The sequence below is a fragment of the Schistocerca gregaria genome, chromosome 5 (genome assembly GCF_023897955.1).
Source record: "Schistocerca gregaria isolate iqSchGreg1 chromosome 5, iqSchGreg1.2, whole genome shotgun sequence".
Taxonomy (NCBI): domain Eukaryota; kingdom Metazoa; phylum Arthropoda; class Insecta; order Orthoptera; family Acrididae; genus Schistocerca; species Schistocerca gregaria.
The window spans coordinates 361,779,599-361,923,777 of NC_064924.1; the positions used below are offsets into that span (position 1 = coordinate 361,779,599).

The window sequence follows — 144,179 nt, forward strand, 5'->3', positions numbered from 1 at the left end:
CCTTGATGCGCAGGTTAAACAAATCAAAGACGTCTAAACCAAAACTTTTTGAACTGTTCCTAGAACTGAGTACATGAAATGAAACACATTTTCTAATGTCACAAAAAGTTGCTGGCAAATTGCACATGGCACAAAACAGAAGTACGCTGCTGTAGCTGTGGGCTACCGATCCTGTCATATGTGACATCATTGATTAGAGATAAGGATACCCCAGGAGCTAACTGAAATTTGACTGTCTTTTGAACTGCCCTTTTGAACTACCACATTGGAAACATTTTGCCTCATGACAAGGACAAGCTTTTCTAAAACTTTCTCACAATATACTGTAGTAATTTTTACCTTTACATTTTCTGTTAGTCTGAGGTCTGCTTTCATTCATTTGAACTTTAGCATGAATTTTCGATTGAATGTCTTGTGCAATTTTAACAACAGAAACAGACAAAGCCTCAAAATCAACTTCAAATGTGTACGCAGTAGTTTGAGATTGCACATTAGATAGAACAGTTTTCTGACAGCGGTCTGGCAATTTGAGAATAACAATGTGAATGCGTGCGGCTGGCACATTTTGTGCGATTGCCTCCCGTAACAAAGCATCACTGTAACTGAGTCCTCAAGAACAATTAAATCTGCGATGACTTCTTAGGCCTCTAAGTTCAGCAGCCCACTGCTTTAAAGCCTGTGCATGCTACTTCTCGGGCCAGAAAAATGTAAACTACACTGCAGCGACATGCACCTGAGTGTCATAATGTTCATTGAGCAACCTAACAAGTTAGTCTAACTCTGGAAGTACACCTCGGCTGCGAGTGTTGAAGGATAGATGAATTGCGCATTATACCTGCAACACTCAATGTGGCGAAGGTGACCCACATCTGCTGTCAATGAGCGAAACGTGGGTGCTGCAACCGGTGGCGGTGCTGTTTGCTGCGATAGTAAGTGAGTAGTCCGTTGGACACAGCGAAGCAGCCGTTCAGTCTGCTACACGTGAAACTGAACAACCTCGTGGCTGCACAGACATGGTTAAACACTTAATATGATACAGGGAAAAATCAAAATACAGGGATATGGAATGGTCCTATTTCTGTTCCGAGGTTGAAGAACGTGATTCGGAAGATCGAACAAACTGGCGATTTGGGATTTGCTCCTGGGAGAGGCCGACGGCCAATTGTGACACAAACTGTGAAGTTACTGTTGCCTTGTTTGAGAATGCTTCAAGCAATGTGCGATCTTCAAGCAGTGCACTAGCTGTGTTATGCCAGTTAAACATTCCATGGTCCGTCCACCATTCGAAAAGTACTGTGAACATTTGTGAAATGGTATCTGTACAAATTTCCAGGCTGTCGTGGATGCAGATGGTTATTACATTAAGCAATGTTTGTAACCTGGAATGTTATATCTCTTCCGAAAGTCCTGCCACGCGCTTTCACAAAGATTCATCGTCCTGTGCCCACTCGTTTTTCATAATAGCTCTCAAGTCAGAAAATTTAATTGTAAACACCCAGTGTATATTTTTGCATCAGTTTGTTTTGAACGCCCATCTTCCAGATCGATGATACCACTTTCACCGGCGTCTCACAGCTGGCAACTGCAACGTCCGTTTCCGACAGACGTTGACTGCCGACTCGCGGGGACCCAGCGGATCCAATGATACGCACCTGCTCAGGCACGACTTCAATGGCTCCACCTTATAGGATGGCCGACGACAGCTACATGACCAGTCTCAGTCGCATTCTTTGACAGTCTTCAGTCTTAGTCAGCCTTCGACAGTTCGCTAGAGCATTAGTAGTAGGAACCTCACACTATGTGACGCTCATTAAGTTGCTTGAACTTATTCTAGTTTGTCTGTTGTTAAGTTTCTTCACAAAGCTTGGAGAAAGCAATAAGTTAAGTAAAACTTCAGCGTTCGCTAATAATTTCAGCTCTTGTCCAGTCTAATTCTACACAACAGAGAAACTCACTTCAGTGACTCCAAGACGTTTGGTACACTGAATGTAAGTACAGCGAATGACATATTTTCGAGCTCGTTTTTTTCTCACTTCATTACATGTCTGACTTCAGTCGGACCATCAACTTCTCATTCTCTTTGCAGTTTTATGACATCGAGGTACATTGTGTCCCTACAGCGTGGCAGTAATTTTGGATAGTGTGTAGCTGGTTAGTTGTGCATCTCTAGCTCTGAAGGCCAACAGTGTGTCGTTCTGTAGCCTTTTTACTAATTTTAGTGATCCTCTAAGTCGCTCTGTCGCTTTATGAGTGGGATAAGGTAAGAATTTCTCACGGGGGTCACTTTCTCGTTCAGTACTAAAAAGCCATTGTTTTATATTATACCCACTAAATTTTGATAAATTATTTGATGGTGTAACCAAAGGTGTTCTTTTGTTTATTTCGAAGTGATGGCTCCTGTCATATTCGAAAATTATGTGGCCATCTGTTTTATCATTCTGAACGTCATGCCTTCTTTTGACGCTGATGTTTTGTATTATGCGGCTGAAACTAGCGATATTAAATAGTATCAGATTCCATTGAGAGTAATCAAAGAAAAGTTCCTTAGTGCTCGATAAGTTTTCTTCTAATATGTCATTATCTTCCTTTATATTAATGTAACCAATGACAATATATTTTGATGTGTACTTGTCATCTCATTCATACTTACACTAATCATAGGTTCACTTGTCATGCGTGTGAACTACATGAGTTGTCTGCTACAGATGCATCAAGTCATTCTCGCTTAGATAGTTCAACATTCCGTTCTCATCGTTCACTAACAGCACCTCCAAAATCCTTTAAAAATTATGAGTTTTGACAGGTCTCAGTCGGACCGTTGGGACGCCAGCTCTGTGTTCCATCGTCAGCCTGGAGTAAACTCTGGAACCTAATGATCGTCCATGCCACTAGATCGTTACAGATATTAATACCATCATTTCACCTCCACAGTCTGCAAACAATCCAAGCTTTCATTAAGAGACAGGGAGAATAGCAGGGAACAGACTGATGAATTAAAAAAAAGAAAAGAAATCACGAATTTTAATTTTGTCTCATGAAAATATGCATCCCAAAAATTCCAATTAAACAAAAAGGAACCTCTATATATACAGGGTGGTCCAGTGATAGTGACCGGGTCAAACATCTCACGAAATCAGCATCAAACGAAAAAACTACAAAGAAGTAAACTCGACTAGCTTGAAGGGGGAAACCAGATGGCGCTCTTTTTGGCCCGCTAGATGGCGTTGCCATAGGTCAAACGGATATCAACTGCGTTTTTAAAAATAGGAACCCCCAATTTTTATTACATATTCGTTTAGTAAGTAAAGAAACATGAATGTTTTAGTGGACCACTTTTTCGCTTTTTGATAGATGGCGCTATAATAGTCACAAACGTATAAGTACATGGTATCACGTAACATTCCGCCAGTGCGTATGGTATTTGCTTCGTGATACATTACCCGTGTTGAAATGGACCGTTTAAAAGTTGCGGAAAAGGTCTATATCGTGTTGATGTATGGCTATTGTTATCAAAATGCCCAACGGGCGTGTGCTATGTATGATGCTCGGTATCCTGGACGACATCATGGAAGTGCCGGCCGCGGTGGTCTCGCGGTTCTAGGCGCGCAGTCCGGAACCGTGCGACTGCTACGGTCGCAGGTTCGAATCCTGCCTCGGGCATGGATGTGTGTGATGTCCTTAGGTTAGTTAGGTTTAAGTAGTTCTAAGTTCTAGTGGAGTGATGACCACAGCAGTTGAGTCCCATAGTGCTCAGAGCCATTTGAACCATTTTTGACATCATCCAAGTGTCCGGACCGTTCGCCGGATAGTTACGTTATTCAAGAAAACAGGAAGTGTTCAGCCTCATGTGAGACGTCAACCACGACCTGCAACAAATGATGATGCCCAAGTAGGTGATTTAGCTGCTGTCGCGGCTAATCCGCACATAAGTAGGAGACAAATCGGGAATCTGAAAAACGTCGGTTTTGAGAATGCTACATCAACATCGATTGCACCCGTACCATATTTCTATGCACCAGGAATTGCATGGCGAAGACTTCGTACGTCGTGTAAAGTTCTGCTACTGGGCACAAGAGAAATTGCGGGACGATCACGGATTTTTTGCACGCATTCTATTTAGCGACGAAGCGTCATTCTCCAACAGTGGTAACGTAAACCGGCATAATATGCACTATTTGGCAACGGAAAATCCACGATGGCTGCGACAAGTGGAACATCAGCGACCTTGGCTGGTTAATATACGGTGAGGCATTATGGGAAGAAGGATAATTGGCCCCCATTTTATCGATGGCAATCTAAATGGTGCAATGTATGCTGATTTCCTACGTAATGTTCTACCGATGTTACTGCAAGATGTTTCACTGCATGACACACACACACACACACACACACACACACACACACACACACAGATATTGAGTCACCTAACATTACCGCTGGATATATTTCGTAAACCGCATCAAATACTGACGAATCGATTCCACAGACCGAACGTGAGGCGATGAGGCGACGGGCTAGTGTAATTGGTAATTACAAACAATAAAAAATGCACGGAAGTATGTTTTTTTACACAAACCTAGGTTTTTTTAAAAATGGAACCCCGTTAGTTTTGTTAGCACATCTGAACATATAAACAAATACGTAATCAGTGCCGTTTGTTGCATTGTAAAATGTTAATTACATCCGGAGATATTGTAACCTATAGTTGACGCTTGAGTTCCACTCCTCCGCTGTTCGATCGTGTGTGTCGGAGAGCACCGAATTACGTAGGGAACCAAAGGGATAGGTGATGGACCTTAGGTACAGAAGAGACTGGAACAGCACATTACGTCCACATGCTAACACCTTTTTATTGGTCTTTTTCAATGACGCATATGTGCATTACCATGTGGGGTGAGGTACACGTACACACGTGGTTGCCGTTTTCAATTACGGAGTGGAATAGAGTGTGTCACGAAATCTCAGGCCAATAGATGTTCAATGTGGTGGCCATCATTTGCTGCACACAATTGCAATCTCTGGCGTAATGAATGTCGTACACGCCCCTAGTACATCTGGTGTAACATCGCCGTAGGCTGCCACAATACGTTGTTTCATACCCTCTAGGGTTGTAGGCACATCACGCTGCACATTCTCCTTTAACGTACCACACAGAAAGAAGTCCAGAGGTGTAAGATCAGGAGAACGGTCTGGCCAATTTATGCGTCCTCCACGTCCATGCAGATACCACATACGTCGACGCGTTTCCGGTGGGACATTTTCGAGCAACGTTGGCAGATCATTCTGTAAAAACGTGATATATGTTGCAGCTGTTTGGGCCCCTGCAATGAAGTGAGGACGAATGAGGTGGTCGCCAATGATCCCGCACCATATATTTACAGTCCACGGTCGCTGTCGGTCCACCTGTATGAGCCAGCGAGGATTGTCCACGGACCAGTAATGCATGTTCCGTAGAGTCACTGCCCCGTGGTTTGTGAAACCCGCTTCATCGGTAAACAGGTAGAACTGCAACGCATTCTCTGTTAATGCCCATTGACAGAATTGCACTCGATGATTATAGTCATCACCATGTAATTGCTTATGTAGCGACACATGAAACGGGTGAAAGCGGTAACGATGCAGTATGCGCATGACACTACTTTGACTCAGTCCACCGGCTCTCGCAATGTCCCGTGTACTCATGTGTGGGATCATGGCAACAGCAGCTAACACACCAACAGCACCCGATTCTCCTGTGACGGGACTGTTCCGGACCCGTTTGCGTGCTACGACCATACCTGTTGCATACAGTTGGCGGTAGATGTTTTGCAATATGCGGCACGTTGGATGCTCTATGTCCGGGTACCGTTCTGCATAGACCCTGCAGGCTTCAGCTGCATTTCGTCGACACTCGCCATAGATGAGTATCATCTTCGCCTTTTCAGAATTCGAATACACCATGGTCATAGTTCCTACAACACTACACTATCACAGACGTCTGGAAACACGTTGTACTCCAGTTGGTTTGCGTGCGGAGACGAATTCAGAATAACAATAGAAGCAAGCGCTACATGCGGACACTGCGACAGCTAGACAAAACCACAACAGTGCACTACAGCCACACTCGTAAACACGGTCGTCATAGTAAACATGTCCCTGCAGTTGCTGCTCGCCTACCGTGGCCCGTGTTTGTTACAACACGCAACTGAACGTCGGAGGTTTCAAGCGTCAACTTTAGGTTACAATATCTCCGGATATAATTAACATTTTACAATGCAACAAACGGGACTGATTACGTATTTGTTTATATGTTCAGATGTGCTAGCAAAACTAACGTGGTTACATTTAAAAAAACGTAGATTTGTGTTAAAATACTTCCGTGCATTTTTGTATGGTTTGTATTAAACAATTACACTAGCCCCTCTCCTCACGTTCGGTCTGTGCAATCGGATAGTCAGTATTTGATGTGGTTTACGAAATATATCCAGCGGTAACGTTAGGTGACTCACCTATATATATATATATAACGTTAGGTGACTCACCTTTATATATATATATATATATATATATATATATATATATATATATATATATATATATATGTATATTATTGGCCATTAAAATTGCTACACCAAGAAGGAATGAAGATGATAAACAGGTATTCATTGGACAAATATATTATCCTAGAACTGACATGTGATTACATTTTCACGCAATTTGGGTGCATAGATCCTGAGAAATCAGTACCCGGAACAACCACCTATGGCCGTAATAACCGCCTTGATACGCCTGGGCATTGAGTCAGGGCTTGGATGGCGTGTAAAGGTACAGGTGCCCATACAGTTCAACACGATATCACAGTTCATCAAGAGTAGTGCCTGGCGTGTTGTGACGAGCCATTGACCAGACGTTTTCAATTCCTGAGAGATCTGGAGAATGTGCTGGCCAGGATAGCAGTCGACCATTTTCTATATCCAGAGAGGCCCGTACAGGGCCTGCAACATGCGCTCGTGCATTATACTGCTGAATTGTAGGGTCTCGCAGGGATCGAATGAAGGGTAGAGCCACGGTTCGTAACACATCAAATGTAACGGCCACTGTTCAAAGTGCCGTCAATGCGAACAAGAGGTAACCGAGACGTGTAACCAGGCACCCCATACCATCACGCCGAGTGATACGCCAGTATGGCGATGACGAATAGACGCTTCCAATGTGCGTTCATCGCGATGTCGCCAAACACGGATGCGACCATCATGATGCTGTAAGGATAACCTGGATTCATCCTAAAAAATGACGTTTTGCCATTCGTGCACCCAGGTTCGTCGTTGAGTAGGCCATCGCAGGCGCTCCTGTCTGTGATGCAGCGTCAAGGATAACCGCAGTCATCGTCTCCGAGCTGATAGTCCATACTGTTACAAACGTCGTTGAACTGTTCGTGCAGATGGTTGTTGTCTTGCAAACGTCCCCATCTGTTGACTCAGGGATGGAGACGTGGCTGCACGACCCGTTACAGCCATGCGGATAAGATGTCTATCATCTGGACTGCTGGTGATACGAGGCCGTTGGGATACAGCAGGACGTTCCGTATAACCCTCCTGAACCCACCGATTCCATATTCTGCTAACAGTGGATCTCGACCAACGCGAGCAGCAATGTCGCGATACGATAAACCGCAATCGCGATAGGCTACAATCAGACCATTATCAAAGTCGGAAACGCGATGGTATGCATTTCTCCTCGTTACACGAGGCATCACAACAACGTTTCACCAGGTGACGTCGGTCAACTGCTGTTTGTGTATGAGAAATCGGTTGGAAACTTTCCTCATGTCAGCACGTTGTACGTGTCGCCACCGGCGCCAACCTTGTGTGAATGCTCTGAAAAGCTAATCATTTGCGTATCATAGCATCTTCTTCCTGTCGGTTAAATTCGCGTCTGTAGCACGTCATATTCGTGGAGTAGCAATTTTATAGCGCAGCTTTTGTTCAGTCTTCAATGCCGATGTCGAAAGTACTAGTCTCAATTTCCACAGTGTGGTTATTTGTGCATTATTCTCCAAGTAGGACATCACGCGAGCAGCAATGTCGCGATACGATAAACCGCAATCGTGATAGGCTACAATCCGACCTTTATCAAAGTCGAAAACGTGATGGTATGCATTTCTCCTCCTTACAAGAGGATATATGTGATGTCCTACTTGGAGAATAGTGCACAAATAACCACACTGTGGAAATTGAGAAAAGTACTTTCGACATCGGCATTGAAGACTGAACAAAAGCTGCGCTTCTCTGCTTAGTATGTGATGCTTAATAGTGTGTCACAGAAATTACCAATCACAGGATTAATTCCAAGATGCAACGCAGCGGATTGTAAAACATAACTTCTATTACGTCAGCTAATTTGCGACAAACGCTTTTTATTACATGGTAAGGATGCATAAACAATTACCACTTACAGTTCACGATATCAATCAGCGCCTGATCGTGGTAAAGTGGCAGACACACACCAATGAAAGAATACAAGTGTCCTGTACTGGCTTAGAAGAACGGGGAGAAGCGGGTTACTGGTCAGTCTACCATTCCTGAGCGTTTAGGAGCAAATGCAGAAAGACAAAATTCCAGTAATGGCAGATGATTGCTAAGCTCAGCGTCAAACACAAGAGGCGCGGTTTTTGGGAGATAAGGATACTTGTAGCGGGAGACTCAAGGAACGCAATGGCCTGAGTACCACTCTTATTGCATTCAGGCTATGATATTATAATGAAGGGTAATTCTAAACATTAGAAAAGGCGAAGCATTCGGCTGTCGGCAGATCAGAAATCAGCGTCTGAGCTCTTGGGGTGGAAGCTAAAACAAGCAGCAATCATTGGCGGCGTCGCAAGGTACAATCATTGAGAGCAGCATTCCTAGTCAGAAAACAGACGTATTCAGAGCTTACTCCAGGCTGACGATGAGAGGCACAGAACTGGCATCCAAACGGTACGACTGAGGCCCATCAAAGACCTGGGTTTTTAAATGATTTTGGAGGCTCGCTATTTCTCCCTCTCCAGCCCAATAAATCCATCGGCAATTTACAAACATCGGCCAATCTGATGTGGGGTTCTATACCTCTAGAAGTCTCTCACCAGTCACGCTCAGATCCTTTCCCTACTTCTAGTCTGTAGGTACGGATTTTCCTGGGCTTTGCACTAACAGAGTCCAAGTTTAGTAGCAACAGCCTTCAGTTGCCGTTCCTGATGTGACTAGCAACAGCGTTACTTTGCTCTGCCCTACGAGTGGAGGGTTCCGTCTCTCAGGAATGGGAACTGCTGATTCAATTTGATCCATTCCTATCTCACTCTAAACTGTATGAACCCACTGACTTTGCGTTTCTCACGATCTGGTATTATGCTTACTGCATGTGCTAAGACTTACCTGTTTGCGACCACCATATAGTGTGACACGTTACAATAGCGTCTAGATGGTATATGAAGCTACCAGTTAATTCTCTGAACTGAAACCTCTATCCGTTACAGTTTGTCAGGGCACTGCAGTTCGCATGCTTCTACCGCTGTTGTTTACTGATTATAACCTGAACGCTACCACTGCGTTTGCTATCTGCGTTATGTTTCGTGATTCCTATCTTGGAGTAACCTTGCAGGCTTCCATCAGCGTTAAGCTTAACAATGCATAAGTCAATAAGGTCAATAAATGACACAGAGACACGCTGGTCCATCAGGATCCTTATACTCACAATACAAAGACTTGCCCTAGCAGGGCCACTAAGCAGCTCAGTCGTATGCACAGTGTCAGCGAGTTAGATATTAGGTGAATTCTTGCTGACAAGGCAGCCGGTTATATTTCCTGCAAGTTAGAGGCCAGTCGCAGATGAATGTTCACAGACACATTTTATGAGATGCTGTCTGAGGATACAGATACAACAAACCTCCTTCCTTTGACAGGCCTATGAGGTTGGACGTGTCTTTATCAGTAGTGGGACTGTCATGCTGTTAGAGGGATAGGCCAGCTAGGGATTTGAAGTCAGCTGGTATCTGTGACTGCAGTGTGTGTATTCTACCAGGGCGTGGGGTCATCGATACTGGACGTGGGAAAGGGTCCCTTTCCAAGGTGGACATGCTTCGAGGTCACTGTACATATGGTTGCTGACATGTCTTTGCCTAGCGTCTAAATTTGTACTAAGTCAACTCCAGTGCCATTGCCGATTGACTGATTGGAGAAGAAGCCATTAGGCTTGAGGGCTGGTAGTTTGTATATCATACCAGCATGATGTCATTGGCTTCCAAAGTGAACATCTGTCGTCACCAGGCGACTCTTATGACGCCTGGAAGTCATTCTGGAATTCCCCCGAAACTGAAATCCCGTATTTCTGTGTCCAGAGCATGGCAGGGAAGATGGCTGGTAAGGCGTGTGTGATTCGTAGCCTACAGGAGGTCTTAGTGTGTCTGGTATCAATAGCCAAGCGGCTGTTCCTCTTAACTGCGTCCCTGGATGGGTGTGATCCTCTAGGAGGCCAGGAACTGAGTGAGGACCTCTGCTTTGTCTCGTCGGCTATAATTTTTCTGCCTGGCACCTCATAGATACAGATAAATCACTCGGCATCACCAATGGAGATGGGATCCAACGGCACTGATGTCGTGTGCATTAAGTCATCCAGAGCACAGTAATTCTTTAACCTACTAGACGAGAACTGCCCGATATGGTTGTTTCTAGAGCCCCTTCAATGGTGAACATTTTCTGTAAGCGACTTAGTGTTTCCCTTGCTGCAGTATTCAGTATTCCAATTAAGATCTGTGTTGTCTATCTTACGTTATTTAAAAGAGGCATAAGCTATCTCGGTATGATGACTACAATAATCTTTCAAATTAAATCGTTTTGTCATGTATCACACACTTATTTAAGCACCCTGCCCTCTCAATAATAAAGAAAGAAACATATTTACTATTACGACTCTCACTCACGGCTACTCAAGCAAAACTTTTATATCAGACCCAGAAGTTTAGGAAATCTATTTCTCTGAATTGCGCAGAGAGTATACCTATGGCCTCGCTACGACTACACAGTGAAAATTCACACATTGCGATTCTCGTATTATTATACATAGGAACAATATTTCCTTTTCTGGAAATCAGTTTGACAAAAATATCATCTTTAAGATACTGAATGCTTTGATTAACGATCCTTTGAAGAAATACAAAAGGAGATAGAGAGGTGATGTGGAGAGTGAAAACAATAACAGATCGTATATGAATAAAGTCGTTTATTACAATCAAATGAGGATTAATTCATAAGCGCTCCTGATACAATATGGGTGCAATATTAATTATGAACAATCCCTTAACATACGATGAGGTCATAATCACTTTCTTGAGCATACGTATCAGCTTGATTACCCCAAAAGAAAATGAGGATATGATGCCAGGAATATGTAAGGGAAGAGTAATTCTGTCCCATAATTTACATAATCAATTCTGCAAAAGAAATTGCAGAAAGTTATTGCTCACTACCCAAGGCTAGAAAATACTTAAAATCTGAAAGGTGAAAGCTACAGTGGATGGGAGTCAAGTAAAGAGCCTTCCGTCAAAACTGCATTAAATTTGATACATTCAATTATTGAAAATATCCCCCACGTATAGGGGTTTGTTTTACTCGGGACAATATGCTCTATCGGAAGCAGTTGCTTAGGTGTACGTGGAATGTGTCACCACCAACAATCAGATTTCAATATGGAGAAAATGGCTATGAAAGCATGGTAAAATCAATAAATAACGTACACGAATACCACTAATAAATGGTTACTCAACTGAATAGTAAATAAATTTTCGCAGTGTGAACCAAGCACCGGGAACCATCAATCAAGTCATACGAAAATACACACTGGGGAGAAAACGACGCATCACGAAGAAGCTATCCGAACGGAAATCGGTAAATGTAATGTTGATGTACAGACAAACCAATTATTTCAATTTCAGAAAAAGTGGATGATTTATTCAATAGAATGTGCTTCACAAATTGTACACGTCAGTAATACGTTGATCCACTTCTGGCCGTTATGCAAGCAATCATGAGGCTTGACAACGATTGATACAGCTGTTGGAAGCTCTCCTGAGGGATATCGTGGCAAATTCTGTCCATCTGGTTTGTTAGATCGTCAAAATCCCGAGTTGATAAGAGGGCGCTGCCGATAATGCACCCAGCGTTCTCAGTTGTATAGACACCCAGCGGCCTTGTTGGCCAAGGTAGGGTTCTGCAATTACGAGGATAAGCAGCAGAAACCCCAGTCGTGGCGGGCGAGCGTTATATTGCCGAAATATAAGGCCTGGACAACTTGCAGTGAAGGGCAGCAAGACAGAGCGCAGAATATCGTGCCGCGGATGACAACCAAAGAGGTCCTCCTGCCGCCCCAGACGATCGTTCCTGGTTGATGGATAATATGACGGTCGGAAGGATGGTGTTCCACAGCTGTCCGACAGTCTCCAGACACACTTTCGGTCGTAATCTAAGCTCAATTCGAAGCGAAATTCATCACTGAAGACAATTCCGTTCCAGTCAATGAGATTCCAGGTCGAATGTGCCCGACACCACTGCAACCGGGCTTGTTAGTGTACAGATGTCAATAGTAGACCGCGCAAGGCTTGCTGTGAACACAGCCCTTTTTCTGTGAGCCTTCTGTTAATGGTCTTTGAGGTCACTGAAGCACCAGTTACAGGTCGGATCGATGATAATGATGAATCCGGAGATCTGAGTGCGTCTTTCACTAATGCTCGGTCCTTACTTTCCGTTGTCTCTCCATGTCGCCCGATTACTTTTTGGCGTTTTGTTCGGCTACGGATCACTTATTCCTATCAACATCGTCGAACAGTGGCATCGCTCGTATTCAAATGCCGAGCGATTTTCAGGTTACTCCAACCGACTTCTTTGAGCCCAACTGCAAGCCCTCTCTGAAATGCTGACATCCGCGTATATGGTTCACGGGCCTGACTGCGAGGCATAGTTACTGTCCAACTGAGCACACGGAATGAGACTAGCAGCCTAGTGTCGATATGTCCCCCATTTACTACCCTTGCCAGCCGGGCGGTGAAATCAACTGGTCGTTCGCAATTTTGCATTTTCTGTCGATAGCTGAATGAATATCGATTTGTGACCAATTCGTATAAATTCTTCTTGATGCATCGCATTTTTTGACTTAGAGGGTACTTTGGAGATATGTAGATTTTAATTATTAGCCTCAGGAGGAAATTAATAAAGTTAATCAACATAAGTTCAGAAGGTACATAGTTCTAGACTAGAAACAACGCGCAATGACAAGTCAATGAATTGCAGTGAGATTTCATCAAATACACACAAAATTTTAAAAACTAGTTAGTAACTAATTAAAATATCATTCATCCCTGTATTCACGTAATGAGTTATTTTGCCATTTATTTTGTTTGAGGTAGACAGAGTGACTAGGCGCTATTCAAGACAATAAGCGTAAAGACCCGCAATGTACCACAAATTGGCTCAATTACCCATGCCCAGAAACTACTGTAGTGTTAATGCTGCACCTTCTCTTATGCATTGTCTGCATGTAAGTTATGGATAGCACATTTTAACAGCCTACTAGTCAAAATACAGACAACATTCCTCAGCTCTATGCTTTTCTAGCATATTACTGTATACAAATAATCTACTTGACTAAAGTCCACCTAAGAAATATCACACCTTATGAGCATCTTCCGGTCGTGACATAGCACTCGTGATTGACGTCGCTCCGTAATTACGTCAGCGAAACACCGAAGTATTAAATACCCAGTTCCACAAACACGGAAAGATATTCCATCCCCTTCAACGATTATCTAGCAGAGACGTATTGGTACACATACAGACCAGAAGATGAACCATGACTCTACCGTCTCTTCCATTTTCTTGGTCTTACTTCACAATTGGAAAACATAGAGATTAGTATAGTTATTGCAGCAGCGAAAATAAATTACAAACTAACTAACCACTCTTCTCTTGTCTGTATGATTAATTTAATACCTTTAATTCAATATCTTTTTTTACTTGGATCTGTAGTAGAGTGTGGGTCACAATCCCTTTTTACCTCACATTGCGGATCATAAGCTACCACTCACTGTCATGCACTGCAGTTCAGGGATTCTTCCAGGACATCCTCACTAACGACAAACATTTTTGAAAAAGAACCAACATAGCCACAAGTTTTGATTAAAAGGCCAGCATTAGGTTAACTTTTCTTTTCATTTTACCAACCATGAGGGTTTTCGGTCCCAAAGGCCATTATCCAGTGGTATCTACGTATTGTTGAAGAACAGAATGCAACAGAACTAGCAACACGGAGAATGATGTAGCAAGAGGCTGCCATGTAATACGAAATGTTCAAAACAATTCGTTCTCTCACTTCATAAAAGCAAAAATTAAAAAATTATGTAGTGTGAAATCGTCTTCTATTAAAACAGATGTATGCTACTTACACTAAATAATGTCGAAAAACAGCCTGTCAATAAAAATTATAAAATCACTCTAAAAACATAAATATTGTATGAAATAGTTTACAACCTAGAAAATCTACATACGTCTTACGAATTCACACATAAGCGTCCTGCGGGAACATAGAACGACTGCTCATACGTGCCAGGACGTGGCACTGAAATAAGGAAGAGGAAAGTTACACGAAAAGACTGTAGAGGACATTTAGGTAAGTGCGCAAAGGCAAAACATAAAAGTTGGGGAAAAGGATAAAAATAACATAAAATACAGAACTACGTGGTATTTAAGGGACCGACATGGCTGTGTAATAAAAAGACCCGTAATAAGTATTATTACCAACAGCGAAAGGCCCGTTATGACGCTTTTTTTCCTCAGTCTTCTGACTGGTTAGGTGCGGCCCGCCACGAATTCCTCTTCTGCACCAATGTCTTCATCTCAGAGTAGCACTTTCTCACTATATCGTTAATTATTTGGTGGATGTATTCCTATCTCTGTCCACCCCCAAATGATTTGTACTGTGCACGTCTCCCTACTCAGGTTATTCCCTGATGTCTTAAAGCGTGTCCTACGTCCCGTACGTTCTTCTTGTCATTGTTATCCATATGTTCCTTTTTTCACCGACTCTGAGGAGAAATTCCTCACTCTTGATCTTGTCAGTCCTCCTAATATTCAATAGTCTTTAGCGGCACCAAATCCCAAACGCTTCGAATCTTTTCTGTTCAGATATTCCCACTGTCCATCATCAACTATCATACATTTCTCTGCTTCAAACCCACATTTTCAGACATTTCTTTTTCAAATTAAGGCCTATGTTTTATACAAAGACCTATATTGGCCAAGAATGCCCTCTTTAGCTGTGCTAGTCTGTTTTATATGCCCTTCATATTGCGTCCATCGTGGTTTATTTTGCTTCTTCGGTCGCAGAATTCTTAACTTGGTCTACTTTGTGGTCACCAGTTTTGATATCAATTTTATAGCTACAATCATTTCTGATACTTCCCATCACTTTGTCTTTTTTACGGTTCACTCTCAGTCGGTATTAAGTACTCTTCAGGCTGGTCGTTCCATTCAACTGATACTGTAATTCGTTTACACATCCACTACGGACAACAGCGTCATCCGCGAATCCTGTGATTGATATCCTTTCACCCTGAATTTTAATCCCACTCTTGAGCCTTTCTCCTATTTCCGTCGTTGCTTCTTCTATGTACAGATTGAACAGCAGTGGCGAAGCGTATTGTCTACACTTCGCAGAAAGCAAAGCTCTCAACACCCTCGCTATTCTACACACACTTGTGCAGTTTGCTGCAAGACGACAGAGAGATCCAGGAATTTTATTTCTGAAAATGTTTTTGTATAATGGGGATCTCCCCACCATGTCGCATCTGCATCACCCAGTATGGTTTCAGCCAATCGACATCTCGTTAGAGGTGGATTTTTCTTGCAGGATCGCAGCCTAGCCCTGTTAAGCCGTCCAGTGACTTATCCTCGGTCCCGGTTGTATTTACGTTAATACTAATAATGTATTGTTCTGGGCTTATCTCTTTCTACGCTGAAGCTCGCCGTTCTCTTGTTAAGTGGGGTTTTCCGATGCCATTAACCACCTCCTCGGTTCATCTCCAAATTGCGTTTAACTTGTTTTTTCATGCCCCTATCCATGTACAATTTGTAGATATTGTTTTGTTAGTTTTCGGTACATGAAATTACTACAATTGCCTTTTGCTGATGTAATATAATTATTATTTTCTGAGGATCTCATACTGTATCGTACTGTCATTATGGATCAAGCTCATGTACGATCTGTAAAATCTCGATGCCTTACACATCGATTGTTAATATCCGAATAGCAGCCTAAACTTTAAATTTGACGTGAACAAGACCTTAATAGACGAGTGCTTGTCGGATTTAGTGGCTTCCTAAGTCGTTTTCAATCAAAATGCAGATGCTCAGCACCGTTAACACAGGGGTGTTTGCAACAATCAATGTCAAGATATTTTAAGCTATTTTAGCAATGTAGCCTGGTTAGACATAATGTCAGGCAGGCACTACTTTTGTCTTACAGTTCTAATTATGGGTAATCTCAATATATGTCCTTTGTTATATCATCACACAAGGTAACAATAGCTACCACATAAAATCCTCGAAGCAGCACAATCTATGCAAGGCACAACTGACTGAATGATGTGAATGTTCAGCTCACTGTTAACTGTCGAAAACTTGTCAGTATTTTTGTCATTTATCAGTATAATGATTTACTGAAGGTCCACCTGTGGTGAGGGGAGGGGGGGGGGGGAGACAGTGTCAGCCTGTACGGAAGTAAAAGTTGCTCATCCACTGACGGCGCCTTCCCGACTACTATCACATTCACTCACTTAGTGCTCGAGGCGCTTGACAATCGATTCTGTCGATCATCAACCTGTGTGATGTTTTTCTAAGACAGGCTAGGTACAGCGCAACTGTAAGTATTCAGGCGTCGAGTAAGAGATTGTCTATCCTTTATAAATCCAGCTGGAATCTTCCTAGTCTTTTCGAAGTATACCTCATTCTCTTGTGGTTCTTGAAATGAGTATTCGCTATTACCATCTGAAATTTATTGCAGAAATCATTCAGTCTTTCTCCTCTCTGATTGCTTCTGCAAATCCCATATTTTCCAATAACTCTGTTCTATTCCTTCCCATAAACAGCTTTCTGTTACACCCTAGAATAGTATCCACAGCAGACACTAAAAGTTCGTCAAAGTTCTCCCTGGTCAGCTCCTGGAAGACGCCTGTTAAAGGGAAATAATGAGCGAGTTGCGTGAAACACCGAAGCTACCGCAGCACTGGAGAACGACCGAGCATAATGATATTATGGAAGCTGAGAGGTACTGTGATACTAGTAACAAAGCAGAATTTTGTAAGACGGGCTAGGTAGAGCGCAACTCTAAGTATTCAGGCATCGAGCAAGCAGAAAACAGCGTCTGAAAGGTGAAGTTGCGAAAATCTGAGGTCACTAGGAGAGCTGACAGCGAGGGAAAACCAGGACATACGTCATAGCCATGAACGCCCCAGCAGAGTGCGTGGGAAGCGCCCACCCTTCTTAACAAATGTCCCTGCTGATTTGCGAGCGCCGACGGCCGACCGCCTAGTGCGTAGCCTCAGCCCTTCCGTCAGTTGCAGCTATTCAATTAGAGGGGAGGCTAGCTGCCTCCTATGGTACCAAAAGTCCAGATGGAACGACGCTACTGCAGCCAGCTAAAATGCCAATTTCCGAGGCTACACTGATGGAGCATAGAGGCTGCCATCACCTTGAAGGGTCTGCTGAAGGCTTGACTTGCATGACTGGGCTGATGCTGCTGGCTCCTATTTCCCAAACAGGGGGAAAGCAGACCCCTGAGAGCCAGTATGTACTTCAGGTGGACCTGCGGCGCCACCACTGAGTGTAAATCTCTGACATCCACAAGATAATTTTGGAGATCACTACTTAGAACTGGCAGATTCCGCAGGTCGACAGCCATCTCATGACGAAACAGACACTACCTGACACTTTACTGTGCTGGCAGTACTGCGAGTCGATAGCACGCCGGTATTCTGCTGCTGACGTGGCGCTACTCTACTGGTCCGGCTGAGACACGAAGGCAATCCTGTATTACTACCCAATAAATGTGTTAACGTCAATTGCGCTTTCTTGCGCTCTCGAGGATAATTAGCATCTCACCACTACATTCCACGCAACTCTTTCCTAATGGTTGCAGGAGTCTGGGACCGGACATCTACATCTAGTATCAACAAGTGGCTGTCAGTGATGGATACGTCTACCCCTGGTGCCACAACAACACTTCTAGGACAACAGCAGGCGATCGTCTACGCATCTTAGCAGCTACTAGTTGAAGTTTATAACAATGTGGTATGGTAAGTGCGTGACATTTCTTTGCTTTCGTGTTCTGTATTTTCTTATGGCAATAAGCAGTACGTTAAAAGTGTCGTTTGTTAATGTGCAGGAAACTACAGTAGACCTGTCTCAATTCTGTGGGATCGCAAGGGAAGTATAATTGCAGCCAGTGAGGTGTCCATACTTTAATTTGCCTGAGAATGATTTGCCAAGTGTTCAAGTTGTGTCAGCTACCCGTAATGTGTGTAGAGGGGATGGGCACGAAGCAGACCAAGTAGACCAGTACACACTCTCGTTGGCCTATGAAGCAGAGCTCTGCTTCAAGGCTGCCTGTGTTGCAGTTATAGTCATATGTTATTCGACACTTTCTTTGAGTTGTACGCCAGGTTGTTTAGGAAGGAGTTGAAGTTTGTGATGTCTGAAGATGGTGTAATCTCGAAACGCGTAACATCTTCTAATAAAAGAGTCAATTGAACATCTGATGTCTTTATTGCGATTGTACAGCATTGGTTACCAATTGTTAACATAAAAATGATCTCAGCCGTCAGACAGAATTTTATATCCTGTACATCATCAAAAGGACATGACCATCTAACTGCCAAAAAATTTTGGCGGAGATCTAGAAAACGATTAATATGTCAGGAACCGTGTACCTTGTGCGCAAGGAGCTGACCTTAGCCACCGACTGATTGCTTTGCAGCGTCTACCACAAGTATCTAAACCATTTGAAATACTTGTATTGGAAATTTTAGGTATATTTAATAAAGCATTAGCCGGAAATAAATACATATTCACCATAACTTCATAGCCAGCGGTTCATTTGAGAATGATGAATTCAGGGGTAGCCAATTACGGGCTGTATAGTGGATGGTCAAACACTTCCCATCGAAAACGCTGCAGGAGCATCTGCATCGCCTCTAGAGAGTGCCTTCGAGAATTGTCGTGTAGAACGTACAGATTGAGAGTTATGTTATGTGGATTGAATAGCTTCAGGTGAAATCTTTCACTAGGCCCTATTACGTGGCGGCAGACGCTAATTTATAGCCATCTTTACGTTCCCCCAGTGAGCTCAGAACTGAAAAGAGCGATATGATGTGATCAATTGGTTTACTAAACACAGTGCCCAAACGCATATGTGCAAAGCTTAATCAGATTCCTTCCTTACTTTCCGAATAACCCTCGTACTTTTGTCATATTGGGGTTTCCTTTTCCTAGCCTTCTCACTCATGTTGACTAGCACCATGGGAACCTTTTCATCTCACATCATTCCAATATCAAGCACCTTCACTAATTTACTATGTCTGTCATTACTTTCTTCCTTTTTGAATATAAGCACTGAATGAGTGAGTCTGTTGATAAGTTTGGTGGATTGTTAATAACTTCATGAAACTCTTGTAAGTAACCAATCCACTTAGACTGGCGGTTTGGACAATACCCTCTTATGAACCTGTTTAGCTCTCAAAATACTCTACGTACTGGACTTGCCTTGGGATGGTACCTGGATGCTAATAGTTGTTCTCCTCCAGGCATAGCTTATAAAGTTCGCTGTGGTCTCCAATAAAATCGTCTGTGGGTTGCTCACTTGCGGTAAATAATTGTTGACTAATTTCTAGGTAACGGTTTTACTTGTAGTTGTTTTAGTGGGATACAATTTCACGTATTTCGTGAAGCCATCAAGAATACCAAATATGTATTTACAGTCATGCCTAGCTCATGTAATGGCCCACACACAACAATGGATACTAAGACCAAAGGTTCTTCTGGTAAGAGTGACTGTAGTATTCCACAGCTATCTTTAGCATTTGGTTTGGTTTTGTAACATGATCCACAATTTTAATGCCCACTGGACCTTCCTATTCAGGTTGAGGAAATAACAATACAATCTGAGTTTGTTCACAAATTTAATAGCTACGAAGTGTCCTCAAGGGAAATGTGTGCATTGGAGCATTCTGGTTCCATCCCCCTCGGGAATGCTGCTACGTACCAACTCAACTGACCATCTTAAAATACTGGTTTAGTCTCTTATATCGCTGTTGTTCTAATTTCTGTTGTGCATAATTCTAAGTAATGTCCTTTTGCTGCTTTCTCTTTCATCAATAATATCGGGAATTCTCCCAGATGTTTATCTGACTGTTCTTCCTTTCCCAATTCTTCAGGCAGTCTTCTTAGGGCGTCTGAAATTAGTTTTTCCTTTCACTTGATGTGTTCCATACGAAATTTATATTCCTGTGAAGGTGATGCCCATAGTGACAGTCTTGGTGTAAACAGTACACAGTTTCAAAAAACTGAGAGTTTATGCACGATATAAATATAATCTTAATTTTTTGATGTCCTTATAACAGCTAATGTTTCTAACTCGCTAGTTGAGTATGACCTTTCACAAATGGATAATACCTTGCTTGCAGCTGCAGTTGGACAATAGTTGGTTGACCTTTAATTATCTTGGTCTCAAACAAGCAAGCACATGAGCCTACAGAGATGATACCGTCAGTATTCCAAATTCCAGCTCCATATCTGGGTGAAGTAGTACTTGGGCATTAACCAAGGCAAGTTGTATTGCTTCAAAGGTGTTCTGACATTGTATGTCCAATGCTCAAGGTACAATTTTGCTAAGCAGACAGATTAACTGTTGTACATTCAAGTACTAGTCCTTTATGAATCGACAAAAAATTGATGCTTATCCTAAAAATTCTTTTATCTGCTTCTTGGTGTTGGGCATTGAAATGTTCTTTATTGCACTAATCTTTGCGGTATCAGCTTCAATGCTTTTTTCACAGATTAGATGCGGCAAAAACTTTATCTTCTTCAGCCCAAAATGTGATTTTTATGGACTGACCGTTATTTCTGATGTCTGTAAGGTTTTCAGTGATCGATTTACCAGTTCTAAAAGCCCATCCCATGTCGCCATTGCTGTTAATATATCGTCGAAAAATAACATTGACCTACTTCTCAGTTCTGGTCCCAAACCTTCATTGAGAGCCACTATAAACACTATTGCACTTAAAGGTAGTCCCTTGAACTGATAACTTCTCCCAGCATATACAAAACTTGTACATTTTCGTGACTGTCCATTTAACCCAATCTGCCGGCATGAGGTACGAAGTTCAGCACTTGTGAAGTACTGGGTCTCTTGAAATTTCTGCATTAGATCCTCGACGTTTTCCAGATGGGTTCTGACTGGCACAATTACTGTATTTATGACGTGGGCATCTAACACTAATCTCACTTTTCCTCCTGGTTTGGTCAAGACTAAAAGAGGACTGAAATATGGGCTCATTGATAGTTTAAGTATCTCTGAATTTATCATCCTCGCTATTTCTTCATGTACTGGCTTCCCTTGTTTTTAAGGAGTAGTATAGGGCTTATTACACTATATTCTACGTGGAAATACATCTAGATGCAAGTAAGTCTACGTATTATTCGAGGCTTCTCTTCAAATACTTCCCTGTAATTCTTTAAAATATTGACCACTTGTTCCCTTGTTTTAGGTCAAGACCATCAGATTTTTGGATTTGTTTTGCACCAGTTCTGATGATAAAGTCCTCAATTAATTTATAAATTACAAGGTATATGTATGCCGAAGATGCATTTCCTGTTTTAGGCTCTAGCAAGGTCTGTGTCCAGATGTTTTGCGACCTGGTAGTGATGGCTCCAATGATCTTGCAGTTATGGACAGGAAATGTTGGGACACTGCCTCATAGGATAATTTAACTAAATTCCTTGATATCGTTTCACAGATGCTCCAGCATCAAGTATTACTAATACAGGGACATTTAGTATTTCACCGTTTATTGGTGAAATTGGTATTGTTGCATACATAAGGGCCGTTCAAAAAGAAACGAGCTGCAATCATAATTACAGAAATCAATACCTGTATGTTAGAAGTATTGAACCTGGCTGTTGAGACCCTTGTCCCACATTGACACAAGGCAGTGAATGGCAGCTAATAGAATTCTCGGGGCTGCGATGTCAACCAGTTCAGCACGTTCAGCTGTACGTCGTCCAGTTGTCCCTGAGATTACATCATTTTTGGTCCCGTTAAAAAGGCTCTGAGTTGCAAACGATTCACCTCGGACGACAACGTCCAACTGTACGTGCGGAACTGGTTAACATCTCAGGTCCGGGAATTTTATGAGACAGCTATTCACTGCCTTGTGTCGCAGTGGGTCAAGTGTTTCAACAGCCAGGGTTAATACTTCTAACGTACAGGTACTGGTTTCAGTAATTATGCTTCTGGCTCGTTTCTTTTTGAACTCCCCTTGTACTTGTGCACATGGATTTACACTTTATATTAATTCTTCCGTCATATTCATTGCATCATTGTGCCTAAAGCAGTGGACTTGCGGTTGATAGCCTCTCGTAGATTCTCTGTCGATCGATCGTCCAGCTTGTGATCCTATCATCTCTAGTTTAGACACACACATCTGGAAATGGAAAAAAGAACACATTGACACCGGTGAGTCAGACCCACCATACTTGCTCCGGACACTGCGAGAGGGCTGTACAAGCAATGATCACACGCACGGCACAGCGGACACACCAGGAACCGCGGTGTTGGCCGTCGAATGGCGCTAGCTGCGCAGCATTTGTGCACCGCCGCCGTCAGTGTCAGCCAGTTTGCCGTGCATACGGAGCTCCATCGTAGTCTTTAACACTGGTAGCATGCCGCGACAGCGTGGACGTGAACCGTATGTGCAGTTGACGGACTTTGAGCGAGGGCGTATAGTGGGCATGAGGGAGGCCGGGTGGACGTACCACCGAATTGCTCAACACGTGGAGCGTGAGGTCTCCACAGTACATCGATGTTGTCGCCAGTGGTCGGCGGAGGGTGCTCGTGCCCGTCGACCTGGGACTGGACCGCAGAGACGCACGGATGTACGCCAAGACCATAGGATCCTACGCAGTGCCGTAGGGGACCGCACCGCCACTTCCCAGCAAATTTGGGACACTGTTGCTCCTGGGGTATCGGCGAGGACCATTCGCAACCGTCTCCATGAAGCTGGGCTACGGTCCCGCACACCGTTAGGCCGTCTTCCGCTCACGCCCCAACGTCGTGCAGCCCGTCTAAAGTAGTGTCGCGACAGGCGTGAATAGAGGGACGAATGGAGACGTGTCGTCTTCAGCGATGAGAGTCGCTTCTGCCTTGGTGCCAATGATGGTCGTATGCGTGTTTGGCGCCGTGCAGGTGAGCGCCACAATCAGGACTGCATACGACCGAGGCACACAGGGCCAACATGGGGCATCATGGTGTGGGGAGCGATCTCCTACACTGGCCGTACACCTCTGGTGATCGTCGAGGGGACACTGAATAGTGCACGGTACATCCAAACCGTCATCGAACCCATCGTTCTACCATTCCTAGACCGGCAAGGGAACTTGCTGTTCCAACAGGACAATGCACGTCCGCATGTATCCCGTGCCACCCAACGTGCTCTAGAAGGTGTACGTCAACTACCCTGGCCAGCAAGATCTCCGGATCTGTCCCCCATTGAGCATGTTTGGGACTGGATGAAGCGTCGTCTCACGCGGTCTGCACGTCCAGCACGAACGCTGGTCCAACTGAGGCGCCAGGTGGAAATGGCATGGCAAGCCGTTCCACAGGACTACATCCAGCATCTCTACGATCGTGTCCATGGGAGAATAGCAGCCTGCATTGCTGCGAAAGGTGGATATACACTGTACTAGTGCCGACATTGTGCATGCTCTGTTGCCTGTGTCTATGTACCTGTGGTTCTGTCAGTGTGATCATGTGATGTATCTGACCCCAGGAATGTGTCAATAAAGTTTCCCCTTCCTGGGACAATGAATTCACGGTGTTCTTATTTCAATTTCCAGGAGTGTATATACCTCACTGTATTATTGTCCTCTTCTACCTTTGAAACTATTGGCCTACATTATCTATAGTAACTTTTGATTCCAGTGTTGCTGATTACTGTTGATGTTGTATCCTAGGTTTTGTCTTCTAACATAAATTCTTCGTTGATTCTTGTTTTGTCTAAGATTGTTATTCTCATTCTGTGGTCTTTCTCCTGCGTGCTGTCCGTTATTATTGTTTGTCACAATACCATTACTTATCTCCCTTCCGTTCAGTATTACATCCTTGAGGAAAATTGTACTCTTCTCTTCAGTAGTTATAACACATTCGTCACAATAGCACAGTAAAATAAAATTGTCTTGAGCGGCAGACAACAATGAGTTACAATTCTCTTCAAGATTTGTTCGCATCTATTCTCGGCCACATACCGTAACAGAGTGGTCTTTTGTCTCTACATTTTTGCTTTAGATTTAGCTCTCGAAGGAGCAACTATTTATCGTTAACACTTTAGCGAGGTCGTTGGAGCCGAAACTGGTTGAGTAGTTGAACAGACATTATGCAAAACATTATGCTCTAGGATAATTTAAGAAGCCATAGAACTACAGCACGTTAAACTACAATGATTGACATCAAGGAATGTGGCACATGGCAGTAGTAGTGATGACAGTAGTTGTTCAGCCTAATTTTCTCTTCATATACAGCTTCATTCGAATTTGTATGCGGTATACAAATAAAAGGACATAGAAAGCGGATTGGAATGAGGTAACAGAGCCCTGAAGTCATGTAGGCGACCACCCTTGGAGCATTTCTCATCAAGGAGCGCTGGAAGGTTTGCCAGTCAATGGCTCACAAGTCCCAGCACCAAACAGTCCCTTGCAGCGCCGCCGCTGGGCACACAGAACACCATAGCGATCACAGATAAGATCTCCTGTGCTGTGCGGCCCACAGCCCTGTCTGCTCTTGCAACCCAGAAGTGGAATAAGAAGGAATGTTTTCAGCGAAATCCAAGAAGACGCTATTGTCCACAGAATGTCGAAAGCTGTGTTCCTTTCCTGAAAGTACTGGATGTTATAGATTCTTTCTCTCTATTTCTTTCTTGGGGTCTCACTTCAACGCAGAATTGGCCGTGTTACTATTGATTTGGCAGTATTAGTTGCAGAGGGTGGACAGGTGCCCTTCCTGCCGCCACCCCAAACCCCTTGGGACAGAATGAGTGTATCCCAGCTGTCCGCAACAATCGTCCCAGCTGTCTGTGACCAGTGTAAGCTATGGAATAGTGCGAACATTTTCAAATGTCTGCGAATCGTGCAACTGAGGTGGAACGTGGGGACCAGCACAGTGTTCAACTAGCGGGATATGGAAAACGGCCTAAAAACCACATCCAGGCTGGCTGGCAGACCAGCCTTCGTCGTTAATCCGCTGGGCGGATTCGATCCGGGGTAGGCGCATCCACCCAAGTCTAAGAAGCAGCGCATTAGAGCCCTCGGCTACCCTGGCGGGTCTGCTGGATGCTATATACACTCCTGGAAATTGAAATAAGAACACCGTGAATTCATTGTCCCAGGAAGGGGAAACTTTATTGACACATTCCTGGGGTCAGATACATCACATGATCACACTGACAGAACCACAGGCACATAGACACAGGCAACAGAGCATGCACAATGTCGGCACTAGTACAGTGTATATCCACCTTTCGCAGCAATGCAGGCTGCTATTCTCCCATGGAGACGATCGTAGAGATGCTGGATGTAGGCCTGTGGAACGGCTCGCCATGCCATTTCCACCTGGCGCCTCAGTTGGACCAGCGTTCGTGCTGGACGTGCAGACTGCGTGAGACGACGCTTCATCCAGTCCCATGCTCAATGGGGGAGAGATCCGGAGATCTTGCTGGCCAGGGTAGTTGACTTACACCTTCTAGAGCACGTTGGGTGGCACGGGATACATGCGGTCGTGCATTGTCCTGTTGGAACAGCAAGTTCCCTTGCCGGTCTAGGAATGGTAGAACGATGGGTTCGATGACGGTTTGGATGTACCGTGCACTATTCAGTGTCCCCTCGACGATCACCAGAGGTGTACGGCCTGTGTAGGAGATCGCTCCCCACACCATGATGCCGGGTGTTGGCCCTGTGTGCCTCGGTCGTATGCAGTCCTTATTGTGGCGCTCACCTGCACGGCGCCAAACACGCATACGACCATCACTGGTACCAAGGCAGAAGCGACTCTCATCGCTGAAGATGACACGTCTCCATTCGTCCCTCCACTCACGCCTGTCGCGACACCACTGGAGGCGGGCTGCACGATGTTGGGGCGTGAGCGGAAGACGGCCTAACGGTGTGCGGGACCGTAGCCCAGCTTCATGGAGACGGTTGCGAATGGTCCTCGCCGATACCCCAGGAGCAACAGTGTCCCTAATTTGCTGGGAAGTGGCGGTGCGGTCCCCTACGGGACTGCGTAGGATCCTACGGTCTTGGCTTGCATCCGTGCGTCGCTGTGGTCCGGTCCCAGGTCGACGGGCACGTGCACCTTCCGCCGACCACTGGCGACAACATCGATGTACTGTGGAGACCTCACGCCCCACGTGTTGAGCAATTCGGCGGTACGTCCACCCGGCCTCCCGCATGCCCACTATACGCCCCCGCTCAAAGTCCGTCAACTGCACATACGGTTCACGTCCACGCTGTCGCGGCATGCTACCAGTGTTAATGACTGCGATGGAGCTCCGTATGCCACGGCAAACTGGCTGACACTGACGGCGGCGGTGCACAAATGCTGCGCAGCTAGCGCCATTCGACGGCCAACACCGCGGTTCCTGGTGTGTCCGCTGTGCCGTGCGTGTGATCATTGCTTGTACAGCCCTCTCGCAGTGTGCGGAGCAAGTATGGTGGGTCTGACACACCGGTGTCAATGTGTTCTTTATCCATTTCCAGGAGTGTATATGCTTTTCCAAAATGGCGTGGGAACCTGCCGTTTTGGATCGCTATGAAGGCGTGAGGCACTGCTGGATATTGATTTTAGAGAAACCAAACGTTCAAGCATCATAACAACGTCCAAGATTGGCTAACAGAAGGTTAGCCAGTGAAACGCGACTGTGACGACGAGGACGCACGTAATTTGAGTTACAGACATGGATGGAAATAGACGTTTTTTTCTTCAGGATAAAATGGTATTACGTGTGTTACTGGGTAAACACCAAAGGAACAACCCAGGATAGGCGAGCAGCATTTTATAGGGATTATTTTTTACTGGTTGGAGCTTAGAAGATTGTAGGTCAGCCAATCTGAACCGAGTAAAGAATGTGAGTTTTTCCTTTAGTGAAAACTTGGTATGAAGTTACTTCTTTTTATGTGTCCTTCGGAGAGACGCTTCTTACTACTTGTTCACAGAGATCCATCACTGCTTCACCTCAGAGAGTTTTGGCCACCAGGATCTACCGCTAGTCCAGACGTATTGACGAACTTAGAGAGGTTTGAGTCTGGTTTGCTCTTATCTGCTGGAAAGATCATTGGTGTGATGCCAGTGACTGGTGCTGCAGTCACTTCAGCGCCCACTTGTAGTCTACTGTAAAGAGGTGAAGCTCCAAATACGAGACGATGGGTAGAGACATTAATGGCATTTTATAGAATTTCGTAACTCAAATCTGACTTAATCAAAATATCCACGGGTGTACTGCCGGTCTATAGTGTCCAACGGGCACTATAGACCGGCAGTACACCCGTGGATATTTTGATTATCAAATACGCCGGGAGAAACTCAAGAATCACAAATCTGACTTGGTTAGTACTATCTGTCATTCTACTAACATTGTGACAGTCGTAATACCACTTTCTAATTGCAATACGTTTTTCATTCACGTGATTATTAGAACTTATTGCAGACCCTATTATGAGATGCGTCGAGATTTACTAGAATAGTACTATTTCACTTGTAAAATGTTTTCTTTAACAGAGTAAACCGGATTAATTGTGATTCTTCTTTCATTTAATAGTGATTTAAATTTGCTAGAATAGTACTATCATTACTTGTTGAATGTTTTCTTTAACAGAGCAAACCGGATTAATTGTGATTCTGGTTTCATTTAATAGTGATCTAATTCCTAATTCATTATTTTGGATGGTGTTTAATTAACACACGTCAGACACAGGGCCCAGTTTCCACACCTGTATGGCATAACTGTTGCAGGCTTACGTCAGTATGAATACTCACTCTTCTTAAAAACTCCTTTACGTTTCCCTAAGAATCTGAATATATGTTTAAATATTTCGGGAACAAACTGAGTACCTAGTCACATGTTCAACCCAAAGGTCATTTCAAAGGCTAAACAATATTTGACAGCAGTATACGTGTTGACCTGACTTCAAAATATTTATGCACTTCAGACTCTTTCGGAAAAAATTAATATGCGAATTTCTTTCAAAAAAAGTACTCTACATCACTAAACGGTCACGTTGTCAGCTGTGAAATACATCTACATCTACATCCATACTCCGCAAGCCACCTGATGGTTTGTGGCGGAGGGTACCCTGAGTACCCCTATCGGTTCGCCCTTCTATTCCAGTCTCGTATTGTTCGTGGAAAGAAGGATTGTCGGTATGCCTCTGTGTGGGCCCTAATCTCTCTGATTTTATCCTCATGCTCTCGTCGCGGGATATACGTAGCAGGGAGCAATATAAAAAATGGCTCTGAGCACTATGGGACTTAACATCTGTGGTCATCAGTCCCCTAGAACTTAGAACTACTTAAACCTAACTAACCTAAGGACATCACACACATCCATGCCCGAGGCAGGATTCGAACCTGCGACCGTAGCAGTCGTGCGGTTCTCGACTGCGCGCCTAAATCCGCTAGACCGCCGCGGCCGGCCGGGAGAAATATACTGCTTGACTCTTCGGTGAAGGTATGTTCTCGAAACTTTAACAAAAGCCCGTACAGAGCTACTGAGCGTCTCTCCTGCAGAGTCTTCCACTGGAGTTTATCTATCATCTCCGTAACGTTTTCGCGATTACTAAATGATCCTGTAACGAAGCGCGCTGCTCTCCGTTGGATCTTCTCTGTCTCTTCTATCAACCCTATCAGGTACGGATCCCACACTGCTGAACAGTATTCAAGCAGTGGACGAACAAGCGTACTGTAACCTACTTAATGTTACCGAAGGCTGTTTTAACTTACCTGTATACAGAGTCTGTCCTTCTGAAAAAACTTACCTGTATACAGAGTCTGTCCTTCCGAAAATCATTTCTTTTCCGATGTCTTCACATTTTTCCTGCAGCCATTTCGTCTGAACTTCCCTGCACTTCCTATTTATTACATTCCTTAGTGGCTTATATTTCTCTATTCCTAATTTCCTGGAACATTTTTATGCTTCCTCCTTTCATCAGTAAACTGAAGTACTTCTTCTGTTACCCATAGTTTCTTCACAGTTACCTTCTTTTTACCTACTTTTTCCTTCCCATCTTCTGTGATAGCCCTTTTCAGAGATGTCCATTCCTCTTCAACTGTACTGCCTACTGAGCTTTCCTTACTGCTGTAGCTATAGCCTAAGAGAACTTCAACCGTATCTCGTCATTCCTTAGTACTTCTGTATCCCACTTCTTTGCGTATTGATTCTTCCTGACTAATGTCTTAAACTTCAACCTACTGTTAACATTTCGATATTGTCTATATCTGCTCCATGGGTAATACTTTCAATCCAGTACCTGATTTCGGAATCTCTGTCTGACCATGACGTAATTTAACTGAAATCTTCCAGTATCACCCGGTCTTTTCCAGGTACACCTCCTCCTCTTGTGATTCTTCAGCAGGATATTCGCTATTACTAGCTGAAGCTTGTTACAGAACTCAATTACTCTTTGTCCTCTCTCATTCCTTGTCCCAAGTCCATATTCTCCAGCAACCTTTTCTTCTACTCCTTCCCCTACAACTGCATTCCAGTCCCACATGACTATTAGATTTTCATCACCCTTTACATACTGTATTACCCTTTCGATGTCCTCATACACTTTCTCAATCTCTTCATCTTCAGCTTGCGACGTCGGCATGTATACCTGAACTATCGCTGTCGGCTTTGGTGTGCTGTCGATTCTGATAAGAACGACCCAGTCACTGAATTGTTCACAGAAACACACTCTCTGCACTACCTTACTATTCGTAACGTATCCTACTCCTGTTACACCCTTTTGTGCTGCTGTTGATATTACCCTATACTCATCTGACCAGAAATTCTTGTCATTTTTCCACTTCCCTTCACTGACCCCTATTATATCTAGAGTGAGCCACTGCATTTTCCTTTTCAGATTTTCTAGTTTCCCTACCACGTTCAACATTCTGATATTCCCCTCCCAGACTCGTAGAACGTTATCCTTCTGCTGATTATTCAATCTTTTTATCTCGGTAACCTCCCCCTTGGCAGTCCCCTCCCGGAGATCCGAATGGGGGACTATTCTGGAATCTTGTGCCAGTGGAGAGATCATCACCTTCATCTACATCCATACTCCGCAAGCCACCAAACTGTGTGTGGCGGAGGGTACCTTGAGTACCTCTATCGGTTCTCCCTTCTATTCCAGTCTCGTATTGTTCGTGGAAAAAGAATTGTAGGTATGCCTCTGTGTGGGCTCTTATCTCTCTGATTTTATCCTCATGGTCTATTCGCGAAATATACGTAAGAGCGAGCAATATTCTGCTTGAGTCCTCGGTGAAAGCATGTTCTCGAAACTTGAATAAAAGCCCGTACCGAGCTACTGAGCGTCTCTCTTGCAGAGTCTTCCACTGGAGTTTATCTATCGTCTCCGTTAAGCTTTCGTAATTACTAAATGATCCTGTAACGAAGCGCGCTGCACTCCGTAGGATCTTCTCTATCTCTTCTATCAACCCTATCTGGTACGGACCCCACACCGGTAAGCAGTATTCAAGTGTAATGTAACCTACTTCCTTTGTTTTCGGACTGCGTTTCCTTAGGAGTCTTCTAATGAATCTCAGTCTGGCATCTGCTTTACCGACGATCAACTTTATATGATCATTCCATTTTAAATCACTCCTAATGTCTACTCCCAGATAATTTATGGAATTAACTGCTTCCAGTTGCTGACCTGCTATTTTGTAGCTAAATGATAAGGGATATATTTTTCTATGTATTCGCAGCACATTACACTTGTCTACATAGAGATTCAATTGCCATTCCCTGCACTATGCGTCAATTCGCTGCAGATCCTCCTGCATTTCAGTACAATTTTCCATTGTTACAACCTCTCGATACACCACATAGGTTTCTGTTCAGCAGGTAAATTAGCGCAACTAATAATTTAATACTAAACGCTCCTCAGAGCCCAACATTTGGAACCACATAAACACTGGTACTTGCAGATGATGTATCTCAATACGTTACGCGCCATACGAACTCACTGGTACACCAATTATAGTAAATAGCTTAGGGTTTACGGAATGAGTTTTTCGATGAAAAAATCGATTTTTGGGTAAATGCATTTTCGAAAAATTTAGACTGTCTCTTTTAATACCATGTATAAAATATTAGGATGACGTGAATAGAACGATTTTAAATAATTTTTTTAAATAATTTCTATAAGCGACGTTCCGCACTTTATGAGACGCGAAATATACCTGATATAGACAGCCTTGTCAGAGATATAACTGAGCACAAGAGAGTTAGCTTTTCTGTTGGCTAAACTGCTAGACAGTTGACAATAGATTCTGCACCATTTGTATTGTTTCCTTTGTGAGTACATCCATGTCATTGTTGTGAAATTCGTATGTGGAGAAGTCATTGAGTTTTCTTTCCTTCAACATGCCAGGACCTAGTCTGAAGGTATTTAGAAAGCGTGTACATTGGCGCAAGAAAGTAAAGTGTACTAAAAATTCGTCTGATTCACCTTCATCAGTATCTGATGTCCCAGTATCGACTAACCTCAACACTGGTAGTGACACATTGAGTGATGCTGCTGCCACTACACCAGAAAGTGCTTCAAGAAGAAAACTAGATGGAATTGAAGAAGAATACAAGAAACTAAATGCTGGGACTACAAAATATGAGGTAATTAACGTCTCTTTATTATCAGACGTTTTGGAGAACAATGTGTGCTGCAAACAATGTCGAAAATGTGGTGTTTCATTGAAAACAATCTTACATGTAGGACTTGCTTGTGAATTAGAGTTGATGTGCAGTTATTGCAAACACAGTGTTACTTTCTTCAATTCCTCACATGTTACTGCAGATACAGGTAAACTATACGATATAAACATTAGACTGGTTTATGGATTACGGTGTATAGGAAAGGGCAGGGCTGCAGGTGTCATGTTGTGTGGTGTGATGAACCTCCCTCCTCCACCTTCAAAATTTAACAAACACATAATTACAATAGGCTCTGCTGTAGAAGATGTGGCACAGGAAAGCATGAAAGATGCTGTTAAGCAAGCAGTTGTTGAAAATAATAAGAGCAAAGACTTGTCCATAGCTTTTGATGGAAGCTGGCTGAAGAGAGGCCACACATCTCTGAATGGTGTAGTAATAGCTACAAGTGTGGACATTGGTAAGGTAGTTGATGTGGCAATCCTTTCCAAGCATTGCAGATGCAAGGAGAAGTAAAAAATAAACATGAAGAGGAGTGCATGGCAAATTGCTATGGGTCAAGTGGTGGTATAGAAGTTGGTGGTGTAAGAAGTATTTATCAACGCTCAGTAAAATGGTACAACGTTAGATACATAAATTATCTTGGAGATGGTGACAAAGGCTTTCAAAGAAACTGAGGAACTGAGACCCTATGGTAACGATGTGAAAATTCCAAAATGGAGTGTGGTGGCCATGTTCAGAAAAGGATGGGATCAAAACTTCGACGGCTCAAGGCTAGCAGAAAGGCAAGAAATTGAGCGATGGAAAAACTTTAGATGGGAAAAATAGACTGAAAGATGCTACAATAGATCATATTCAGAAGTGCTATGGTGTAGCAATAAGACAGAATACTGCAGATGCGGAATTAATGAGAAGAGCAGACTGGGCTCTTGCTTTTTCATACAGCTTCAAACAATGAGAATCCCCAACATGGGCTATGTCCAAACGGAGACGATATTTGGTGCAAGTACAACAGAGGCAAGGTAACTATGAAACAATACAATCACTCTCATCACCTGCCACCTACCATAATGGATGAAATAAAACCAATATTCCGAGACCTCGCAGATATTAGTCTACTAAAGAAATGTCTTCATGGCCGGACTCAAAATCGAAATGACTATGTGAACTATGTGATATGGAATAGACTACCTAAAACTGTGTTTCCGGGTATAAACACAATTCACTTTGGCGTTTATGATACTGTTTCATCATTCAATCGGGGCAATATAACAAAGTGCAAAGTTCTGCAGAAGTTGGGGCTTTGTGTAGTACTACGAACTGCCGCATCTATGCTTTGTTTGGACAAGGAACGGCTCAGGTCTTCAGATAATGCCACAAAAGTATATTCAAAGACGGATACACAGCATAGCATAGCCATCAAGAGGAAGCAGTTGGACGATTCTGATGATACAAGCTATGGAGCAGGCTTGTACTAAAGTAAAAACTTTGAAGCTAATTTCCCGTAACTTTAGTTTTTTTGTGTATAAGGTACATTTTCTCAGGGCCTATTTATAGTAGAAAGATGAAATTTTCTGTAGTTGTTCCTTAAGACATTCTAATATATCTGAATTAATAGATATGTGGAATTATTTTGTATTAATGGATGTAATTTTAAAAAACTTGTTAAAATGTATAACTTTTTCAACATTTACAAAAAGAAAATATCTGAAAAACTATACATTATTTTTTCAAAATTAATAATTTTGTATCGTCCAAATAACAAATGAGAAAATGTTCCCAACTTTTAGCTCAATTTAACATTGTAAGCATAGGGCATTCCGTATACCCTTGAAGCATATGTGTCAACACCATTAAATCAAGCACAAAAAACTATTAGCATGCTTATGAAGAGATTTAGGCGGTCAGTTAAGAAGTGTACCTATGCCAGTGATTTACAAAGGTCACAAGACATAACAAGGTGAGACTTAGTGGACCAGGTTTCAGAATAATTATTGTTTGTTAGTAAATTTTAACAAAACTCTGATCAAACAGAGATTGAAAGTTGCCACCTCATTAGGCAAATTCTTTTTTTGGCCACTATATTTTACCTTTAGTTGAGCACGAGAGTTATCGTCTCAGATTCTACTGCTCGGAATAAGTCTTCTGAGCAACATATTTACATACCCACGGAAAGACTCTTGCAATTTTCGGTGGGCATGTTTTGTACTGGCCAATGGGAAACTTTCGTGGTTTGGAAGCCTCGAGTTGTTCCCTGTTTCAACGTGCTTTCGCTATTCTTCGTTAGTTTTGGTGTGTTCTGAGCTTGTTTGGAGAGTCAGTAACGGTCACAAATTTGCATGAGGCTATCTCAGTTACTTTCACCAAGATTAGGTGAATTAGTTAGGTTACATCACAAAAGCTTGCTTAATTTATGCGCAGTTTACTCTTAATTACTCCGAATCCAGGCTTGCACCAGTATTCTTCTGCATGGCGAAATGTAAATTTGTAGGTTTCTCAATTTCGACTAAATAGAAGCTGACAGTAATAATGAATGTTATCATTTCAATTCGTCGAGATACAGATTCACAGATGTCATCCATTCCCATATTATAAAAGAGCTACTTTTTTATTACTAAAAGTCATGCACAGAGAACCAAGTACCCTGACTGACTATTTTGAAAGTCATGCATGTTTATATTGGTTTGAGGACCCATGATGGCTTGTAAATCAACCACATTCTTTCGATAACAGTAGTATCATTTATTAATCATCTTCTTTCAGCATTGTTTCCCCTTAAACCAAATTATTTCTGTGTTACTTGTCCTTGACACACTGCTGTTTTGCTATACCATCATGTTGTTTTAACTTCTTGATTCTCTTCATGTCAAGTGAATAAACTAATGATGAGATGCCACTCATTGAATTAATTTTGCAGCTACAATACAATATCATGCAATTAGATTCAGTAGCACAGATCACTGTCTACTGAATGTACCATAGAGTGATCTGGCACTTAGATTTTAGACACAGTTGGTATTAAAACATTATGTGTTGATTGGAAAGTTCAAGGCTTTTGTATTCACTGCTCATGAGAGTAGTTCACGTCTTTTACTCCATCCACTAAGATGAAGACCAAAAAATCTGCAAATTAAGAGAGAACAACTTGATGATTCTAGTGTGATACTTCATCTATAGAAACCAGAATGATCTGAGAATGTCCAAAGGTTATTAAGAGCTGTTAAAGAGGTTTGATAGTATACCATTACTATTTATTGATATGGAGCTACTCTGTTGATACAAGAGTATGATACAAGCTACAACTCTGTGAACAAGCATAAAACAGAAAATGTAGTTTTCTTAAGGCTGATTATGCATTTTCTGGTTGTTACCTCTGGAAGGTTATTTTCCTCAAAAAAGAAGAAAATCCTTGAGCCATTAATGAATGAAAGTATTCAGAAAAAGTCAGTTCAGTTTAAAAGCATATATGGAAATAACAATTTGTTGTCTTAACATTTAGCCTACTGATTGCCATCTGCTGTCATTTTGTAATTGGATTTGCCAGAAATTTCACTGTATCATTCTTTGAATATATTTGTTTCAGAGCCTGGGATGTATTGGAAGTACATCGTGTATAAACTAAACTAAAATCAAGTCCATCCGAGCAGGAATAGAAAGATCCAATGGTACTGACTGGCCGCTATGTCATCTTCAGCCCACAGGCGTCACTGGATGCGGATATGAAGGGGCATGTGGTCAACACACCACTCTCACAGGGATTTATCAGTTTACGAAACTGGAGCTGCTACTTCTCAGCCAAGTAGTTCCTTAGTTTGCCTCACAAGGGCTGAGTGCATCCCACTTGGCAACAACGCTTGGCAGAATTGACAGTCACCCATCCAAGTGCTAGCCTAGCACAACACTGCTTAACTTCAGTAAACTTATAGGAATCGGTGTTACTGCTTTGGCAAGGTTGTTGTCTTATGAGTACACAGTATTCTCAAAATTCAATTACAGATCATTGTTTTTATTCATTTTTAACTGTTGGGATGTATTTAATTAGCATCTTCTCCACTGGAGGGACAGAAATAATTTTAACCAAAATTGTGTCATTTGTATGAACTCTATGTGTATACAAATCCTTCTTCACTATTTTTACCCTCGGTTGTGAAATTCTGTTGCTGACATCCACAACTGATAAAAAATTAAAACATAATACTGAAATCCTCAGAATTAATTATTTGCCACCCTTGCCTAACTGATTTAAGCATTAGGAGTAATAATAAGTTGTAATTATCAGCTACTATAATGTATAGTTTGTTACATTTATCATGATATCTATTTATGCAATGTAGTTTGGTGATACACAATACATCTACTGATGAGACATAAAAAATTCATTGAAATAAGGCAGAAGATAATTCACTTTCATTTCATATTTTGATGCACCATAGTACATGATATTTCAATTGTCCTGTTCTCACAATGTTGAGAATTACAGTGAATTTAACGTCTTATACAAGGAACACCTTAACTTAGAGACTATACCTCACAACAACAGTATTTCACCAGATCTGCTTGCACAGCTCCACATATACTCTCAGGAATGAAATCTGATGCCTTATTAGTCCCACCCTACTAAACTACAGTGGGGGTCTTATGTGACAAATTTCCAAAAATTACCAGTTGGTGCAGATCTGTTGTGGCCTCTGTCCAAAATCGACAGCAATTTGTTCGACTTTAGTTAATCTTGATGTACAGTACTGTTTCCTCTTAGCTGATAGTGACATGTCCCTTTGTAATGGCAACGAATTTGGGATTATTGTTGCTATTCTCACCAAGGTGAGATAAATCTGCTTTATTGGTATTTGATGCCACTGGTATTCAATAAGTAATCGTTGTCTTATTGGCCTACATCAACTAAAATATAGTTTTCTGAGCAATGTTAATTGCCAATAAACACCATTATCGACACAATAATTCTTTGATGTAGTCCTAATAACATTTTTAAGTTTCTGTTTCATGTATTAAACTCCATACTCCAACAATATAAAGGCCTGCAACCATAGTGAGAATATACTTAGGGAAATCATCTTGATAGCTATATATGAACGACGTGAAGTTCACTTCTCGCACAGGTTCAAAATTCCATGTTTGTGTGTTCTGAAATATCAAATCTAGGTAGAGCTCACACACCATACATAAACTCCAAGTCGTTACATAAACCTGCACGGTATTCTTAATTTGCATGATAATTTCTTGTTCTGTAATAATATTTTGTGTCATTCTGTTACGAATCTGTTATGAAGCTGTCCTTAACTGTTCTATTAATCTGAAATTATAAATTGTAATCCCTTATCTAATATATTTGTGTTCAGTGTGTGGAAGATAAAACTTTGATTCTGAAGTATTAGATATCATTACCATCAAGTTATCTCCACAAATTTTGTACTTTTCTTTGTGTATTCAAGGTACAATATTTACACAATGAAATTCGAATGTGACTAAAGATTAAATTATTGAGTATATCGAGTATGTTCCACCTTTACTGTTCTTCTATAGACACAATAGAGGCAGTTCATGTGTATCACTTTTTTTTGGTAATTTGTTAAAATGGTGTTTGAAATTTGTTAAATGTTAAGCAATTTTCAAGAATTTCTTTCTTTAATATAAGTGACATTTGTCTGGAGAACGAATTCTGATAAGCAACAGTCTTCTTCTGGCGCAAGGTCAGCAGCAAGTGTATTTGCAACAGACACTATGTTCAACCTTTCACTGTGTCATACAATAGTTACATGTAGAGGAATTTTATTTCCCATGACAAACTAGTTCGAGTTATTACTCTGCTTGAATTGAAGATATTTTTTCAGTGTTTTATAAGGAAAGGTATTTAATTAAAAGTGGACATATATAGTAACCTGTGGTTCAACACATAAATTTTTAGTTTCTTCAAAAATCATTTATGTTGTTCTGATTTATATCAGGTTCTAATATGAGGCTGTGTTATTATCATCACACATCTTGCATATTGGGTATGGTTACGGTGAAAGGGCCCATACAAGATAAGTATTACATAATCAATGTTCCTAATGGTCCAAAGTCTGTTTGGAAAATATAATCAATAGCTATCATTTGACTTAGAAGATAATCACTTACCTGGATATAGAGATTTTAGAAATGTTTCGCTGTAGTTCTGTGTAGGTGCGCAAATGTGCTGTTTACGTGGGAATGTAAATGCAAGATGGCTACTGCAAGTACTGCAAGGACTAAGAAAGAGTCTGTCACTAACAGAGACAGTACATAACCGCATTACTGACAGAGCTGAAGACGTTTGAGGGAAAGTTGTTTTCCAATATAATAACTAGAGACCAGATTATATGCATTTTCATGTTGCATATGCATTTGCATATTTGGCTCCTTTTCACCAGTTATTGTATATTTTAACTAAAAACTAGGGCGATGCATATTTTCGCTCTATGTTTACAATATTTTAAAAATTTAGACTGCCGGTCTCTAGCTCGATCTAGTTTTGATGTCTCACGGGTTTACCATGACCTAGAACTGCATGCAATTGCTAACTGCAAGGACGCTGCCTAGCGAAATCATTACAAAAGAGGAACAGGAATAGGCAGATAGAGTCAATGCTTCTGCGCCCGCTCCCCCAGTTAATCTCCTCTACTGTCATACTGGAGACGTCGGCAACAATTAAATTAAACTACAAAGCTTTTAATCACATTTCGATTGTTTCAGTTTAGTTTCCTATTTACTTGTACACATTTGAATGTGTTTAAGCGTGTAGTGTGTAGCGTGTTGTGCACCAAGCCACTCGAATATAGAAACATCGTCTCATGGATAGCTGACCATCCTGGAACATTTAAACATAACGGAATTGTTTCATGTTGTCGAGTTTGCGAGAAAAACGTTTCGTGCAAAAAAAGTTTCAAATAGACCAGCATGTTAAGACAAGTCTTCATCTCACAAGAAGAAAGGACCATGACAACAAGTGCTGGCAACAGCAAGTTGCAGTAGCAGGGATTTGTTCAAAGGTAACCGAAAAAAGTTGGTTTAACATGGATTTATGTGAAGCATTCATTGCAAGCAATATTCTTCTTCACAAGCCTACAAATCCTATCCTCAATGGCTTCCTGTACAAACTTTGCTTAAATCAAAATATACCAGATGAATGAACACTGTGTAAAAATTACATATCGACAGTTTGCGTAAATGTTCTGGAAGCAATACGCAATGAACTCAAGGATATTATTACTTGGTTTTCAGTTCATGCAGCTTCAGATCCTTGTGGCTGTTACATTGCAGATTTAATTGTTGGCACTTTAATAAACAGAGCCTTCTTCAACCTATTTAGTGGCCTACAAAGAACTTGATAAAGTATATTGTGCTACAATCGCCAGATGTGTAAATGAGGGTATTATATTTCCAGTATTTTCTACTGATGAAAGGGTGTTTGTGTTTATTTCAGATGATGCTCCCTATATGATCAAAGCAGGAAAAGCCTTTCAAGTATTTTATCCAAATTTTATTCCTGTGACATACTTTCCTCATTGAGTACACTGCCTTGCTGAAGAAGTATGTTCCATGTTTGTCAATGTAAATAAACTGATTTCATTCACAAAGGAAGTTTTTCTAAAGATCCTGCTCGCATTAAAACTTACAAAGAAAGACGAACAATGTGCCTTTACCTCCCAAACCAGTGGTAAGTCGTTGGGGTATGTTGGTCGAAGCTGTGTTGTTTTACAATGAACATTTTGATGCCATAAGAGTGGTAGTAAACGATGTAGATAGTGCAGAGGCTTTGGCAGTTTGCCAGGGCAAGGAAACTTTTAATGATAAGGGTTTAAAAACAAGAAATTTTTGTGATTAGCACTCGTTTTATCCATATATCTTCAAGTATTAAAAATCTCGAAAGTCAAGGTTTGGGGTTGAATTAATCTGTCCAGTCAATGAAAAATTTGTTCTAGATAACTCCTCATTGCTGGAGATATTCCCAAGAAAACGTAAAGAAATCTCTGAAAACATTTTAAACAATAACCGAGCCTTTGAACCCTTGTGCCAAATTAGATAGTTTTATTAATGGGATAGCCGAAGTTTACCAGAAACCATAACTGCCAACATAGCACCCAAATTCAAATACTGCTCAGTTACCTCAGTTGATGTACAACGGTCCTTTCCTGCTTATAAATCGTTTTCAATGATATAAGACATTACCTTACTACCCAAAATTTGGATCAGTGCTTGGTTGTTTGTGATAATAGAAAAATGTAAGAAAAATGTAATAATGCTTTGGTGCAATACTATTAATTAAAAGTTAACACTGTTCAAAAAATCATTACTATATGTTGTTTTTTAAATAACATAATATGGAGTTTTTGAGCGTGGCCCTCTGCATGTGATATACCTTGAAGTTGGTCCTGTACATATCGATTGTTTCGCTGTGACTCATCCATGTCGCATCTGCTTATTACAAACTACAATAGCAAAGAAGGAACAATTATTGAAACTTGATATGTAAGCCCATTTTGAAAATTTTATAAAATAATCCCAGAAAGGCCACGTTCCTAACCTCAAGTATTCAGAAAATGTTGTCAATGTTTGCAACGTAGCGATTTTTCGGGGGCCGGAGCTCTTTCTCGTAATTGGCATGCACAGGTTTGTCTTTGAGGAATAATGCATTCAGTAACCACCATGTTTTTGTATCATTTTATCTTGCATATTTAGACACTTTTCATGCATTTTTAAGCACTTTTCATGTATATTTTAATAATTGTATGATGCATATAATCCGTTCCCTAATAATAACTGATGAAGAACTATTAGTAAATGCTTTCAACGAAGATCGTTATCAGTAGTCTTTTGACACTGTGAATGGTCTGAAACATGTCTTGTATGCCAACAATGAAAATAATAAGCAAGCTGGTTACATTTAAGATTATCTTATATCTGCTTGTAAGAACAGAGTTTTGAACCCATGAATGTAGTAACCTTATTTCTGATTTGAAAATCACAAAGCAGCATATATTCTAAGAACTGTTTTCGAATTAGTTTCCAGAAATTCTAAAGATGTGACATGTGTTTCAATCGGTTGTAATACTATATGAATTTTTTGTTTAACTTAAATGAATAACAAATTAGGTCACAAAGCTACTACTTTCTTCCTTGATAATTTATTCATTGTCTTTAGATGCTAATTAATTCTGTAACTAACCGTGTTTATAAAATTTAATGTGCACAAATATTTATCAGTTTCTCAAATAGATGAACTACCTATTTAAAATCGTTAAAATAGAATATTTGACAGAGAAACAAGAATAAAAAGTTACAATTCCTTGTCCCGGAGTCAGACAGAAAGTCAATTCCTTTTCATGATGATAAAGTGGAGTTCTTTACCACATAGATATTGTTAATGTTTAATGCATCTCAAAATTAAGGTATGATTATGAATTTTAGGTAAGAAACTATGGAAAGAAAAGTTGTGACAGATCCAAAGCAAAATATAGTACAAACATTCTTCTTGTAATCCATTCATTACTCTTGAACGTTTCGATGCTGATACTTCAAATATACGGAAGTATAAAGGGGCGAATTGAAGCAATCTGAAATTATGAAACAAGTTTTACCACTTTTGAATACTAATTCTTAGACTACAGATTAAAAATCTGTACCAGTGTTCGAGTAATAACACATTTCTTTCACTTTTGTTGATAACTTGGGAAATGGGTTGAAATCTAAATTTGTTTTAGGGAGTTTAGTGTGAAAATGATACTAGCTGTTTTACATAGCATTTTTAACTAGATTTAAACAAACTACTACTGTAGATAAATTGGCATAAATAATAATGGAAAAAACGAGTAAAAGCATAGTGATGTCAGTGTTGTACAATTATTATTCTACACGTTCTTGGATCACTCATCTGTGACAATATAACCACTCTCCAGCACCCACAAAGACTGATATCTAATATGATTTTGGAGCACAAGAAAGGAAATTATATCAGTTGCTGTTGCTGTTAATAAAAGTTACTTTGGTTAGTAGCAAAATCATGTCTGAGTGTTTCAATCAAATTATTACAAAATAGGTGTCAATAAAATTGAAACCAGATTATTTCTGGCCTGAGCATGCGTTTGTTAGAGGATCCATGTTGCAACTTCATTGTCCACAAAACAAAAATATTTTCGCAGACCACCGTCACTCGTAATTTATTTTGCACCAAGTTCTCAAATGTTCTTTTCGTGAGTTCTTATAAGTCTTTAAGTGACAAGAAACATTTTTGGACCCAAGGCTAAAAGATAGTGAAAACACTATTATGAAACACACCTGTAGTAACAGGTAATTCGTTTTATAACCTTTATGTTCTGTATATTATGTGTTTCAGGAATGTAGCACAAACACGTAACAAGTTACACTAACGAACATAAGTGCTATAAGGTAGTCACACGATTTTGATCTTCGTTTGGCAACACTAATCATTTATCTAAGCTCCTGCGTGTTTTTAAACTCATGTCTGTTATTTGATCACGAATTATCTACTGGAGTTGATGTAAAGATTTACATTTGAACTTTTAGCTTTTGTCCCTATGAGGGTTAGTCGCGACTATAATATTTCACTATCATCAGAAGAACATGTGTACAATGGAAAAAGCCATTGTGGTGTGTAACCGTCAACAATCATTATTAGACCTTCACCATTACGAAACTTTCTTATACAATTACAGTACAATGATAATACGTGTCCATAAACAGCTTACCTAATCATTGGGTAGCATTTTCTCAAAGAGTGCAGTAGGCTTCCTGCTAGGCTTTGAAAACAGATAACCTATAAACGTAACTCTGAAATATGCGCTGAATATTTAGGCCCATGAACCAAGCTAATAACGTTATGTGACTGCAAAATTTTGTAGAAAAAGCCGTAGTAGAGAAGGAACTGTAAGCAGTGATTTATAATGGGCAATGCAACTGAATTTATTGGTACATGAGTAGTCGCAACTAACATCTCAATTTACATGAAAACGTTTAAAGAAACGGTGTCATCAGCCCTGTGCTGATGGGTTTGATGGGTATTTAGACACACTCTGTACTGACAGCACACTAATACAAGAAATCACATAATTACACTATCGATAGAAAGAAGAACTACGAGTCTCCGACACCTACCTTTGTGCTAATAATGTCACGCATACAATCACAGGCATGATCACCGTAATTATTATAGTTTTGAGATTAGGAGTAAATTGTACACTCTGCTTCGAGATATCATGTAATAACTGCTAAGTGCAATACACTCGATTAAAAAGGAAAGTGTTGCCAAGGAAAGATAATATTGGTTTAGAGACATTCGTAAATTAATCCATATAATTGTCTGCAAAAGTAATTAAGCCATGCTGTGGCCGAGCGGTCCTAAGTGCTTCAGTCCGGAACCGCGCTGCTGCTACGGTCGCAGGTTCGAATCCTCCCTCCGGCATGGATGTATGTGATGTCCTTAGGTTAGTTACGTTGAAGTAGTTCTACGTAAGGGGACTGATGACCTCAGATGTTAAGTCCTATAGTGCTTAGAGCCATTTGAACCAATTAAGCCATGAAAACAAGTGCAAAGTTAGGGCTGAGAAAACAGGTGGTGCACAAAACCATTTAACAGGCATAAGAAAAGAAACACAAAATCTGGACAAAACCTATACAAGTCGCAAAACATTGACAAATGGCATTTTCCAGGAAATGTGAAGAAATTAAATGTTCTGCCATTTGGATAGATTAACAGCAGACGGATTCTGTAGCGGCTCTTGTTGCAAAGGCACAAAGACGTGATCTTCACATGGAAGACACGTATCCAAGTCATTAAATTTTGAATGAAATCTTACATCTTGAACTTTGCGATATGCTCCAAGGAAATAATTATTTGTGAACTACTCGATTACTACATGATTAACAACGGCAAACATGATCTTCTAGCACATAACCAAAGCTCATCTCACCACAACGTAGAACTCAAAACAACCAGTCAGACGGCCGAACAGCACCTCACGTTAGGCTCGCGAGAATTATCAGTTTCCTCAAACCCGCTACCCAGTGTTCGCCCCAAGGTGGACTGAACCGAGACTGATTGGTCTGCTAAAGTTCATTTCTGAAAGCTTTTCTATGTGCTTCAAACAAAGACGACTATTTTGATTAACTATCTTGTTGGTAAATAAAAAAATTAGTAAAAACAGGAAATTACGTTTGTATGCTTGTTGGGCAAAGTCTAGTATTTTAATAACTTTACAGTTCCACCGCCTATGCATCGCCATAGACGATTGTTTGTTTTGGATTGAGCAGCCAGTGGCAGTGAAAGCTCAATAAGGTGGCAGCTCGTATTCCAGCAGCACCGCAGGGTAGTACAGCATCCATATGTGAGCTATTTTAGGAACTTCAACAGAAGTGTATTTGGTAGTTTAATTCGTAAATTTCTTGCATATGTGCTTATTTGGAACTATATAGCATTTTTATAGCTGTGTCGTTTATAGTTCTGCCGCCTTTAGCAAGGCTAGGGACTTTGATAACTGGGTTCAGATGCAGGCTGAGTTGGAGATCATGTGCTCACAACTCTAGGCAATGCTGCCTTTGGTCACGCTCCTTGACTCTGAGGCCAACAGGCATCACTGTGGCGGACGAGGCATGGGAACCCAAAGTATGTCCAGCATGCACAACATGTCCCCTGTTCATACCACTACTGTGGTAATTTTGGTTACTACCCATTCTGGAGCTGAGCCCTCACCCGATGTCACGTGGGAGGTCATTCAAGGTGTGGCAGGTAACGATAGACTTGCTGGGAGTCCGATTGTCTGACGAACAGGTATCAGGCACTGTCAGTGTCAGATAAGATCCTGAGCAATACGCAGTCACTTCACCTGTTTCAGCGAGAACCTCCCGGTCTGTAAGATCTGGGCAGTCACAAGAAGGTTGGAGTACTGGTAATTGGGAGCTCCAATGTTAAGTGTGTAATGGGGCATCTTAGCCACAAGGCGCAGAAGTCCAGTGTGCATTATCTGGATGCCATGAAGAGCACAGGTTGCAGCCAACTGCAGGTGGCAGTTCGTGTCAGTACTAATGATGTGTGTTGCTTTGCATCAGAACAGATTCACTCTGGTTTCGGGCGGCTATCTCAAGTGGTAAAGACTACCAGTTTTGCTTTCAAGATGAAGGTAAAGCTATCGTCGACTTGACCGATTGTGGATTTTTGATACACAGCAGAGTGAAATATCTGCGTCAGAGGCTCAGATGGTTCTGCGATCGTGTAAACAAGATTCCTTGGCTTGCGCGCGGCGGTGGTTGTGTATTGGCTTGCGCATGATAGAGCATGGGTCCACAACATGCGGGAGGTGGCTACACGTGTTGCAGGCGTTGTGTGGAGCGGAGTGGGAGGATTTTAGGTTAGAGAGCCTGAGGAAAGAATAAATGGGGCTTCAGACTCAAGGGTTACAGATTTATTACAGGAACAAGGTAAAACTAAGAATCATAGGGATTACCGTCGTAAATTTTCGTTTCTGTTTTGGAGAAGAAGCAGATCTCCAAGCGCAAATAGGAAGCGTAGGTACATACAACTGGCTACAGCTGGAGATAAAATCAGCGTAATTTTTTGTAAAGGAGCTAACGGCGTTCAGAAAGAATAGATTAAATACGGTTGGTGGTGGTGTGTTCCTTACTGTCAGAAGTAGTATATCTTGTAGCGAAATTGAATTCGATAGAGCCTTTGAGTTAGTATGAATATAGGTTATACTCGAAAACCGGATAAATTGGTTCTGACTCAGATGATACAGTTGGTCTAAAGTTCAAATAAAACTTGAGTATTGTCTGAAATAGGTACCCTGGCCATACAGTTACAGTTGGTGATGACTGCTATCTACCGTCGACATGTTGACGAAAGTATATGTTAAAAACATCTGGCAGGTATAAAACATAGTCCGAAACTATTCCAAATGCGTTCTCCGAAAATTAATTTGCGCAATTAGTGCAAGACCCTACTCGAAGTGTAAATGGTTGTGAAAATATAGTTGACTTCTTAGCAAAAAATTAGTAAACTGGAAGCAGCATGAAGGGTCAGGGATTAGCGACCACAAGATACACTATGTGATAAAAAATATCCAGAAGCCCAAAAAACATACGTTTTTCATGTTAGGGGCATTGTGCTGCCACCTACTGCCAGCTAATAAGTATCAGCGACCTCGGTAGTCATTAGACATCGTGAGAGAGCAGAATGGGGCGCTCCACGGAACTCACGGCCTTCGAAAGTAGTCAGGTGTCTGGGTGTCACTTGTGTCATACGTCTGTACGCGAGTTTCCACACTCCTAAGCATCCCTACCTCCACAGTTTCTGGTGTGATAGTCAAATGGAAACGTGAAGGGGCACGTACAGCACAAAAGCGTTCAGGCCGACCTCGTCTGTTGACTGACAGAGACTGCCGATAGTTGAAGAGGGTCGTAATGTGTAACAGGAAGACACGTATCCAGACCATCACACAGGACTTCCAAACTGCATTAGGATCCGCTACAAGTACTATGACAGTTAGCCAAGAGGTGAGAAAACATGGATTTCATGGTCGAGCGCCTGCTCATAAGCCACACCTACTGCCACCTATCAGCGACCTCGGTAGTCATTAGACATCGTGAGAGAGCAGAACGGGGCGCTCCACGGAACTCACGGCCTTCGAAGGTAGTCAGGTAAATGCCAAACGACGCCTCGCTTGGTGTAAGGAGCGTAAACATTGGACTAATGAACAGTGGGGAAACGTTGTGTGAAGTAACGTATCACGGTACACATTGTAGCTATCCGATGGCAGGGTGTGGGTATGGCGAATTCCCAGTGAACGTCATTCGCCAGCGTTTGTAGTGCCAATAGGAAAATTCGGAGGCGGTGGTGTTACGGTGTGGTCGTGTTTTTCATGGAGGGGGCTTGCACCTCGTGTTGTTTTGCATGGAACTATCACAGCACAGGCCTACATTGATGTTTTAAGCACCTTCTTGCTTCCCACAATTGAAGAGCAATTCGGGGATGGAGACTGCATCTTTCAACACGATCGAGCACCTGTTTATAGTGTACGGCCTGTGGCGGATTGGCTATACGACAAGAACATGCCTGTAATGGACTGACCTACGTGGAATCCTGACCTGAATACTATAGAACTCCTCTGGGATGTTTTGAAACGCCGACTTCGTGCCAAGCCTCACCGACCGACATTGATCCCTCTCCTCAGTGCAGCACTCCGTGAAGAATGGGCTGCCATTCCCCAAAAAACCTTATAGCACCTGATTGAACGTATGCCTGCTGGTGTGGAAGCTGTCATCAAGGATAAGGGTGGACCAATACCGTACTGAACTGCAGTATTACCGATGGAGGGCATCACGAACTTTTAAGTAATTTTCAGTCAGGTGTCAGGATACTTGTGATCACATAGTGTGGTTGCAGCGAGACTGAAAACCGAAAACATCCAAAAATAAAAAAGGAAACATATTTTTTTAAGAAAAGGATACAAATTCACCTGATGCCTTACTAAGAAAGAATGTTCATTCCTTCCGAACTAACCATGTAAGCGTAGATCAGATATGGCGTAAATTTAAAAAAAATAGTATCTACAGCAATCGAGAGATTTTTATGAAATAAATGTATAAGATATGGAAGTGATCCATAGGTCCATGGTACACGAAATAGGTCAGAATGCTGCCTCAGAAGCATTGAAAAGATAATGGCAAATTTAAAAGGACGCAAAATGTTCAAAGTTTTACAGAAACTCGGAATTTTTCACGGATTTAAATGAGAAACGCTTTTAGCAATTTCCGCAACGAAAATCTGTATCGAAATCTAATAATAAATCCAAACCGATCCTAGTCGCATATTAAATACACCAGCGGCAAGACAATACCTTCACTGTGTAATAGCAATGGTGACGTCACCGATAACAGTGCTGCTAGAGTGGAGTTACTAACTACCGTTTTCCGAAATTCCTTCAAGAAAGAAGGCAAGAGTGACTTGAAAGTAGATATATTCAGCCTAACGAAACAACTCAAATCATTTCATAAAGGGAAGCCCATCGATCCAGATTCTATACTCGTTAGATTCCGTTCAGATTATGCTAATGGATAGCTCCACACTCAGCCGGACGCGCTGGCCGAGCGCATCTAGGTGCTGCAGTCCATAAAAGAGCTGCTGCTACGGTCGCAGGTTCGATCCTGCCTTAGGTATGGATGTGTGTGATGTCCTTGGGTTAGTAAGGTTTAAGTAGTTCTAAGTTCTAGGGGTCTGGTGACCTCAGAAATTAAGTCTCATAGTGCTCAGAGCCATTTGAACCATTTTTTTGAAGCTCCACACTCAGGAATCACACACATACACAAACGCTAGCTCGACGAAAATTCCGTACCTAAAGACTGGAAAATTTTATAAGTCACAGCAGTTTTCTTGAAAGGAAATAAGAGCAATCCGCTGAAATACAGACCGATATCACTGACGTAGATTCGTATTAGTGTTTTGGAACACACACTATGTTCGAACATTATGAATTACCTCGAAGAAGCGATACAAAGTCACAGTCAGCACTGATTCAGAACATATCATTCTTGTGCAATGCAACAAGTTCCTTACTCTCATGAAGAAATGAGTGCTATCGACAGGGGATGTCAAATTGATTCCATACTTCGAGGTCTCCAGAAGACTTTTGATACCGTTGCACAGAAGCGGCTTTTAACCAAATTGCGTGCCTACCGATATCCTCCCATTTGTGCAATTTCCTGTCTCAAAGGTCACAGATCGTAGCGACAGACGGAAAGTCCTTCAACAAAACAGAAGTGATGTCTGGCGTTCCCCTAAGGTAGTATTACAGGCCCTGTGTTGTGCGTAACCTGTATAAATGATTCAGGAGGCAATCTGAGCGGCAACAGATGTCGCTGTCATTTATAGCCTGCTAAAGACAGCAGAAGATCAAAACCAGTCGCAAAATAATTTAGACAATATAACTGCGCGATACAAAATCTAGAAATTGACCCTAAATGATGAAAAGTGTGATCACATGAGTAGTAAATGGAATCCGTTAAATTTCGGTTACAGGATAAATCACACAAATCAAAGGGTTGTCAGTTCCACTAAATACGTAGGAATAACAGTCATGAACAAATTAAACAGGGATGATAACAAAGAAAATATTGTGCGTACGCGAAACAAAACCTGGCTTTACTGACAGGACACTTTTAAGACGCAAGTAATCCTTAAGGAGTATGCCTGCGCTATACTTGCCCGTCCTCCGCTAGAGTAATGTTGTACGCCATTGGGTCGAAAATGTGCGAAGAAGGGCAACTAGTTTTGTATTATTGCGAAATAAGGGGGGAGGGGGGAGCGCCACGGATAGGATAGATGGGCAATCATTAAAACAAAAGAGTTTTTCATTGTGGTAAGATCTTTACAAGAAAATTCAGTCTTAAGCTTTCTTTTCTAGGGAGAGACGCTCATCGTAATAAAATAAGAGAAATCAGAGCTGACCGAAACATAACATGTCGGTAGCAATCGGTAGCTAGGTACAGAAACGGACAATTTTCTCTAGCAGACTTGCCGACTTCTTTTTCTTCGTCACCATCACTAGAGATACCAGTGGTCTTGAAATTAATAGAATGCAGATTGTTTTACTACACTTCACCCTGTTGCTTGGATTACAGATACTGCTCTCTTTTCCAGACAAAAACGTGCTTCTCATTAGTTCGGGACACTAGTCTTAGGGCGTAAGGGAATATTATTTTCTCACGGAATGTGTTACTCGATTTTGTTGCTTATTGCGTATCTCAAATATTCATTCTCTAATAATCAAATCATACAAAAACGCTGTTACTCATTACACTAATTTTGATGTGTTAATTAAAGACAGCCTGTGTTGAAATACTTGCTTCAGTGATAGAATACCTTTAGGACTAAACTTTTGACAAAGAATGGATATTGCATTGTGCGTCATTCTGTTGCAGTGAGGTAAATCTAACACCAGGAAATATACATTTTACTCCACTTTGGCGTTTCATATTACTTGTCGGCCAGGCTTGTAGGTATGGAGTAACGACCAGTGATTCAAGAATCCGTTGAAAAATTTAAAATGAAATGTTATTTATGTTACTGATTTTCTGGCTTCCAATACAGTACACTGTTTACAACGATTATTGTTACACATTACAGTACAATGACATGATTTCAGCAATATTTTATGAGTTACAAATTAAGGAAAAAAGTAGATAATAAATTATTCTTCTACGAGCACTTAGATTGTTCCTTATCGTGTCAAAATGCATGCTGGAAATGCAATTATTTATTTTATGTGGAACAAATTATTTCTGATATTGATTAATCAGAGATTTTTTATCAGTTTTCTGTTAAAGCCAGGGAAATAACAAATATTTGGAAGTACAAAGCTGTAGCAATAAAAGACTGTTTTTTAAATAAAACATAATTTACTATATACACAGTTATTTTAATATAAGTAATTTCATAATTTAAGAAAAACATTTTGGGGTGTGTAACATCATTGTCTTTATTTCTTTTTACTTCAGCCATCTGTGTAGTTTTCATCTCTTTGGTCACTTGTCAAGAATACTATTCAATTCGTAGTCAGACGTTAAAAAAACTGAGGTAGGACTCGGAAAACTGCTCCTTTTCCATTAGCGCACCAAAAAGTTATTAGTTTTGTAGCGTTTAAGCTTCTCGATCACTTATGATGGCCCCTGTGTCTGCTAATCCTTATGCGCTTACGTTTGTTTTCAGCTTATCTGTTGCACCTGGTGTGCGTCTGACAGTAAATACAGACATGTCTCTACAAGCAACATTTACTCTACCGACGCGTTACATATCATTAGATACTTACAGTGTATCACCCTTATGCTCTTTCGGTATCGTCGTGTATATACAAACTTCTCATTTCTTCTTCTTCCACGTCCCATGAGGTAGGAATTACTAGTTCTCGGAGCTTAACTGCAACATGCGTGCAGTCTCCACGTAATCTTATGAAACATCTACGATGTTCCTCTGTCTTGGCCGACAGATGTTACCCTACATTTTAGTGAAGGCATGCTGCCAGCAGCCCCACCATACCAGTTCCCTTATGTGCCTGTAGAGGCCCGGCCATCGCCTGGGCTGGCTTTAGCTCCACGTGTGGCCGTAGCGGTCCTGATGATGACGCTGGTGGATCGCAGCGCCGCTGACTGCACCCTGCGCTGCTGCGACGCAGGCGCTCCCGGTGCAGTGGGCGAGTACTGGGCGGTCCCCAGTTCGACTCCTGGCATGTGGCTGACCATGTGAGAGCGTAGGTTGTTCCTCCGCGAGAAGGAGCGGCCGCAGTGATGGCAGTGGTACGGCTTGATACCCCAGTGCGAGCGCGCGTGTAGCGCCATGTTGCTGCGGTCCGCGAACTGTTTGTCACATACCTGTTGGTAAACACACACCGTGAGCATTCAGTCAGAGCGCTGTTTATTATTCTGAGATATCGCATAAACCGCATACAAGTGGAGAACTCTGTGATGCACTCTTTATGAAGGTAATTAGAAGGTAATGAGAAGTAGTAGAAATGAGAACAGCGAGAAACTTAACTTCAGAATTGACGGTCACGATATAGATGAAGTTCTGCTAACTTGGCAGTAAAATAACCAATGACGGCCGGAGCAAGAAGGACATCAAAAACAGACTAGCTATAGAAAGAAAGCATTCCTGGCCAAGAGAAGTCTACTAATATCAAATAACGGCATTAATTTGAGGAAGAAATGTCTGAGAATGTAAGTCTGGAGCATAGCATTGTATGGTAGTGAAACATGAACTGTGGGAAAACAGAAGAGAATCGAAACATTTGAGATGTGGTGCTACAGACGAATGTTGAAAATTAGGTGGAATGGTAAGGTAAGGAACGAGGAGCTTCTACTCAGAATCGGAGAGGAAAGAAATATATGGAGAACACTGATACGGAGAAGGGACAGGATGATAGTACGTCTGTTAAGACACGAGAGAATGACTTCCATGGTAGTAGAGGGAGCTATAGAGGGCAAAAGCTGTACAAGAAGACAGAAATTGGAATACATCGAGCAAATATTTGAGGACGTAGGTTGCAAGTGGTACTCTGAGATGAAGAAGTTAGAACAGGAGAGGAATTCGTGGCCGCATCAAACCAGTCAGAAGACTGATGACAAAAAGAAGTCATCGTATTTCAGCTAAGTGGCCTTGAAATGCGACGATGACAGTTGAAACAAAAGAGACACATATCACTTCTCAGGCGTCATAGTAACTATTTCTGTACCATCAGTAATTGCAGTTTTACGTAAACGATGTTCTGCAGCCAGATTAACATTCATCTTACTCACAGGAAGTGTGTGGTATACATCGTTATTAGTGCGACGAGAAGGGTACGCATGTACAGCGTTGCCATGTCAATAAGATCTGCACTAGGCCGAGGCAACAGAAGGATACCGTCATAGGTCAGCACTTTGACGGCCTCTGATACACACTGAAGAGCCAAAGAGACTGGTACTCCCACCTAATATCGTGCAGGGCCCCGCGATGACGCAAAGGTGCCGTAACACGACGATGCATGGACTCGACTAATGTTTGAAGTAGTACTGGAGGGAATTGACACCATGAATCCTGCTGGGTTGTCCATAAATCCGTAAGACTACGAGGGGGTGGAGATCCCTTCTGGACAGCACGTTGCAAGGCGTCCCAGATATGCTCAATAATGTTCATGTCTGGGAAGTTTGGTGGCGAGCGGAAGTGTTTCTGGAGCCACTCTGTAGTACTACTGGACTTACGGGGTGTCGTGTTCTCCTGCTAGAAGTGCCCAAGTCCATTGGAATGCACAGTGGACATGAATGAATGCAGGCGACCAGACATGATGCTTACGTACGAGTAACCTGTCAGAGTCATATCTAGACGCACCAGGAGTCCCATATCATTCCAACTGCACACGTCCCACACCATTACAGAGCCTCCACCAGCTTGAACAGTCCATGGATTCATGTAGTTTTCTGCATTTCCGAACACGTCTATCCGCTCGATACAATCTGAAACGAGACTTGTCCGACCAGACAACATGTTTCCTGTCATCAACAGGTCGATGTCGGGGTTGACGGGCCCAGGCGAGTCTTAAAGCTTTGTGTAGTGCAGTCATCAAGGGTACACGAGTGGGCCTTCCGCTCTAATAGCCCATATCGACGATGTTTTGATGACGCAGCATTGAAATGTGCAGCAATCTGCGGTAATTTTGCACCTCTGTCACGTTGAACGACTCTCTTCAGTCGTGGTTGTTCCCATTCCTGCAGGATCTGTTTCCGGTCACAGCGATGTCAGAGATTTGATGTTTTACCGGATTCCTGATCTTCACGATAAACTCTTGAAAAAGTCGTGCGGGAAAACCTCCACTTCATCGCTACCTCGGAACGCTGTGTCCCATTGCTCGAGCGCAGACTATAACACCACGTTCAGACTCAGTTAAATCTTGATAACCTGTCATCTTAGCAGCAGTTCCCCATTCTAACAACTACGCCAGACACTTGTTGTCCTACGTAGGCGTTGGCGACCGCATCGCCGTATTCTGTCTGTTTACATACTGTGTCGGAATACGCATGCCTATATCAGTTTCTTTGGCGCTTCAGTGTATAATGAGTACTGTAATGAGTCCAGTAAACAATATTGTTGTCCGTCAGCCTCTATACTGATTTTGGATCTGCTGTCCTTGTCTACAAGACAATCCTCATAAAGTAACCAGGGATGTCACAGAAGTAGAGTGATGTGAACGCTATCGAATGTATCTCTAGTAATACTACGACACCGCTGCGTCTGAGAGCATTATTCTGACAAATGTACCAACCATCCTGATTGCTTGATGTCTCGCGTAATGTCCAGCACGAAAAGAAAATTTTTCAAGAGGTAGGAAACTATTGTCAGCAGATTTGACTGGCCGATCTTGGACTGCACGGGACCTTGAGGGCAGGCTTACTTGTTATCAATGTTTCAGCCGACTACGTCTGACCACTGCAAATAGGGGACCCGTATTATGGAACAAGCTCATCGCTACCCCTTCACATCTGCACCTGCCATACGAGAACAAATAATGGGCTGTCTGCAGTATTGTGTGTCATACCGCACCATTGGTTGGAGACTAGCAGCATCCGGCCGCAGTGTCCCAGCGGTTCTAGGCGCTTCAGTCCGGCACCGCGCGACTGTTACGGTCTCAGGTTCGAATCCTGTTCGGGCATGGATGTGTGTGATGTCCTTAGGTTAGTTAGGTTTAAGTCGTTCTACCTTCTAGGGGACAGATGACCTCAGATGTTGTCCCATCGTGCTCAGAGCCATTTGAACCATTTTTGACGATCTGTAACTTGACTGGGAAATTATTGTCCACTAACACCAGAACACAAACGACTTCGTTTGAGTGTTGCCATGAATGGGAAGTATGGATTGCTCACGAATGTTTAGCAAGGAACTGCAGTTCTGCACTATCTTGCATGATCATCTTTGGCGAGTATAGCGACGACCTGGTGACAGGTCACATTCTTATAATGTTTTGGAGAGACACAGTGATATCAACCCTGGCACCATTGTGTGGGGAAGCGTGGGGTATGGGTAGAGTTCATAGCTGGTTGCGGCTAACAGCACAGTGGTACGTCATGGACGTCCTGCGTCCTCATCTGTTGCCTCTCAGACCACAGTAACGATCTATCATTTTTCAAGAGGACAATGATCGTACACACGTGGGACGTGTCTTTATGAACTGCCTCTGTGGTGTCGACGTACTCTCATGTCTAGCAAAATCCCAAGATCGGTGCCTGATACAACACGGACAAAGTCGGACAGCAGTTCCGTCCCAGTATGTATCCAGGCTATCAAAGCCAGTTGTGAGTCGGTTGCTGGCCAGGTTGTCTGAGGAGTGCGTCCCAAAGTGGCGCATGCATCCAAGCCATAGAGGGTACAACGTCAAAGTGGTAACTGAGCTCACAGTGCCAAGTTCTTTGTACATTTTAGTCGATTCTATAATTAATAAAATGTAATCGCATACCCTATCAGCATGTGAAGTTTCATTTCATTTCCTCATTCACTTCTGGGTACTTTAGTTTTTTTTGTTAGGCAGTAAATATTTGCAAACTTACTGTGGTGAGGGAGGAAATGACCATAAGCAGAAATCTAATTTGAGAAACAGGAGAATTCTGGGGGAGTAAAATATTTTATTTAATGTAAAGGTACTGACTGCTTTTAATACTTTACAAGTTGACTCGAAGTGACATACCTGAAGCTGTTAGTACCAGAGTTCGATTTCTGACCATAACCATAGTCGTAAATTGCGCTCTTTATCAGTGACTTCGAGAAAGCCCGAAGTTCATGTCTACAGGTGGTAAGGTAATGAAGAGTTTCGCTCCATGTTCACGTACCTGACAGGTGAAGGGCTTCTCACCCGTGTGGGTGCGCATGTGCTGCTTGAGCAGCACTTTGCGGGAGAAGGCCTTGTCACAGACGGTGCAGCGGTGTGGCCGGTCTCCTGAGTGGATGCGGATGTGCATGTTGTAGGCGACGCGCTGGTTGAAGCGCCTGCCGCACTCGGCGCACGCGTACTCGCGCTGGTTGCGGTGGATCTTCATGTGGGAGCTCAGGTAGCTGCGGTTGCTGAACGTCTTGCCGCACTCGGGGCACTCGGCCGCGAACTCCCGCGACCCGGAGTGCAGCGACAGGTGGTAGCGGTAATTACGCCGCTGGCTGAAGCGCTTCCCGCACTGTGCACACAGGTGGGGCTTTTCTCCTGTGTGTGTGCGCATGTGCTCCTGCAAGAGGACAGAACAAAGTCCAATCGGGTGTGATATCTCAGAGGATTTTCGTACATATCTAGGAGAAACATGACATGTGTCCAAACTCCAGTACCTCCTGTACCATAATCGTGAAATGTAAGCACAAATCTGAAAATGAAACAGTAGAATATTAGAATAAATCCTAACTAATATGCGAGATTATCCGAAACCGATAAACCCCCTAACTTTAAAGAATACATATCCCACGTAAAATACTGCATAAAACATCTGATTACAAATAAACCGATCTGTTAAATATTTTACTTCAAGCACGTAACCGAGAAGAATTATAGGAAACGTTTAAAATTACACTTAAAGTTTGTTGGAAGTCGCTAAGTGCTTTCATTTTGAAACACTGGTGAATGCAACCTGAGTAATTCGCGCTCCATCTCAAGCGAAAGCTATTTTTTCACCCTTCTAAATGATGATGACGTCGTATCTCCTGAGATATGTGTCGTTCAGTGATATAATTTCCCAGGTGCATTCAGTGGCACATGTGGATGACGTCTGTACACTAGGTTGCGGAAAGAGTAGACAGTAAATACGCAATAAACTGCAATGTCATGCCCGATGCGTGACAGTGTGAACAGCGTAAGTGTAGTAATCCATAAAGATTTTTCATTCCATCATTTTGTGGAAGATATCAGCGGGAATAAGTTTCGTAAAAGTTTGAAATTTTGTGTATAATTTGCTGGTAGATGCTAAGAGCTCTAGTTCCCAAACACCGGATGAATGAAGTCTGGTTGTTTCCACTCCATCAGTTAGACTGATGTAGACGAACATAGTTTTTCTAACCGTAATGTTTCTCTTGATGTGTTATAATTTTAATGAAAGTTTATACCCTAATGAGTAGATTACAACAGTGTTTCAAATTTTCAAATTGTGCCAATAATTGGGTGAAATACTGAGAATCAAACTTTTGTTCCCCCTGGAAGCCGTTAGACAGGCAACACAGAACTTATACAAGTTTTGAAATACTGGTTTAGTAATACGAGTACTCAGGATGACCACTCAGCTGCTTCTACCGACAGAATTCATGCAGAGCACAATACCTCCGAAAACTACACACGATATTTTCGCTTTCTCTTTCTCGATACGTGCAAACTATTAGTTCCACAGAAAGAAAAGATGAAATTTCTTGTATAAATTGAATGTAGTTAAATTTTGTATTGGGATACGTTTTCGCTGGAGGTCATGATTTTCGAGTTATTCAATAAAAACACGTCTGAAGGTTACTTTTGTGCTCTTTTCTGGAAGAATTCGAAAACTAAGGCCTCTAAAGAAAATATGTCCCCCTATAAAATTTGCCTACATTAAATTTCCTGCAGTAACGTCCGAGTCCTTTGTTTCTTTAGGACTAATAGTTTTCACATGACGAGCGAGAGGATATGAAAATCGTTCGTGTGGTATTTGAAAGCGCTGCAGGATAGGGGCAACTTAATCCCTCTGTATGTTCCCGCAGCATCCATTATACAGGGTGAGTCACTAACTATTGTCACCTAGAATAACTCCGAAAGTATGATAGGAGCTGAAAAGTATATGGAATAAATGTTGCATGGGACAACGGGTGCCATAACATGACGCTGGTTTTTTGTTGTTAGGTGGTGTCGCGTCAGAGATATGAAGGTCAACCTGTTTTTTCTTTTTTTTAACGGGATGCTATAGTTTGGTACTTATTTTCTGATAGCAGCTTTAGGGACAAATCCAATTATGTGGCCACAAAGGTGGCATGAACGTCCATTTACAGAAGGTGTTCGAAGTGTTTACAAAGTTGACCTTCATATCTCTGACGCGACCCCACCTAGCAACAAAAAACCATCATATTATGGCCCCCGTTGCCCCATTCAACTTTCGTACCACAAACGTTTCAGCTCCTTTCATACTTTCGGAGTTATTCTTGTTGGCAATAGTTAGTGACTCACCCTGTATAATGGTTGCTGCGGGAACATAACAATAGTTATTGACACCCCGTAAGTCAACGTCACGAAGTGTGAGATAAATGTGTAGCTCAAGTACTTCTGTTTTGTATCATTTTATGAAAGTAGTACGTGGGTGTACGTGTTGGAGTATTTTGTTGTAAGAATGCGAGTGCACTGGCCTGGTGGTTTCGCGAGCGCCGGCGTGCTATGCCGCGGCCTGCGTGAGAGTGAGTAATCGTGTGGACAGCTGTCTAGCAGACCTCACCGGCCTCGCGCGTTACGGTATATATTTTACTTGCGGGGTACGTATGGTATGGTAGAGGTACTTGGTCAAAATAAATTTAGTGTCAGGATAGTTTTCATTGCGTAATCGATAAAATGTATGGGGGCTGTTGTTTAGCGTTGGTACACTTATGTGTTAACCAGTGACCGTCACAGACCTTTCCTGAACCTGGTAGTACAGGATCCATCCAATAAGAAAAGTTTAAATGTTTCTCCAGTCAGTTGCCTGCCGATTGTTGGAGAGACAACATCACAGTTACAGGTAGTCTGCGTAAACCAGTTATGTTGGCCACTGATGTACATCGTATATAAATCGTGGTAACTCCTTCGGCGTCAAATACGGCCTGAAGATGGTGCACTGAAGCGCCTAAACTGGTAGTTACACAATAAATGACATCACAAGGACGGCTGTAGGTGTTTCATCTTCTTACATTTCACGAACCGGTTGGATGGCCCCGCCAATAATGCTGAACTAGAAAGAAACGCGGCGACCTTTCTGGCCAAGGTAGGATTTGGAATCACAAGTACAAGAAACACTTGCCATGTGTGTGTCGCCATTATCTTGCTGAAATGTAAGCCCAGGATAACTTGCCTTGTAGGGAAACTAAACAGAGCGTGGAATATCATCGACGTACCGTTGTGCCGCGAGGGTTCCACAGATGACAATCGAAGGGGTCATGCTATGAAAACAAATGGCATCCTAGACCATAACTCATGGTTGTTCAGGCAGTATGGTGGGCGACAGTCAGATTGGTACCGGTACCCAGTACTGTCTTGGGTGTCTCCACAGACGTCTTAGGCATGGAATGTCATTTGCTGGAGAACTTGTCTTCAGCGATGAGTCCCACTTCGAACTGAGCCCCGATGACCAGCGAAGACGTAACTAGATGTGCGCGGCCAGCACTGGGATACTAACCGAACTGTCGCGCGCTGTACGGCGCCATACAGCCCGATAACCATACGGCGGGCGACAGTGGCGGGATTTCTCTAGAGGGGACCTCAGTATTTTGACTAGCTAATGATCCAATCGGACACCCAACAAATCTACCACTCAAGACCAAACCGAATAACTCTCTGAAAAGAACCAGAGGTGGACCGACGCGCTATTGACTTGCTCAGTTCGTGAAGCTCTTTTTCCAGAATAAAACTTAAAATTTTTCTTAAATTCTAAATATTCGCTTGTCCTATATGTATTTCACAGCTAGCGATTTTCGTCATGGAGCGTTTTTTTTATTTGAGTGTATTTCGTTCTTCACCACAAAATTATCAAAGGTAGTCTCTCGGTCTGGCTCACGTCCTGGAGCGCTTTTTCGTGAATTCAGTAGACTTTACATTTCTCCAGAAGGTATTCTTGTTTAGTGGAGTCAGACATTTGTTTCCCACACATTCAAAATATACATCTACCCTCTTCCCCTCATCTCACTCGCTTCCTCTACCTTCGCTGAGTCATTCTCTGTTTCACATACACACTCAATCACACATATTTACAGACACACTCTCACACAAATCAGAACACTCTTAAATATCATAATGTTGTACTGACCTTAAGAGAGTAGCGTGTGGCGAAAGTTTTGCCACACTCTGCGCACGTGTTCGGTTTGCTGCGTTGCTTCAGTTTCTGTTCTTCTGTCTGTTGCTCTTTGTTATCTGCCTGTTGTTGGGTCTCATTTTTTGCGATCATCTGGTCTTCGGCCTTACGTCCGGTCTTCATTTCGTGATGTCTGTCGTCCGTCTGTGACGGTCCCTGTAGAGGTGATCCCGAATGCGGCATGGATACTGCCTCCGGACAGGGAAGAGGCGGCATTTCCCTGAGAGGGAAGAGGCGCTCGGCGGGAAGCTCGGCGTCGCGCAGCAGGCTGGAGAAGCTGTCGGAGCAGCTCGACATCTGTGGTTGGTGCTGCTGCAGCTGGCGGCCGGCCTGCGGTGAGAAGGCGCTGTCAGGGACGGAGCAGGGCGGCTGGCGCGCCGAGTCGGCGAGCGCGGGCACGGCGGACACGGGCACCGCCCAGCCGGCGCCCGTCTGCCCGGCTGCCGGAGACCGGCGGTGCGTTCCCGCCGCCACCCAAGGGCCCGTCCCTGTGCTCAGCGGCACTCTGCCCACCACCTGCGAGCACAACAGCAGGTCGTGAGCAGCTGGGCCGGTCTACATGACGTCAGAAACGAGGTAACTGCAAACTTGCGCCACAACAAAATGTCCATATTATAGTTTCGTATTTATGGTAATCAGAAAGAACACTGGCTTAGCAGATAGCGGGGCACAGATGACGCAGGTGTATTGTATGCGCATCACATCTCCCTCTGACACCTGCAGATGCGTAGGAGACATTCTGAGTAGTATAAGTCATTTGTGTAACATGCAACGTCGTCGAGAGTTGACGCCGTTGGAACGGGCCATGGTGATAGGTGCCCGACGGATGGGAATGTTATTTCTGTTGCGGTGAATGATTTCGGCTTCACGCCTTCAGCCGTGTCTAGAGTGTGAGTGTTAGAATGAGAATGCTACAGAGGAACTACCGGCCATCCAGCCACGCCACCCTCGATGACCGTGATCGGCGACGTCTAATACTGATCGTCAATGGTGACAGAAGGGCAACTATGCAACAAATCATGGGTCCGTTCAACACAGGAAATGCTAGTGATGTCTCGAAGGGGACAAACCGTAGGAACAAGTGTTTCATGGGGTATGGGAGCCAGTGCCGCACATTGGTGCCACTATTAATCCGACGTCATCAGGCACGATGGCTTGCTTTTGTCGCCAGTCATCAGGGATAGTTACTGGAACAGTGGGGTAACGTGATATAGTCGGACGAATCACTTCAGCTGCACCATGTCGATGGGAGGTACCGTGTAAGGCAATGACCACATGAATCTATGGACCTCACCTGCCAAAATGATGTGGTCCAAGGCGGCTGTATCTCTGTCATGCTCTGGGGTGCATTTTCCTGGTATGGAATGGGACGCCAAGTTGTTCTGGGGGAGGGGGGGGGGGGGGAATTCAACTGGTCTTCGGTATCTTGAACCCCGCGGAGACCATCTCCACCCATTTCTGGCCTTACAACACCCAACAGTTCTGTGGTGTTTCGAAATGATAACGCGGCCCCACATCGCTCTCATATCGCTCTGACATAATTCCAGGAACATGCAGGGGAGGTCCAAAGTTTGAGATGCCCGCCGTGGAGCCTAAATTTGAACCCCATCGAGAACATCTGGTACATCAATGAATGCAGACTCTAAACTATGGATCCTGCACCTTCGAACAAAGCAGAATTGTTGCCGCTCTGCAAACCATTTGCTGTCCGCTGATTTATAGACTCAGTTCAATGGGTGTTACTGCATTATGCAGTACCAGAGGAGGCACCAAGCGATATTAGGTGCCTATTACATGACATCTGCTAAGACAGTGGAATGTATTTACGCAGACTGAAGTGACGAATGAAAATTTGAACCAAGGCTGGGATTCGAACCCTGGTTTCCTGCCCTATAGGCAGATGCCACCCTGATACAGTGGTACGGACTACCCTAGCATACCTGCCTCATTCCCTTTCATTTGCCACTTCAGTCTCCACACATAAATCATAACCGTTTGACACTGGAAAAGGTCTCTGGATCCATGTGCTATGGCAGTAGAGTAGGAGAGCCTCTGGATTGCTGTTTGAGTTTGGAGCACCAATAGACTCAGGCGGGAATGGAAATTTGGGTTGAGGTGGGATGCGTGCTAAGGTAGTCAGTGCAGTTCTTCAAAGCCCCTGTTCCCTACTGGCGTGGCTTTTAGAGCATATTCCTACTTAGGTGGACAGGCAGATTCAAGTTCTGATTTCAGTAAAAGTTTTCATTCGTCGCTTCAGTCTGCAGATAGACGTCATAGAAATTATACTGGAAAAGGTCTCTGGGATGATATAGTTCCATTTGACTGGTCAGAAAGAATTATACTGTCTTTCCTTTTTACTCTATTTGACATTACCTGTGTTACCAAAAATATTTAATTTTCTATCTATGGAACTGTTGCACACGTATAATGGTGTGGTATGACTCCCCATACCGCTACCAGCGCCGTTGACAACTGTGCATCGTCGTTGATGCATGCGGACGTGCTGCAGTACTTCTCCCCAGTGCACTATCCACTTGTTAGACGTTATTTGAGTTGGAGGAATGGACAGGCCACTCCATTCATCGAATATCCTCTCTGTCCATGAGCTCCTTCATTGCAAATCTTAATGATTTCGAGCTTTCTCATCCGTGCAAATGAAGACAGGGTCGAATGCACCAAGAAATATACGCACATGGGAAAGGAGAACTGTGTCAAAATAACGTTGACCTGTGAGTGAACCATGTTCAAAAATCTGGAACTCAGTTCGCTCGTGCAAAATTATGCCTCCTCACACTACCTATACCGTCAATGCTCCTGAGTGCATTAAGTGTCTCTATCTCTTACCCCTTGAGCGTTGGTCAAGCATTATAGAATATGAACGTTTTCGTATTGCAGGTGTTGCGGCATACGAAGCGTAATGTTGCGTGAGTGTACTGACCGCAAAATCTCTGAACACGGAAGTCTCACCCGTCAACATCATTGTAACACTGCACGCCTTCCCCACGTCCATGTATTCAGGAATACATTTGGCACTGACGTCATTTTTGTGGATGACAATACGCGACAGCACACAACTGCGCAGGAGGAGGAACTCTTGGAAACAGAAGATATTTCGCGGATGGACTGGTCTGTCCGTTTCTCCGAGTTAAATCCCATTTAGTACACATAGGATCTGTGGGGAAAAGGTATTGTAGCATGTCTACATGCAGCAACGGAAATCGTCCTGGAGGAGGCGTGGCATTGTCGTATTACAAGAACTCCATGCCAGTATGACAGCATGTTTCAGGGCATGCGTTGCTCTAAGAGTTGACCACCCACATTCTGTTAAGAACCATGTCCCACATTTCGTAATGTCCTGGGGACCGTTTATAAATCGTGATGACTTCAGTATAATTATTATCTATGAATGAAAATGTCGTCTCTGTTCGTCTTACTGCATATTTATTCGTTACCTCTTGTGCTGTACTAAGTAGTTGTTCCAACGTATGGATTTTAGCTGTGTCAGTGAAGATGTCAGGGAGACGTGGTAGCGTATCAGAACTGAAAGAAAAAGCCGTAGACTCTTCCAGGAAAGCATCCGTGTTTCTGCAAAAGCGTGACTGCTTGGCTTTTGTATGTAGGCAGTGGCGCCTCGTCATAAATTCAGTCCATAGTACGGTCCGGTATTTAGTAGGACACTAGACAGTGGCCTGTATTCAGGAGGTGTACTGTTCACCTCGGAACCTTGGATGTGTGACAGACAGAGATTTATCATTTGCTCCTGGAAGGAGAGCATTGTTTGCCGCAGGTGTGGAATGAACACGCGTTTCTCTGGCGCCAATTTTAGAAGGGGAGAGCACAGATATTGGTGACAAATTTTGTCGTTAGAGGAATTCTGCTACTACGTGTCGAAGCGGGAGTTCTTCGGCAATTTGCACGGGCAGCATGGCCATTGGAAGAGAAAATTTTTTGCGACTCCATGAGGATTTGGTGTCAAGGACTGAAGAGAGGAGAGATCATCGAGACATTCAATGGAGGTTTACCATAGGGGATGGTCTGGGCAGTTGGGCCCAGTACGTTGTACGTTTTGCAAATTGACGGAGAGCCGCCACAGAGGACACTCGTGGTTCCTTCGGCGCGCCATCCGTGATTCTTTGCACACCTCGGCGCGAGGGTACACCGGGTGCGCCCTTTGCAGTTGCACACCTATCGTCAGTTTTCACATCACTCGTTGGGCTGCACAGTGCAGAGCATATCGACAGCTTGGACCTATCAGCAGTCTTTACCAGAGGACATAGTCCTCACTGCGGTGAGTTCATCGGATCTACAGCCATGTACTTCACTCAACGTATGTTGTATTGATGTTCAGCGATCGGTTCACATTCTCGGTCAGTACCTCACATATACTTAAAAAACGTTGTTGCTATTATCCTCAGGGAGGCATCGTTCTAGCTTGACCCCTGCCACCCCCCTTTTTCCTTTAATAACTTTGCCAGCCATTGATGTCATCTGTCGCAGTGAATTTTGTTTCGGGTTTGTTTTTTGTAGTTTGATCTGTGTGCTATTCCGGGGACTCACGTGTGGGATTTGTAACAAGTGTGAAAAGATCAATATTTTATTTCAGTATCCTATTCATCCTGACCATTTGAATTATAATGGGAGCTGAGGCTACGTAACAAGAGTAGGAAACCTTGCAAAGGGCATTAATAATTATTAAGATTATTAATTATTTAGAGATGCAGCAAGTGATGTTCGTGCAGAGTACTTCAGTCCGAGGTTTTATGATTAAGAGTAGGCCCTACGGAGAGAAATGATAGTGTCCTACAATTTATCAGAGAAAAAAACCTTGCAGTTTGATAAGTGTTACGGAAGGAAGAATATATACTTACAGTGTAACGGTGTAGTACGTGTAAGTAATCGTGTTTAATGATCATGAACAATCGCCCATTTGTTTAAATATAAAATCAGTGTGCTGTTTTTGTTGTTGTGGACTTAGGTCCAGAGACTGGTTTGATGCAGCTCTCCACGCTACTCTATCCTGTGCCAGCTTCTTCATCTTCCAGTACCTGCTGCAACATACATCCTTCTGAATCTGTTTAGTGTATTCATCTCTTGGTCTCCCTCTACGATTTTTACCCTCCACGCTGCCCTCCAATAGTAAATTTGTGGTCCCTTGATGCCTCAGAATATGTCCTACCAACCGATTCCTTCGTGTAGTCAAGTTGTGCCACAAAATTCCCTTCTCCCCAATTCTATTCAATACCTCGTCATTAGTTATGTGATCTATCCATCTAATCTTCAGCATTCTTCTGTAGCACAACATTTCGAAAGCTTCTATTCTCTTCTTGTCTGAACTATTTATCGTCCATGTTTCACTTCCGTACATGAATACACTCCGTACAAATGCTTTCAGAAACGACTTCCTGACACTTAAATCTATACTCCATGTTAACAAATGTTTCAGAAGCGCTTTCCTCGCCATTGGCTGTCTGCATTTTATATCCTCTCTCCTTCGACCATCATCAGTTATTTTGCTCCCCAAATAGCAAAACTCCTTTACTACTTTAAGCGTCTCATTTCCTAATCTAATACCCTCAGCATCACCTAATTTAATTCGACTACATTCCATTATCCTCGTTTGCTTTTGTTGATGTCTATCTTATATCCTCCTTTCAAGACACTTTCCATTCCGTTGAGGTGCTCTTCCAGGTCCTTTACTGTCTCTGACAGAATGACAATGTCATCGGCGAACCTCAGAGTTTTTATTTATTCTCCGTGGATTTAAATTCCTGTGTGTGTGCTATCCTGTAGGAATCAAACTATTGTCGGTGGGCATTTAATGTCCATCCCGTCTCAATATCTCATCATAAAATGTTCTTCATACATTCGTTCCCCACAAAGAGCTATATTAAAGTGATCTATCTGACATTTACCTTCATCAATATTTTTAACGTCGAATTAGGTAATATGGAAGGAAGCAGTATGCAAGATGGAAGTTCAGAGATTGCAGCTTCAAGCACCGTCTTCGTACATCACGATGTAGGCACAACTCACTCACCTACACCTCTTAACCTCTTCCTACAGAAACCATATATGAGCAGTGACCCAGATATAAAGTGAGTTACGTGTGCGTTAAAAAAATGCAACATGAGCTTGTAATTCCAGCGAATATATAGTTTAATGAAATGATACCTTTTTGAACTACTTGAGTAGTTGTTATATTTACTTAGTGTTTCCATAGGGCATAAGTTTCAAAAGAAGATCAATAGTTCTCATCAGCTGATTTTGTATTATTTGTTGTTGTAAGTTAATGAGATAATTTTTGTGGCCCGCATTTATATACTAGCAGAACTGTTCGAAATTAAGACAATTCTAAAGTTGTCGTTGCTATGTATTTAGAAGCTTATATGTGTGTTTTGAGTGCAATTTTGTTACCAAAGTAAAGTTAAGTTGCTTGAGGACATTAGTATGGAGAAAAATTAATAATACCGATACAGTTATGATACATCCATTTAGGTTATGTTTCTTGGCGAAATGTACTGTATTTCTCATGAACTTTGAGTGAGTCTTATTTGATTTCCTTTATAGAAAGACCACATCAGCTATTCACCATTCCCAAAACAACTGCTGTGTGTCAGGAGCAATGACTGATAAGTGTCTTCCGAACAGGCGAGGATGCACTACCACTACTGGTTGGAATACGCAGAGATCCCTCTCACATGCCAAAAATAGGTAATGACAAAAGGACACATTAACGTACAGGGAACAGAGACGTTTAAGATTAACATACGAGAGATGTTTTGAGTGTAAGAATTTCACTTACTTCAGTCAAAAGACCTTTTAGGAAATGTCAAAATTTATGAAAGATTAATAATTTGTTATTTGTTTTAATTTTTATGTAATTTTTTAAAATTTTTTTACGTACGTAATTTTTTGGAATATTGAACCATATGGAGGTAGTATTCATGGCCAGTTCATTCCCCTAATTTCAATTTTAGCCACATTAAACGTATAAACACACACACCCGCACAGCTGTGTATTTACGTGCACTTGGTTTCACAGTAAACAATAGTTCATCTGATGATGAGTTGCAGTGGTTCGAAAACTAGATGAGCCTGCAATGGCTCGAAAACTTCGAAAACTATTTAGCGATACAATAAATCTCTCACGTTCAACAAGCACCTTGTTGCATATTATATCTGCTTATATACGTATATTTATAGATCATAGTCATCCACAGTGGACTTAAAATTGGAAACTGCCTTAAAATGTGTAAGAAACAGAAATGTTAGGATACCTCGAATGAAAAAAGACGCGTAATGAAAGTTGGAAACACTGCATCATCAGGCTATAATTTATGGAGTAGAATGATGTCGCTGAAACTGTGCAATATTTCGTGTAAAGAAATCCTTATAGATGCCCTCCGATGCGACCATCGAACGCCACAGCAACACTTACCGTGTCGGGATGATGTTTCTGAGTTAAGTTATTTGAGAAGTAAAGACCACACAGCAGAGGAACGTAAATAAATAATAGCTGTTTTGTGTCTCGATTCCACTAGACGTGAACACCGATAGTACAATTAGCTGTACTCAATATTTACTTCAGGTCTTAAACGCGCAATTTCCGAAATATTATTCATCTGCCTTTGCTTTCATGTTTAGATTCACTGGATACAAAAACGTGAAAAACAATGAATTTTATTTACTGAGTGAAAGATACGTCATAAGATTGTGAACGTTCCACTATAGTTAGATCCCAGTCCATGTGCTGGGACCCAAGTGCAGAGGCTTTTTGCCGAGTTAGTTTCTGTGCTACAGGAGTTATATTCACATAATTTATGATTGCCGTTGTTCCACGATAGGATATAATGTTTGCAAACCCGCTTGTGTAGTTTCAGTCAAGTCGTTGACGTACGTCAAGAAAAAGAAAGAAGAAGTAGGTCACGCGCACACTTTGAGCTACGCAAATAGCGCACAGTGTTCCATGAAATGCAGTGTCATTTCCTTTTTCGTGAGAGTGAAGGACACCATTTAGCTTTCGTTTTTCCAGATGGCAAATAAAGAATTCGTGACCTAAATCTTAATTCAAACATGCTGTAAAATGCGTACAACACAATTTAGTGAATTTTAGAAAAAAAAGCACCCTTCTACCGCTACAACGACTCAACAACTGTCAACATTTGTTTGTTTTCAATGTTCTCGTGAAACACAGTTGAGAAAGGGTTTTGTGTCTCTTCATATTCCGGCTAGTGAATACTTCTGTATTTTTATGCAATAGATGATCTAAATTCATTACAAAATCCTGCACGTTCTATTTTTTGTGGCAGCATCTCTAGACGATGTCGATGATCTGCTACAAGACCTTAAATTTTCCGTTTAAATTGTGAACTCTGTGCCGTTTTCTTCCACCGGTCATGATTTCGGCAATATGCTGACTGCAAGTATACTTTATTTACTTTATATCAAAGGGTTTCTGATGATTAACTGACTTTGTCAGCTGTATTGGAGGTGATCTAAATACGGTTGATGTTCTTATTACAGAAGTTTACTTTCCCAGAGCGTACAAACATACAGAATGATACTTCTATAATAAGAAGAACAACCGTGTTGAAAGTGTTGCTGCTATGATAAATTACGATGGTACACGTACTGCCACAGTTCTTCCTCGATGATCCACCTAACAGACTTTGAATAGAAGTCTTGTCGGCGCCTTGGCTGCGACTTTACTGCATTCTAGTCAAAGAATGAGTTGTTTGTACCGGATTCTATGTCTCGGAGCAAGGGTCTAGCATTGCTTTATAAATTTAATTCCAGATATAACATTATCTTAGCTTTTTTTCGATAAACCCATTGGAGCCGCTAGTACTTAAGATTGACTCTGAGTTCGTGTATTTGCCTATCCACGAACTTCCAAATCAAAACTTAGTGACCTTCCGATTATTTGTTCCAAGAGTTTGCAATAGATTTAGTTATATCTCACTTTTCCCATGTGATACATACTCTCAGACTGTATCAGTCTACAAATAGTGGCAAGAGAATAACAAAGAGAATAAAGCTTCACACTATCTGGGGAAACATATATTAATAGTTTCTTAATTTCTCTTATAAAATTCCTCATCATCTGCACTGAAGATCGTGAAACGAAGTAGCATGCATGTTACTGGCGTGATCTTTATACTGCAGCTTAAATGGGAGACAGTGCACAAGAGTTTAGGATTTCTGTGCTGTGGCTTTCAGAATTCAGATCCCTTGCAAATCAATCAGAGTCCTAGAACTTCGTGGTGAGGAATGAAGGGCAGCCCCGATACGGTGCTCTCCTAAATGCGAAATTTGAGTGAGTACACTACAAATCACCAGTGGTTCCCATGGGAAAGGATGTAGTACTTCCCCCTTTTTCCGACATACCACGACATATGCGGTAAGGTTTTTCCCTGCTGTAATATGGCTGGCTGCTTGAAGATAGTGTGGACCAACGACTCTAAGATCTGATAATGTAGCATAATTTGATTAGATTTCCTACGATACTAATTAATCGAGATTACACATTGCATCAAGCTGCGACCCATACTATTACACTCAGCTCATGTTCGCTTTTCCACTCAACAATGCACGGTGTCAGAACGTCATCGCTGTAGCGTCTGTCACACATGGTATATTTTGATCACTATAGACAGCTTGGAATGACACTCGCCCAAAAACGTGACAATCAGCAAGCCACCAACGACGTTGAAGGTTCTAGACAATGAAACTGGACGAAATGGCATATATGGCACTACTCGGGCCATCAGCAGACGGCATCGAATCGTTGGCACACGTTGGGTCACACGTTTATTGCAATCCAGCGTCGAGCTAGCAATACTGATGGCGAAGCTGTGCAATCTGTTAAAGCAGTACGGACAAAGTCGTGACAGTCGTACAGTCCTGTAATCAGATTGGATTTAAGATTTATTCTATTCTATTCACTGATACGCTTACGTATCACTATCATAGTAAAACGCACGTAAGAATCAAAATATCATCTCAGGAGAAATCTGTTTCCGTTGACCATTTAGACCTCCTCGTTGGAAGCCAGCCACATTGTTATACTGCCTCCTTCGTCATCACATGGGTCGTACGGTTCTTCAACATGAACCCGAAAGTGGGGTAACATCTCTTTGCCTTTGTAGCCAAACACCTCCGTCCTTCGCGCACCACCAATGGGCATGCGCGGCCTACACCGTGACGACTTATTGCTATTGTGCATGAGCTCGCCCTCAGTAGTTTACCCCCGACAACTGTAGCACGGCCATCCACGGACAAGTGAGGTCAGTCATATGGCACAACGATTTTATGAGCATTTGCAGAAGTCGAATATGACTTTGAGTGGGTGTGTGATTCTCTAGAGCCGTGTCAGATCGTCTCCTGCAATTCACATGAGAGAGATATGTCGCGAGTACACTGTGGCACCAATAATTTGTGGCCGAGCAGGAGGTAAGAAAGCGTTAACTGGAGCATGGTCTCAGTCACGAGCCTTCCTACGAACGAGGAAGGAAACACAGGGTCCATTGCAGTGCCTTGTGTAGCGGACAGCCTGTTTACTGAAGTTGTGGCCGCGACCGGTGAGCTTAGATTACAGTTTTGACACGGAGTGCAGGTTGTTTGTTTGCCACTTGTCTGTGTTACGCACGGAGGACGGGGATCGTACGAATAACGTAGAGCAAACGGGCATCGGGAAATGTCTCTAGACCATCATTACCTCGATGGCATGTACCAAATACCGTGCAGAGATGGATTCACCAGCAACAGGCGTAAACTGTCGGCTTAGCATTTTTTCGCTGCTGTGCGTCTAGAGTACGGCACCATGGAGGCATTAGCACAATGTTCTGCGGAGGCTGCTGCAGGTCAATCAGGTGTGTGTGACATTGTCCTGTCAGTCATTATGCTTCGTACGGTATTGTGTTGGTGGGTGTTTTCACAGTCTCCTAGGAGGACATCAAAAGCAAACTAGCAAATGGGCAAAAAGGGCATTCCTGACCAAGAGAAGTCTACTAATGTCAAACATCGGCCTTAATTCGAGGAAGAAATTTCTGAGAATGTACGTCTGGACTACAGCATTGTATGATAGTGAAATATGGACTGTGGGAAAAGCGGAACAGAATAGAAGCATTTGAGGTGTGGTGCTACAGACGGATGTTGAAAATTAGGTGGACTGATAAGGTAAGGAATGAGGAGATTCTGCACAGAATCGGAGAGGAAACGAATATGTGGAAACCACTGATAAAGAGAAGGGACAGGATGATAAGATATCTGTTGACATCAGGGAATGATTTCCACGATACTAGATGGAGCTGCAGAGGGTATAAACTGTAGAGGAAGAAAGAGATTGGTATACATCCAGCAAATAATTGAGGACGTAGGTACCAAGTGATATTCTGAGATGAAGAGGTTAGCACAGAAGAGGACTTCGTGGCGGGTCACATCAAACCAGACAGAAGACTGAAAAAAAGTCATGTTCGTGCTGTTCGTTTTCTAGTGTTGCCTACCGCACGTGAGTTAGTGTCTCTTTAAATTGTGTATGTTGGATCGCTGGTCTCTCGTATAAGTCGGGGGGGGGGGGGGGGGTGTCTGGTATGACAGGTCAAGTTTTATTCTCGTTGAATCTTGTGTATTAAATTTGGTGTATAACGTGAGTTGTCATGTATTTATGGCTGCAATCATCTGTCCAGACGCTGCAAAGAATTACCATGGTTTAATAAGACGTAAAGATTTAAATTTCTGTAGTTAACTCTGTACATGCCTTCTAGGCGCTACAGTCTGGAACAGCGTGACCGTTACGGTTGCAGGTTCGAATCATGCTTCGGGCATGGATGTGTGTGATGTCCTTAGGTTAGTTAGGCTTAAGTAGTTCTAAGTTCTAAGGGGCTGATGACCTCAGAAGTTAAGTCCCGTAGTGCTCAGAGCCATCTGTACATGCCATGTATGTTTATGTGCAAAGTTTTGGCTGAGTATCCACTTTAAAGAATTAGCTGAAATATTATTTTCGATATTTTGACTTTTAATATTGGCCATTAGTACTCAGTTTATCGTCTTCACGGTATCATTGTACTTCCATAATATACGTTTTCATACAATGTGCATGAGAGATTACAGCCATGTATTTGTTATCAGTTATATTGATTAAAGATTTGTTGTCTTTCAGCATAATGGTTCAAATGGCTCTGAGCACTATGGAATTTAACTTCTGAGGTCATCAGTCCACTAGAAATTAGAACTACTTAAACCTAACTATAAACCTAACTACCCTAAGGACTTCACACGCATCCTTGCCCGAGGCAGGATTCGAACCTGCGACCGTAGCGGTCGCGCGGTTTCAGACTGTAGTGCCGGTAACCGGTCGGCCACTCCGGCCGGCTTTCAGCAAAATGTAATGAATATATTTCGAGATACGCCAGTTTGAATTCGCATTGAAGTGATGTGTAAAGTTCAGGTTTGGTTTCTGTCAGCAAATGATGAAGTTAAAGCTGTATAGTAACGCGACCAGCATCTTCTACTCTCCCACTCCCGCGATTCCCGTCATTGCAATGGTAATAGAGCGTCTTACGATCCACGGATCTGTGGGTTATGGGTCCATCACTTTTCCCCATAACGTGTGTAGCAGTTTACTTGGCACACATCGAAGTGTTTGCTACTTTGGCGCAACTGCCGCACTAAACTTGTCCACAAACGTCTCTACACAAGAACATACTTGGTGTGTACATATGGACAGCTTTACATCTCAAGAAAGCAGGATAGCTTATTGCAGCATTTAAATACTTGATTACAAACATAAATACAAAACTCACGTGTAACACAAATTTTAACTATCAGGAGCGAACGAAACTTGGCATGCCATAACAAATCCCTTGACATACCGGAGACCAACGAAGTGGCATACTTAGTCCAACTTGACACTAACTCACATGTATTAAACATTACCAACACAACACCATGAACAGCACGATTATGACATAGAAGACGTCTAAAAACTCAAAAATACACAATATCGTACAAATCATAATAACAGGAAGAACAGTATCCCTGACACACATGATCGACCTGTAGCTGCCACAGGTGAGCACGATGCTGGTGCCTGCGGGGCGCCCGTGCTCTGGACACGCACAGCAGCGAGAAAATGGCAAGCTGACAATTAATGCCTGTTGCTGCAAATTCAAAGCGCTCGCTGCAGCATGGAATTCGGTAGTCGGCATCGCGGTAATGACAGGCCAGCAGCTAGTTGGCAATGCTTTTTGCTCCACGACTTCCAAGTGGCGACAGTCATCCGTGCATGACACTGAGAAGTGGCAGGCATACAAATAGGCCACAGCTCCGGACTGCACTCCATTTTCAACGGTCACGGGCACAGTTTCAGTGCACAGGCTGGTCGCTACCCACGGTACTGAAGCAGGCCACGTGTTTCCTTCTTCGTTCGTAAACAGACCCGTGACAAAGCTAAGATTGTTTACGTCACTGATGTTGATTGCCAGAGATGAGCTGGCACAGCTCATCTCTGTTCTACTAACTTTCGTGGCCGAGAAGCACATCACTCGGATTTGCTCCAAGAGAGCTTTGGAAGAACGTCAGCCATTTGCATCTTTAGAATTCGTGGGCACATTGGAATTAATTAACTTTAATCATCAACATTTCTCGGTCTTATTTCGTGACCACCTTAATGTATAGACTGTACGATCAGTTTTTCGGAGCTGTCCGCTGTGCCCAACGGTCCTGTAAAATATGTATCTTACATTGTTTTAGGTTTGAGTTAAACCCGATTTTATTAAAAGAGTTTATTTGGTCCAACTTGGTTAAGTTACAAAGCTAAGATTGTTTAAGTCACTGGTATTCGGGGTGGGCTGCCTAGTTCCTGTCTATGGGATTTCAGCCCTGTTGATAATTTATGAATATTATCAGTGCTTGTTATGTGTAATTTATTTCGCACTCAGGATTTATGTAAGTTCAGTTCTGCAGTTTGCTCTTTTAGTTTGTCTTGTGCGTACTGTTATCTAAATTTTATTCATAAATTACTTTATTTTATATTTGTTAATTTGTTCCTAATCTCAGGCTCTTTGTGGAGACAACCAATACCTCCTTATGCGGATTTAAATATTCTTCCTCTGGTTTACTTAAAGGTTAAATTTCATATTATTGTTATTGTTACCCACTGCATGTTGTTATCTGACGTGATTACAGGCGTTGATATATTATCTAAATGTTTATTCATGCTTGACGTATTATTCTGGAAAACCTGTTAACTGAAACGTTTTTCTGTGCTCCAGTAGTAGCTGAATCCATAATGTTCTTTATTGAAGTTGTTTCGAGACAGAACCATCTGAGTGAGATGAAGTTCTGCACAACGTCACGATTTGAAACGATAAATTGCCATATTTATTGCTAATTTTTTTGGATGGTAGCAAATAATTACATTCATTTGAACATGTCAAATTTCACGTGTTAAAAACGATCATAGTAAGAGTTTACAAAATTTATCAAATAAAATTAACTTAGCTTTACTGGATGACCCGTTATGTTTTTTGTAGCTTGGCAGCTTACCACTCGCTGCTCCTCGCTAACTAACCTTGTCACGTAATATTGGAATCTGCTTGCAATATCCTACTTCATTTTACGGTTATCCACTGTCAGACCTTTCACTCACACAAGAACGGGATCTGCTGGTCTTTCCTTAATACCATCTCTTTGCAGTCTTTATCCCTTGTTGCTCGCACGCTGTTCTACATACCCTCAGAATTCCAGGTGACCTTGGACATATTCCCTGAGTTCTGCAATTTTCAAAACGCTCGCGTTTTTCTATCTATTTTATAATATAATTCTGTGAATTATGTACCATATAATCATTAAATGAAATAACAAGTTTACTGTTACCAGTCACCGGTTTATTTTTCCTCTACGTTTTTCGAAGGTTTAAACCTCCATCATCGGGTCGATTTACATTAGTTAGTATTACATATGTGTGTGTGTTGTGTTAAGATGTTGGAGGAACTTGTGGCACTGCCTAGTATCTTATAATCCCGTGCACTAGGTTTCTCTTATTAAATACCTCTTCCCTAAGCGAAGATATCTGTTTTCAGTCCTCTTCTAGAAACAGTAACGCTGGACGATCGATTTCTGTAGATAATACAATACAGAATGAGATTTTCACTCTGCAGCGGAGTGTGCTCTGATATGAAACTGCCTGGCAGATTAAAACTGTGTGCCCGACCGAGACCAGAACACGGGACCTTCTGCCTTTCGCGGGTAAGTGCTCTACCATCTGAGCTACCGAAGCACGACTCACGCCCGGTACTCACAGCTTTACTTGTGCCAGTATCTCGTCTCCTACCTTACCAGGCACACAGTTTTAATCTGCCAGGAAGTTTCATATCAGCGCACACTCCGCTGCAGAGTGAAAATCTCATTCTGGAAACATCCCACAGGCTGCGGCGAAGCCATGTCACCGCAGTATCCTTTCTTTCAGGAGTGCTAGTTCTGCAAGGTTCGCAGGAGAGCTTCTGCAAAGTTTGGAAGGTAGGAGACGAGATACTGGCAGAAGTAAAGCTGTGAGTACCGGACGTGAGTCGTGCTTGGGTAGCTCAGATGGTAGAGCACTTGCCCGCGAAAGGCAAAAGGTCACGAGTTCGAGTCTCGGTCGGGCACACAGTTTTAATCTGCCAGGAAGTTTCAATACAATACAGGTTCCAGACTTAATAGGCCAGAGACTATTCATACAAAAATAAAAGTGCGAAGAAGCGCCGATCTATTGGGTAGCTTACTTGATAGTATTAGCTCTAACTGCGATGTTCGTCTGTATTTTTAGTATTCCATAAAGAAGACAAGGAAATCGAATACGAACTACGTTACTTTTCAGACTAAAATGCCAATAACTTCGCTCTTTCTTTCTGGCAACTGCTGCCGACTAATGGCTACGCACCATCTACGACCACTGCTTGTCAATAAAAGTTTCTCTACCACATGAAAAACCTGTTAACGTCCTCCACACTTCTAAGTGTGATGGAGGCAACTCATTAGGTCGTACAAGCCAAAAGTATCGCGGCGATTTTTTTCCTCTTGGTCTATATGTCTTACCATTTTCCGTTTTCAGATTTTTAATTAATGGAATTCGGTAATTGCCTCTGCTGTGCATATATAATTCGTTCCTCCCCCTGTCGCAGCTTATTTCGAGTACAAATCTTGTTGATAAAAGAAGCATTGGTTGCGACCATGGAAATGATGATTACAAGTGTAGAGCGGTGCTCAAGTGATAACCTCCAAGAAATTTGTAATAGAAAGCCTTCTCAGGTAAAAGCTCATGCTGAAAAATAGGTTACTCAATTGCTTTGTGTATACATTTAATGCAAGAGACTGCAGTGAAACTGGGTATCATGCTACTCTATCCTTATTTGAACGTAAAAATTTAGTTAAGATAAAATCCTTTATTTTTGTCATAGTTTAACTTTTGTATTGGATACGTGTGTCTGTACTATCTGAGTGTATTGAACTCGTATGTCTGTTTTGTCTGAGTGTATTGAACACGGGTATCTGTAATATCTCAATGTACTGAACACTTACGTGTGTGATACATGAGCGTATTAAACTCGTATGTCAGTAATGTCTGAGTACTGTGACACTATTTGTTTATATTTACCGTTCAGTTTACTTTGAATGGTTCAAAGTGGCTCTGAGCACTATGGGAATAAACTTCTGAGGTCATCAGTCCCCTAGAACTTAAAACCACTTAAACCTAACTAACCTGAGGACACCACACACATCCATGCCCGAGGCAGGATTCGTACCTGCGACCGTAGCGGTCGCGCGGTTCCAGACTGAAGCGCCTAGAACCGTTCGACCACATCGGCCCGCTTACTTTCAATGATTTAGATACAGAATGTCGACATATTATTCGACTAACAAGTAAGACCAATAAAATGCCTCTTCACCTTGGATATTACAATAAGGATTTTTCAATACATAACGCTTTAATGTTACACGGCTTAGAACTTTTTATATGTATTTCGCACATTAAGAACATTTCCAGAAAATTTAGAATCTAGCATAACGCCAACATAATAATAAATTAACTTTCTCCGTCCCCATTTGTTCAATAACTTGTACCCAAAAATTCGTATTTTGTTCACCATTGTAATGTTCCCACAATTTTCCAAACGTCATGCTTTGGTCATTTGATGTAACGTAAAGTTGCTATCATTCATTTGGTACACTTTAAAAGCTCTTTATTGTCGTTGAAGCAAAATAGTTGAAATTTAATTAATTGTACTATTTAAAGTAAAAAGTTTGCCTGTATTCGACTGAAACCAAAACAGCAAATCTAATTCGAAATTCCGTTCATATTAAAATTATCTGAATAGAACACAGTAAATCTGTAATTATATCTAAAGTTTTAGAATGTTACTTATTATTATCAAGAATTATTGGTAAAATTGGTGAATTGTAAGAGACTCAAATGCTCAAGAATGTCATCTTTCAGGCTCACGCCAAGTATAAATGTCAGGTTGCAGTTTGATTCTAAACCCCGCGTACGAAATACGTGACTTGTATTAATTTATGTTGTGATTTAGTGATTCTCCTGAGATTGGCATTTGTGTGATTTTTGTTACATGACGTGGAAAATAAATCCAGAATACATTAATCGAAGTTTTGTTGATCGTTTATTTACAAACAGCGGTGTGCAATTAATATTCAAACTTTTAAAGTACAATGTCAGAAACATTAGAGAACGAAGCCATCAGCAGAAAGGAGACATGTATACATTATTTTGAAATAACGATTTTCAGATAATTTGTAGTATTCAACAGGTTTCTCCGAAACTGGCGCTGTGGCCTTGAGATGATGCAATGCTGCTTATGTGACGCAGATTATCGTACCACCTTGAATAACGTTTCACTACGTCGAAGTAGCTCATAAATTAAATAAGGTGAATGGAACGGTCTCATTTCAACCAACACATTATCAACTGTTGCCGGTGTACTCGGCCGCTTCGAGGATTGGGGACTTAACCACACACCAGTCAGCGTGGTGAAACAAAACCTCCGCTGGCTGAGACAAATATTCAGGTCATGGCTACTGACTGTGTAATTTAACGCAGGCCGCCTAAGACCAGACAAGGCCAAGCGCTGTGCTGGGTGGAGCTGTGTATACTTACGTTTCTGAAAGCCATTCTGCGGCCCCTAAGTGGACACGTCCAAGGTCCAAGGGTACCTGCTTTTAAAAGAAAGTCTCAAAATGCTCACAAGGCTCATGGAGACTGCGTAGTAGCGAGCCTTCAATCCATCAGAGTTCAAAGCAATAAGCTTATACATCGCTGGACGAATCTGTATCTGTTTACCGTGGCCCACTTGCACCTATACCGTACCGTGATCAGTTCTCTGTGTAGTATCTGGAAATGTTGACTGTCCTGTGGGCTATTGAGTTTGCCGTGCAGGCTCCATTCGTTATTCATATGACGGAGACTCTGTTTGGCGCTCCAGGAAAGACAATGCAAAGAACTCAAACTAACCGCGGATAAATAATAAGTGCTCACAGTATCGTGCGTATGGCGACTACATTCGTGGAAAAGACAGGAGTATATTACAAGATGTTTCCTTAGTACCGACATGACCTTAGTCTCGTCACCGGTAGAGACTACCGGTGTAATTTTTTATAACGTTGACTTCACATTTCATCCATGACATGAATTGGGGAAAAGACTTTCTTCATATGTTCGCGAATGAGGTAAACACTATCGTCTAATCATAATGAGTGGAACAAAACGTCGTTAGAAAAACTGCACCGTTTCGAAAAACCACTTATATGTCAGAGGGCAGGCCTATGATCAGATAGCTAACAAAGGAAAGTGACTTTGAGAAGTCGCCGCTTCTCTTTTAATACCTAATAAGTGAGTGTCAGGTTTCCTAGAAATTAAAAAAGGTGAGGTAAAAGCTCGCGCAATTAAGCGGTATACGACAAGTTTTAGACAGGACCTGCGATTCTCATTCAATACTTAAATAATTGAATGTAAAAATTCCTAGTAATTCTAAAGGCGGGATGGAGGCTCAAGCGACTTATCAGCAAACAACAACAATCTTAGACTTTTGGTGACGTATCACGAATCCTTTTGCACTGCACTCCACTAATTACTAAGTGGAAAATAAATCATAAAGAAGCAGATCCTGTTTTTCAAAGTCTTAGTTAACAACGAATCATTGACAGAATACGTAAATCTAGTTGTATCGAAATGGAATTTTTGCTACAAGATTCGTTGAATAAAGCAAACAATCTATGTGTTAAGCTCTACCTCTTGTTGTAAATCGAGAAGGATATCGGTAGCTCTCAGCTAAACCAATAATTAACATCTAATGAGGAAGCAAATCTAAAAACAAATGTTAACAACTAATCAGGAAGCAAATTTAAAAACAAATGTATTCCTACCATACAGAACTTTTTAAACTCCATTTTATTAAAAAAATAAAAGAAATAATTTTGCATTATTTTTCACAAACACCAAATTTTAAATTTATAACTCCACTTATTCTTTGTGCAGATACACTCAGAAATTCACGCCCACATTTATAATACTACAAGCAGTATTTCAAGACTAACTGACACAGCTACTAATAGAGCATGTAAAGACAAAATCTTCTACCTCGTGATCATGTTATTGTTAGTGGCTGTATAAAACATTATGTACTTACTATTTATCAGTGCTATTCCAGAAACACTTTTTTGCTAATGCGTTAATCGTTGTTAAACCAAGGTTTCGTGTACTGCATTAAATTGTGTGCTTTTGACTTACTTCATCGGATATCACAGAAATCGTCTTTGTATGTTTCGTGATGTTTTTTACGTTTTCCACGTGGAGCGTTACAATTGCCAAGATGTTGTACACAATGTACTACTTGCATATTTACCCACATTCATCTTCAATATGTGGTTGTGCTTCTGTTTGCTCATATTATAAATTACTACAAATCATACTTCATAATGAGAATAGAAAGTACTCGAACAACTTACAATTTCGCGTAACGAACAATTTACTTATTAATCGAAGTGGGAAATACGTCGGCTGGCACTAAAATGTTAGTGACACCAGGAGTTTCAAAAGGTTGAACTTAAATATCCTGCTACTATATGGGCAACGCAAATGCGTACAAAACAGTTGAGAGTTAGCAACGACTCTCTCCCCGTCTTTCAGCTGTCAAGTAATGAGTTATTGAAATCAAAGCGTTCGTAGTTCTATTGAACAGATGATCCGTGTGATTAATGTCTAAAAATTGGCAGAGCTCGTGAAAGCATTACAAGAGTGTACAATTTGGTGTAAGACAGCCGACGGGTAAATATATACAAAATAGCAACCACACGTGAATGTCAGAGGGAAGAATTTGATACATTGTAACGGGGGTAAAAAACCAAAGCCTTGTGCAAGACATGCGCCGCGTTTGCTTGTAGGACGCGGCTGAAAGTAAATGTGAAAACGAACTCTACGCCAAGTCGTGACTGGTTTGAAGAATAAACAAAGTTTTTACTGGACCCATTTGTTATTGTGTCACGTCAAACTCTGAACAGCTGTCAGAGCTGTAGCTGATGGGCCTGTACCCAAAGGAAGTTACATCTCCTTCATCCACTGCATCAGCGTGTCACGGGATGAAAGCGGAAGACATCTCACTCATGATCTTGAAATCAGCAAAATAATAACTGACGAAAGCTACGCCTGCGTTTGGACCAACTGTGTACAAAAATGTAGGAGCATACGGTTGGACTGGAAAAGAAGAGAATTTACCTGTCCACAAATGTTAACTGGCAGTGGTAAAGTCAAAGGATTTGACTTATGAGTTGTTGGTAAGTCCTCTCGAATTTTGAACCCTTAGTCCCATAAACAAAGAAAATTCTAGCTGTAACTTTTTAGATTCCAATGAACATATTGCAGCAGCAGTAGACACTGATCAGCCTAAACATTATGACAACTAAAGCGGCAGTAAAAGCCAGGATATGGGGTGCCATTGGGGAAATACCTTGAGAAAAGTGACTTTGACAAATGACAGATTATTATTACGCAGAACCATCGCGTTTCGACCATAGATCTTTGCAAACGTGTCGGATCCTCAGGTGAATCACGTTTTGGCTACACTAGGTCGATGGTCGTCTCCACAAACGCCGTCAGCGAGGTCAATGATGGCTCGAAACGTGCAACTCACCATGGACCCAGGCTGGTGGGAGCAGTATAAAGGTAGGGGAGATATTCTCCTGCGCTTGTATGGGACCTGTGGCAGTAATCGAAGACACACTAGCAGCTAAGAACCATCTGCATCCCTTCGTGCATCGTGCTGCAGTGGTTTGAGGAGCATTATAGCGAATTCATGTTGATGTGTTGATGTCTCGGCTACCAAATTCGCCTGATGTCTACCCTATGAAACCATGTGGTTCGCTATCAGGCACCATCACCGCGTACGAAAATCAGTGGCCCGTTATTTAGGCGAATTACATGCCTCATGCCTCCACAAACCTACCAATAAGCTGCCGAATGCCTGATAAGCAGAAACAGTGATGTACTGTATCTCGTTCCAAAGACAGACAAACAAGCTTTAAAGTAGGTGGTCATAATGTTTTAACTCATCAGTGTATTAGCATATTGTAGACCTTCGAGATTTGTTGTTCAGGGATGAAAAGTGCTGACTGAAAAACAGACTAAGTGCATTGTCCTATTAAATACGGTCTTTCTTTTCCAGGTCTACTAATTCTCTTCTTGTTCTTGTATCTTGAAGATAGCCGCTCATGTGTGAAATCTGTAAACACTGTGTATCATAATTAGTAATAAAAACTGACACCAGTGAAAATATATGATAATAGATGTATAAAAATTTCAGTAGTAATTGGTCGGCAACTAGTTGTTTGCGACGTAATTACGTATCACTACTGACTTCAGTATGAAATATTATCCTAATTTTGTGAAAATGTATTTGGAATTCTGCATCAAACTAGGTCAAGTTCCATCTACGGCCTGCATTAAGATGTACGCAAGAGTACTTCAGTACATCACCTGCAACAGCGAACTGCACACATCTGTCATCTTCGGATTGGGAAATAATATGAACTTTGCTCTGCAGTGCATTATGAACTCTTTCAAACACTCAGTATAACCTGTTAAAGCATGATAATACTGTGTGTTATGCAACTATAGTTCTTCAGTTGTATATATCGCTTTTGAGATGACCGTTGACAGAAGAATCCAGAAGATTGAGGTCGGGTGATCCTGGAGGTCAAGGTACAGCCCCTGCTTGTCCTATCTACTTTGGATTATATTGGGGCTTCAGCAAAATGCTCTGTGCCCTAATATACATGCATCTCATTCGCCAAAGGCGGAAGATCATGAAGCAGTTCTGGATGCTTCCTTTCCCAGAAACCGAGGGAACTCTTTTCCATCAGGTTTACTTGGAAGAATGCTTGGTTGGCTTAGACGATCGCCTGGTACACTTAGCCACACATAGAATTAGAAACGTTATTGATATAGTGGTTCATGAACAGCATGTGAATCGATGTATCATTCAGCCCTATTGGATGAGGAATTCTTAAAGTAGTGTATATTCCAAGTACTGAAACGCGTCAGGCTAGAGCCATTCCATCGTTTCATTTTATTACTATCATCCTTTTCTTGATCATACAACACTTCTGGTCTTTTTCTCTGATTAAGTTTCGAAGATTATATATTGAAACTTGGACGTAGTTGATTAGGTCATTACGATTAATTTGGTGATGAGTCTGCATTATCTACTAGGTTGATAAACTGGACTAGTCTCAGCGAGCTTTCGCAGCGTCGGATGGCCCATTGTCCAGAAATTGCAGTCCGATTGGGATAGACTTTCACGAGTTATAAGAGCTTTGCTGTTACAGAGGACTGTTACCCATCCAGTGAGCACGAATATCAGTTAGGCACCCGTCTGCTGAGCTCTGGATGCAAGGCGCTGCGTTGGTGACGAAGGCAAAATTTTTCGCAGAAAGTGAACATGCAAGTGGCAGACGGTCTGTACAAAGTACCCCACAGCAGTGTGGCATAGAGGAATCGTTGGATCTACAGGAGACCTGTGCATTTCTTCATAAACTGTTCTACTGATCCAAATTGCCCCCTGCAGCGCTACTGGTCACAGGCCGAACACTAGTCACAAACGGACAGATTGTGGCGGCCAGTTCGTGAGATAACATTGCCAGGTGCGTATTAGTGTCAAACTTGCCGAATGTTTAGCCCGATTTCTGTTGAACTGCTGCCGCATCTTTCTGTTCCAAGGACTCGGAGGTTGTTGAACTGTCTCATGTCGTATAGAGCAGAAGACGCGATGATTGGTCAGCACGAAAAGCAGTAGACAGAGCGGGAGTCAGAGCACCTTCTATCCTTCAAAAATGGAGCCCGCATTAGTTTGATTTGCAACGTTTTTGGAGAGTCGGTGTCTGAATCAGATAGTTACCATTTTATTTAAACTTGCAAAAGTCGGCTAGCAGATGCTGGTGTCTGATAGCGTGCCATCTGGATGGGGTCTCCTCCAGGCTATCATCAGCTGCCTCCGGGGCTTACCCAAGGCGCCTTGGGTTCGCAGTCAGCATCTGGGCGCACCTAGTACCTGACCTCCTGCCGGACTTCTGGCTGTCTGGGGCATACGAGCCTTCCTGCCGTTGGAGTTCCTGATGCTGCGCATGGCCGGTGACGCTGCGACTCCGCGGTGCCGCCCTCTCGCGCCGAAAACCCGCAGACATACAGCCTTACGCCTTTCTGAGGTGGGCTCTGCTGCCTGGCGTCATCGCACGCCATCGAGACGCCGCGTGCAGTTGCCGTAGGAGTTATTTTTAAATAAAGTATGTTGATACCGAAGCATACGTGATTCCACGATTCCCGACTGGTTCTTCGCACCCAGTACCTCGGGCCGGATTTTATCCGTAAAAAGATCTTGCATATGCTTCAGTTCTACAACGATAACGCCGCCACTTTACAACATATTTCTTCGTGCTACGTCACTTTATATACTACGTTTTCACCTCACACCTTATTTTACTTGCGTATTTTACATCTACAAGTAGGGTAACTTAGAATCTCTGTATCTTGGAAATGGACAAAGATATGAATAACATTTTCAAGGTAATTCGAGATCGTGATCTTAGGAATTTGCTGTGCATAGCCGTCTCGAAATTCGTGGCTGGGTTTTGGTATCCAAAATATTTGTTTTTGGCTTGTTCCTCCATAACGTATAAAGATTTCTGAAAACGGGGACATGGCTCTTGAAGATAGATGGCTACAGAATATATCCTTAAAATCTGGGTAATATGGTGTGGTTATTTATTATTCAGATACCGCCTCAGAACGGATTTTATGTGTAGAAGTAAGGTAACTTAGAACCTCCGTATCTTGTAAATGGACAAATGTATGGATAAAATTTCAGGGTTGTTCGGGATCGGATCTTAGGAATATATCGTTACAATCTGAGCCGTTTGCTGTTCATAGTCTCGGCTAGGTTTTGGTATGCTGGCGACGGGAAAAATGTAGTAAAAATCGAACGTTTTTGTGGGGCTTTCCGAGGAACTATCCATGAGCTAACAGTGCCTCCATAAATCTCATCAAGCTTACCGTATACCACACGAAATGCAAAAAGAACCATCCGATTTGGTTTATTTGCGTAAGCAGGAAGAAGTATGAAATATTAATTCCTCTGATCCTATACTATGGGATAGTGAAACTAAGACGATCCTTCTGTTGGGTATACGAATGGTCCCTAGCCCAAAGTCTATTCACAACATTAGACATTACCTTTTTATTACTAGAGGAATCCGAAGTATGAACACTGAAAAGTCTCTGTTTTATGTGCTACGTATTTAACGACAGCCTTGCATGCTGTCCCATGCACACCGAATTTTTATATTTTCTGAATAAAAAGCTGCCACTACCAAATTTCGAACTGCCGTATTTTAGTAGGTGAACAGCCGACCTCTGAACTGGTGAAGTGTTTAAGTAGTGTAGGTTCTGAGCTGACCTGCAGCGGTGGGAGCGAGGGCGGCACCTGCCACACGTTGGGCGGCGCGCCCGCCGTGCAGTACCCGGTGCCGGCGCTGACGCCGCCGGCCTGGGAGGCAGGTGCCGCCGCAGCGTGCGAATCCGGCCGGACTCCAGCGGAGACCTCGCAAGCGGGCAGCAGCGGAGGCTGAGCCGGCGGCAGAGCCAGCGGCCGCGGCAGGCTCTTAACGTCGGTCGTCAGTTGCTGCACCGGCAGCGGCAGCGGCAGCGGCAGCGCCACCGCTGTCGGAGTACTCCACGTCGTCGTGGTCTGTTCGCGTTCTACTTGCGGTATGGTTACGTCACACTGCGGTGCCGTCTGCGTGATGGAGTCCCGCGAAGGCAGTTGAGTCAGTGTTTCTGCACATTCCAGGTGATTCTTCGGGCTATACGGACGTTGTTCTGCGCTCTTCGTCGACGGAAAATGCACTTTCGACTCCGTAAGCTGGTGCTCTATGGTGGCCGATGGTTTTTCAGTTAGAAAAGGTGTAACCGACGCTGTCACAGCTGGTGGTATCGTGTCGGTGACATTTCCTGACGACTGGTGACTGTCGGCCTGGGATTTTCCTTCGGCGCATTGCTCCTGGAATTTTGAAATAATAGGTTTTAATGATGTTTATTGGAGCGGTGAGTCATTCACTCCACGTCGCCTATTTACATTTAATTTTATTTTCGCAGATCCATTTTCTTTAGTTTTGGGGTGCTTTACGTACTCACTTCGCAATCTAATGTGCTGAATATATAACAGCTATTCGTGTTGGTGGCTTGTAAACAAAGGTGAACACGTTAGCAGATGTATTCTAAATGACCATTGAACTTAAGAAGTTGTGTAGGTATGTCAGACAATTAACAAGTGTAAACCAATATGCTGTGTAAATCTGAACAGAAGCCAGTGAAGATAAATAATTATGATGAAGTGATACATTCGGGACAAAAGCAAGCGATGCTAATTGTGACACAGAAAGAACTGAATCTGAAAAAAATCTTTATGTTTATTTGTAGCAACTGAATGCAGTATACTGAAGTAAATATTCAGCGTTTCTGAATGTCAGTTAGAAATATTATTTTTCTAGACTTTTTATTTGATACGATACTTTATTTTCAAAAGAATCGCATATATAGTCGTTAGCATCTCAGTAGCACCGTCGAACTAACTGCACTAATGGATAATGGATCTCAGCATCTCAGTAGCACCCTCGAACTAACTGCACTAATGGATAATGGATCTCAGCATCTCAGTAGCACCCTCGTACTAACTGCACTAATGGATAATGGATCTCAGCATCTCAGAAGCACCCTCAAACTAACTGCACTAATGGATAATGGATCTCAGCATCTCAGTAACACCCTCGAACTAACTGCACTAATGGACACAGATTCATATGTATGAGGTGAACATTGCTAACATGCGAGGAGTACTCTGGAGTAGGTCCATTACGGTGTCATATACGGTTTGCTTAGGAGATGCACTACAGTTTCTCATTAATCTGACAATATTTCTAATTTGTTCATTTGGCTTCTGTTTTATGTGATTAGGCACTTAATATAGTCTCAGACCTTTAATCCTAAATTCTATCAGTGGTACCATACTCACTGCTTATCACTAATGATCCAATAAAAATATGCTAATATATTTCTACTAATCATATGGATTACTTCAGATACAATTTAAGTAGACATAGTCCTATTCGCTAAATGAAGTATACCTCTGTCTCATAGTTTTCAGTTTCCCTACAATAATTCAATATTAATATTTTTTATTAAGCAATGGCGTTAACAGCAAATAAAGTATTCTGTTCCCTTGTATTTTTTGTTCATTGGTAATAGCCTTCTCTCCAGGACTTTGCCCACATATGTGCTCGAACACTATTCCCCTCAGCGTATCTTCCCTCTCTGTTCCCACCTCCTCCTCCGCCACTCTGTCCACCACATCCTCCAACCTCTGTCTATCTCCTTCTCCCCACTCTCTCTAGCTCCTTCCTCTACCAGTCTTTCCTCCACTTGTATCTATCTCCTCCTCTCCTCTGTTCTTCTCATCTTCTCTCTGTCAAATCCTCCTCTTCCCTCCATATTCTCCTCCTCCTCTTTCTCTGACCACCACCTGCTCCTCCTCCATCCTCTGCCCCTCTCTGTAGTGTACATCCTCCCCTCCTCCACCAGTCTTTGTCCATACCGTCCTTCTCCCTTCTCACTATCCATTATCTCCTGTATCCTCCTTTCCCTTTTCATCCCTCCGTCAAGGTTGGTACTACTCCAACACAACACGCCTCTCATACATTGCAGCCAACGTACTGAGAGATGGAAAACCTTCATGTCCCTGTGCATAGGCTGTTATGCAAAGCAGGTCGATAAGGCAGGCTGATACTACTCCTAAACAGCATATCTGTCATACAGGGCAGCCTACATTTTGAGATGTGGAACATTGTTTCATGTCCCTGTCGTGTACGCTGCCCTACAAAGCTGGTCGAACCGGCAGGCGACAGTTTACCTACACAATATGCCTGTCATGCATACCATCCTATACGTGAGGTGATGTAAAAACACACTGAAGGAAGGAAGTTATAAAGCCCGTACTGATACTGAGACCTGCTGTTTCTGTGCCAGATTTCCTTGTAATCGATCCAGGTGTTAGGGAGGACATCCCATACATCGACACATACACTGTGCCTTGTATATAGAAAAAAAATTTAATCTGTACCTTGCTGAATACATGAGAGCGATGGGGTTCTTGTGTAGTTACCTCAGAAACCATTCTGCAGCACATCAACCCTGGTGTTAATTATGTATGTCATCAGAATTTCATAATTAAAATGACGAGCTTAAGTCGAATAAAATGTATTCCATATTCAGGAAACACTGAGATGAACAAAGGCTGTATCATGCTTCCCTATGAAACTCCAGGTGCCTGTTTTATTTTTGTAAATCAGTTGACATATTTGTTCTAGTATGTGTGTTAGTCATAAAGCTTTAATCATCACCTCCAAAATGTGAATTTGTTGTTTATTTGACCTGGAGATCTGCTGTACGTTAAAATGTTTACACAACGGTATCATAAAAAAGCTGCACAGGAGCCAAAGGACAATGGTGCCATACACTGATACAGTGGAGTATTGAGCTGCAAACATGACAATGGTCGCTGCCCTCTAGGCTTCTCAACTGCTCACTCTTTCATAAAAGTCCGCTGAACCAAGATCCGAGGCGGAAATCTCGCAACTGTATCAGGCCATTTCAGATGCCATAAGTCATCTAATCGCAGTGTACAGGTACTTAAACTGCTATGACCTCTAGACAATGGGGCAAAGCAAGCAGTGAGAAATGCCAGTAAAGGTGAAGACTCAGTCGTCATCAGACTAGGTGACTTTTCAGTGTTTGTTGGGACTGCGCTGAGGTCAGCTAAACAAGCAATTAAGGAACAAACTTCCTGAATTCTCGTGCCTCGGCTGTAGGACGCTGTGAAGATGGAGAGGAAATTGGCCACGTTGCTGTTCAACAATGCCAAAACTCTTTCCGCACAGGACAGTCACACGTGATGCTTCGTCGGACTATCAACTATCAAATTTTGTCTTGCTTTACCATCCCATATTCTACTGAGATTACCTCTGCTGCCTTACTCCTTATTCCTCAGCCGAAGAAATCATTGCATAGCAGGCATGTCCAGAATGACAACGTCATGATTTTCCAAGCGGAAAGTTTCCTGAACACCTGAAGTGTAAAGTGCTACAGCCAAGACGACCCCGAGTCGTCCATCGCTGGTAAAAATTGTTCACATTAATGGATGAGTGTTAGAGGACAAACACCATCTCACAGCTTGTATTTTCGACGCCTTATTTTCCTCTTTTTCTTAGCTTTAAACCTGTCTAGGAGAGAGTCCTCTGTACCCGAGATTTGGCAAATTTATTTTAGTTTAATTTTGTCGCCGGGTGCCCTTCTTGTCGCTGTATCCGTATGTTAACTGTTTTTATACCGTATATTCTGAGGCGGAAATTGGAAACCTACACAGAATTTGCCTAAACGAGCGTGGGAGTAGCCTAAAACCACCCTCAAGCTGCTCTGTGCACCACTCACAGCTCACAGTCCTTAATTGACCACGTCTATTTGATACACGTTACTCATTTTCCTGTCTTGCAATCTAGCACGATGCGCGTTACGCTATACAAGCAGGTCTTGAACTTTTCTAGGTTGAAATTGAAAATTTTTCGACTACGGCACTTGGAACAATATCTTTTATAACCAAACACATTGAGGTGACGAAAGTCATGGGATAGCGATATACACATACACAGGGGGTGGTAGTAAAGCGCATAGCAAGGTATAAAAGGGCAATATGTTGGGAGCGATGTCATTTGTACTCACGTGAATCACGAGAAAAGGTTTCCGACGTGCTTATGACCTAACGACGGGAATTAACAGACTGTGAACGTAGAATGGTACTGGGAGCTAGATGAATGGGACATTCCGTTGCGGAGATCGTTAGAGATTCAGTACTTCGACATCCACAGTATCAAGAGCGTGCCGTGAGTACCAAATTTCAGGCATTACCTCACACCATGGACAACACATTGGCGATGGCCTTAACTTAACCACCGAGAGTATCAACGTTTGTATAGAGTTGTCAGTACTAACAGACAAGCACCATTGCGTGAAAAAACCACTGAAACCAATGTAGGACGTACAACGAACTATTGATTAGGACAGTGTGGCGGAATCTGGCGTTACTGGGCTGTGGTAGCAGCAGACGACTGACGCGAGTGTCTTTGCTATCAGCACGACGTCTTCTGCAGCTCCTGGGCTAGTGGTCATGTCAATTGGGCCCTAGATGACTAGAAAACAGGGGACTGGTCAGACGGGTCCGATTTAAGCTGGTAACAGCTGATGGTAGGCTTCGAGAATGGCTCAGACCCCAGGTTGTCAACAAATGCCTTTGCATGGGGTCCTTGGGGATCATTTGCGGCCTTCAACAATGAACTTATTACGGATGACAATGGACCATGTCAATGGGCCACAATTGTTGGAGACTGAAGAACATTCTGGACAGTTCGAGCGAATGATTCGGCCACAGAACGGGCCTGACATGAGCCCTATGGAACATACTCAAGAAGTCAGTTCGTGCACAGAATTCTGTACCGGCAACGGTTTCGCAATTACGGACTTCTACAGAGGCAGAACGGCTCAGTATCTCTGAAGGAGACTTCCAATAACTTATTGAGTCCATGTCACGTCGAGCTACTCCACTACGCTTGGCTAAAGGACGTCCCTCATGATATTCGGAGGTATCCCACGACTTTTCTCATCCCGGTGTACAGTGACAATAATGCAGGGGCAAGAGATGTGGGCTGAAGAGTGGTACCTGCTTATCAGCGGTGGAGGGCCGCGAACACCGGCCTGTGGCGGAGTCGGCGTCGGCGTCGTCGGCGGCGGCGGCGGCTTCGTCGGGCTCGGCGGCGCAGACGCGCAGCGCGGCCGACTGCAACAGGCGCACGCCCAGGGCCGCCGCCGTCTCCAGGAAGCGCGGCAGGTCGCCTGCCGAGACGCGCGCCTCTCCCCTGTAGATGAGGTCCAGCAGGCGGCCCAGGTCGTCCGGCTCCACGCCGTGCAGCACCACCGTCACCGGCTCCCCGCCGCAGCTCGGCTGCTCCAGCAGCACGCGCTGCAACCACACAGCATAGGAGGATATAGAGCGGCGTTCCTCACGGCGGAGGCCCGACCCACCTGTGCTCGCCTGCCTCGCCCCTCTGGGCACCTACCTGGCATGCTGGGCACAGCCTACGCTCCTGTTTCCTTCCTAATTTTTTGCTTACTACCTTATCTCACCTGATTTTCTGATCTCTAGTTGTTAGTTATTAACGTATTCATGGAGATGAACAAATGAACTAAATAATATAGGCGGCGAGATAAAAAATCTTAAAAACAAATCAAATTGCATGGCATTACTTTCACTGAAAAACTTACTTTTTTTAACACATACTATAATTGGTTGCTAATTTTATTACTTTTGCACGGCAATGAGCATCCAAACTTACCTGTAGATTATCGTTACGGTTAATATATTCACAAAAGAAACAATGAAAAGCAAATAGGTTGTGCACAATTCCTTTTTCATTGTCTCTCTGCACCATTATCTTCCTAGAAATAATAACGGGAAAGCTGTTTTTTAATCCTAGCATAGTTCAGCATTAATGTTTTATTAATTTGAAAATTAGCATAATTTAAACTGAGTAAATAAATTAAGGAGTAAGCTTAATTATTTCTAACAAATTTTTATTATTCGTCTTTGAAATGAACATTTTTTTAAAGTTTTTGTCTAATTTTTTGTTCCTCAATATTCTGGTTTTTAACACATATGTATTTCTTGATTCTAATACTAAAATAAATTTTCCCAATGCTGTCAATTATCCAGTTTCTGTGATCGTCTTCCCCACAATTCGAGAAGTGTGGCGAGTCGACAAATAAATTGAGATTTGAGCACTGGTTGAGCAAACTGTTGCAATAAAAGGTATGATTGCTATTTGGTCTCCCTTTCAATGTGCTTGTCTTAAAAATGTTTTCACAAATCCTACATATGCGATTCACATCAGACGAAGGCTGCATCGACACTCCACGGTTTTTAATTGAAACCAAATTGACAGCTAAGTTCAAAGGCATATTTTCGTTATGTCCACTGATTGCCACCAAACATTCTTCACATATTATTTTCCGCCCCAGGCTCCGCACAACGTATCCCTCAATGTATTCCACAACATCCATACTTAACGTGGAAAAAACTGGCTCCATTGGTAAGAAGGGTTCATCTTCTTCATCACTTCCCCTTGAAACTTCTGCGTCCAACATGCTTGATTTAGACGTAGACACATTTATTTTATCTTCACTGCTTGAGTTACTTCCAATTCCAAGTCCCAAAAGGTCAATTTTATCAAATGGTATTACATTTCCACTGCTAACATCACTTTCATGCAAGTGCTTATGCACAATAATTTTCCTTAACAAGTGTCAAAACTCGTAAGCACTTGGGATGTCGTTGTTTCCTCCTCTCCTTCTGATATAGCAGAACAATCTCTCCAAATGGTCTTGACTTATTTTATACGTGGGTATATATTTCAGCAACTTCTCCTCTTTTATAAGTCCGACATACATTCTGCAAATTCTGTTGATGCATATCAGAAAACCCATATAAGCAGTTTTACGGGGACCATTGAGTACTTACTAATCTGCCGTTTTTTCTTTTAGTTGCAGAATGTAAGTTTCTGCTCTAAAGTTAGATAAACATCAAGTTCATTATTTTCATGTATTGCTTGTTTTAAATATGTTTCTCTAATAGTTCTGTGTTGTGGTTGACAGGAGAGCCAACCCGTATAACTAAAGGAGGCCGAAATGCACGCGTCTCAGCTCACGCAGGCTGGCGTGAGGTCTGGAACATGACAAGGGAATTAGAATTGAGAAAAAGAGACGTAGCTGGTGGAATACTTAACTTTAATCCATTAATGACGAACGTCGCTCTTTATGTTAGATGATTCACAATATCAATAGTACGGATACTGGCGCTTTGCTAGGTCGTAGCAAATAACGTAGCTGTAGGCTATGCTAACTATCTTCTCGGAAAATGAGAGCGTAGAAGTCAGTGAACCATCGCTAGCAAAGTCGGCTGTACAACTGGGGCGAGTGCTAGGAAGTCTCTCTAGACCTGCCGTGTGGCGGAGCTCGGTCTGCAATCACTGATACTGGCGACAAGCGGGTCCCACGTATACTACCGGACCGCGGCCGATTTAAAGGCTACCACCTAGCAAGTGTGGTGTCTGTCGGTGACACCACATTCTGGAATTTAGTACAATAAATAAATCATTAAAAATATTTACGAATTTGAAAGTTCCATCACAGTCTTCGAAGCCTGGAATGCCTTTCATTTTACAATATTTCAGTGCATCCGCCACAGTCGTACTAAGCAACTGAGCTGCTGGCTTCACTTTCATTTTTTGATTTTTGAACCAGACATGCTGATTTTTTATTTTATTAGCCACACTCATACCTTCCATTTGTTGCAAATGTAACAGTTTATCGAAGACTTTCCAGCATATACCTCTCCCATCTGAGTCCACTAATTCTTGCAAGTCATGGAGAGAATTGCGTACTAACTTTAGCATGTGTATGGATCGAAAAACACATTGACATGATGAGGTCCTGTTTCGAAATGCGTTGCCAGCTGCTTTGAGTCTTTGAAATTACAACCAAATTTTCCGAAACAGGCAAAATTGGGTGAAATACCATCACAGGTGATTGAGACGACTTTTACGTTTATGTCTGACAGAAGTTGCAAACACTGAGAAATCAGACAATAAATTTGTTCGCTAGTGATCCCTATAATGAAGAAGTAACCCAGAGGAAGTTTCCACAATGATTTGATGCACACGAGATGGATGACGAACACTTCATTGGCAATTGGGGCTACGACGTCCGTATTTCAACATCCGAGGTCCATGTATCCATACAACTTTTTTCCAACCCAATCAATATGCTGTCGAATGGCCATTGAATCGAATATCAAACTGCACATAAGACCATGATGAAGTTTGCATTTTTCTTTCAGTACCCGGAAGACTTCTGAGCTGAAACCTGGTTCAGCATTGATGAAAGAAAACCACTTAGCAGTAGTTCGTGGATGCGGTAGGCAAGTGTGAAAATTGTGTCGTACAAAGTTGTAAGCATTAGGAGAGAGGAAATGCAACGTCGTGGTGAAATTCCGTATGCAGTCATCGTACTGTTTCTTCGTGTTTGGATTCACACGCTTTTCTGACTCTCTCTGCACAAGACACAATGATGTTGGAGAAATGTTGCACAACAAATCGCCGTGCTCTGACTGCATAAGATTTTTTTTCTTTTTAGCTCTTTACCGATATCTGTTAAACTAGTCACTTTTAATTGCAGTCTCTTTTGTTTCAGTTTCATATTCCGCAGTTTTTTTATAGATTCATTTAGTTTCTGTTGGGTCTTTTCTAGTTTTTCTTTAGTTATCGTTAAATCAGTTTCTGGTACTTTTTCGGGCACTGACGATGGAATAGGCGAATAACACGTTTGAGAACTCTTCTTACCTTTGAAGCTGATGTTGATGGCTATAGATGTGGTGGATGTGAACTAAATATGTAAGGAACTGCATCTTTTTTTCAAATATCTTTGAAAAGGAGAAGAATTCTCGAAGTCTTCCTCGCTGAAATGACAGCTGCAGATACTGCTGTGAGTTGAAGTTTTCCAGTTTTTTCTGATCGCTCGAATCCATTTCTCTTTCAGTTCTGGATCGTTAGGAAAGCGGTGGAAATAAATTCTTCTCCTCTCGATATTTTTTTTTTCTACGGTTATTACAACCGTACGCCACACACATACCCATTCAAAACCAGGAAAATTTTCGCCCACAAAAGAAAAATCTCACACAATAACAACTCGTCTCCGACTCTACACCGAGCCAACACTGGAGTGAACAATGAAAATCTCTAGACTGTATACCTGTTAGCATAAAGGAAGGAATGAACGGTACCCAGGCGGGAACGGCAGCGCAGGGCCCCAGCGCGGTAGGTGCCCAGGGAGGCGGGGTTACCTGGCACATCCCGCGCCGGGGAAGGCCGCTCCTTATCCTTCTATGCTCTGTGGCTGCAACCGACCACCGGCCACCGTCAGCTGTCACCTACGTCATTCAGCGTGTGGGAGACATCAAAACAGTTTGTTTCGGTGTGGATCATCTTGCCGTCTGACATCTCCGTGCCGTGTAAATCGTCAGACTGATGAAGACAAGTTGCTTGAAGTGCCAGAGTATTCCACTGAACAGGAATTTCTACGTAATGAACGTTCAGATGTGCAGCAAGGGAGTTTTGTGTACAACCTATATCGCCTCCGAGTCACAGTATTTGAGAATGCTGTAGGGCTTTCTTAATTTCCTTCTCTCGTGTACAGTGACGGACAAAAATCTCAACACCAAAAAATAATTAATGTTGAGTAATGAAATTTTGGGAATACATTTCTCTAGGTACAATGTTTGAGTGATTAACATTGCAAGACCATAGATTAAAGTAAGAACGAGGTAAGTCATTGAAAATGTGGCTTGTTGGTACTCCAGTAACCTGTGTAATGTGGATGCATTGTTTTGTACAGGTGCCTAGAGCGCTCTTGGTGTCACACAAAATCCCACCCCAGGCTATAATCCAGATGTGTTTCTAGTGTGTCTGGCATGCAGACAGGTTAGTTGCAAGCCCTCAACTGGTGTAATAACACACGGCCATCACTGTCACCTAGGCGGAACCACATTTCATAAGTAAACAGAACAGACTACCACACTGCCCTCCTATTAGCTCCAGCTTGACACCGCTGAAGTCGCAAATGGTGGTAGTTTTGACCTGTGGAATGATACACGCTGAGCCACAGCCATACACCTAACACGATGGACGTCCTTCTCGGTAGTGCCACGTGGCAGCCCGGAGTCTAATATTTTTGCAACCGTACATTCTCGTGGCAGCCGCTGCCAGCAATCTTATACGCATTCTTGCCTAACATCTCACAAAGTTCAGTCTTGAAGGCAACTAACGCTCACGATCGCTACAGCATGTACTTAAAGCACACCTGATTTTCATCCTCATAGTGGTGATACTAGCACGAATAGTGAATAGACGTCATCTTCCTGATGTAGAAACAATCCTACCAATTTCCGTTTATGTCGCTCAATTCCTTCTTGCTCTCGCTGTTTTTTCAGTCGATGTATTTCAATATGCATACGTAGTGGCAACAATTGTTTATCATTATTAATACATATATGTATAAGAAATGGGCCAGTGGTGTACAAGGGTACATAAAAAGTAAATTACTCATCAAGGCGGGATAAATAGCTTTTATTGAATGCTGCACTACATTCAAAGTGAAATAGATACATGACACTATCTTTGACGTAGTCAGTAAGTCTCTGTAAATATCCGTGGGGACGTTCGACCAGTTCCTTGACGATAAAAACCCACTGCTCGGTCGTGGAGCCGTTAGAGAATACCTGTGTGAGCGACCTTGTTACGCGACCGTTTGTCTCAAACTCTCCTCTTACTGGTGTAAAACCTGAAATAAAAATAATAAAAAAATCAAGTCCGAATAAGTGAGCATCAGTGATTACCAGTACTTAACTATTCTGAGTTACACACAGACATAAGTAAGTGGCCTCCATGAAAGCATCCCGCACAAGGCTGTAGGTGAGAAGACTCGCCATGGGTCATAAACAGGCAGGAGAAACTGCCCCAGCAGAATATACAGAAGGTCTGCTGGGCCACTCATACGCGTACGAAGGTCCTCACGGGCGGTCGGATTGGACAGTGCTCTGAGGAAAGCTGACGTGGCGTTGGACACACAAAAAGTCACAATGCAAATATGCACATTGTATCTCTAGGTTGGGAGCTAAAAAAGAAAAGGTTGTTTTTAGCGCGCTGTGTGTGGTCCGCGAAAGGTACGGTTGGCAGTCAGAATTCACCGAAATTGACATGCCTTTAAGATAATACCTGAGAGAGTGGAATAGGGACAGAGTAGCTCGAAGACTGTGGAACACTGACATTGCGTTCAGGCCACCGAAAAAAACTGAATGTTTAACGAAATGCAAAAACAACTATGACTAATTAACCTACACCGATTAGAAGTGACAGTAAAACCACGACTGTGCTCACAGAGGACCACCCTTGTTGGCCAGCACATTAAGGTTGACAGACAGGGGGAGAGAACAGACCACATATCTTTCTTTTAATTTTTTAACTAGTTAGCCCTCTGAAATAAGAGGAAGGGAGGGAGAGTAGAATCTTTTAGGACAATTTCTTAGTAGTCCGCACTCGCTATATTTATCATTCAGCTAATCAAAATTACATGATTCCATAAAAGCACAGAGAATCGTGTCTTCCTTATCGAAAGCGCACTGGAGAAAGTCACCCCTATGTCAGACTTTGCAAGCAGACTTATGATTTAGGCGTCTTGATGGGCAGGCGCCTTCTCTGACAGATTTCATTTCAGCTCTCATCAGATAAAGTTGAACTTAGATGCAGTCTCAAGATGTTGTTACAGATCTGATGACTAATTGTGCACCCACTTTAATCCCTACTTGCAAATTATGTGCATGGCGAGACACAGCCGCAACAGCGAGGTTAACTGTAGGAAAAAATTAGTCATTTTTATCAAGATTCACTAATGTCAGTCTTAATTCTGAAGACTTGCCAGCAGTTAAAGGTATAGTATGCTTTCAACTCGGGCTACAGGTGCAAACGCATACCCTTCTTCAGTACTTTCCATCTTTACACACCAACTTTCTGGATTCGCAATGTGACGCACGCGACTGTAAACGTGTTATTCAGACCCCGTCTCGCATGTGAAAGGCATTAACATATTGTTAGCAATGATCGTTAAACCATTTCTCTACCACTTATATACAACAAACCGAGTTAATTGAAATCTTTGCTTAATTCAGTAGATAATAAATTCCTTGGTCATTGTTACGGAGGGCAGCGACTCACACGAAATTATGTTAGATATCCAGCACGTGGGAATACGTTCACTTACAGATGCCCAAATAAAAGAAAAATGCAGCACCCAGAAATAATTATGTGTAGAATGCGTAGAACTGAAAAGTAAGGTAAGTGCTAAAGACTGTTGAGGTAGGGCTAACATTAAGGACTGACTGCGCCGCCTCTAGGCTGAACGAGAAGGTAACGTCAAACTCAGTTACCGAAGAGAAATAAAATTATATGGAAGTGAGTAAGAAAGCGCCATCACTCATCCTTGTCGTCAAAAGGTTATAATATTGTTTTTAGGTGACTTCGCATTGGCAGAACGTACGGGTTCAAGAAACAGATTTGTCACTTAGTGACGTTTCTGTAGATATAAGGGGTGGAAAAATTAGGGAAACACAGTAAACACAACACATTGCTATGCTTAAAACGGTGTAGGAAACCCGTTGGCGTTTCGAGTAACTTCCAATCGTCTCGGAATGCATAAATACTGATCCAGTGTTTGAAGCACCAAATACTTAGGCTACCTTGGCCACGGAACCACCCACCATACAAGCACCAATAATTTGCCCACGTTCTAATCCACACAGCTCGCAGCTACACAGAAAACTGTTCTGGCCACGACCGCACCTTCAACGTATTGAGGACATTGAACAGGTGCCATTTGTGGGCAGATACAACAGCGTAATCTGCAGGCCCGGCCAGCATCTGAATTTATGTTCAAGCAAACCTTTATCGTGGTGTTTCCATATTTTTGTCTAAACAATGTATGGGCAACGTCAGTCATGTGTGCGTATAACTGGTAAAAGGAACAATTACATCCGCAGCGATCATAGGGTGGAGGATAACACAGTATGAAGCCGTTATGAACCATACAGTCCGGCCCATAATGTAACCCCAGAGGCTGGCTCACTACAGCGGTTGGGATGCAGTCTACGTGCGCGGTTCGAAGCCGCCTGTCGGCAACTGCATTGCTGCGTCGCATACCACTCCGATTACTTCCTCTGTCCGGGAGCCACAGGGTAAAACTGACACGAGAACGCCGTAGCTGTCGCGTTGAATAGCAAAAAGTAGTGTTTTCGGACCACTCTCGCTTCATCACATCCTTTAATGATGGGCACATAATGTGTTTCACGCTACCGTGATTCCCGTAATCCATTATTGAACAACATATAGAAAAACTGGTGCTTTCGAGTGCAGCTGGATACGACGACGCAGTCTAAACAGCGGTCATTGAGAATAAGAAGATTTAGAGGCCAAGGTACCGACAGTTTTTGACGTAACTGCACATTCCTTTTTTCAGATTAACAGCAGCTGGCCCACTCGTTCGCCTGAAATGTCGCCCAAGGTATATTTCTGGGGTGTGGATGGTCGATAATATGTCGGTCACGGAGCTCAAGTAATAACAATCTTTAGACTCGCACACAAACCACGACGAATAAGAAACGTTAGAAACATATGGAGGCCACCTTTTATTTCAAGCATTACGTTGACACATCTATTTACATAATGAGTTATCATAGCCAGACGTGATGTACAGCTTAGTAATCGAAATGTTTTGTTTTTGCCTTCTATCTATTAGATGGTACAAAATTTCCATCAGATGTACTGCTCCAACAATGTTTAGTAGCGTTAATATACAAGAAATGCTAATAAATTACGCAGTTATAGCGTCAAGAAGTTTAGTAATGCGTGGATTTGTGAAGAAATTTAAACTGGAACTATATTTACAACACTTGATTTATGTCTTCTAATAAACTGCTGCATTAGCTATGAGTGAATAGTTTCTTATTCAGGTTCTCAAGGTTACTCTTCATGTCAGAAATAATCGCAGCTAGATATTTCTTACGTATAGGAAACTCGAAACTTTCTCGAGCAGCAGTATAAACATTCTCTTTTTATTACCCGGATCCAGGTTTTTTGTTTTGGCGAATGCTGGGATGCTTCCAACAGCAAGGCCGTGGCCATTTGCCCAGATACTCTTGCAGAACTGAAATAATGTTACGTCGTTTCATGTTCTCGCAGTAGACACGGGTTTCTGACCCACCTTCTTATATCAAAATAATACGAGACCATTATTTCCTCGTGAGTTCTGGCTACAACACCGAGATTAATTCTCGGCATGATATTGTGAGGCATCTATTTTAAGTGGTGGGAGTACTCTCCGTATGAAATACTGCTGTTGTTGTCAGTATCGTGCCGTTACCAGCGCAGGATCCTGGATGCCAGCCAGGGACCGAGTGTCGACTGACGTCATAACCTTGTTGTTTAACCTCGCTGAGACAGGACTTGAGTCTCGCTTTAAGGCTTTGCAGGTACGAACTCAGACACCCATCATACCCGTTCTTTACGGTTTTTCTCCTACGAGAAATGACACCCACGTGAACCGTCAAGTAACGGGAAAAATACGACACACTCTGGTCTACGAGACTGCTTGGCTCATATACCCACTAGTTCATTATCATATCGTTGCATTTATTTTCGATATCTTTTTAATTACATCATTTAATAGATAAACAATTAATCACGGATCTTTTCCACTACTCTCTTTGAATAGATTAGTTGAATAGTTTGAGAAGAACGTCGGAAACCGAAACACATGAGCATTTTTTCCATACACTCCGTGTATGATATAACAGATATTCTCTGTATTTATGCTCTCAAGATCATAAACACGGAACATATTATATAACAAATTGTAATGGAATCGACAGTGGTAGGCAGCTGTGTAGGACATCACAGGTACTGCATTACGTAATTTTTGAACGTGAAACAGGTTTTTACGCACTCCACTACATGTGGAACATTTTCCTCATTATCCGGACAACGACTTGACGCATTCTGTAAAGCGTCTTTTGGTAGGTGCCAATCTATATTTCATATATATGTATGACACGAAAACCTCGGTCAAAACAAAGCTGTCATTCTGTAAATCTCCTCTCCCTCGTATTTTGTCTGCTTAATGATACGTATTGCTTTCGCAACCGTTGCTCAAGAAGCTGCGGCTTTCCGTGTAGCAGCTGGTCAGCAATTGAGTCCTAGCCGAGATGTGAGGCAGCGGGCCCTGTTGTAATTACAGTGTCGCGCTCCGCTTCAGCAAAACACTGGCTGCCGCCTGTTGTGGAGAGGAGTAATCGGCAGTCTGATTTATCACGTACGTGAGTCCTGCGGGCTAGTTTTCTTAAATATTACCAGTAAGAGTTGCACCGTGGAGTTAATCCCACCAATTCTGAGTTTCGGAAGCGTCGCTCGAGATTGCTTTACATGCTAGAGAGATTTGGAAAATGAGCTCATGCTTGGATGAAAGTCATTGTCAGTGACCAGAGAACATTGTTTTCGAATACAAAAGAATGAAAATAAAAATAGTTTGGTGTAAAAGAGTAACATATTTTGCATCTTCTACAGCACTATCGGCACTCGTAGCAAATCAGTTTTGTTTCACCGTTACACCTCAGAATCTCTGTAATAAATATTACAGAAATGGCCGCTCGCAGAATAGCGATTAAGGAAGGGATGCGGGGGTGGGGGGCTTTTTGCTCAGTTAATATTTCAACTTCGAACCTGGGGCCAGCGGTCGTTTCTAAAGCCATTTGAATATTTGTCTCAGTGTAGTTATTTGTGTTTAGCAAAGTTCAAAAACGAACCAGAGCTGGCAACCAGGTAAATTGTGCGATTAATTTCTATTGGAAAACATTTTAGTTTGGGATGAAATTAATTCTCAGCTGATGGTGCCATTTGTATGTGCACCGTTCGGGTTGTACGTGGAAAATTAGTCATTCTTTTTTGGAATTTATGTGCAAAAACAATCACTCTTAAATGGCTCTGACTGGAGCGAGACCGATGGTTCAAATTAGGTCCACCGGTGTATCGGAACCACAGTATATTTTAACAATTGAAAAAATATATTACTTCTTTTGGATTTTCCGAGCAGAAATCAGTTTTTCTGGGAGTTTTTTTAAAGCGTGCAACTTCTATACTTTAAAATTTTACGGATCGGTTCAAACTTCACACGAAGGAAGAAAAATTCTTAAAGTCAAAACGATTCTGTTTATCCAGTAATCTTCATCTGTTGCCGAGATACAATGATTTAAAGCCGAGCAAAATGTAGCACGTAAGATTCGTTCATATGTGAATTGAGTGAGCGGAAAAAAACATTATTACGTAAAAGATTAAAATCACTTTCAAAAACCTAACTTCATTCGGAATTTACGTGGAAAAAACACGTTTTATGTTAGTTTTTTACGCGCGCCGCTTCTGTGTTTCAGACTTCTAAGAATCGCTTCACATTTTGTAAGATAAATTCATGAAATAGTGGCCGTCCTGTTGTGGAAACTTTGCCCGTTGCCACGATATGAGTATTATGGCTCGAAATGCAGTAAAAAAATCTGTACCACATCAGTCTTCACTCGAGTCTACAAAATTCTACATCGGTTGCCAAGCCATTGTTGTCTAATATCAAAATTACAGTAGGGTTAAAGTTGAACACCAGAATGGTAAATGCTACTAAGTCCTCGGCAGACTTATTGATGTAATAGAATAGAGCTAGCTTTTCGACTTATCTGCCAGCTTCAAAGGTATTTAAATCAAAACATTTTTACGAGTTAACCTTACGTCACCATCGCCGAGAGTTCTCTTACACCATCCTCGCGTTACCTGTGTTTTGTGTGTGTATGTGTGTGTGTGTGTGTGTGTGTGTGTGTGTGTTTGTGTAATCTTATGGGACTTAACTGCTAAGGTCATCAGTCCCTAAGCTTAGTCACGACTTCACCTAAATGATCCTCAGGACAAACACACACACCCATGCCCGAGGGAGGACACGAACCTCTACCGGGACAAGCCGGCCAGTGTGGTAGCCGGCCGGTGTGGCCGAGCGGTTCTAGTCGCTTCAATCTGGAACCGCGCGACCGCTACAGTCGCAGGTTCGAATCCTACCTCGGGCATGGATGTGGGTGATGTCCTTAGGTTACTTAGGTTTAAGTAGTTCTAAGTTGTAGGGGACTGATGACCTCACATGTTAAGTCCCATTGTGCACAGAGCCATTTGAACCATTTTTACCTGTGTGGTGACGGGTGTAAGAACATATAGATATAAATTATGTGCCTCTAGAGAGTGGGATGCATCTGCAATAGGAAGTACCCGAGAATGGGGGCGTATCTATAATAGGAAGTATCCCACAGTGGCGATGCATGCATCCTAAACTTTAATGACATGTTGGCTCATATTGCACGACCTGACAAATGGTGTTTCGGATGTCATTATGGCATGTACCATGTTATAAAACATGACATCACGAATCACTTTACTTGACACGATGCATTGTATTATGTGACATGGGTACATGTCAAGATATTTTGATTTTAATGTATTTCAAGCATAGAGGTAAGTCGAACAACTAGTTCCCTTCTTTTACATCCCTAACTCTGCCTAGGACATATTCGCTTTTTTGTTTCAAAGTAAGAGCATTTTTCATTCTGGTATAGATGGCAAAAGCGAATGTTGGCATGGTCTCAAAGTGGAAAAATTATTCGGTGCTTGGTAGATGGGTTCCACAATGGACTATTTCGTTCATTCAGACAATAGGAGTGTTACGAAATGCTTTCCGTATTGCATTATTGTTTCAAACACGTGTCCGATCATCCTGATTTAAGTTTTCCGTTATTTCCCTGCATCACTTTGAAAAAGCATGGCTGATTTCCTTCCTCGTCCTTCCCTAATCCAAAAGGACCGATGACCACGCTGTTTGGTCGCCTCCCCCCGTAAGAACCCTTCATTGTTTTCTTCTAATGGGAAAGGGGTAATGGTTCTTTTTGGAGAACATTGATTTATACGATTCTCGTGATGGAATTTATGTGTAAGAGCTTCACAAAAACATTGAATGAGCGATAAACATACCTTCTCTTTCATACACATGGTTTTGAATGTATTGGCAATTTTGTCGCTCAACACTAAGGCACTTTTACGTCAAGCTGCATCGTTCCTTACCAACAGATCCTTGCATGTACTGACAAATACCGTGATTTTCTTTGTTGGTTTCTTTATTACATTTATTACAAATAGACTGATTCCTTCGTGATATTTGGTATATTTGCTTATACGAGTTTTGAAGCAACAGGTCAGATGTAGGACTTTGGATGCCATAATAACTTTATAAATTTCGACCTAATCTATTAGGAGCAATGACTGTAACATAACGGGTTTATGTCACTAATATTCTTATCTACTATTTCTCTAACAAACATTCAGTTTCACACCTCAATTTTCTGTTCAAACGGAACAGTATGTTATAAAATGTAGCCAAATATTCAGGTGAACCATTAGTGCGAAATCTAAGATCCTTGCACATAGATACAAACTGCAAACGGAAGTGGTGAGAGAACCGGATTCATGGCAAGTAAAAATTACCAATTTTCTAATACTTTCACTTCACGAGATGATACACACGTTATTGCAATGTATTTCCGTCGTTATTTGTTCTTTCATTTGCATAGACAATTTTGGAAGCAGACGTCTACCCCATCGAGATTTCCCATGCTGTTAAGTGGAAGGGTTCTAAGACCTAGCTGAGTGGATACTGTTTTTTTTAAATATTTATTCTCGACTTTTCTTACTGATTTAAAAGGCGTCCTTCCTGTTTTCGTACATTGTTGTAGTATTTCGATCTGCTGCATCCAACATACTAAATCATACGTTCTACGTTTTCACATCGTCGACTCAATCTCAGTCACACTTGCTCTTAGATACCACTTTTGACTCAGCGTGTGCCTTCTGATCAGATGTCTTTCCCTGAATTTTGCTACAGTTTTCCCTTCATGTAGTACAACATTTGGGAGACACCCATATTTCTCCAGTTGTACACTCAATGCTCAAATTTATAATCTCTGGAAGAGTAAAGAGCTACCATTAAACACACGCTGAATAATCAATAATGTATTTTCAAAGCAAATTCTGAACACCTGAAGAATAATCTGAAAGCTTTGGCTGACAGCTGTGTTACCAGGTGACCTTTCTTTTAATTCCTGTTGTCGAGGCGATCGCTGAACTCACCTCCAGGTAATCGCTGCATGCGGAGAGCAGGACGCGGTGGGCCTTGAAGCGTCGGTCCGGACACCACAGCGTCACGTCGACGAACGCGTTCTCTGTGAAGTACCCGCAGAGCCGCTCCAGCAGCTGCGCCTCGTGCTGGTCCCAGCGCACCAGCAGCAGGTTGTCGTTCGCCTTCTGCCAAAAGTTGGTCGCCACGTAACGATCACACCTTGATACACAACACGAAGTAGCGTACAAGTTTTTTTAAAGTGTACTGAAAGGGTAACTACTTCCCAACATTAGACAGTGGGAAGGAAGTACTCCTTCTGTGACTGATTCTACAAAGACACGCAGTAGCGATGTAAAGGAATGATCGTTCACGGAATATTGTTCCTGTATATGACGATATAATATATACACTCCTGGAAATGGAAAAAAGAACACATTGACACTGGTGTGTCAGACCCACCATACTTGCTCCGGACACTGCGAGAGGGCTGTACAAGCAATGATCACACGCACGGCACAGCGGACACACCAGGAACCGCGGTGTTGGCCGTCGAATGGTGCTAGCTGCGCAGCATTTGTGCACCGCCGCCGTCAGTGTCAGCCAGTTTGCCGTGGCATACGGAGCTCCATCGCAGTCTTTAACACTGGTAGCATGCCGCGACAGCGTGGACGTGAACCGTATGTGCAGTTGACGGACTTTGAGCGAGGGCGTATAGTGGGCATGCGGGAGGCCGGGTGGACGTACCGCCGAATTGCTCAACACGTGGGGCGTGAGGTCTCCACAGTACATCGATGTTGTCGCCAGTGGTCGGCGGAAGGTGCACGTGCCCGTCGACCTGGGACCGGACCGCAGCGACGCACGGATGCACCCCAAGACCGTAGGATCCTACGCAGTGCTGGGCTACGGTCCCGCACACCGTTAGGCCGTCTTCTGCTCACGCCCCAACATCGTGCAGCCCGCCTCCAGTGGTGTCGTGACAGGCGTGAATGGAGGGACGAATGGAGATGTGTCGTCTTCAGCGATGAGAGTCGCTTCTGCCTTGGTGCCAATGATGGTCGTATGCGTGTTTGGCGCCGTGCAGGTGAGCGGCACAATCAGGACTGCATACGACCGAGGCACACAGGGCCAACACCCGGCATCATGGTGTGGGGAGCGATCTCCTACACTGGCCGTACACCTCTGGTGGTCGTCGAGGGGACACTGAATAGTGCACGGTACATCCAAACCGTCATCGAACCCATCGTTCTACCATTCCTAGACCGGCAAGGGAACTTGCTGTTCCAACAGGACAATGCACGTCCGCATGTATCCCGTGCCACCCAACGTGCTCTAGAAGATGTAAGTCAACTACCCTGGCCAGCAAGATCTCCAGATCTGTCCCCCATTGAGCATATTTGGGACCGGCTGAAGCGTCGTCTCACGCGGTCTGCACGTCCAGCACGAACGCTGGTCCAACTGAGGCGCCAGGTGGAAATGGCATGGCAAGCCTTTCCACAGGACTACATCCAACATCTGTACGATCGTCTCCATGGGAGAATAGCAGCCTGCATTGCTGCGAAAGGTGGATATACACTGTACTAGTGCCGACATTGTGCATGCTCTGTTGCCTGTGTCTATGTGCCTGTGGTTCTGTCAGTGTGATCATGTGATGTATCTGACCCCAGGAATGTGTCAATAAAGTTTCCCCTTCCTGGGACAATGAATTCACGGTGTTCTTATTTCAATTCCCAGGAGTGTAGAAGAGAGGAAAATGAAATTGAAGTTCTGTTAGATGACGATCAGTTTGGTTTTAGGAAAGGTAAAGACACAAGGAAAGCTGTTCTGACGCTGCGCTTGGTAATGGAAGAAAGACTTAAGACACATTCAGAGAATATATCGACCTAGATAACGTATTCGCAATGCTCTCCACAGTGGAACTGAGGTAGAACTGCAGACTATGTTGAATGGACTGAACAGTCTAATGAGCACACACTATGGGTCGAGAGCAACCCAAAGAGAAACAAAAGTAATCAGGAGTAGCGGAAGTGAGATTAATGACAATCAATCTACTGATACGAATAAGTGTTAACGTCAAATGACAACCTCCATGGCACTTGAGGAGCTGTGGAGTGCAATAGCAGTAGGCGAAGAGAGAGAGATTTGAATGTATTCAAGAAATAATTGAGGTTGTTACGTGCAAGGGCTGAAGAGGTTGACACAGGAAAGGAATTCGTGGCGGACCACATCAAAACAATCAGGAGCCTAGCAACAGAAAACACATGGATGGGTGAAACTGCAGTTGTACCTCAAAGTTAGGCTTCTTTAATTCGCTACTGTTATCATTGAGCCTTGAAGGTTTCATTTCGTCTTTTCTTGACCCTTCATTTGCTGGCACCTCGATAGGTGGCACGAATTACCCTGAGCTCCCTGTGTATTATTGCTGGCGCAGAGTCAATAAAACGGGCTGGTTTGTATGAAATTGGAAAGAGTCTGCGTACGTCGCGGAGGGCAACACGGACAATGGTCGGCCCGTCGATTGTGTGGGCCGATGGTTCTGTTTGTGCGGAGACTGTTTACAAGTGTACCGTTAGTGGCTGCATCTAAGTTTTTACCACGCCCTTCAGAGTGCTTCAGCTGAACTGTCTTCACTTACGCCCATTCTTCGCACTTCTGGATTCCGGCATTTTGCATTGAACTTAAATTATGGAATAACGACTTCTTGATGTAGCGGTGATTGATATCGCCCGCGCTATATGCCCGCCTCTGTTACTCTCACTTTATCGACCTCAAAAACATTTTTCACGCGTTGTAACTATTGTTGACCGCATCTGGTCAGTTTGAGTTTGGTCCATTTAATGGTTAGCACTTGTTGCGCACGTGTAACGGTGGCTGCTTTCCGTTAGAGGTACTACTTGAAGCTTTGCGTTACTGTTACTTGTTTACGCCACAAGCTGTTAAAACTTGTGGCATTCAGATTAGTTTATTTTCGTGTGAGCCGTCAGAACGTTTGTTGTTACCCTAGGTTCAATAAAATTGGGTATTTAGTGCTGTAAAACTGCTCATAACCTCTGTGGTAAATCCATTTCATTAAGCGATTGTTTTTATCGCCTTGTAATATTTTCTTGGATTTATTATTTAATCTTTCAGTTATTTTCAGTTATTTTAAGGAAGCAATTACCACGTCTAAGAGGTAAGCTTTTGTTTCTCAGAGAAATTTCAGTCTGGCGCAAACAAGTCTCTGGCTATGTAGCCAAGGTGACTTATTGACGGTTTTTCTATTTGAAATAACTTTATGAGATTAATGATATCATCCTATTCATTTAAGTTGGTTTGAGGAAGAGTTTTATTACACCATCATTTTACCGTTTTATATTATTAATCTCTATCTACTCTGTGCAGTTTTAAATAACACTAGTGTTTGATAATTGTGGCAGATGACTAAAATGGCTCCAGCACTATGGTACTTAACATCGGAGGTCATCAGTCCCCTAGACTTAGAACTACTTCAACCTTATGGAAATCACACACACCCATGCCCGAGGCAGAATTCGAACCTGTGACCGGAACAGCAGCGCAGTTCCGGACTGAAGCGCCTAGAAGCGCTGTGCCACAGCGGCTGGCATTGTGGCAGATTTGAAGGTTTTCCTTTCCCATCGTATATAAAGGGATTTCAATCATGAAGATCATAAAATCGAAAAAAACGTTGTTCTAGATCCCCAGTAGATGGCTGACGTGTTTCATCAACATTATGATGGTAAAGCGCAAAATTTAATTGAAGAAGAATTTTAGCCAAATAATGTCCACGTACCTAGAAATTAAGATGCAATATTTTTGTATCCAGTGAGCGTAACTGAAGTATAGATTACTACCAATAAATCAAAAAATCAGAATTCTAGTTATTCTGAAACTGTTCTTCAATAAATTATTAAATAAATTTCGAAGAACAAACACTCTAAGCTAAGGTTTCGTTTAGTGTATTCTCAACAGATAGTAAATAACTAATTGTACATGCTGCCTATAAGTCATCAATCCGAAGATTGTTTTAAACTTCACAGTACTTTCTAGGCATGGACATATTGGAAACGGTATTCCGTTGCCTTCCAACCACCTCTGCCAGTCATATGGCGAGCTAGATTTTGATGTGGATTTGGAACCATTTTAAACATCAAGAAACATTGTCAGAGGTGAAAGTACTAGTAAGTGACAGAGTGCAATACTTATAATGCTTGGACTGGATGTAAGGAGAAATCCATCAACTTAAAACCCTTAATGAAGTAAAACAATACAAATCGACCTGCTGTTACACTTATATGAAGTCTTCTTCCTGCTCAACAGTCATCCATTACATATGAAATTACTTTGTTGTTTCAGTATTGTCTTCATGGTAGACAACAGAGGACAGGAATCTATTATGAACAAGATAACACGTCAGCTTATAGGAAAGTTAGTGTTGCAATTTTTAAGAACCTCTGTCATCTCAGTCTTTGGATTGAATTGAACAACTGTCCACAAAAGAGAAAGTGCACTTTTCAGCAAATGTTAAACTTTTTATTAAAAGGTAAATTGTTTTACTGACACACTACCTTACCGAAAATGGTATTTATGGAAATACAAAAAGGAAAATGATGATTTTGGAAAGTAGGGAAAGACAGACATACATTGTATTTCCGGAGCAGAAGTAGACTTCTATGTTTCTGAGCAGTTCATAATATCATTCTAAAACTGCCTTCAGTGTTTTCCCGCGAGAAATAGAAAATAACTAGAAAATTACTTTATTTACTAAGAAATCAAAGAGAAAGTAAAATAGCAACAGTGAGTACTTCAAGCATTCACAATGACGGAAGCCACCTGAATAAAGTTGCTACTTAATTTTTAAATATTTGTAGGTGTAAAGGAGTGTTCTGTGCACGTTGGTTTTTCAGCCATAATTAAATTCATGCTACAGACTTACAAATTTCATATGCTCAGATCGTAGTCTGTTTATACTCCTGAAACCTCTTCCTGTGTGCGAGTTCACTGTTTGAATTTATTATGGTTTTATGGTCAAGTATTTTGTGACGACGTATATAAATTAATTTCACGTACTGAATCTTGGAACTAAAGACCTTAATTTACCTAGGGCCATCATTTGGTACTATCAGATAATTTATTAGCTGCCCTTATATTAAGAGAAGAAGAATTACATTGTTCCTGCACTTTCATTTGCTGTGTAGAAGACTATGTAACTATCAATGAAGGACTCAGGATTAAATGTGTGATGTACAATGTATAATGGCCTCTAATTTAGATGGGCTTTTGTTGTTCATCAGCCGAATTTTCTCTTGCAGACATAAGCAATTTCCTTTTTTTGCAGTACGTAGCTGTTGTCACCACAGACAAAATACAGCTCAATCCGTCTTTCATGCGACTGCGACGCACAGTGTCGACAGAGAGCTAGATTAGTTTCCTGATATGAACAAAATGACGCCTAAAGCAGAATTCTTCGATAGAAATACCTCAGATTAGTCTAGTGCGATATTTATTTGAACGATATGTATATTTACAGGGACAGTAAAACACCAGGGATAGCAAAAATTCCACCAGCGATGGTCGACTCAACCACCCCGGCCCTCGCTGACAGCTGCCACCATGTAGCGGCGCTGCTCAGTTGCTGCTGGAATACCGGTTATTCCTCGTGTTTTAAATGCCTGTTAACAAATATTGCTGACATAAATATCGCACTAGACTAATTCTGGACCGCTCTTGTCAGTGGGCACCTAAAATTTCGATTCAAAAATCATTTTGTCTGCAACCGGAAACAAATCGACGTTATCCGTCGAAACTAGGTGTCACACGTAAGAAGCAATGAGGAGTGTTTCTATGGGTTGACTCGGATGGTATTGATGCGTAGTTTCATATAATTTTCAAAACACTTTGGAATACAGAATTTTTCACCTAAACAAAATACTGTTATAAATAGAGGTACTTTCGCAAAATTAATTGAAGTTTGTACCAAGCGTGATGAGTCACCAACGTGACACTATCTAATTCGACAAAAACTAAATCTGAAAAAAGCATGCACGAAATAAGACTAACAAAATATGTTTGTAGGTGTTTTAACTAATTTTCTCTGAATCTGATCATTCTTCTGGAAACAATAAAATCATGATAGTACGAAATATATTAATAATTAAATGAACTTATAAATCCGTATTTCGGCAAAACTTGTGTCTCCCAATACAATTTTTGTTAATTATCATTTGATTTTGTTTAATTGTAATGTCTTTTTCTTTTAATCTGATGTTAAACCTATTTATTGGGATGTATGAGATGGTTCGTTTCTTTAGAATGCCATCCAATTTATTACTTTCACATTTCTGCGACACATATTTCTAGATTTTTTAGAAAGTAATTTTAGTTTTTAACTTCTTCATGTTCCTTCACAGCCCTACTACTTTTATTCTGACTTTCTTCTATTTACTTGTTAATTTTTGTCAATGTATAATTCATTACATTTGCTTATTAATATATTCCTCAATCATCAATGGCCCATAAATTATTCTATCATAAATCAGAGTATTTTACGAACAATGCCGCTGACTGTTTGTATAACATAAGGCAATGTTAAACATACAATGTATTTCAGTGTATATTGTTCGGCATTTATGAAGATTTATCTCAGATTCAAAATCGCGGTCAGTTTCAGCGTATCAACATTAGGATCATTTAATGCGAATGAATTATCTAGAGGACTACAATGTTGAAGGTTAAGATACACAGAAGTTGGTGTAAATTAGTCTAAAACCAATGAAGGCAAAAGTGTTTGCGTCAGTGCTGCTCTCAGTGAATATCAGAGATTCTCTCCCCGGATACTGCAGTTCCCCAAAGCATTTAACAAGATCAGCAACCAGTGTCTTGTTTCCGAAAGGGATGCCTGTATGAGAGTTGTCTCCATATCTCCACGATGTACATTTAGCTTTTATTTGCCACACGTTCCACTGGACAATATGGATTCATTGAGTTTAAGAATAAAGATATATCATTTAAAAGCGTGGGAGAAGGGTGATGCAGAGTGGAAGGATGAACCGTTTCAGAATTTGTATTGAGGGTGATCAAAGCTCACAACAGTATTTTACAATATGAATACCGACTACGTCGTTACGCAGTAGAACATACATTACCTATTGAATGCTTTTAGATGTATAGTACTGCAACTATATTAAAATGATAGTTTTCATTTTGCTCGCTTCATATGAGTGCAGAAAGTATAGTGAAAGATCAGCATGTAACCACATATTTGATATAGCAATTAAAAAGAAAGAAGAAGAGGAAAGAGAGAATTATAGAGTCGTGCACAGTGAAGTAAATTTACGTGAAAAGAGAACATAAATAGTACTTAGCTGAGATGAAAGAACCACTAATCATATCAGTACACAAAGCTAATCATTATAGTGAGTCAATACACTTGCAAGAGATAGTCTTGAACTAAGACCACAGAACTGTTTTTAATATCTCAACTGATGCTGGTTTACGATCCTTGCGTACTATTTCTCTCAGTCTTTGAGACGTTTACGTTTGAAACAGAGTCTCCATTGTATTTCTGAGTGTAGCAGAGGCAACCCGCCTGTACAGTGATAATTCAGTTACTGTTACTGCAATACCATTCTTTACTTGTTGGATGCTTAATTCCCCACCAAAGTAAAAGACAATAATAATCTGGCTATAAATTTAGAAAAAATTATACTTATTTGACTCCAAACGTGTTGCTGTTGTTACTCAGCTCTCGGTCTAAAAGTGGATCAAATATGTGTCGCCCTCTGTTCGAAGACAATATTGAAATCTAACAAATGACCGATAGTAGCTGATGTTTACAGGAATTTTTGCTGCGAAAGAATCCAGTAAAATTCCATACAGAGGAGTTTAATTATCGAAACACAGACAAGCAAAAATAAATGAAGTGCATCAATTATTGTATTATGCACTTACAGTGAAAACAGAGAGATGCTTAAATAAAGGAGGAGAAAAGGAAAAAGAAAATGATGTAAGAGAAAACGAAAGAGGGAGTGATAAAGGGAAGAAGAAATCTGTGATGAAAACCTACAATGCTTTATCTCACTGGTTACTTTCGGTATGAATAGCACATAAGTTAGTGAGAAATTTTAGCTGGTTGATCAAGAAAATTTATGTTCATTTAATATTAACAAGAAACCACCACAGCTGTATTGATACACGTTTATTATGTCACGAGCAGTTTCATTAGAATGAAAATCGTCAGGCTACACGGCCAACAGTCGTCGTAACAAATCCTCACAGAATTGTGCCAGTGTCATGATTGAAAAGCTCTAGCTGTCTTGTGTAACGTAAAGGTAAAGTCTGGGACATGACTATTACATAAACACATAATAGATCGCCTGGCAGAAGGACGGCGAGCGATGAGTGCAGGAAACTTGCCATGCTATGTGTACACACTAGACTATTCTAATGTACTCAGCATGGCAAACTGCCTGTCCTCAATTAGAATTCTGTATACATTAGATAAGTTAGGTTGAGTGTTGCATTGAATCATGTTTCCTGTCGGTGTAACAGTGGGCCTCCCCAGACTAATATCCAATACCGATTAAGATAGAAATCAACTACGATAGACTCTCTATCACTCTTTAAATATCTGTGCTGCGGGAAGAGTTATTTTTGTGGCAGTGACATAGTTTGAAAAGCTGCAAATATGTCAGTCAATATATGGAATAATAAACTGTGCATCTATGTAGAAACCGCAGAAAAGGAATAAAAATTAAATTTTGTGAAACTTTCATGGTATTGTCGCTGTCGTATGGAGGCTAGAGTTGGGTCAATAAAAAAGAAAATGTCAAGAAAACACCAGGAGTAGATATGGGCTTGTTGTGGAGAGTGAAGATCTGCACAAGATGATATGTAACTAAGACTGAAAATTTTAGTAATGAATACAGAGGCCATTAACGAAGAAATAAGTGAGTGGCGAGATAGATTAAAACATTAAATGAATAGAATCAGTTTGGAAGACTGCTTCACAAAATCCTGAACGACAAGCCTAAAAGAAAATAAAACAGAGGTCGATCAATGGAAAGATAAAGAGAACTTTGGAAAGGTGGGGAAGCCAAATGTGTAAGACGATGATGACGATCACAGAGATTGTTACTGCGAAGAAAAATGTTTACAATTTATTATTTCCTATGTTTGCACGTATAAAAATGGATCAGATTTACATCACTTACAAAACGGACTCTTCAAATGAATGCAACTCTGCTGACGCATTTCTTTTCGCGTGGAAGGTTAATTAATGTGAATGTGGCTTCGAATAATAATCCATATACTATTTGGATCTCAAAAAACAGGGCTAAGAAAACGAAAATCGTGCAGGAGCACCAAAACGAAGGCGGAAGTCAGCTTTTCAAATTTAGATTTATTTTAGGAATACAGTCATAACAAACGAAATACAGTGCATCGACGATTTATTTGTAAAATAGCTATGTTTATTTTGTGAACACGATTACAAATCATACGGTATCACCTCACATAACACGGAATCTTGTTACCTACGAGTCACGCTGCATTGCTTGCGATGGAGGTTTCCTTCTGGTACACAGCTACGCCTATGGCTACAAACATACAAACATCCGTCAGATAACACCAACGACCATATGTCCAACTTGAAACCTTTCCCACACAATCCTGCGTCTGAGTGCTTCTTCTTCCGCAAATAATGTAACGAGGTGAACGTGACACACAACAGGTTTCAGAGTGCGGTAAGTCCGCATTGTATGCGACAGAAAGTGTGTTCTTGTGAGCAGATTTCACTGTGTTGCTTGTAAAGAATATTACGTACACCATGACAACACTGCACATACGTGGATATCACCAGCCTCTTATCATTTCTTTACATGCATCTGGAGTATTTATCACTTAGAAAAAATTGTCTGTAGTGCTCCACTTGCAGTAATAATGTTAAACCATACAATGTGATCACAGAAAAAACAATAACTCAAGTGGATTGTGTTTACTTCAAGAGTGTATGTCCTCTACAAAAGCATTTCGTTCTTTAAATTATACGTAATGGATTCCTGAAGTAGAGGATATGCCTGCAGATAATACGCTCATTGTTTTGAACCATTTATAGAATAAATTGCTTGATTTATTGCACAAAAACTTATTTTTTCTCATCCACTGGTTCCTTAAAAAGACGTCTTAGAGATTTTGTCTACAAATCACTAGTGCGAGCGGTCCTAGAACACTGCTCATGTGTGTGGGACCCGAACCAAATAGAAATAACAGGGGATGTTGAACGTATACAGGGAAGGGCAGCACGAATGGTCACAGATTTATTTGATCCGTGGGAAAGTCAAACAGATACTGACGAGACTGAACCTGCAGACTCATGAAGGCAGACGTAAACTATCCTGAGAAAGTCCATTATTAAATTTCTAGAACCGGCTTTAAATGATGACTAGGAATATACTACAATTCCCTACGCATTGTTCACATAGGGGTCGTGAGGCATTCAAACAATTATTCTTGCCGCTCTTCTTAACTGAATGGATCGGGAAGAGACCATAATAACTGATGCAATATGACGTACTCTCTGCTATGCACTTCAAGGTGTTTTCCAGAGTTTAGATATAGATTTAGGTGTAGGTATACAACTTATCTCTTGCGGCTGAGACGTACCATCCTCTGTCAAGCACTTCATGGTGGTTTTGCAGAGTATAGATGAAGATGTAGATCTACAGTCTGTCTCTTCAGGTTACGTGGGGCCAAATAGTAACTACTAATGAGTTTTGAACTAAATATTGAGCACTACAAGAACAATATCGTAATGTCAGATAGTACGTATATAACCTGTTCACTAAGAGTATTCTTCACTCCCTCGATCTTTTGTTTCTCAGAGAGTATTGGATGGTTTGGTACACTTCCGTAAAATACGAATAGTGAGAATCGTAACATGAGAAATGGATTGTACATCGAAAAGAGGAGAAATTGCTTCTAGATCGACTAATGTTGCTCCAAATATGCATGTATCATTCACTGCGATTGTGCTTTTTTGGTGGATAATACTGAGAGAAATTAGCTTTCACAAGTAAAACATGTAAACCGAAGGGCTACATCCGTTGAATGAGGCTGAATTCCATCTAGTAATTCTCGATTTGAACACAGACGAAGCGAGTAGTTTGTTCCACCGCAATCGGCCGCTGTTACGCGGCACTTCTTGTTTCATAATGGATTCCTAAGTAATACACTGGTGATGGTCACAAGCACTCGCAGCTGTAAGCAATGTTCCATCAGGCGCAGCTCGTAGAGACCACCGCTTCGCAGCGGCAGCAGCAGCTGCAGCATCAGCGAAGACGCGGTTCTAAGTCCGGTGCAGCCAGGCGGGCGGGCAGCTAGCTGCTCGTAATGTCGGCTCAACGCCCGCGCGCCTAGGCTGCAGGGCGGCCGGCTCACTTACCGCCATCTGTGAGGTGCAGCCCAGCGCCGCGCTGACGCGTCTCCGGTCGTGTGGCTCGGCGGTGGCGGCCTGCATGTGACTGCCAGTGGCTGCCGGGAGGCAAGGGGAAAGCCCCGCCGCCCGGCGCTGTATCGTGGGAGGCCTCATAGCGCCCGGCCAATGGCGCGCCCGCACCACCACCGAGCTCGTGCCAGCCCCTGCGTCGCTACTGTCCTATTTTATTGCGTGTTTACCTTTCCTCTAAGCTTTATCTAGGTCTATACCTGTAAGAGAAGCAAGCTTTCTTGCAACGGTACGTGGTTCAACGTGTACACCAACCCTCAAAAAATCTCACATTGTACAGCATCTATAGCGGGTAGAGGCTTCATTACTGCTTATTGCCTCTGACGTCTTAAAGAATGTCCCTGAAGAGGAGGATGCTGCAATGCAGAGTTAAATAATGGTCTACTGCGAACTCCTAGAGTTAAATAATCAGGCTACAAACAGAGCTCTGAAGATCCATACTAGCTCAATATTTCGAATCCTTAATACGGAAGGCATAGAAAAGACTGACGTAGTAGCTGTGCTCAAAGTGACAGCTGTCAGCAACACAAGATCTTTGAAATACTGGGACAGTTTTAGTGTACTTGGTATGTTGAAGCTAATACCTCGATGTAAAAACTGGACGCATAAAACGTCGGAAGGAACGAAACTTGTGATTTAACGCCTCATCTACGATGGAGTTGCTGGAAACTTGGGAAAGCACGCTTTGGAAAAAAACATATGGCAGACAATGGCTCTGAGCACTGTGGGACTTAACATCTATGGTCATAAGTCTCCTAGAATTTAGAACTACTGAAACCTAAGTAAACACAGGACATCATACACATCCATGCCCCAGTTAGGATTTGAACCTGCGACAGTAGCGGTCGCGCGTTTCCGGACTAAATCGCCTAGTGCCGCTCGGCCACAACGGCCGGCCGTAGGTCAGACATTCGCTCGTGTACTTTCCAAGAGAGCCATTCCTGAATTCAACTCAGTCGATTTCGAGAGACCGTGGGAGACCTGAACCTAGATGACCAAACGGGTATTTCAGCTCCGTTCCTTCAGGATTCGAGCCCACAGTCTTTCTTTATACAGTGATGCTCAAAACGTAAGAACGAAAGTACCTTTCGTATGATGTATCGCTGCTAAGTAACAGAGCGCCATGAAACTTGAACCATACATAGAATGAACCGCAATAGTATAGCACAGAAGGTAATTGAAGGAAATACGCAATGAAACCAACAAAAATGACAGTTTTACTGAAATACAGTAACTACACCAAAGGCACAGCGAATTATGTTACTCACCTGGATATTGCAAAAGGATTGAAATGGTTATTAATATTATTTATGACCAATATGGACGGCGCGGACACCAGTGGATTGATTGAGCTATGTGTTGCTCAATTTTGCCGTCGTCTCCTCTTTACATTTCCTATCTCCATCTGCATTGTTGCAGGTAACTTCGCCTTGAGTCTCTGCTACAAAGAACTGCTACAATCTTTCACAGAAGAGAAATAACTGAGTGAAGTATAGTATTAAGGAAACTCTTCGCCTGTTTCTAGTAAAATTGTCACTGGTTCCGAAATGTCTACTATTTCAAGAAATTTACTGCAGTAGTATTACAACAGAAAAACGTAAGAGGCTAATGTTTCAGATATTACTTTAAAAGACGTTAAAACTGTTGTGATGTAAATTTTTTTGTCAGTATACTTCATACTCAACGGAACGCAAATCACTCTCGAAAATGTGGAGCACAATATGGCGGAGGGAAGAGCAATTGTTCCATTTTCATTACACACGTAATTTTGATCCTCCAATGTTTCTTAGGCCAATCAATGTCTACCACTTCCTTGTTATACTTACTGGCATCAAACCTTCGGCTGCACGGGATGTGCCAGAATAATTCAATTTTGATACAAGGTGAACATCAGGTTCTCTTCTGCCATTATTCCTATTTACTGCAAGCACGCACTATGCGTTAAAGGCAATGTTACACACACATTTGAATAATTCTTCTAATTTAAAGTTACTATCGTACAATGGTATAGTATTAAATGTAAATGACTGTTACATCCACTATCACTTGTACACAATGCTGTTTCGGGGCGTCCTATGAACATTTCACTCCACCATTAGTAATATATACATCATCTGCATCTACACTTATATTTACATCAATGCTTCGCAAGACATTTTACAGCTCTAGTACTTCATTTCTCCTCTTTCACGTTCGCAAACAGTGCATGTGAAGGGCGACTGTCGATAAGCTTCTGTATGAGTTCTAATGTCTGAGGTCTCGTGTTTAGACTGAGCCTCGCTTAAAACTGGACGGTTGGTAAAGCAGTCACTATTCGTTGTCCTTAGCATAAAGTCAGACGGTACTGCCAACATGGAGAAATCGTAACTACCGTTCAAATGCTCCGTCCTTGTTTTTTCTCCTAGTCCCCGTCGCTACCGGCGAACACGTAGGATTACAGAGGCTATACCACATTCCCGTCTAATTATGTGGTTACAAGTGTGTTCATTTCTAAACTGTTACTACCTAAAATGCTTACTCCATGATAGCTGGTAAATGAAAATGCAACAAGATATCTACATCTACATCTACATCTACATCCGTACTCCGCAAGCCACCTGACGGTGTGTGGCGGAGGGTACCCTGAGTACCTCTATCGGTTCTCCCTTCTATTCCAGTCTCGTATTGTACGTGGAAAGAAGGATTGTCGGTATGCTTCTGTGTGGGCTCTAATCTCTCTGATTTTATCCTCATGGTCTCTTCGCGAGATATACGTAGGAGGGAGCAATATACTGCTTGACTCTTCGGTGAAGGTATGTTCTCGAAACTTCAACAAAAGCCCGTACCGAGCTACTGAGCGTCTCTCCTGCAGAGTCTTCCACTGGAGTTTATCTATCATCTCCGTAACGCTTTCGCAATTACTAAATGATCCTGTAACGAAGCGCGCTGCTCTCCGTTGGATCTTCTCTATCTCTTCTATCAACCCTACCTGGTGCGGATCCCACACTGCTGAGCAGTATTCAAGCATTGGGCGAACAAGCGTACTGTAACCTACTTCCTTTGTTGTCGGATTGCATTTCCTTAGGATTCTTCCAATGAATCTCAGTCTGGCATCTGCTTTACCGACGATCAACTTTATATGATCATTCCATTTTAAATCACTCCTAATGCGTACTCCCAGATAATTTATGGAATTAACGGCTTCCAGTTGCTGACCTGCTATTTTGTAGCTAAATGATAAGGGACCTATCTTTCTATGTATTCGCATCACATTACACTTCGCTACATTGAGATTCAATTGCCATTCCGTGCACCATGCGTCAATTCGCTGCAGATCCTCCTGCATTTCAGTACAATTTTCCATTGTTGCAACCTCTCGATACACCACAGCATCATCTGCAAAAAGCCTCAGTGAACTTCCGATGTCATCCACCAGGTCATTTATGTATATTGTGAATAGCAACGGTCCTATGACACTCCCCTGCGGCACACCTGAAATCACTCTTACTTCGGAAGACTTCTCTCCATTGAGAATGACGTGCTGCGTTCTGTTATCTAGGAACTCCTCAATCCAATCACACAATTGATCTGATAGTCCGTATGCTCTTACTTTGTTCATTAAACGACTATGGGGAACTGTGTCAAACGCCTTGCGGAAGTCAAGAAACACGGCATCTACCTGTGAACCCGTGTCTAAGGCCCTCTGAGTCTCGTGGACGAATAGCGCGAGCTGGGTTTCACACGATCGTCTTTTTCGAAACCCATGCTGATTCCTACAGAGTAGATTTCTAGTCTCCAGAAAAGACATTATACTCGAACATAATACGTGTTCCAAAATTCTACAACTGATCGACGTTAGAGATATAGGTCTATAGTTCTGCACATCTGTTCGACGTCCCTTCTTGAGAACGGGGATGACCTGTGCCCTTTTCCAATCCTTTGGAACGTTTCGCTCTTCTAGAGACCTACGGTACACCGCTGCAAGAAGGGGGGCAAGTTCCTTCGCGTACTCTGTGTAAAATCGAACTGGTATCCCATCAGGACCAGCGGCCTTTCCTCTTTTGAGCGATTTTAATTGTTTCTCTATCCCTCTGTCGTCTACTTCGATATCTACCATTTTGTCAACTGTGCTACAATCTAGACAAGGAAGCACAGTGCAGTCTTCCTCTGTGAAACAGCTTTGGAAGAAGACATTTAGTAATTCGGCCTTTAGTCTGTCATCCTCTGTTTCAGTACCATTTTGGTCACAGAGTGTCTGGACATTTTGTTTTGATCCACCTACCGCTTTGACATAGGACCAAAATTTCTTAGGATTTTCTGCCAAGTCAGTACATAGAACGTTACTTTCGAATTCATTGAAAGCCTCTCGCATAGCCCTCCTCACACTACATTTCGCTTCGCGTAATTTTTGTTTGTCTGCAAGGCTTTGGCTATGTTTATGTTTGCTGTGAAGTTCCCTTTGCTTCCGCAGCAGTTTTCTAACTCGGTTGTTGTACCACGGTGGCTCTTTTCCATCTCTTACGATCTTGCTTGGCACATACTCATCTAACGCATATTGTACCATGGTTTTGAACTTTGTCCACTGATCCCCAACACTATCTGCACTTGAGACAAAACTTTTGTGTTGAGCCGTCAGGTACTCTGTAATCTGTAATCTTTTTGTCACTTTTGCTAAACAGAAAAATCTTCCTACCTTTTTTAATATTTCTATTTACGGCTGAAATCATCGACGCAGTAACCGCTTTATGATCGCTGATTCCCTGTTCTGCATTAACTGATTCAAATAGTTCGGGTCTGTTTGTCACCAGAAGGTCTAATATATTATCGCCACGAGTCGGTTTTCTGTTTAACTGCTCAAGGTAGTTTTCAGATAAAGCACTTAAAAATATAAATAGCAGATTTGCAAATTACTTAACAACCACCATTTAAATTACTTTAGTACATTCAGCTACTAAAATTATTCAGTATAAAGTGTGTAGGAGTTTTCCCTTGTGCTCTTACTGTTTCCACTAATAGTAGCTCGACTTGGAGAGCAACTTAAATATAAAATTTCTTGCACAGATCATTCAATTATTGTTTTTATTAACATTTTCTCTGAGAGGCAGAGCCTATATGTCTCACGAAAGTAGCATTAAACGATAGATGCAGTGATCAATTGCGAGTCAGTCAAACACATTTCGGAACCAGTGACAATTTTACTAGAAACAGGCGAAGAGTTTCCTTAATACTATACTTCACTCAGTTATTTCTCTTCTGTGAAAGATTATAGCAGCTCTTTGTAGCAGGGACTCAAGGCGAAGTTACCTGCAAAAGTGCAGATGGAGATAGGAAATGTAAAGAAGAGACGACGGCAAAATTGAGCAACACATAGCCCAAACAATTCACTGGTGTCCGCGAATGGCAAATGTCTGCGTGGGAATCTCAATAGAAGACAATCTTTTGAAAGCACGTTGCTAGAGAAATGTAAGCTTAACATCCAGCTGATAGCGACACCATGAAATTACGGACACAAGGGCGGGGCGGCTCAAGATGTATGGAACTAGAATCAACCAAGGCTTCAGCGAACAAAGGATTTTGGCGTTTGCCTCAAGTGACGCACGGAAATAATTCGGAACACAGATACGGTAAACGTTGCTTGAACATTTGTTTACCAGAATATGAATAAAATTACTTATTAGATACTTTGCTGCCTCTCTCAATAGTGGAGTTAAGGAAAGTAATATTCACAGTCCACCTTGTCTCTTTCCCATGATTTTCCTAAATCACTTCAGGCAAATGTCGAGATGATTTCTTCGAAAGGGCACGACCGACTTCCTTCCCCATCCTTCCCTAATTCGACGGAACCGATGACCTTGCTAATTCGCCCCCTCCCACGAATCAACCATCCAACCAACCAACGCTGTCTATTTTGGACTGCAAGTCTCAAATAATGTGGTGCAATTCCTCCTGCAACAGACTGTCTACTTCCTCTGATACAGTTTTGTTTGCTAACCAGTATCCTGTGACTTTCGAACATAGGTTGGAAGCTTACTGGGCTGAAAAAGCGTTTGTGACTTATTACCGTTCTGATACCTTGTGGCATTACATGTAGGGGAACGGCGGGTAGTATGGGCCAGTTGATATTTCAGATATTAGCTACTAGGTAGCAGCACGGCGCACAGTGTTATCTTTCCCGATAGCGCCATTTCGCCATATGCAGAGCGTTTGTTTGATTCCCAGTGTCGTATCGTCTGTGAGTGATTATCGTTTGTTTGTGCTCCTACAAGTTTGCGTCAATAGCTTTTAACAATAGGCTGCATCATTACATGTAAGAATATACTTAAAAAACTAGAGCTGTTATTTAGTTTACTCTATTAATATAAGACAGTGACAACTGCATTTCGTTTGCTCTCAGAATGTTTCGCCTACTACCATGTTTTCATATCTGTGTGAGTCGGGTAGTATGGGCCATGCGACATTCTGGTGGTATGGGCCATGAAATCCTCTTTTTTTTATATACTGTGCCAACATTTAAGAAAAACAAACCCTCAGATTGCTTCCTAGTCAGAATCTACACTCACTTCTGGAGAGACCACCAGTTCCTCCAATTCACTACACTGAAGTGAACAATCAGATTTTGTAAGTGTTTTAAAAGAGCTGTTGCCTTTGCCCTCCTGCAGCGAAACGAGGCTGATATGTTGGAATAAAAAGGCAGAGAGATGTCAATCAACTCCAATAAAAAATATGCTGACAGATAAGCAAGATTCAGAAGAGCAGAAGGAAAAGCACAACAGAAAAAGAGACAAATGAAATTTGCTAAACAGGAATAAACAATGATCAATAATGAGAAGAAAAATGAAGAAATCAAAATTTTTAGTAGTGACAGTCCTTCACCAAGAACTTCTCAACACTTTGTAAATGTAAAATGTATTGTTTGTGGAGAAAGCTATGAGGAAAACTGGATTCAGTGCAAGAAGTGTGAGGGCTGGGCACATGAGCTCTGTGGAGACATTGGGAACTTCATTTTTTACTGTTGTGATCTCTGTAAGCTAAATAAATCATAGGGTAAATGAGCTTTAATGTGTTATATATTGTGTATAGTATTAAATAATAAAACTTTTATTCAAAACAATGTTTTTAATTTATAAACATAATCATATTGGTGTGGCCCATACTACAAGCCAATTTTTATAATGCCCAAAATGCAAGGTTAATTCTAATTACATTTTGTGTTATGTTCCCTTCATATATTCCTAAAGATATTTTTATTACTTAGAGGATAGAAGTTCATAATATAACTCCTTAAATGACCCATAATACCCGCCATTCTCCCATGCAGTAGCGAAGTGTATAAACTGGACGCTCTTTATGTGTATATCGATTTAGATGTCACTTCAAGTTTAGTATACAAAGAAACTGCGGGAGATAACATTGCAAAACATCCGTTGGAGGGAGGAGAGAGTGTTTAATGGTGGCTAATGATAAAATCTATAAAACAAACTTCTGTAAAAGGCAATAAAATTTTTTATTGCAAATAAGTTTTTCCCAGATCCTTCTTCGAACAGTTCATAACCAATTCTTAATTATGTTAATAGACTGGTGATTCTAGAAACACTTTATATACACTTATTTCTCAACGTGTGATATAGATATATGCAGCCACGGCTGAAAGATTAATCTTGTACCGGCTGAAATTTCAAACATTAAGGCAGACTTGACACTGATAAATAATGCAAGGTCCTCTGACCTCTCCCTGATTTGTGAAAGCTAGATTCATACATCGTTCCACAGTAGACGCAGTGGTTCAGTTTGTTGGCCCGATCCTTACTGATAGAATACGTTGAAGAAACCTTACCTGATGAAGTAGATCCAGTTTGTTATTATTAAAGTGTGGGATAAGATCTCTTCACCGTATCGCACACAGTAATGAATACAAACCACCTGGAAAAAAATGAAGCAGAAATCCTGTAGGTTAGCAGGATAAGTGATATTATCTCAGTGATTACCAATCCAACATATTTATGAAGAACTTGACAGTGTGAAATCACTTGTAAAAATACCTTTGCACTCTCTTTGAAACAGATGCAGGCACTGATTCGGTTGGGAAGTGTGCAATAAAGTCTACATATCTTTCCTGAGGCAAGCTGGCTCATAAATGTTGCAACTGGCCTGGAATATTGGCACTGGGGTGTAGCTCATTTCTGAGCTGGTCCCACACATGTTCCACCAGGGATATATCTGGAGTTCTTGCTGGCGATGGGAATACCTCAGTATCACACAGTCGTTTCATAGAGACAGTTTGTGTAGACTTGCTTTGTCATACTGAAAAACTGAACCACAAGAGAAGTAAAAGTAACACATTTTATGCAGGAGTAGAATAGTGGGGCCGATTCTCGATTTAAGGGATTACGATTTAAAGCTGGGTGGAGATAAGCAAGAGATTACGACTTCCCAGGTCAGATTACACACTAGGGCGATTTATATTTAAGGCCACCATCCACTCCTCTCCCTAGGGAATTACTGGAAATTGATCAAGGTCATTCAGGGGAACACCTGTCGTACCCACACACCTTAGGCAAGTGGACTAGGTCATGATGTAACTCGATACTGGTCACATGACTTAAAATTAATGAGAGACACCTGGAACGATGGGAGCACCTTAAAATGACGCGAAATTCTTCCCTTCCACCCTGGACCAATACGATTCTAGATCTCGCTTCCCCTTGTCATCCTTTATAAGTAGTCCAATTGTGTCGGCCTCTTCATTCGAGGCCTGTGCATCATGAGTTAAGTTTTAGGTTGGTATATTTATAGAGCCATTTTTTCTGACGTTTTATTTATATTGGTTCAATTTTTTATTTTTCTGCTGACTTACAACTACTAGGTACATTACACTCAATCTAGAAGAATTTAAATGCTACATTTCTCATTTTGTTTTCTATGTACAATATTTATATTTAAATCATTCTACATACCACATTAGCATTTTAATCATTCTACATACAATACTTTTCTCTTTGATCACATTTTTCTGTATACAGTATACTGGAAATGAGGTGCGGTCTAGCAGCAGTAGGTGACAAAGAAAACTCACACACACACAAGCACACAAGCACACACACACACACACACACACACACACACACACACACACACACACACACACACACACACAGCCATACACAGAGACAGCAATACGCACAATTTGGCAAGTGGTCCACTCAATTATTCTGCTCGCACATCCACTATTTACAAGTAAATTAACCATCCAAGCACACAATCACTCAATGAATAGTGTATGCAGAGGTGGGTGCCGATCCATTCCCCACAGATAAACTGTTTGTTATCTTGAGGCGACAGTCCTACTTTCATCTGTAGTATAGTTTGTGACTGACAGACTACCTGGTGCACCATATGTGGAGCGGCATCATATGTGGAATGGCTTTGAGTAGGCACCTCTTGTAATCATCGATCACGAGAACCCTTAGGACAGAACGATGCAAACCCTTTACCTGCGTCTGGTTGGCACATGCATCTATATGGTGTGTGTACATTTTTGACCTGAGCCCTACTAACTTCACAGTCTGTGGACCTTTTATTTCATCGTTCATTAGGCCACTAAACGGCCCGTCGTGAGGTGTTATTCCAAAAGCATTAACTGCTGCCTGTCCAGACATATCGATTTTTCATGACTGTACCTACTTATATCATAGTGATAGCAGCGATTCACCCCGTAGGTGAAACTGTCTGTATCCATGTAAAGTAACTTGAAGTCAACGAAGTTTGGCTTCGCAAACTCTTAGCGATTGGGTCCATGTGGAGTTTCGAGAGATTCAGAATAGATATAACAACACAGATAGGCTTCGTGAACTACACTGAGACTTCAGCCATCAGCAAAGTGGCTATTTCTTCATTTAAGATGGTAGCTCACTTGGAAGTTGGGCTATCGGTGGGATCAGTTCTGCCATAACAAGTTCCACACCCATTCTATGCGGGGTAAAGTGAATGGATTAAGCGATGTTCTCCAAAATTTTCCATACTTTTTCCATGAACTGAATTATTCATTAACTTTAAAAAATCTTTTTCAAAGTCACACATTGTGAGAGCACTGGTTTAGGTGTTTACATCAATGTACTCCATCAAACAGTAAAATTGTTGCAAGGAGATGTGAGCGGTTCTAACAAGTTCTGTTCCTAACCTGAGACATTGCTGGAGGTTTCTGTAATGTAGAACATATCGATGCTTGTACCCAAGTGCTGTCAGTAGCTTCAAATAAGTATCTTGACAGATACCTCACTAACTGCTTTGTCTCTACTGGCAACCAAGTCTCTTGTGTGCAGGATTCTGATGGTATCCAAAGCGGAAATTGCGAGATTGAAGATGTGGCTGCAGATACTGGTGAGGGATCTGTTCTGGAGGTAGAACAGGAATAATCCACTCATTTCATTTAGATGACGCACATAGCGACTTGTCACTTTTCCCAGAGCGCCTAGCCCCATGTTACTGTGATATATCATACCAACTAGCCACGTTTTATCGAGCTCAGAGAGTAACTATCTCACAGGTTTATTCCTATCCTATGATTTAAATTTGTTACAGTAGACCTCGATCTGTAAAGGTTTGATTGGATGTAGTGGGATCGTCTTGGCAGTTGCGGACTTTGAGATAAAAATGTGGCCCTCAACTACGTACCCTCACACTCAGAGTTGAAATATTAAAACTTTGGCTGGTTTCGTTGTCAAGGGGGTGGGATACGTAGTTCCTCATTACATGCCAGATACTGCTGAGTCTACAGTATACAATATGAATATAAACATGAATTGCGTAGTCGAAGGTCCCTATAACTCGGCAATTACAGATTTTGAATGTAACATAGAAATTTATAAATGAAAGATTCCAATAAAATAAAATCTGCAGGTCCTATTTTAACGACTTTAAATGATGACTACTGTAGCAGAAGTACTTTTAAGAATGTCGTTTATTTCTGAAAATCACGTATTGGTGTCGATGGTCCAGCAATTAAATAAAATATAAGTTGAGTAACAGGGAAATAATAGAATCCTACATCGCCTAAATAGTTATGAGAAACAACATAGCTTGAGAGATATTCACTTCTAAATGCGTACTACGTCTCACTGCACAAGCCACGGAAATCTCACAAGTGCACAGGTCAACACCACGAAATATTTCTATCTTCTGCTACCACGTGCAAACTGCTCAACACTCTCCAATTATTTCCTGCGACCGTCCGTCGTGCCTTACTCCCTCGTGCCCTGTGCGACCTGATGCTCCTTCCCCACTTCCATACAGTCTCTCCATTGACTTCGGTAGTCGCCTACCACAGTAACGAGCGTCGTGATTGGCTAGAGTGTCTCCAAGCCAATGCACTCACAAACATACTGGATTTACATTTAAATAACTTGAAATTAAATAAATATTTCTACGGCTGGACCATGACACGCTCTATCACTTATTATTAAATACATAAACAAATTAAATAAATGTATATGAAAGTACTAGAAGCAAAAGTAGGCCAGTAGCCTAATGTCTCTGCGCTATCTAAAACACAGTAAATATTTCACCAATTTCTTCATGAATAGTATATATCGGATATAAACAAAGACACAGACGAATAAATATATATTTATAAGCATGCTGCTACCTTTTTTTCGTGTAACTGTGGAGTGCTTATGGCGTGACATGATCAATAGTAATCAGCCACTTTTACATCCAATAACTCATGTACTATTCAAGTTACATGCATGTAATTCATAACGTTTTATGTTTACACTAATGGCGTTCTAAAGACACGTCGATCGACAAAATCGGATGAACCATTTAGGTTTTAGAAATTCGTTGTTGGATGTTACTTGCATAATTTACAGTCAGATACTAAACTTTAAACTAATAAGGATATTGAAAATATGATTGCACCATCAGAATCGTAGTGCAAATAATGGTAATGTACATCTCTCTTTTTGAGGTATCATGATTCCTCTGGCTACTATTAATTCCTACATGAACTGTGAAATGTTTGCAATTATGGTTTCACAAAGTCTTCCATCTTTAGCATTCCTAGCATAAAAATCTCTTTCATCGACACAAAGCAACTTCCTCGAAACAGTGTCAACATGGAATTCGCAGCCACGTAGTCGGTCTGGACCACGTGCTGGAGCTCCCCCACTTGCTCCGGTTACTGTTCAGCACTCCGTGGCTGCTGACGAGCTCCAGCTTGCAGAGGGGCCTGTGCGGCCACGTCAACTTCGAACTTAATATTTTCAAGGCGCCACAACTGGCCCGTTACCTCACTCACCTCCACTTATTAACATTCTGGCTTGCCAGAATGTTCAGAAGTAGCACCCTTCACTTCATACAAGTATACAAAGAACAGAATTAAATGATTGAAACGTCAGGCCAATAGTGATTGCAAAATATTTTTAAAAATGTGGGAGCAGCATGAATTTCGAAATAAACTTAAACTAACAGAAATTATGAACGAAACGGCATATTAAATAAAAGCCTGCATTTCAGTTATGCATAAAAAATTTTTTGGACAAGAAATAAAATTTTTAAATGCACTTTTATTTATGTGCGATTTTGTAAGCACTTCTTGTGCCACTCACTCAGCGCTAATTTTTCTGTTGCACTACACACGCTTACTCGGATTTTATCACGAAGTATTGATCAACTTACACCAGGCCTCTGACAAGTGACTCGCAAAAATCGTGTCTGCCTCTGAATTCCCAGCTCCACCTTTTATCATGACAAATCCGTCTACAGTGAAAACCAAAAGTAGAAACCCGTCAACAAACAATTTCCCAAACCCAACCAAGATCCTCGCTTAAGTTTCCCTCCAGAGGAAAACGATACTTTAGGAACAAAGTCACAAGGCAAATGACTGAATCACAGTAAGCTCAAATTTCCACAAGTTCAATTTAATTGACTTCCTACCTCCATGCACCAAAGTGCAAGTACATACAATTACAATTTTAATACTCTTCAAATTGGTCACTAAATTCTTTGCCACACTTTTATACAAAACACAAATCAATACATATTTTACTTAATTCACAAGGTTACTGACCTCCACGCACCCTCAGTTCCTAAACATACCCCCTCGTGCACACCTACAGTGCCACAATAAACTAACATATCACCAATGAATCCACAAGTAAAAGATATAAAATTATCCCTCCAAAATCACGAACTCTAATTACAAATTAGAACAGCTTTTCATTTCTCCTTTTTCTCTATATACAGCCTCAACTCCGTCACGTTTCTTAGACCTAAATGTTTTCCTGAGACAGGGTATTTTAAACGGTATGCATTTGGGTGAGGGCACTCTGCTACAGCAAATGGTCCATAGTATTGCTCGAATAATTTCTTAATCTCCCCGTCCACTTCGCTGGAACGCTCTTTGGCGCGTACAAGTACTTTGCCTCCCACTTTGTATTTCATCGGTATGTATCGCCCATCGTGTCGCCTTTTCCTTTCAGCAGGTAACTTTTTCATGCGGGCCGTTACTGCCTGCACTCTTTCACCAGCTGATTCAGCTCTTCGCGGTGGGAATTCTACCATTTCTGTAAGTAGGAACATAGGTTTCACCTCGGTCATGACTTCCAAAGGTGAGTACCCTGTAGCCATACTTTTTACGCTGTTACGTACGTCCTCAGACGCGCTTACGTACTCCACCCACTTGGAATGACGATTGCTGGCATACATCTTACATAAACGTCCTACTCCCAGCATATACCGTTCACACGGGTTTCTCACTGGGTGGCAGACGAATATACGGATATGTTGCACACCCTGGTCGTTCACGAACGTGTTCCAGTCGCTCGAAGTAAACTGTGAACCGTTGCCAGACAACAGCCTTACTGGTTTTACAATATTCTTGCAGAAATCCTTCTCCAGTTTGGCGATCAGCGTTTTAGTATTCGCTTTCCATATTGGATACAGTTTAATGAACTTAGAGAACAGGTCCCCCACAACAAAGCTGTATTTCATGCCGCCGTGTTCTGTGGGTAGTGGGCCAAAATTGTCCACAGCCAGTAACTCGCCTACATAAGTAAGTATAATACTTTGAATTTCCCCCTGTTGCGCAGTCGTGCAGTATTTGACCCGTTGGCACCTGTCGCTCGCCGCCAGCTGTGTGCTGACCCGTCTGGCCAGGTTATTTACGTGGGCTTAAATGAACGTAGTCTATTAACTGTTCCACATACCTTTTGGGAAAACACAGTGTCCATTTGTCCGTCTCTACATCTTCCCGCCGGAATAATACTCCCTTATGTATCTTAAGATATTTGGGTACTTTCTCGTATCCTTGTTGTCGAAATTCACCTTAATATGTTTCAGTTCAGAATCGTCGTTTTGTGCTCGCCGCGTATCTTTGCACACCGCACGAATTTCTTTCTCCCCGCTAGCCCCTTCATATACAGTAGCTTAAATTCGTTCGGCTCCTCCCTTCCATCGTCTTCCGCCCCTACTGGTAATCTGGACAGAACAAAGGCAACACAATTTTCTTTGCCCTTGATGTAGAGGATTTCGTATTCGAATTGCTGCATGAACATTGCCCAACGCATTAAGTGGCCGTTCGGTATCCTGCAGTTGGACAGGTAACTCAGCGCCTTGTGGTCCGACAACGCTGTCACTTTTCTGCCCTCTAACTACATGCGGAATTTCTTAAATCAATGCACGATAGCTAGGATCTCCTTCTCCGATATGCTGTATCCCTGTTCGTGCTTATTTTGCATGCGGCTGGAGAATGCCACACCACAGTGTAAAATTTTTCCATCGACTAGCTTTTTCTGAAATAGCTCACAACATGTTCTATAGTCCCTACTGTCCGATTCTAAACAGAAAGGCGATTCATATCTGCGTAGTACAATATCCTACTATTGCACAATTTATCCTTTATACCCTGGAATTCCGTTTCACATTCCTCGGTCCACCTCCAAGATATACTTTTCTTCAACAATTTGCCTAAATTTGGAATATTCATTCCTCCCTCCGCCAAGAATTTTCTGAAGAAACCGCACAAGCGCAAGTATGACTTCAGCTGTTTCCTACTTTTGGGTCTATTACATTCGGCAATGGACTTCAGTTTTTCGGAACTAGGTAAAATTCCTTCCGAAGTAAGGATATGCCCCAGGAATTGAATTTCTGCTCGAACAAACTCACATTTTGCGAGCTTTAAAGTCATTCCACCTCGTCTCAGAGCCATGAGTACCTCCTTCAAAACCTGACAATTCTCATTCCACGTTTCTGTAGCGATCAGTATATCATCTACGAATATCACGAGTTAGCTCATTAGAGTCTCCCGCAGGGCATGACTCAACGCTCTTACAAAAACGGACACAAAAATTGTAAATCCAAATGGTACTACCCTAAACCGATAGCTTCGCCCCTCAAAAAGGAAAGAAGAACACCGTCTGCTTTTCTCTACCAACGGGATCTGCCAACATCCCGAGGTCAGATCAGCACTGGATATTGATGTTATTAAAATTCTGCAGCAGTTCCTCCATATTGCCAGGCTGGTTTAATTCCCTAACAATTACTTTATTTATTTTTCTCGCATGTAATTCTGACCGAGTTATTACGTTGTTTAACAATAAAGATTGGATTGCAAAAATCGCTACTAGATTGTTCGACTACACACAAATCCAACCTTTATTTTAATCGAACTCTGACGGCATTCCGTCCAGCTATAGGTATTACATACAGTTTGCACTTTTTTGGTTCGTGAGGTTTCACTTTCATAGAGTACTCGAAACCGGTAACTTTACCCTCGTAGCGGTACAACAACTCACACAACCCTTTCTTTTCCCCTTCTGATATACCCTTGACTGCATCAGTGACATCCTTAATTCTGTTATGTGTATCGACTTCCTTACTCCAGTCTAAAATTCAAATTATAGGCAAATTCCGTACACAATTAAGAGAAGTATTGTATTTGTACAGGAAGTTAGTACCTAAAATTACATCCTTTACTAGATCACTCACTACAAAACATTCTATCTCGGATTTATCCACATTTAAATTCCAAAAGTATCTGTTGTCTTATTGGCTTACTCATACCACCAGCTGACGTTCTAATCTGAAAGCTAGTGACTGGGAGATTTCAACACTCCTGGAAATTGAAATAAGAACACCGTGAATTCATTGTCCCAGGAAGGGGAAACTTTATTGACACATTCCTGGGGTCAGATACATCACATGATCACACTGACAGAACCACAGGCAAATAGACACAGGCAACAGAGCATGCACAATGTCGGCACTAGTACAGTGTATATCCACCTTTCGCAGCAATGCAGGCTGCTCCCATGGAGACGATCGTAGAGATGCTGGATGTAGTCCTGGCCTCAGTTGGACCAGCGTTCGTGCTGGACGTGCAGACCGCGTGAGACGACGCTTCATCCAGTCCCAAATATGCTCAATGGGGGACAGATCCGGAGATCTTGCTGGCCAGGGTAGTTGACTTACACCTTCTAGAGCACGTTGGGTGGCACGGGAGACATGCGGACGTGCATTGTCCTGTTGGAACAGCAAGTTCCCTTGCCGGTCTAGGAATGGTAGAACGATGGGTTCTATGACGGTTTGGATGTACCGTGCACTATTCAGTGTCCCCTCGACGATCACCAGAGGTGTACGGCCAGTGTAGGAGATTGCTCCCCACACCATGATGCCGGGTGTTGGCCCTGTGTGCCTCGGTCGTATGCAGTCCTGATTGTGGCGCTCACCTGCACGGCGCCAAACACGCATACGACCATCATTGGCACCAAGGCAGAAGCGACTCTCATCGCTGAAGACAACACATCTCCATTCGTCCCTCCATTCACGCCTGTAGCGACACCACTGGAGGTGGGCTGCACGATGTTGGGGCGTGAGCGGAAGACGGCCTAACGGTGTGCGGGACCGTAGCCCAGCTTCATGGAGACGGTTGCGAATGGTCCTCGCCGATACCCCAGGAGCAACAGTGTCCCTAATTTGCTGGGAAGTGGCGGTGCAGTCCCCTACGGGACTGCGTAGGATCCTACGGTCTTGGCGTGCATCCGTGCGTCACTGCGGTCCGGTCCCAGGTCGACGGGCACGTGCCCCTTCCGCCGACCACTGGCGACAACATCGATGTACTGTGGAGACCTCACGCCCTACGTGTTGAGCAACTCGGCGGTATGTCCACCCGGCCTCCCGCATGCCCACTATACGCCCTCGCTCAAAGTCCGTCAACTGCACATACAGTTCACGTCGACGCTGTCGCGGCATGCTACCAGTGTTAAAGACTGCGATGGAGCTCCGTATGCCACGGCAAACTGGCTGACACTGACGGCGGCGGTAACTATTGCTGCGCAGCTAGCGCCATTCGACGGCCAACACCGCGGTTCCTGGTGTGTCCGCTGTGCCGTGCGTGTGATCATTGCTTGTACAGCCGTCTCGCAGTGTCCGGAGCAAGTATGGTAGGTCTGACACACCGGTGTCAATGTGTTCTTTTTTCCGTTTCCAGGAGTGTAGTTTCCTATTTCTGATCATGTTAATAAGACTTTCCGACACCGTTGACACAATACTACCTGAATATAGAAGTGCATCTACCATTTTTTCCAACTTTTATTTCAATAATTGGCTGTACATTTACCATTTCCCCCTTAACAAATCATTGTCAACATCTTGTCCCTTCTCTTCCAATTCTAACGTACACACATCCTGTTCTGTCCATCCCTCAATCTTATGTTCATCCCAAACTAATTCATTAAATATTTCCTTCACCCCAAATTCACACCTTCCCTTTTCTAAACCTCTAGCAATTTTAACTTATCCCGTTTCCACATATGAGGCAGTAGTGACGGTAACCTTCTACCGTACCAACGCCAATCAGTCACACTAAAATCACACTCCTCCGCCAAAAACCAATTCGGAAGAACTTCATTCAGAACACAGACTGTCCCCATACACACTATTTACTTCAGCCCTCTCTAAATTTTCTGTTAGTTCTTCCACACATTTCACCGATTCACTACCCACAGCATGCACAACTTTACTGTTTTTTCCTCCAAAATTTCGACACTTGCACCTTCAACAAAATTACACATAAATTCACTGTTAAACACCTTATCTTCCTGAAATAATACATCGATTCCGAAGCCATCATCACCACAAATATTCCTCTCAGCAACCTTATCGGCTGATACACGATTTAAATCACTACATAAATTCACATCAGAAGCTTACTTTCCTCCATCGACAAATTAATTTTAAGTGAATCGTACACAACTTTATCCTCCGCCGCTACATTACACAAATTGCTGCTACCTTGACGCACTATTTTGGGATATCTGTGCTCGCTACATTGCCAACGGTCTTACCACTGTGGTAACACCGGTTCCCGTCAGATCACCGAAGTTAAGCATTGTCGGGCTGGGCTAGCACTTGGATGGGTGCCCATCCGGTCTTCCGAGCGCTCTTGGCAAGCGGGGTGCACTCAGTCCTTGTGAGCAAAATGAGGAGCTACCTGATTGAGAAATAGAGGCTTCGGTCTCAGAAAGCGACACACGGCCGGGAGAGTGGTGTGCTGACCACATGCCCCTTCATATCCGCATCGATTGACCTATGATCTGAGGATGACACGGCGGCCGGTCGGTACCGTTGGGCCTTCATAGCCTCTTCTGGAGGAGTTAAGTTGTTGAGGCTAGCTACCATCCTCTGTTATCGGAAAAAAATCAGCACACACTGCCATTTCTACACACTTTTCAGCCATATGCACCCCCTATCCTACTCTACATTCATTCTAACTTTCATACTCTGACAAACTTTTTATCAACATTTTCATCAATAAGTTTGGTTTCGCCTTCATTTGTGACTAGAAATGTGCGAATTCCTTCCTCCGAAGTATCAATACCACTAGCTTTTACATCATTACATAAATTACCATTTCTCTGTTCCTTTAAACAGAAATCGTCTACCCCCGCCGGTACATTTTAAACTTCAACTGCTGGCGAGATCACTGCTATGCCGCCTTCACTAACATCGACGCTTTTCGCCGACTCACAAATACTTGCTACTACAATACCTCCCTGACTGCAATTGCTACTATTTGCTAATACCTCTTCAGAACTCTCCACACAATTTGCTTTCACAAAATTCGTCTCCTCTTTAACTTCTTTTTAAGCCACTGAATCTTTCCATTGATCTCCATTCACACAGTCATTCATTACACATTCATAACTTACATAATTCCCCGCTAATTTATTCCCATTACCTTTACTTAAATCTCTCACAAATCTTTGCTTCCGCATTTCGCACCTTCTTCTATTGAAAGAGCCTTTCTCTTTAACATACTCCGTATTACATATTTGTTGCCTTTCTCCAAACAAATCAACATTTCTACCATTACCATTATTTCCAGTCCTTTTCATCGCCTGTTCAGATCGTCATTCCCCGACCTGAGATGTGGGGAACATCAGTTTTTCGACCGGTTGTTGCCCGTTTGCACTTCGCGCGAATTTCCCCGTCAAATATGCGTTCTTTATTTGGGTCCCGTTCACGGAAATTATAACTCCCGTAAGGTCTCCGACCATTCTGCTCATTCCAGCTACTATCTTCCTGAGAATTCCTTTGATTTCTCTCATTATTATTATTTCTGTGATGATTATTTGAATTCCCATTTTGATAACTACCACTCGGTTTGCTCTGAGATTTGAACTCCAAAGCCCACTATATTTTCGCAAACTCTAAAAATTCGTCCACGGAATCACGTAGACTATGGACAAGACCCACAGCAGATTTTCGGGTAATCACCTTTTTAACGTGGTGATTTCCATGAAAACCTCCAACGGATGTTTCACATGTATAAGCTTGCCAAGTTCGCGCATCCAAAAATCTTTCATCGTCACATTTCCGTACCAGTAACTCGCCCCATTTAAAAATTATTTTTGGATATGCGTCTGTTTTGCCTATCTCCAAAATTTATTCAAAAAACACTTTTAGAACTCTTCGTACGATTCGCACGAAGTATATTTAACATTTTCCCAAGCCTGTGGGTCTCCCTCCAAATGCCGTTTAAAGTATTTTATTTTCGCTTCGTCCGACATGCCGTGAACAAAAGCGTCCCTACACGCAGCCAAGAAATTTTCTGGGTGATATCTTCCATCATCTGTGTAACATTTCACATATACGGTATTTGCCCAAGGGATATTTATAACCGGCGTTGCCTGTTGGGAGACTAACGAACTGAAATCACTTTTTATCTGTTGCATTTGTTTTTTAAATTCATTTTCACTAATAATATTGGACTCTGTTTTATGTTCAATTTTGCCCACTTATTTCTGCCCCTCACATACACTATTGGCAATGTTGCTAATTGCTAAATTTATATCGCTTTTATGAGCATCTTACCTTGCTCCCAAGTTCCGTCTGTATCTTATCCATATTTTCCCCAAGATCTTTTTCCACTGATTCGATTTTAGATTTTGCTATTACAACTTCGCCTCTATTTTTCCCATATCCATTCGGACACATTTTAATTTATCATCAATTGCTTTTTCAAGGTTACCCACAATTTATTCAGCTTCCTCTTTCATAGCGGAACCTATTTCAGTTCGCATTGTACCCTTATCAGTCCGTACTGTATCTGTTTGCAGTGTGCCCATATCTGCTCGCCATGTACCCATAACTGTTCTAATTGTACTAATATTAATTGCCATTGTATTCATATTATTTCCAAATTCCTGGATCGCCATGTACCCATAACTGTTCTAATTGTACTAATATTACTTGCCATTGTATTCATATTATTTCCAAATTCCTGGATCAATTGCATTATTTGAGTCATCATATCTCCCCTACATTTATTCCTCTTGCCTCAGTTCGTACTGGTTACACTTTCGCACTCTGATGTCGGACTAACCGTCTCACTTCCGTTTTCAGAATTATTTTCGCGAGACCTATAAGTGGAGCTTGAACTTAAGAGTTAAACACTATATCACTATTGCGCAGGCACTTATCTCATCTGAGATGGTTCCCTCTGCCATGTGCCGTCGGTTGTAGTGGAAGTCGACATTGAAGACTGCCCTGGAGTACTCGAAGATGCTGCTGTCGTACTTGTGTTGAACTGCGTATGCCACTTGAGAAGTCGCCTGATGTAACTATAGCTGCTGCCGGTTACCGCTTGTTCAAACCGTCTCCGATACCGCGCTATCCGTTAAGCGCTCTAACTGCTACCGTTGCCTGCACTCAACATATTTAGACTCTGAGACCCCATACAAATTGCTTGTAACGTGATAGATTAGGACTTCTTTCGATAGCACATGTTAGTTGAGAAAATTACTGCGTAATTTCACCTACTTGTGGAAAAAAACTGATCTCACACTGTGTTTCTGAGAGGTTCACTCTACAGAAGTCTCTACTGGTTTGGCAAAGGTTTTTACACTTCGCATAGTACTCTGAATAACAGAGATCAAAGAAATCATCACTTTGCAAGACACAAATCCCGGACAAGCCCCCCCGCCCCTTTTCTCTTATTACTGTCAAATGGTTCAAATGGCTCTCAGCTCTATGTGACTTAAGATCTGAGGTCATCAATCCGCTAGAACTTAGTACTTAAACCTAAGGACATCAAACACATCCATGCCCGAGGCAGGATTCGAACCTGCGACCGTAGCGGTCGTGCTGTTCCAGACTGAAGCGCCTAGAACCGCTCGGCCACACCGGCCGGCTTATAACTGCCATCTGGTTTTTGTACAAGCTGTAAATAGCCCTTCCCTCTCTGTAACTTACTCTTGCTACCTTCAGAATTTCAAAGAGAGTATTCCAGTCAACATTGTGAAAAGCTTTCTCTAAGCCTACAAATGCTATAAACGTAGGTTTGTCTTTCCTGAACCTATCTTCCAAACAAGTCGTAGGGTCAGTATTGCCTCGCGTGTTACTACATTTCTCCGGAATCCAAACTGATCTTCCCCGAGGTCGGCTTCTACCAGTTCTTCCATTGCTTTGTAAAGAATTCATGTCAGTATTTTGCAGCCATAACTTATTAAGCTCATAGTTCGGTATTTTCCCCACCTGTCAGCTACTGCTTTCTTTGGAACTGGAATTACTACGTTCTTCTTGAAGTCTGAAGGTATTTCTTCTGTCTTTTACATATTGCACACCGGGTGGACAGGTTTGTCATGGCTGGTTCTCCCAGGGTTATCAGTAATTCTGACGGAATATCGTCTACCCTTGGGGCTTTGTTTTGACTTTGATCTTTCAGAAATCTGTCAAATTCTTCTCGCTTTATCATATTTCCATTTCATTTTCAACTGCGTCCACTTCCATTTGTATAATATTGCCTTCAAGTTCATCTCCCTTGTATATACCCTCTACCTTTCACCTTTTCTGGCTGGTTTTCCATCTCAGCTCTTGATGTTCACACAGCTGCTTCTCTTTTTCCCATAGGCCTCTTTAATTTTCTAGTAGGTGGTATCTAACTTTTCCCTAGTCAAATATGCTTCTGAATCGTTGCATTCGTCCTCTAGCCATTCCTGCTTAGCCATTTCTCACTTTCTGTCAGTATCATTTTTTAAACGTTGGTACTCCCTTTTGCCTACTTCATTTGTTGCATTTCTAAATTTTCACCTTTCACCAATTAAATTCAGTACATTTTGTGTTATCCAAGGATTTCTACTAGACCTTGTCTTTTTACTTATTTGATTCTCTGCTGCCTTTACATTTTCATCTCTTAACAATACCCATTCGTCTTCTAATATATCCATTTCCCCTGTTATGGCCTTCTCTTGCCTAATGCTCCCTTTGAAACTCTCAACATCCTCTGGTTCCTTCAATTTATACCTCTCCTTAATATTCTACCTTTTTGAAATTTCTTCGGTGTTAATCTAAAGTTCTTAACCAATAAATTCTGGTCAGCCTCCAAATCTGCCTCTGGAAATGTCTTACAGTTTAAAATCTGGTTCCTAAATCTCTGCCTAACCATCATATTTTACAGGCTGATGCCTTCCAGTTTCTCCAAGTCTCTTCCACCTGTACAACCTTCTTTTATGATTCTTAAACCAAGTGTCAGCGATTATAAAATAATGCTCTATGTCAAATATTACTAGGCGACTTCCTCTTTCATTCCGTTCCCCCAGTCGGCATTCACCTACTATTCTTCCTTCTCATCCTTTTCCTGCTATCGATTCCAGTCCCGGAACACTATTAAAGTTTCTGCTCCTTTAACTACCTGAACAATTTGATTTATCTCATCACACATTTCTTCATTCTCTTCATTATCTCCAGAGCTAGTTGGTATATAAAGCCGTAGTACTGTGTTAGGCGTGGGCCTTGTGTCTATCTTGGCTACAATAATTCGTTGATTATACTGCTCATAGTAGCTTACCCGCATTCCAGTTTTCTTATTCGTTATAAAGCCACTCCTGCATTACACCTATCTGACATTGTATTGATAAACTTGTATTCACCTGACCACAAGTCCTGCTGCTCCTGCCACCGAACTTTACTCATATCCACTACATCTAACTTCAACCTCCCTATTTCCCTTTGAAATTTCCGAAACTACCTGCCCGATTAAGGGATCTAACACTCCAAGCACCTATCCATAGAATATCGGTTTTGTTTCTCCCGATGACGACATCCTCTTAAATGTAGCTCCCCCCCCCCCCCCACGCCCCCTCCCCACCACCGGAGATCGGAATGGGAGACTGTTTTATCTCCGGAATATTTTACCCGAGAGGACGCCATCATTATTTAACAGTCCAGTAGAGCTGTATGCCCTCGGGAGGTATTACGGCTGTAGTTTTCCCTTACTTTCAGCCGTTCGCAATATCAGCACAGCAAGGCCGTTTTGGTTGATGTTACAAGGCCAGATCAGTCAATTATCCAGACTGTAGCCACTGCACCTACCGAAAAGGTTGCTGCCGCTCTTCAGAAACCACACATTTGTGTTGCCTCTCAACAGATACCCCTCCGATGTGGTTGCACCTATGTTTTTGTGGTCTTCAGTCCAGAGACTGGTTTGATGCAGCTCTCCATGCTACTCTATCCTGTGCAAGCTTCTTCATCTTTCAGTACTTACTGCAACCTACATCCTTCTAAATCTGTTCAGTGTATTCATCTCATGGTCCCTTCTACGATTTTACCCTCCACGCTGCCCTCCAATACTCAATTGGTGACCCCTTGATGCTTCATAACAAGCCCTACCAACCGATCCCTTCTTCTAGTCAAGTTTTGCCACAAATTTCTCTTCTCTCCAATTCTATTCAATACCTCCTGCACCCATGGCACGGCTATTTGTATGTTGAGACATGAAAGCGACCCCAACGACGGCAACGTCCTTGGTTCATGTTGGGACATCGTAGCTATAACAGGCATATAGTCACCAACTTCATACTCTCCGTTAACTGGTTCGAAAAGTTATTGTCTACGGGAGGTATAAGACGTTTCTCTGAGGTATATCTCCCGCAATTTTGGAATCGACGTTTAGGTCGCCGGAGTTGCTTCAGCTAGAAAGACATGGACCAAACGACTGGTCTACCTGACGGGAGACCCTAATAACACGCTCATTTCTATGATTTTGGAGAGTAGCGGAGAGGCACTGACAAGATGACGCTGCCTGTCAACCAACGCAGCGCGACACGCATCCGTCATCAATTACATTGTCCGCCAAAGGTGGTTCTCGATATGGATTACGACTTAAGTGTCTAACATGTGCCGCTTAGGGATGACGTTGTGCTTGACGCAGCTGCAGAATCCTCGTTGTATGACATGTTCTACGTGCAAATGGCGGGGCAGCTGCACTTCTAAAGTAATGATGCGAATATTATGTCGGACTTCCCCATGAGCCATGTAACAACAGAAACTTCAAATCATACTGTGTGGTAGCTTCAGCAGAAAAGAGGGAATCAATGGTAGTGCACACAATGGGCGGTGGTTACTTTGAGAATTCTCTACGATTCACTGCAAAACTGAAAGGACGGGAAGTCTAGTATATTAAAGATCCGTTCCATGTATTCAGAAACCTACAGTCAGTACTAGATTTCAGTGTGGTAAACTCTGCCTAATGCCTTAAAATTCTTGTCTTTATCACTAACTTACTGCCTATCACTTGTCAGTTAGTTGGTTTAGCCCTTTCACCCCGATCGAATGTCTTTTCTGTTCTCTTGAGTTCAGGGGTTGGACAAAAATATGGACACAGCGTGAGGAATGCGTGACTGAACATAAATGCAGATGCTATCCTAGCCTGCATGTTACGCTGTTGTGTATGACCTCGAACGGTACCTGTGCGATCTCCTCAATTCACTGCAAGTATCAGTCGTGGTGTGAACGGTGTTCTGTGTAGCTGTGAGTGCGTTGCGTCGCAGCTAAGTGAATTCGAACTTAGGCAAATTGCCGTATGGTGGGTGCTTCCGTGACAATGTTCTTCGAGGTGTATTTTGTTCCAAGAGGCACTGTAGTCGGTCTCGAACTGCCAGCCGAAGGAGCCCGGGTTCAGTTCTTGGCGGCGTCGGAAAGAAGCCAATAAATTAAAAAATGGCACCGAATTTGTTTATACGCCACGGAATGAAAGCGGAAAACATCACCTACTAAGTCGTAACGCGGAAGAATATACTTGTTGAAATATAGCGACAGACGGTCATTGAAGAGGATTGTGACAGAAAGTAAGAAGACGACAGTTGCAAAAGTCACTGCAGAACTGAATGTCGCACTCACGAACCCTGTCAGAGCGAAAACAAACGCGAACGGACCTCCATAAGCAGGAAACTTCAGGACAAGCTGGGAGTCGAAAACCAATAATTTTTATACAAATGCCTGTAATAGGAATATGTGGTGCTGAAGTCATTAAACCTGGACTATGAAGGAATAAAACTGAGCCAGTTGGTCGGATGAGTCTGGTTGTACACTTACTTAAGGCCGAATTTACGTACCAAGAGTGAAACATGGCGAGGATTCGGTGATGATTTTGGTAGCCACATCCTGGTATTCCATTATTGCATTATTACCATGGATTGTGTGAACATTTTGGCTGATTAGATCCTTCCCATGGTACGATGTTGTTATATAGGAGAATGCTGATACAGGAGTATAGCATTCCCTTGAAAACAATACAGCGTCTGTATTTATCCATTTAGACGACTACTTTTTGAATGCCAACAGCTTTCTTAAGCGGTATTATACATGGTAAGGTGTTTTTGTGCTTTCATATTTTGTCCAACCCGTGTATACAAGCTGCACAAGAAGTTAATTGTGTTCTTCTGACTGTAATGGGGTCAAGTTAACGTTTCCTAAGCAGTGACAGTATTTGCGCTCAACAAACTGGGTCACAAGTAGCTCCAAACTACACTCTAGGACGCTAAGAAGGAAATGTCCGAATGGGACGGAGATCGGTAGATGTTATGTGCATGTACAGACGAAAAAGATATTAAAATTTCAGAAGAACTGTATGATTTATTCAAGAGGAAGTGCATCACAAATTAAGTAAGTCAGTAACGCGTTGCGCCAAATCTGGCCCTTATGCAAGCAGTTATTCGGCTTATCATTGATTGATAGAATTATTGGATGAACTGAAGTATATCGTGCCAAATTCTGCCCAACTGGCCTGTTAGATCGTCAAAATGCCCTGCCCATTAGGTTCCAGACGTTCCCGGCTGGGGAGACATACGGAGTTCTTGCTGGCGAATCTAAGGTTTGGAATGCACAGCAACAAGCATCAGAATCTCGCAATGTGTGTGGGAGGGAATTATCTTGCTGAAATGTAAGCCCAGGATGACTTTCCATGAAGGAGAACAAAATTAGGCATAGTATATCGTCGATATATAGCTGTAATAATGTGTCCTCCACAAATGGGCTTCTACGTGTGTAGAGAGATCAATGGTGATGGGCGCAATGGGAGCCGTCAGCTCAGCCTCTTACTGTGAACCGCCTATTAATGCTGCCCGTGGTCATTGTAGCATTAGCTGCACGTCGGATCGAAAATACGAGTATAATTATGAATCCAGGGGTTCTGAGTGCCTCCCCAATGACTGCTCGGTCATGTCGTTTTGTCATCTCTCTAGGTCGACCGCTTTCTTCTTGATGCTGTGTCCGGCCATGGTTCACCTATTACAGCCAGCGTTATCGAATAGTGGCATCGGTCCTAATCAAATGTCGAGCGACTCGACAATTAATTCAGCCGGCTTCCTGGTGCACTCTTTCTCGCTGCGTATATTATTCAAGCACTGGTCTGTGTGGCATAGTTACTGTTTAACTACGTACACGGGATGAAATTCGCATCGACTTTATGGCCTGGTATCGATATGTCCACTGTTTACTATCCTTGCCAGACGCTGCAAATAGCCTAGATCAGCATGGTGTATTTACATTTTTACAAAGAATATCATACAGATTCTTACGGTTTTGAAGATATTCTGTTTCCTATTTTCTTCCGATGTAATTTAACTACCTGCCTCTTTGCACTGTAGTTCATTAGCTATGTAATTGGTGACTGGTTTCAATACATCTACGCTTTATAAGAGTTATTAGACTTTAGAGTGCCCGGGAGTCTGGTGTTGGTATGATGATGGCTGTGAAGAGTGAGCAAGGATCACGATGAGGCAACCAACACAGCCAGAAGTTGTTTTTAAGAAGGAGAGTTTATGCTGCATTGTAAAGAAGTCTCCCATTGTTTTATATCCGAATCGAAGTGACAGGTTGTAATTATTTCAGTTAAGACCACATTTGATGTACCTTTTCATTAGCTGAAAATATAAAATGACGAGGCAGAGTGATTGCATTTTTGTCTTTGTACTGCCTTTATATTTCAGTGAGAGAAAGTGAACTGGTGAGAAATATGTGTGCAAAATTTAAGTTTTAAGGTTTAAAACAAGAAGTTTCAATTGACGTACTGAATCTAGAGCAGTCTTTTTATCCTTGGCATTTCAGCTTTTATTTCAGTCAGGGGGCAGACTTCGAGCAGCGGCGAAACATCATAGTTAGGTAAACACTTAAAGCACGTATTTTGTGATGGTAAAGATAGACTTTTCACAGAATGTTTGTTAATGTCACTTAATAGCAGCTGTTCATGCAAGATGAGTGATATGGATGGAACTAAACTTTGCTTATCAAATTAGCGCTTGTTAGAAAGGCTATAGCTTCACCGTTGAGACAGGCTAAGGAGCCGCTACATGCTACTTTGGTATCGCTTAAAATAATGGAGATGAAAAGTCTGTCACACTTGGCTACGGTTTACAGTTTAAAGGAGCTTGACACAGTGCTGTAGGGAGAATTACAACCGATGTTATGTAAGTTAGAGGATAAGCCGAAGCGAATACGGCGGTCTTCCGTCTGCCATTGTGTAATAAGCCACCGGTTACTGCGCCGGAGCTAAGTAGGTG

The 144,179-nt window shown here is 42.1% G+C and overlaps 1 protein-coding gene and 1 pseudogene across 1 annotated transcript; one reads left to right on the forward strand and one right to left on the reverse strand.

Annotated features, from left to right (window-relative positions):
• Positions 1–50,305: 50,305 nt before the first annotated feature.
• On the reverse strand, positions 50,306–115,886 carry LOC126272571 (uncharacterized). Its single transcript, XM_049975494.1, has 7 exons — positions 115,807–115,886; positions 104,384–104,557; positions 90,187–90,486; positions 84,820–85,422; positions 59,780–60,340; positions 55,625–56,011; positions 50,306–51,640 (listed from the first exon to the last, which is right to left on the reverse strand). Exons 1-7 carry the CDS (start codon positions 115,879–115,881, stop codon positions 51,317–51,319), a joined length of 2,424 nt encoding a protein of 807 aa, XP_049831451.1. The 5' UTR covers positions 115,882–115,886; the 3' UTR covers positions 50,306–51,316.
• An 18,286-nt stretch (positions 115,887–134,172) lies between these two features.
• LOC126274435 (5S ribosomal RNA) lies at positions 134,173–134,290 on the forward strand (annotated as a pseudogene).
• Positions 134,291–144,179: the final 9,889 nt, after the last annotated feature.

What these genes read in the sequence shown, in the direction of transcription:
- LOC126272571 (XM_049975494.1), bottom strand. Translation starts at nt 115,881, where the DNA reads ATGCAGGCCGCCACCGCCGAGCCACACGACCGGAGACGCGTCAGCGCG. An exon ending in GCTGCACCTCACAGATGGCG is followed by an intron (nt 104,558 to 115,806) that starts GTAAGTGAGCCG and finishes AACTTTTGGCAG; the next exon opens with AAGGCGAACGACAACCTGCT. An exon ending in CCACACGCTACTCTCTTAAG is followed by an intron (nt 56,012 to 59,779) that starts GTCAGTACAACA and finishes GTCCTCTTGCAG; the next exon opens with GAGCACATGCGCACACACAC.